The sequence below is a fragment of the Carica papaya genome, chromosome 3, assembly GCF_054855325.1.
Source record: "Carica papaya isolate Zhongbai chromosome 3, ASM5485532v1, whole genome shotgun sequence".
NCBI classification, from domain to species: Eukaryota; Viridiplantae; Streptophyta; class Magnoliopsida; order Brassicales; family Caricaceae; genus Carica; species Carica papaya.
The window spans coordinates 19618872-19763050 of record NC_142311.1 but is presented as its reverse complement, the minus strand read 5'-3'; the positions used below and the strand labels follow the sequence as shown (position 1 = coordinate 19763050).

The following is a 144179-nucleotide window of genomic DNA, read 5'->3' as shown; positions in this document are numbered from 1 at the left end:
CAAAAATTTGGGCCAAAATATAAATAAGATAAGATCTATTTGAAAAAAAATCTAAAAAACTAGGGTAAAAATAAAATTAATAAAACTTTGGCCATGTAGACCGTCACCTCAGCAGTGCGGCCGATCTCCGTGCGCCGCGTGGCAAACACATGGACGTGTGTCCACACGGGTGATCCACGTGCCAACAAATCCGACAGCCCATATTGCAAACTGCGCGCATGGACAACCTAGATCTGTTTCCTCTTCAGGCGCAATCAAATGACTCGATTTGATTAGATTGTGCGACCCATACTAATTTCTAAAATAAGAGCGATCTAATGGTTGAGGATGAGTCACGTCTCTTTGAACGGACAACCCAAATTTAATGAAAAAGATATTTAAACTCTTCTTAATAAGAAACTCTAACCTTAGCTGCCAGAGAGGAGATCGGAGAAGACGAAGAGAGGCGGTCAAAAAGTGAACCAGTCGCCAGAGAAGAAGACCTGCAACCATCGCCATCGCACTGGAGCTATTGTTGACGCCGAAAAAGTAAAATTTTTCTCCTTCGGCTTGAAATTGAATTTCAAACCTCCCCATACCCATATCGAAGCCAAAAGACCAACGGGTGAACTAGAAAATATGAGCAAATATCGGCCGAACTGCCGTAGCTGCAACCCAAAAACTCATCCAATGAGCTCCTTCCCGTTTTCTATTTCCCTTGATTTTTTAACCTTTGTGTTCCTCGTTTCATTCTGTTGCAGGTTAGCCGAAGAGAAGCCCCGCCTGCAAGAGAGGAACAACAGAGCTGCTGCATAGGAAAAATCCTCCACCGGTAGGGTCTCAGTTTTCTCTTTTTTCGACCAACAGAGGCTCTCTAACCCTATTTTTTACAGGTTTCCATGCAAAACTGGCCAAAATTGGTCGAAACTGGCCAGACAAAGTGGAACTATCACTGTGGGCGGTAGAGCCGACACCGGAGCTTGGTGGCAGTGCCGTGTGGGAACCCTAAACTGGCCGAAAAAATTTTAAAATGCTCATTTTAGCCTTTTTAGGGTATTTTGGGATACGTGACGCGTGTTTTTTATTTTCGCATAAAAAAACCCAATAAACCCGAGAATCTCCAGGAGGCGCAGTATAGTTTTTCGAATGCTAATCTGGGGTAAAAATCTCTCACTCTTTTATCCTGTTACGGTAAATTAAAATTTAATAACTAATAACGGTGTGTTTTATAAAAATTAGAAATTCCTAGATTAATTGTAGATCACCAGTTGAGCCAAAATCGGTCAGTGTATAATTACTCTAACTATGTTGTTTATTTTCTCATATACTATCTAAATTGCTATTATTTATTTATCTTAATATTTTCTTATTTATTGATTATTTGACTGATTATTCTCACCTATTGATTGATTCGAAGTAAATGTCCTAATCACATTTTCTTAATTTTCGTATTGTCTATTCGCATGACTTACTGTTGATCTATAAATATGAAATGTTGGTATGTAATTAGTGATTGATTGATGATATGGATATATGTATGAAAGGTTTATTAGGTACCCTAGGGAAGGGTGTACGGACCCAATGCATAGGAAAAACCCTATCGTGAATATTATCTCAGTTGAACGGGGTTAAGAAGTCCCATACCGGAAAGAGTTAAGAGGTATAGTTCACCCTCATACTAGACGGGGTATTGAAGCGGTAGTATATTTGGCACTCATTATTGGACGTGGTATGAGGACGATTGGTTAAACGATAAATTAGAAATTAGGTCCACGCGTAGGGAGGATCCCTATGGACTCCTAGAGGTATTGGTAAACAGGTAAGAAGATAAGTTTACTGTTATTGTTCATTTAAATATGAAATAAAATATTATCCTAGTTATTATCTTCATAGGTCAGTTTTGGAAACTCATAAGGGTAAGTATGAAAATAACAGTTTTTATATTAAATGAATTTATTTAAAAAGTGATAATGGCTTCATTGGTTGTTTACGATTTTTACCAACCTTTGTTTTTTCATATTGGTACTAAGTGTGATATTCTTACTGAGTTTATGTAGTTTATCTCTCTATTTAACTATGTTCATATCAGGAAAATAAAGATTCAGATCCTGAACTGTAAGAAGAAGGTTGCGAATAAAGCTATCTCCCGCATCCCATCAGAGTTGCCCAATGGAGGTTAACTCTATATGATATTTGATTTTGTTTTCTTTATTTTATTTATTTCGTTTTTGAAAACTTCGTTAAATGGACATTCTCATAACTCTATTGAGCATCCCGATTCATTGTGAAAGGAATGTAAATCCTAAACTCTTAATTGCTTCCTCTTTTACAATATATATTCATTTCCTTTAAGTTTTGGGTCTTTACATGCACATATTACAAGCTCATATTTAAGCCTGATCCATTAAGACTCATAACTATTTAACTGTAACTGATCACTTTTAAACGACTTCAATAAATTGACAGCCTGTTACGCTGTAATACTCGGGCCCAGAAATTGGTCCGGGTTTAATTTTAAAGTTTTAAACAAAAATATAATTTTTAAATCTTTAAATTTTGTTTAATGTAAAATTAGGAAAAAAAAATAGGTTGAGGATGAAATTGAAAATAATTTAGAGACAGATGGGTGAAAATTTGGGTTTGGAGGTTACTTTTGAAAGAAAAATCGGAAACTGATGATCAAAACTCAATTTAAAAAAATTACACCATGTAGGACCACTCAATCAATAGCCCCGACGAACCGGAGCGCACCACGTGGCAAGGCATGCTGACTCGGTGCCACGCAGGAGGCCATATTGGCAATCCGCGTGCCCACAATCGGACGGTTCAGATGCGTTTCTGTGCGCGTGGACGATCCGAATCCGTTCCCTCATCAGGAACGATTAGACGGTCGTAATTAAACATGATAAACGATTTAGATTCATTTTCTCTTTAAACGCAATCATACAATCGAGATTAAATCGCAATGAACGGTCCAAATTCATTTTTTCTTTAAATACAATCGGACGATCGATATCAAATACGATGAACGATCTAGATTTAAGAGAGACGGGTATAAATATCTCGCAATACACTGAATTCAAACCTTAGCTATCAGCCTCCCGCCGAAGAAGAAAAACCAGTCACCGGAAAAGGGAGCCGATCGCCGCCCGCCATAGCGCCGTAGCCACCTACGACTGTCAAAAAAATGTAAAAATTATTCTATTCGCTCGGAATTTGATTCCAAACACCCCCATGGCCAAATCGGAGCAAACTCGAAATCGTCTCCGATTAGCCTCTTTCCGTTTCTTGTTTCATGCGATTTTTCCACAATTGTGTTCACCATTCTGTTTTCTACAAGTTGACTGGAAAAAATGCCCTATCGTGAAGGTGAATCAGCGGAGTTGCCGCACCGAAAAATCTCGCCATTGGTAAATTTTTATTTTTCGACTTTTTTGGGCCAATTGAGGCCCTCAACGATTTTCTCGTAGGGATAGGTATAAAATAAGATGAAACTGGCCAAAACTAGACAAAAACTGCCAGTTTGAGGTAAACTGCCATCGCGAGCAGTGGTACCGTCACCGAAGCCGGAGTGCCGTTGTGCCGAAATTTTGAAATTGGCCGAAAAATATTTTTAACACGAATTTTGGATTTCTTGATGTATTTTTAGGTACGTGAAACTTATTTTAATCTTTGCATGAAAATTCAAGAAACTCAGGGACCGCCAATAGGCGCAACTGAAAGTTCAGTATTTCAGACACTGATTCGGATAAGAATTCATCACCTTATTTCCTGTTATGGAATTAAAGTTTAATTATCAATAATACGGTATTTTGCGTAATTTAGAAAACTTCAAGAATTAATTACAGGTTACTAATGGAATCAGAACCGGTTATTTATTATTGTTGTCCTGTTTAACCGATTGTTTGATTTACGGCTTTAAATGCATGATAATATATTAAAATTACTAAAATGATTCTGTTGTGTTTTCTTGATGCATGTATTATTTGTCTTACATTGATTTACGGTTAAATTATAAAATTGAAAATTAAATGTAAACAGAAAATTGATTAATTAAGTGAATGAATGAATGGTAGCCTTATTGGATATCCTGAGAGATGGTGGACGGATCGGGTACATAAGGAACCTTACCATGAACGTCGCCTCATACTGGACGGGATATGAGGATGGCCCGTTTCACCCTCATACCGGACGAGTTATTGAGGAATGGTATTTTTGGCGTTCATACCAGACAGGATATGGGGATGGTCGGTTAGTTGACAAGATTGAATGTTGGTTCACGTATAATGGAACATTCCTATGGACATGGATACCAGTAGGCAAATAAAAAGGAAAAATTGTTATTCTTACTTACTTCAATATGAGATTATGATGTTGTTGAGTTATTGTCTCAATAGGTTAGTTTTGGAAATCTCCCAACGGTAAGTATGTAATAAATGATTTTACTTATTATAAATAAATTTACCTAAATTAAGAGCTCAATTAGTTATTTTAATGATTTCTATCAACCTTTATTTTCTGTATCAGTGAGTAGTGTGATATTCTTACTGAGCTAGTGTAGCTCAACCCTTTATTAACTATTTCAAATCAAGATAACCAAAACCCAGATCCCGATCAACAAAAGGATTGTGAATAGTTCACTACCCATACTCCTTCAAAAGCTAGTGAAAGTCGTCCTAGGATGCTCATGTAACACCCAAGTAAATTAATTTTTTTCTTATTATTTTTATTTTTCTTTTGTATTTGAATTTTTTAGATTTTTATTAAGTTAATTTAATTTAATTTAATGAAAATAAAAATAATAATAATGATAAAATTGGGTAAAAATATTGTTTGAATTTAATTGAAATTGATTTTGGAGAAAAGGGGTAAAAATTTGGATTCTTAGGGTATTTTTAAAAAGAAAATCGAAAACTGGTGGTCAAAATGCAATTTAGAAAAGTTGTGCCACGTCAGCAGCCACGTCAGCAGCCTGGTCAGCAACTCCGGCCAACCAGGATACGCCGCGTGGCAAGAAAATGCTGACATGGGACGGGCTACGTGGGTGATCTGCGTGCACGCGATCGAACGGCCCAGATCCGTTCCTGCGCGCACGGACGGCCCAGATAAATCGCGCTCGGACGTTCTAGATTTAATCTTGATGGACGGTTGAGATTAAAAGGCAAATGGTATAAATAACCCCACCCACACCTGACCACAAAACTCTAGCCGCCAGTTCCTCGCCGGAGAAGAAGAACCAGACGCTGGAGGAGCCGGCCGCTGCCACCCGCCGCCGCACCGGAGAGGTTTCCAACCGCCAATCGAGGTAATTTTTCTCCCTTTGGCTCGTTTTTCGATGATGAGTCCGCCTATGGCTAAACCGGAGCCAAACCACTGGCCAAACGGCCAGAAAACCAAGCCGAAGTCCGGCGCCGCCGCTGCGACCCCCCTCTGTTTTTACCTCCGATGAGGCCCTTCCCGGCCTTCGTTCGATGCAAATTTTATACCACTGTGATCATCGTTCTTTTCTCTACAGGTTGATCGGAGCCAAACATCAAAACGCGACTCACGCCGGAGGAGCTGCCGCACCCGAAAGCACTGCCGTCGGTAAGTCTCGGTTTTTTGTGATTTTTTGGCCCACCGAGGGTCCTAGGGTTGTTTTATCGTAGGGACCAATGCAAGTGTGGCCGAATTCGGCCAAAAACCGCCAACCTGAGGAGGATCGCCGCCGCAAGCGGCGGCACCGTCGCCTGAGCACGGCAGAGCCGCTGTGCCGGAATTCTAATATTGGCCAAAAGGGGCCCTAGGTCTGATTTGGGATTTTTTGGGACACGTGCAGGTACCGGTAGTGCGCTTCAGTTTTCTGGAAAAAAATTCAGGGAAATTAGGGACAGCCTGTAGGCGCATTGTAGAGTCGAATTCAGACCCCGAAACAAGTAAAGACCCCTCACCCTATTTCCTATCACGGTATTAAAGCTAAATAAATAATTAAACTGTACTTTGTGACTTTATAGATGTATAATTGATTAAGGTTCCTAATTTAGCCTGAGTCTGATACATTGTTGGTCAGTTGTTGTTTGATCTAATTTTCAGTATTAAATGTAGTATGATGTTTGATGTAATTATGTTATGTCTCGTATGCATGAATCATGATTTCTTTTATTATGGTTTGTATTATGGTGAACTCGATACTGTGTTGTCTTGTTTGGTGTCAATTACTGGTTTACATGTTGTGTATGATTGGATGATTGAGATTAAGAAAAAGGCAAAAAGGTTATGTGAATTGATAAGTGGAAAATGTGGACAACCTGACTAGATATCCTGAGAGATGGTGGACGGACCGGGTCCGTAGGGAACCCTACCGGGAACGTGGTCTCTCATACCGAACGGGGTATGGAGACCTTATGTGTTTTGGCACCCATACCGGACGGGGTATGGGGTCGGCCCGTTTTACCCTCATACAGGAACGGGTATTGAGGTTCATGGTTTTGGCGCCCATACCGAACGGGGTATGGGGACGACCCTGGAATCAGGTTGTAATGTTAATGGTTCACGGGTAGTGGGGACCCCCTATGGACTCCCATGGATACTAGTAGGCTGGTAAATGAGGAAAATATGTTGGTTAATGATTGAAATGCAAATGTATGATAAGTGTTATGTTATAAATTCTATATGATTTCATGATGATGATAATGTTATTGCTTTCATATGTTATTTTCATAGATCTCACCGAGGTAAGTGAACAGTAAATATTATTATGTTAATAAACGAGTTTATTATAGATTATGCTCCATTGGTCATTTTATTTTCTACCCACCTTTACTTCCGTGGCGGTGAGATAGTGTGATGTCTTTACTGGGCTGGTGTAGCTCATTCCTTATTTAACCATTTCAGATCAGGAAGACATTGTTCCCGAGCCCGTTTCTCAGGAAGACGGCGAAAGGGACGCCTAAAGACTTCATAGTTATATTTATAGTTCTTATTTCGAGTATCTCTTTTAGTTAGTTTGTTCTTTCATGTTTTGAGTACGTTTTGGTTAATTGTGTAAATGATATTAATCAAAATTTTTATTACGCTTCCGCATTTGAGATTTTTAATACATACATTTCATCTAAATTTCCGGGGCCGTTACAGCTCATATTTGTAAGGAAATGGGATGAGACGTTAAGATTATGTATTGACTATAGAAGACTGAACAAGGTCACGATAAAAAATAAGTACCCCCTCCCTAGGATCGATGACTTTTTTTATCAGTTGCAGGGTGCCCAAGTCTTTTTCAAAATAAACTTGCATTCAGCTTACCATCAGGTAAAGATCAACACAAAAGACATTCCCAAAATAGCTTTTCAAACTAGGTACGGATACTATGAGTTGCTGGTCATATCATTTGGAGTAACCAATGCACTAGCCATCTTTATGGATTTGATGAATAGGATTTTTATATAATTCCTAGATCAGTTCGTAATTGTATTTATCGATGCTATCATGATCTATTCAAAAAGTAAAGAGGAACACGCTCATCATCTGACTTAGGTTTTACAGGTTCTTAGAAAAAAGAAGTTGTATATAAAGTTGAGTAAGTATGGGTTCTATCTCGAGCAAACTACCTTCCTAAGGCACATAATATCAAGGGACAGTCAGTAAACCCCAAAAAAGTTGAGGTAGTTCTTGGTTGGGAGAAATTGACCTCGGTCAAAAAGATTTATAACTTTCTAGGGATGGTAGGTTATTACCACAGATTTGTGGAAGGATTTTCTAGCTTAGCTGCTCATTTGACTTGGCTCACAAAGAAGAATGTCAAGTTTGAGTGGAACGATGACTATGAAATAAGCTTTTCAAAACTAAAGAAGGGGTTGACTACTGCATCTGTCCTGACCTTACCGAGCAAGACAGGTGGATATATAGTTTATAGTAATGCCTCCTACATGAGGTTGGGTGGATTGTGTTCTGATACAGCATGAGAAGGTCATAGCCTATGGGTCCAGACAGTTGAAGAGTCATGAGAAAAATTACCCACTCATGACCTAGAATTTGTCGCAATTATCCATGCCTTGAAAACTTGACGCCATTACTTGTATAGAGAGATTTTTCAGATCTATACCGATCATAAAAGCTTGAAACACATATTCACTCAAAATGATCTCAACATGCGTCAGAGACGATGGATAGAACTCCTAAAGAACTACGATTGCAACATTTTGTATCACTCAAGCAAGGGTAACGTGGTAGCCGATGCACTCAGCAAAAAAAAGTACAGGTATATTAGTTCACCTAATAGTTTTAGAATGCAGGGTAATAAAGGCCGCACAACAGGTACGACTTCAGGACTTGAAGAGAGCTACATGTTTGGCCCACCTAGCTGTTCGACCTGAGTTGATCTAGAGAATAAAGGAAGCCCAATCCACCGATTCCATCCTAACAGCCATTAGGAAATATGCAGAATAGGGAATAAATTCAGAATTTCGAGTCTCTGTTGATGGGATGTTCAGATTTCAGGACAGGGTGTGGAACAGGGTGTGTGTTCCATGTGATAGTGAGCTGAAAATGGACATCATGATAGAAGCTCATAACTCAAAGTTTGTCATGCATCTCGGAAGCACTAAGATGTTTTAAAGTATGCGATCCCAGTTTTAGTGGAACAGGATAAAAAGAGAGGTGATCGACTTTATTTCCAAGTGTCTAGTGTGTCAGCAAGTTAAGGTAGAACATCAACACCCAGGCGGACTACTTTAGCCACTACCAATTCTAGAGTGGAAGTGAGAACACATCCCAATGGATTTTGTGATAGGATTGCCTAGGGCACGCTCGGGACATGATGTCATTTGGGTAATTGTTGACCAACTCACCAAGTCTTCCCACTTCTTGGCCATTAAGATAACTGACCCCTTGGAAAAGCTAGCAAGAATGTATATCTGGGAGATAGTCAGGTTACATGGAGTGCCAGTGACAGTAGTATCCGACATGGACCCCAAGTTCACTTCTCAGTTCTAGTCTAGTTTTTAGCAAGCTAGGGGAACAAAATTGTCTCTTAGTACCAGTGACAGTAGTATCCGACAAGGACCCCAGGTTCACCCTCAGACCGATGAACAATCAGAAAGGATGATCTGCACACTAGAGGATATGCTCTGAGTTTGTGTTCTTGACTTTGGGGGCCATTGGGATGATTATTTATCATTAATAGAGTTCGCTTACAATAACAACTACCAAGTAAGTATCGGCATGGCTCCGTACGAGCCATTATATGGCTGCCCATGCAGATCACCAATATGTTGGGAAAAGGTGGGTGATAGAAAATTGTTCAACCTAGATCTTGTGGAGGAGATTACAGCCAAAATAGTTAAAATCAAGAAGAACATCAAGACGATTCAGAGCAAGTAGAAGAGTTATACGGACACTCAGATGAGGAATTTAGAATTTGAGAAAAGTGATTGAGTGTTCCTTAAGGTAGTGCCTTTCAAGGGAATTAGTAAGTTTGGCAAGAGGAAAAAACTAAATTTTCGGTTTATTGGGCCATTTGAAATCTTAAATAGAATTGGTATCGCTGCCTACAGACTGGCACGACCTCCAAAACTATCCAGAGTTTGTAATTTGTTTTATGTGTCCATATTACGTAAGTACAACTCAGACCGCTCACACATCTTGACCCACGAGCCCCTTTCACTTCAGGAGGATCTGTCCTATGAGAAGGTACCGGTAGGTATTGTGGACCGAAAGAGCATGGTACTCCGCAACTGAAAAATTCTCTTTGTTAAGGTCCTATGACAGAATTACACATAGAAAGAGGCCACATGGGAACTAGAATAAGACTTTAGAGTCTAGTATCTCCAACTGTTTGATTGAGTGAGAGGGGGACAAATTTGAGAGAGCAAATTTCTTTTAAGGGGGGAGAGTTGTAATATATGAGCTCGAAAATTAGCCCGAGATTAATTTTAAAGTTTAAAAAAATGTATAAAAATATAATTTTTAAATTTATAAATTTTGTTTAATGTAAGATTAGAAAAAAAAAAGGTTAATGATAAAATTGAAAATAATTCTAGGAAATAGGGGTAAAAATTTGGGTTTGAATGATATTTTTGAAAGAAAAATTAGAAACTAGAGGTCAAAATACAAAAAAAAAAAATACACCACGTAGGACTACCTAGTCAGCAGTCCTGACGAACTGGAATGTGTCGCGTGATAAGACACGCTGATTCGGTGCCACGCGGGAGGCCACGCTACGCGTGCCCGCGATCGGATAGCCCGGATGCTTTCTCGTGCGCGTGGACAATCCGGATCCATTCTCTCTTCAGGAGCGATTAGACGGTCGTTATTAAACACAATGAACGGTTTAAATTCGTTTCTTCTTTAAACACGATCGTACGGTCGAGATCAAATCGCGATGAACTGTCTAGATTTATTTTCTCTTTAAACGCGATCGGAAAGTCGAGATCAAATGCAATGAATAGTTCAGATTTAAGGGAGATGAGTATAAATATTTCGCATCACACCGAATCCAAACCCTAGCTGCCAGCCTCTCGCTGGAGAAAAAGAACCAGTTGTTGGAGAAGGAAGCCGACCGCCGCCCGCTGCCACACCAGAGCCACCTCCGACCGCAAAAAAAGGTAAAAATTATCTTGTCCGCTTGAAATTTGATTCTGAACACCCCCATGTCCAAATCGGAGGAAAAAGAATGGCAAATGAGCCAAAAACTGTGGGTAAAGCCCAGCGGTGCCACTGCGGACAAAATCTAAAATCGTCTCTGATGAGTCCCTTTCTGTTTTCTGTTCCGTGTGATTTTTTTACTATTATGTTCATCATTCTGTTTTCTAGAGACTGACCAAAGAAAACTACCCAGCCACGAAGGTGAATCGGCAGAGCCACCGCACCGAAAAATTATGCCGCTGGTAAGTTTTTGTTTTTTAATTTTTTTCAGCCAACTGAGGCCTCCTAATGTGTTTTCTCGCATTGATGGGTATAAAACTGGCCGAAATCGGCCAAAACTGACAAAAAATGACCAGTCTGAGGTAAACTACCGCCACAGATGGTGATGCTGTCGCCGGAGCACGATAGTGCCGTCGTCGGAGCTGGGCAGTGCCGCTGTGCCGGAATTTCAAAATTGGCCGAAAAAAGTTTTTAACACCGATTTTGAATTTTTTGGAGTATTTTTAGGTACATGAAGCGTGTTTTAATCTCTGCAGGAAAATTCAGAAAATTCGAGAATCGCCAGTAGGCGCAACTAAAAGTTCAGTATTTCGGATACCGATTCGAGTAAAAATCTCTCACCTTATTCCCTGCTATGAAATTGAAGTTTAATTATCAATAATACGGTATTTTGCGTAATTTAAAAATTTTCGAGAATTAATTACAGGTTATTAATGGAGCAAGAATCGATTATTTATTATTGTTGTGCTGTTTAACCGATTGTTTGATTTTAAAACTTTAAATGCATAATAACATACTGGAATTGGTAAAATGATTCAATTGTGTTTCCTTGATGCATGTTTGTTTGTCTTACATTGATTTATGGTTAAATTATAAAACTAAAAATTAAATATAAATAGAAAATTGATTGATTAAGTGAATGAATGAATGGTAGCCTTACTGGATATTCTGGGAGATGGTGGACAGATCGGGTACATAGGGAACCCTACCGTGAACGTTGCCTTATACTTGACGGGCTATCAAAGATTGGTATTTTGGCGGTCATATCGGATGGGGTATGGGGACGACCCGTTTCACCCTCATACCGGACGGGGTATTGAGGGATGATATTTTTGTCGCTCATACCGGACAGGGTATGGGGATGACTGGTTAGTTGACAAGGTTGGATGTTGGTTCACGCATAGTGGGACATCCCTATGGACCCTCGTGGATATTAATAGGTAAATAAAAAGGAAAAAAATATTATTCTTACTTACTTGAATATGAGATTATGATGTTGATTTATTGTCTTTATAGATCGATTTTGGAAATCTCGCAACGGTAAGTATGTAATAAATAATTTTACTTATGATAAATGAATTTACTTAAATTAAGAGCACCATTGGTTATTTTTATGATTTTTACCAACCTTCATTTTCTGTATTGGTGAGTAGTGTGATATTTTTACTCGATTAGTGTAACTCACCCTTTTGTTAAGTATTTTAGATCAAGAGGACCAATACCCAGATCCCGATCAACAAGAGGGTTGTGAATAATTTACCACCAAGACTCCTTCAAAAGCTAGTGAAGGTCGTTTTATGCTACTCAGTTGTCTACTTTTTGTTTATTTCTTTGATTTTCGTTTTTTTTAGAAGGACCATTCCCGTAACCCTATTAGGTATTTAAAACTATTGTGTAAGTAATGTAAACCCTAACTCTATTATTCCGCTTTCGCATTTAATTTATGATTTTATTTTCTTTTAAGTTCGCAGACCGTTACATACGCACACCAAATCTTAGATTAAACCCACTTGTTGATAAAAAATCCAATAAGTCATAGACTAGTCCGCCTTCGCACATGTTGTGCATTGTGTTTTTTGACTGCCAGAGTGCCCTCCTACCTTTGCTATCTTCAATAATGAAATAAATCCTAACATTAAATTAAATTATTAATTAATTAGTGAATTAATGTTATTAAATTAAAGAAAGAAAAAAGTGGCTGTTTACACAAAGTAAATTATTTTTTAATTATTTTAAAATTTAAATTAAACTAATTTTTAAAATTTTAAATATTACTTAATTATCTTAAAAGTTTTTCCCATAAAAAAGTGACAAGAACTGGACTTATTTATTTTGGAAAAGTGACAAGGATGAAAAGTCATCATTTTTGGAAAAGTTTTCTCTGGTTACCAAAGTCAAGAGTTTATTTTTATTTATTTAATTTTTGTTAAAAAAAATCAAAATCTTAATTATTTAATTTCAACATAAACCTTATAATTTTGTGTCAAATTAGTATCTAATAATTAAAACCTAATTTCATGGAGAAAATGACTTTTTTTATAAAGCCATATATAATTTTAGAAATTTTTTTTACCTTAGTAAACATGTTTAATTTTACCCATTTCTGTTTGGGTAATTTTTTTAAATAATAATATCTTAATAAATATATTTTTGGTAATTTTTATTAATCTTAAATTATCCAAAAAACACTTATTTGCTGCTTTGTGTCCATGAATTATTATAAAACTACATGTGACTAAATATAAATTACCAAAAATTATTTCAAGTGAATTATTAATTTATTGATTACAAATGTAAAATTAAAAATAAAAATAAAAATAATTAATTATTTAATTAATTGTATTTTTGAAAGATAAATTCAATATCTTATTTTATTACATAATCACATCACTAAGATTATGAAATTAATTTGTGGGCAATATTTAGATTATTAGGAGAGAAAATTTTCTAAACTATTTGAATTATTGTACCTAAAGTGGTCTATTAATATGTTAAATGAATTATTAGGTGTTTAATTTAAAAATATGTTAATAAAATATTTTAAACAAAAATATGATTCTTTAAATGAATTGACCATTCAAAGAGAATTATTACTTCTTAAAATATATTATTTTTCTCTTCTAAAAAAATTAATAATATTTTTTGAAATTATAAGTTAATTATATTCTAAAACTTATTCAAATGTATTATTTTTCGTAAGTCGTGTTTATATAAAAATATTGAAAGTCTAACAAATATTTTATTTTTAATTAATTGTGATTTTTAAAAATGTTTTTATTTGTAATTAAATTTATGTGTCTAAAATTATCAATTTTGTTTAAAATGCAACAAAATAGTAATATGTGCAAAAATATTTTAGTATTTAAATTATTTTTTATATAATAATAATTTAAAAAAGTTAATTTCTAATACTCAGAGAAATCCCACTATAGAGATATTACAACTGAAAAAGAAAAAATAATAACAATAATATTATTAATAATAAATGAAATACATGTTTTAAATAATTAAACAACAAAAATATTAATTAAGACAGTAATTAAGTGTGACAGAATATCAACTCTCCAAAATCCGTCCAAAGCCGCCGCGTCGCTTTCACCCGCTGCCGTGTGGCGATCATCACCTGGCTTCTTTATTATAAATCGAACCGGGAGCCCTTTTACTTTCTCTTCCGCTAAAACCCTCAAACTCAAACCTCAAAAATCTCCTCCTCTCTCATTTTTCTCCATTTTTCTTCCTTCTCCATGGCCTCAGCTTCCTGTACTCCAGCTTTCTCCACCTCTGCCATCACCCCCTCCTCCTCCTCCTCCTCCTCCATTTACTCGCAAATTGTCAAATCCTCTTTCCGTCCTCTCCATTTCCATTCTAACAATACCTTGTCCATTTCTCTTTTCCCTTCTTACAAGCATTCTTATAGAACTCTCGTTTGCTGCTCCCAGGAAACCAACTCCGTTCCCTCACTTGGCCGTCGTCGACGCCGCCCCGACTATATTCCTAACCGTATTGACGATCCCAACTACGTTCGCATTTTCGACACCACTCTCCGCGACGGTGAACAGTCCCCCGGCGCCGCCCTCACTGCGAAAGAGAAGCTAGACATTGCTCGACAGCTTGCTAAGCTTGGCGTAGACATCATCGAGGCAGGATTCCCCGCCGCTTCTAAGGAAGATTTTGAGGCTGTTAGGACGATTGCGAAGGTCGTCGGTAATTTCGTTGACGAGAGCGGTTATGTTCCGGTTATTTGTGGACTTTCTAGGTGTAATCAGAATGACATTCAAACAGCATGGGATGCTGTTAAATACGCCAAACGCCCCAGAATTCATACCTTTATAGCCACAAGCGAGATTCATATGCAGTATAAGCTTAAGAAGAGCAAGGAGGAAGTGTTGGAGATTGCTCGGAGCATGGTTAGCTTTGCCAGGAGTTTGGGCTGTGATGATGTGGAGTTTAGCCCTGAAGATGCCGGCAGGTTTTGTTTTTGTTTTTATTTTTGGTTTTCTTGAAATCTCTCTTTGTCGTCCCTGCTTCATTAAATAATTTATACTGGTCAGCGTGACATATAAGGGAGATTAATATTTTATCAGTCAGTTGAATATGGACTCGGTGACAAGAACTTAATTCTCCTTTGCAAAATGGGGTCGGTAGTAGGGGATGGAATTTATTTATATTTCACAAAATGGTTTGCTTCATGTTCAGAGGTTGTGTAGCCAGGGACACAAATGGCTGTGATTCGTTTCTGAAAAATCTACATAGTAGTCTGCTATGGTGAAAACTATCCATATGATTGGTTTGTTGTAATTGTCAATAAAGTGACAAGAAATGAAATTTTGGAAGGACGAAAAATTTTTAAAATCAAGGTATGTCATATCTAACCTATTTTATTTCAAAAAAATGGCTGATGGTTGTTTTTGAATGTTTTCTTGGAAGAATTGTATGGGTTATTTCATTTCGGTCAATCCTGTTGGAAATCTTAATCTTTTATATTTAGCTGATGGTTTATTTTTTGTTTACCTCCACAAGCAGATCTGACCCAGAGTTTCTATATCAAATTTTGGGCGAGGTCATTAAGGCTGGGGCAACAACTCTCAACATACCAGATACGGTTGGAATAACGATGCCTACTGAGTTCGGAAAGTTGATAGCTGATATCAAAGCTAATATTCCGGGAATCGAAAATGTTATCATATCAACACATTGCCAAAATGATCTTGGGCTTTCAACTGCCAATACTATAGCGGTATATGTAGCTTTTTTCTTTCCTCACTTAATATGCACGTGCTGAAAACCACATTGCATTTACGTATCAATTCTTCTCGACTCAGGGAGCACAAGCCGGGGCAAGACAAGTAGAAGTGACAATCAATGGCATTGGTGAAAGAGCTGGAAATGCTTCGTTGGAAGAGGTGAGCGTCTACCTTATGCTTGAACTTGAAAAATATTTGTTGCCTGTATAACCGTGCAAAATTTAAGATGAGTGATATCAACCTTTGATTTAGGGGCCTTGTACGGGAGAATGAAGCAAACCGTAAAACACCAGACCTGCTGCACTTTTTCTTGTCTTAGATAATTATTTTATATTGTAGCATAGACATTCTCTTCTTTAAATGATTGGTTACATTTTTTAGCCAGTACCTCCTTCCCAAACTAAGGGAGCTGGAAAGTTAACTTTTGCCGCCAGTGATAAAGAACTGTGGTTTCCTCGAAGGAAAATCAAAGCTATGAAATGCTAAGTTTTCTTGATATCACCTGCTCCACTTTTTCATCAGTATGTGGGAGTAGTTTAGGTTATGATGACAATTAAACGGGTTTATGAGCTTTTGTCCCCTGTTGCTTTGTTCAGAGTTGCCATTACTTTTGAGATTTCTAGAGAAGTATCCTTGCATCTTAGAATTGTCTGAGTTCTTCAAAGGTCTAATTGAACTTTATGAACCACCAATTAACTGGGCCTTTTTTCACTAAGCACTGTAAAATCTATGATCCAATAGCGTCAGCATTGGCTATGTTAGTGAAGGATTAAATCTATTCCAACCCAATTCTTATAGTTGCTCTTATGCTTGATGCATTACCCATTTGTTCTATATCCTAGATGTTCTAGATATAACTTTTACAGTTAAGGAAATGTAATAGAGATTTCCTTTTCCAGATGAGCGAGCAAGTGATTTGTTCCTTCACTTTTGCATCTACTACACTGAAAAGAAGGTAGTTTTATGTTCTCTAAGAAAAAAGAAGGTCATTTTTTGAACTGATCATATTGGCCAATATGATAAGGCTACTATGTTATTTGCTTTGTACTAACTTGAGAGACTCATCTTTGCCTGTGTAAGGTCATTCAGTAAACTTGCAAACACACATTCATGAAAACTATTGAATATGAGAGTTTTCTAAATTGGTATATAGTGAATTGAGTGGTAGCATTTTGATGAAATTAAAGGACTGGACGTCATAGAAAATTTGGCTCCTTCAAAACCATGGGACTAAAGTCTTCTTAGGACACCAAGAAACACTTTGTAATCATTGAATATTGTCCTCACATTTTTTGTTTTACGAATTCACCTTCATCATCAGTATAGAGCCAAACTAAGACTTCTTAAAAACATTTCATTAACAGCTTTAGATTTTGGAAATACTGCATTAGATGCAACCAGATGTATAATTAACATAAATGGTGAAGTCCATTAAAGTAAATGGTCAACAAAAATTATATAATAAGCATAATTACCAAACATCAATAAATCAAAATTTGGACATTTGACTAGAAAAAGATGATGAGCCAAATGACAAATGATAAAGGATGGCAGAGGATGGGTGGCCAATGTGGTTATGCCAAGCCTTGGAGGCTGAAGCAGCAATGACAGATTTGAAGGAGAAATTGTAGAAGTTATAGTTTGCATTCATACATACTTTTTATTCTTGCTCTGCATGGGAGGTGCCTCTTTTTTTTGAGATAACGCATGGGAGGTGCCCCTATGATATGATCTTTTATAATAATATCATATGCAAGAATTTAGTTGAGATGTAATTGGAGGAATAAAGTTGTGAGATAGGTAAAAAATTGTTTTTAAGAGAATGGACCAGCATAAGACATTAGACAAAAAATATATTTGGTCATCTCTACATGAATGACACTTGGTCATCTCTGTTATATTTTTTATTTAAAAAAAAAAACCAACATGATATGAAGGTGACATAGTCAATGACCCATGGTTGATGCTGATGCTGATGGAGGAAATAGAGTTGATAGAGGGACTGTACTTAAAATGTTGTCCTTTCTTGAAATGTTGTTTGGAACTATGTTTGGTCGTGACATAGAACATTTATGTAGATGGGTTAGTTGTTAGACTAGAAGAGAATACATCAAACTTTGACAGGAAAGTTAATTATTTATGAGTGTTATGGTGAACTATGTTCAAATGGTAGGAAGGATAGTAGTCATGCTGGTTTTGTTATAAGTTTATTCTATTATGGTGGCAAGGACAGTACTTACGTTGGTTTTGTTATAAGTTTATTCTATTTCTATTGTTTATATTAAGATTAAGTTTTAATTCTTTAATATATAACGTTTAGTCGTAATTTACATATTTGATGCATAAATCAACTAACACCACTCAAATTCAATTTCAAATTGATGGATTTGTCTCCCACTCGTCAAGGAAGGAATTATAAAAACACGTGTCTTCAATTGCAGATGGAATTGAATTAAAATTGGACTTTTTGTCGACAAATGTTAATCTCATTTGTGCTGTATGCAATTCCTATTACAAAAAATTGCAAGTTAGACCAAACTTGCAGAACTAAAAAGTTGCAGTGCAACTAATAGTGTTGGTGGTAGAATGAAGAGGTTCCTGAAAAAAGTCAAAGCACTAGGGTTTTTGCATACACAGACAAATGTGTATGTGTCTGCAAATAGATAGCTGGTTTTTTTCTTTACCATGTTGATTACTAATGTCTCACTATCGTCCAGTTTAAGGACATAGTATGGTTTTGCTATTGTTTGTCAATTGTTTGTTTGGAGCAATATCAGCCTCTCGAAAATACATTAGTTTGGAGTTTCTGTAGGCATAAAGATTTATTCAAGTTGATTGGATAGTTCAAATGTGAGTTTGCCGTTAACATTATTTTCTAATTTGATCTTTCTAAAAAACATGCAGGTTGTAATGGCCTTAAGATGCCGTGGAGAGCATGTGTTAGGAGGACTTTACACTGGAATTGATTGTCGCCATATTATTATGGCAAGCAAGATGGTATTCTTTTTTTTTATATTTATGTAGAAAATAAGGGAATAAATTTCAAATTAGTTAGGTTTATTTTTCCAGCTATTTTCATTTTGTTTAAAATAAGTATATTAGCTATACATTTTCTGTTTTCTGCTGTAAACGGAGGCAGTCACAAAGTTGGTGGAGAATAACCAATTTTGTTATTTCCTCCTCCCTATAATTCTGTTAGGAGTTTGTTATAATTTAGGTTGTATATATACACACATTTGGTGAATGAAAATGATAAACAGAAGCATTATTTCCTCCATTAAATTCTTTATGGTATTAGAGCTTACCTGATCCAAAAGAAAAGAGATCCCTGATGAGCAAACGTCTCCAATGGCCATGGGTAAGCTTCCGTCTTCTCCACCAGAGGTTTCCTTTGGTTCCTATCACCACACATCAACCACCAGAGCTGTGAGTGAGATGTCATCGTCCTGTATTACCGGACACAAACTCAACGGTAGCAACTACCTTCAATAGTCGTCGTCTGTCCGCTTATTCATCCACAGAAAAGGGCGTTATGGGCACCTAACTAGCGAGCTCGTGCCTCCTCTAGCGTCCGATTCAAATGCGCAAGTCTGGGAGATTGAAGATAGCATGGTCATGTCCTGGCTTATCACCTCGATGACTCCTGAAATCGGAGAGAATTTTCTTCTCTACGAAACTGCCCACGAAATCTGGAAGGCAACTCAAGAATTCTACTCCAGCAAGAAGAACACCTCGGTTATTTTCAAAATCGAATCGACACTCCATGACCTTTGAAAAGGTGAGTTGAGCGTCACTCAGTATTACAATCTCCTAACCCATAATTGGCAACAGATGGATGTCTTTGAGGAGCGTCGTTGGAGCTGTTCCAAGGACGCGAAAAGGTCCAAAGCTTTCGTTGAAGAGAAGCGAGTCTTCAAATTTTTGCTAGGGTTGAACAAGAATCTCGATGAGATTTGGGGACGCGTACTGAGCACCAAGCCATTGCTGAGCATTCGGGAAGCTTTTTCTGAGGTTCGACGCGAGGAAAGCCGTTGGAAGGTCATGATGGGAGAGATTGACCAAACTCACCCGACTGAAAATGCTTCAACATTCACGACCCGAACTGTTGACAGTCGAACAAAGAAGACGAGGCCCTGGTGCAATCACTATTGGAAGCTAGGGCACACTCGGGATTGTTCCCTGGAAACCATCTTCAGGTGAGTGGAAGACGTCGAAGGTAGAGAGCTCCAGCAAGCATCAAGGGAATCACGTTGTTGCTGAGAAAATACCCCTTGATGTAGTGAAAAAAGACCCATTTATCCCTGAGCAATTGGAAGCCATCCAATGTATTCTGTCCAAGAAATGTTACCTGGTCAGTGCCTCTGTGGCACACAAAGGTAATATTCTTGGTTTGTCTGTTTTTTCAGAAAAAGGGCAGGTGTGAGTGGTAGACTCTGGAGCATCTGACCATATGAGTGGAGATGCCTCAATGTTTCAAAATTACAGAAGATATAAAGAAGATTTTTCAATCAGAATTGCATATGGTTCTCTCTCAAAAGTGGCTGGAATGGGTTCTGTAAATTTGTCTCCAAATTTGACTATCTGTTCAGTTCTCCATGTTCCAAATTTGGACTATAATTTATTATCAGTCAGCAAGCTATGTGAAGATTTGAAATATGCTGCAAAATTTGTTTCTAATATATATAATTTTCAGGACTTGGACTCGGGGAGGACGATTGACAGTGTTAGGATGAGTTCAGGATTATATTTTTTTCAAGTCAATGCTTCTAAAAGACAAGCTCACATATGTGCAAACTCTGTTTCTATTTCCGCAAATAATGACCATGATATTATGTTGTGACACTATAGAGTAGGACATCCAAATTTCATGTACTTGAAAAAGATGTTCCCATTACTATTTAAAAAAAATGATCTAGTTTTATTACAGTGTGAAGTATGTCAATTTTCTAAACATACTCGAAGTTCATTTCCTAGCTTTCCATACAAACCCTCAACACCATTTGCGTTAATTCACAGTGATGTATGGGACCCTTTCAGGGTTTCCAACATTTCTGGAAATAGGTGGTTTGTATCTTTTATTGATGACCATACAAGAATCACCTGGGTATTTCTCATGAAAGAAAAATCTGAAGTGGGATTTCTGTTCAAAAAATTCCATACAATGATTCGAACTCAATTTCATCACTCATGTTCACCACCCATGTCCCAAAATTTCTTTGGGAGAGGTTGTTCTTTCAGCTGCTCATTTGATTAATCGGATGCCCTCCCGTCTTTTACAGTTTCAATCACCTTACACTATCATTTCAATTGCCTTTTCCGATTCATACATCTTAAACACTTTGCCACTTAAAGTCTTTGGTTATTCAACATATGTCCATGTTCATAAACATTTTCGTGGAAAATTAGACCCAAGAGCAATAAAGTGTATTTTTATTGGGTACTCTGCTAATAAAAAAGGATACAAATGTGTAGTTCCGGAATCCCGCCATTTTTATAATACAATGGACGTCACATTTTTTGAGAAACAATCATTTTATCTCACTATTGATATTCAGGGGGGAGACATTCACTCAGGAATATCAGTTATGGGATGTGAGTGTATCTCCTCTGTACCCACAAAATCTACCACCGGACAAACCTTCTTTGGAACCTTAACCCAAAACCTCACAAAAGGAACGTGAACCAAAACCAGTTACAGAAAACACATTACCTGCAACGAGTGAGTTACGTGTTTATACGAGAAGAAACAAATGAAAAGCACCTGAATCATCCAAGCACTGTCATGAATCCACTCCTGATTCAGGTAATGTAATCTCTGTACCAACTCTTGATTCTTTTATTCCTATTGCTTTGAGGAAGGGTACCCGAACATGTACCAAACATTCTATACAGGATTATGTTTTATTGGACAAATTGTTCTCAGAACATTATGTTTTTGTGTGCAGGATAAACAGCAGCTCACCAGAGTCTAGAACAATACATGAGGCTTTGGAAATTCCAGAATGGAAGATAGCTGTCCTATATGAGATCAAGGCACTTGAAAAGAATGAGACATGGGAGCTAACTAATCTATCTCCAGGAAAATATCAAGTGGGGTGCAAATGGGTCTTTACAACCAAATATAACTCAGATGGGAGTGTGAATCGGTTTAAGGCCTGCCTGGTAGCCAAAAGTTATACTCAATCATATGGTGTAGACTATCTAGAGACGTTTGCACCAGTTGCCAAGCACAATACTATTCGAGTACTTCTCTCACTAACATCTAATCTTGATTGACCACTTTATCAACTAGATGTAAAGAATGCATTCCTTAATGGCGATTTGGAAGAAGAAGTGTATATGGATATACCACCAGGGTTTGAACTAACAGACAATTCTCAGAAAGTGTATAAACTGAATAAATCATTTTATGACCTAAAACAATCTCCAATGACATGCACAATGTCAATCTAATCATACAATGTTTGTCAAACACTGCATCTTAGGTAAGAAAGCTATTTTGATTGTATACGTTGATGATATCATTCTTACAGGAGATCACCTTGAGGAGATTTAGAAATTTAAGAATTCTTGGTCAGAGAATTTGAAATAAAATATTTTGGGGTACTGAAATACTTCCTTGGTATGGAAGTGGGTAGATCCAAAAAGAGAATTTCAATATCTCAACGAAAGTACGTTTTGGATCTCCTAAAGGAGACTAGGATGCTAGGAAGCAAGTCCGCTGACACCCCGATGGATTCAGTTATCAAATTTGGATTCAGAATCAGTGATAAACTGATTGACAAAGGGAGATACTAGAGACTTGTTGGGAAACTTATCTACTTAGCACATATAAGACCAGACATCAGTTTTGCAGTGAGTACAATAAGTCAGTTCATGAATCAGCCAACTGAAGATCGCATGAAAGCTGTGTATCGAATTCTAAGGTATCTTAAGATGACTTCAGGATAAGGATTGTTCTTTCGAAAGACAGAAAGAAGAGTTGTTGAAATTTACACTGATACTGATTGGGCAGGTTCTACAGATGACAGAAGATCTACATCAGGATATTGTACTTATGTTTGGGGTAACCTGGTTACCTGGAGAAGCAAGAAACAGTTGGTTGTCTCTTGCATCAGTGTAGAATCTGAATTTAGGGCGCTTGTTCATGGTATTTGTGAAGGTGTATGGTTGAAAAGGATACTTGAAGAATTAAAAGCTCTTAACAATATGCCTATGAAAGTATAGTGCGACAACCAATCAACTATCAGTATGGGTAAAAATTCAGTACACCATGACAGAACTAAACATGTGGAGGTCGACCGCTATTTTATTAAAAAAAAATTAGAAGATGGAACTATTACTCTGATGCACATTTCAACGAATTAATAGATTACAGATATTTTAACAAAATCTCTACCTAAAAGAAATTTTGATGACATAATATCCAATTTAGGTTTACTAAACATATATGTAAATTAGATTGAGGGGGAGTGTAAAAAATAAGGGAATAAATTCCAAATTAATTAGGTTTATTTTTTCATCTATTTTCATTTTGTTTAAAATAAGTATATTCGCTATACATTTTCTGTTTTCTGTTTTAAACGGAGGCAGTCACAAAGTTGGTGGAGAATAACCAATTTCGTTATTTCCTCCTCCCCATAATTCTGTTAGGAGTTTGTTAGAATTTAGGCTATATATATACACACCTTTGGTGAATGGAAATGATAAGCAGAAGCATTATTTCCTCTATTAAATTCTTTAATTTCTGCTGATCTTTAAAGTACCACATCAGCCATTTTGATTTCAACATGTAGTGAAGCATGCTTCTTTATTCAGGTTGAAGAGTATACTGGCTTGAATGTGCAGCCCCACAAGGCTATTGTAGGAGCTAATGCCTTTGCTCATGAAAGTGGTATTCATCAGGTTGGTGTTTCTGAAAGTTTAGTGCAAAGAATTTTGCTTATCAGCTTATTATATTATAAGATATCTTTTCTATCATACATACATTGCCAAGTCTGTATTATCTGCTCCTGTCCCCTGAAAAGCAAAAACAGCCATCTTCACCGTTGACTATAGTTTTTGCACAAGTCACTTGGTGTTTTAGACTCTTCTTGAACTGTGATAGGACTCAACTTTACCTCTTCTTGCTGAAGAGCATTTGACTTGGAATTTTCTTTGAGAGAAACTTTTATCGTGGTCAGCTTATGCTTATCTTCATTTGAATAAGAATTCAGAAATCACTCAAACATAAGATAATATTTGGGTCAAAACCTAAGCAGAAAACCCAACCTTTTGTTCTATACTTTGTGAGCTGATAACATCAGCGATGCTGTCTACTGTGTAGGATGGAATGTTAAAGCACAAGGGCACATATGAAATTATATCTCCTGAAGATATTGGGCTTGAAAGATCCAACGAGGCTGGTATTGTCCTGGGCAAGCTCAGGTAGATGGCATTTCATTCTTCAAATTTTCTTTTAGGATGACAAGATTATTTCCTGTCTGTTATTTAAGTTGTTTGAATTATTGCGTTTCTTCTAAATTCTTCAAAAAGTACTTTGGGTCTTCATTAAAAGATAATTTTCTTTCTGCCCAAAATATATTACTGCTAAATATTATAAGTAGATACAACAATGTTAGCAAAAGAGCAGAGCAAGAGAAACTTCTATGTAATGTGTGTGTATGTATAGAAGTGAAAAACTCTCAGCACACACAAACACGCACATCTATATTGAGCTGGATAATTTTCCTTTAGGCTATTTTTGGAATATATCCTGACAAAAATTATGTGGAAGTCTTTTACAAGTCCTCACTTAGCTCAACTAGGAAAAATGTATAGATTATATTAGAGTGACAAAAAACTTGAGCATATGTAGAATTCTACATATGGAATTTGGATAATATATTCCAAATTCCATCAGATTTGGTGAAATTTGGAATGTAATTGTTTCAACTCCTTATGATCTTAATCCTGTAATTTTTTAGTTAGAATTTCCAAATCTTCTAGCTAAGATAAATGTGGAATGAACTTACAAATTCCGTCTGATTTGGTGAAATTTGGAACGTATTGTTTCAATTCCTTATGAACTTAATCCTATAATTTTAGGTAGGGCTTTCAAATCTTCTAGCTTAGTTAGACGTAGATTTACAAATGAATTTCATACAGCAAATGAATTTCATACAGCATTTGAATTTGTTCAAATATAGTCTTGAGTTTCAATGATTATGGGGTAATATAATCATAATTCCGTGCATTATCCTGTAATTGTTTTTGCTGGATGGTACGAATCTATGGATGCAATCTCTTATTCTGATATTCATTTAAAATATGACTTTTTTCAAATCACTTATCCTTTTTTCCATTTTTTTCTTTCCATTTCAAAATTTTCTGGTGAAGTGGGCGCCACGCTTTGAAAGATCGATTGAAAGAGGTATAAAATGTTTTCTAAAAAAGGGTCTCTCACAACTATTTGTAATTACTATCTTTTTATTGTGATTTAACATTCTGTTCATATCTTTTTCCCAGCTTGGTTATGAACTTGATGATGAGCAACTTAAGAACATATTCTGGCGTTTCAAAGCTATAGCAGAACAGAAAAAAGTGAGTAGGACTTTTGATGATAACTTAATATCCCCTTGGAAAACAAAAAATTTTCAATGTATTTTGCATTGACAAATGGTTTATTTTGGGATGCATTTAGTTATACCTTTTAACCTTGATCTAATGGAATGAGATGATTCTACTATTTCCAAATTCTGCATAGGAATGTGCCAAGGAAAGGAATAAAATTTGCGGTGTTCTTCCAACTTAATGAGATGTTTGAGTTGGTAATGCCTAGAACTTGTTGATTTTATAGGCAAAGTTGCTAGGAACTTTTTGGTCATGGACCAGAAAAAAGATAAAAAAGCACAGGGATGTGGTTATTTCCGTTGATCTTTCACTTCGTTTGAGGTGAGTTGGGGGTGCTTCCCAATCTCAATGGAGATTGTTTCATAAGGGTAATGTGACTCCTCTGGGCTATCACTTAATTGTGCATCTCATTACCCTAGAATGTATCTATAAATTAAAATGCACTCCCTATTCCTCCACCCCACTTATAGGCATGGGTGTTTTTAAGGTTATTGTTTTGCATATTATCACATTTATCAAAGGAATTAATTTGATTATGGTTGGGAATTATTGAATTTTAGATTGTGGTATTCCTAAATCCTCTGTCCAAATTAAATACAAAAAATCATAAAATGAACTACTCCTTGTGGGAGGTTAATATGACAAGAATCAAATAATTTGAATAGAATTAAAATGCGAAACTTTTGAATTTGGCTGGTATTATTCTGATTACAGAAGGTGATAATTCCTGTTTTTCATATTACTGGAGTACAATCCTGCTGAAATGGGTGGATGTTGCTAATTTTTTTATAATTGTTATGAAAGAGATGTTAGAATAGATAACATGTTTGTAGCAGCTAAGTTTGTGAAATAACATGATGCTGCATGATTTCCTTCACTGCGTCTTCTGGATGAAGCACAGTGGTAAACTATGGAATATGCGTGTACAGATTTTATGCTCTTTCAACATTGTCGTTTGAATATGATGTTTAGACGTGCCCCATGAAGTGGAATGTATTTTTTTTGAAATAAAATGAAATAGAATGGAGTATGAAGCTGGGCATCTGATTCCTCCTTGGTGCATTTATCCATTTATGCGGCAAAAGCCGAAAAGCAAGGTTTTTTTATTTGATAAACTATTAATAATTATTGCAGAGCAGCAGGAACTGAAATTCTTAAAACATTACTGGGGCATCTGATTCCTCCTAGGGAAACCCCAAGTGAAGGGGATAGATGAGGCTTTTATTTATTTTTTCAGTATTTTAAGCATACAAAATTTGTTTTACTCTCATCTTATTGTTATTATTTTTAATTTATTGTGTCACAGAGAGTAACTGATGCTGACCTAATAGCACTGGTATCAGATGAAGTTTTTCAACCAGAAGCTGTGTGGAAACTCCTTGATCTTCAGGTAAACTTTGATTGCCTTTAGCAATTTGAATTGGATAGGGTAGCCTAGTGAAATAAACATGAACCTTGCTCTATCGGCTGTTCTGGATGCATTGATTTAGTGAATGACTCGTATTTTCTTATCCTACTTGTACGTTCGGAAACACTATAGTACACTTGAATCATTGATCATGTATAATTAAGATAATACTTTAAAAATATAGTAACATAATATTTAAAAATTATTTGCTTATTTTAAAGCAAACTTTATTATATATTTGTATTATATTTAAATTAAATATTTTAAAAATTTATTATAATACAATGCCCTTCTCTTCCCTTTTGTCATTTCCTCCTCCAGTCTAAAGAACAATACTATCATAACAAAAGGAAACCCATTATTTATCAAAATATCTCAAATAATAAATCCAATTCTCATTGTGTTATTTGGTGACAAACTGTTCTAGCTATTTTTGGTGTTTTCTTTCTCTTTTGCAACCTTTAGTGCAGCTCTTAATTTATATGAAACTGACATACAGGTTACTTGTGGAACTCTTGGTCTTTCTACTGCAACAGTAAAACTTATTGATGCTGATGGGAATGAGCATGTTGCTTGTTCTGTTGGAACTGGGCCTGTAGATTCAGCTTATAAGGCTGTTGATCTCATTGTGAAGGTTTGGTGTTACTTATATATATCTTTTGTTCTACTAAACTTTCTCTTTGATCTTGGAAAAAAAATGTGCTCTCACAAGCTCATCTTGAGGTGATTAAGTGGAAATTTGGATACTTTTTGCTCACAGGATAACTTGAGATGCAGGGCAAAAGGCAATGACAGGCTGCATAATTTCTTGCTTAGACAATATATGCTTGAACACTTAATATTTAAGGCAGCCTATGGCATTGTATGATATGTAATATAATATTTACATGCTCAAAAATCTTTAGAATCATTTGCAAATACAGAATTTTTTAAAACAATAATGTGGATTTTCAAATAATTCTACTGTTTTAATGTGGATTTGCAAATAAATTATATATATAGTGGGATTTATTTGTTCCAAGCAGTGTAATAACAGTTTTATCTCTGAGGATTTGGTTTCTTGTTATGGACCATAATCATGTAATAAATCTACTTAATTATCCACAGGAATCAGTAACGTTGCTCGAGTATGCTCTCAATGCAGTGACAGAAGGAATTGATGCCATAGCCAGCACCCGAGTTTTGATTCGAGGGGAAAACAAACACCATTCAACTCACCCTTCAACTGGTGAAACAATTTATAGGACATTTAGGTAAGGAATGTGAAGTGATTTCCTTCTAAGTGTTTATTTTTGCTGCTTCCAAACTCACTGCAAAAACTTTTTTATGGCACTAGTGGAACTGGAGCGGGCATGGATATTGTTGTTTCCAGTGTAAGGGCCTATATAGGGGCATTAAACAAGATGCTGGGCTTCAAGGAACAGTCACCTTCAAAGGCCTCCCTGGGAAAAACTGCATTGTCTGCTTGAAGAGCTTGACAACTCCGTATCTGTATGGTGCACAAGGCAAGCATGATTGTACTTCTATATGAGGTTGCATCTACTGGGCAGGGTTGGGACAAAATCGTGAGAACTCTTGGTCCTCTTTATCTCAAAGTTTTGTTAATTATATGAGACAGAGTATATCGCAATCCAGTGACACATCAAGAGATTTTAGTTTAAGTTTATGTTTATTGTGCATGTGGTTATTCTGCAGAATTGTTTGAAACGATTAAGCTTGATATGAAAAATTTTGAGCCGCTTTAAAAGATGTCTGGTCAGGTAATATTGAACTAATGTATTTCTTTTTAGTTTCATTTTCTTTTTCTTGTATACATCTGTTGTATTCAACAAAATGCTTCTTTTGTCCTCTGTTCTTCGCCTTCTGTCTTTTATTTGCGATTATCCTGATGCCATATTCTTTACACATTACTTCGTAGTGTTTTCTGGTGGTTTGCTTGTATTTTATTTTTTCTTGTCCTTTTTCTCTCTGCTCCTATCCTATGCTGGTTTTCTTTGGCCTTACTCTTGCAGGGCTACTATCCAGTGCTCAGGCAGGAGTCGGCAGCAACATCCGAAAATTCAATTGAATTTTCTCTCACCCAGTTTATGGTATCAAACATGATTTCCTTGGAGTTTGAGAAACAGAGAGGAATAGATTGTCCTTCCAGAAGAGACCGAAAACAGAGGAGATAAAAGTAATGCAGGCTACTTGGCAGGTTTCTGTTTAGATTTAAAGATAGCATTTCAAGTCCCCAACTTCTCTTAATAAAAGTTGATAGTGTCGACAGCCATCTTCAATCAGACTTGTCCAATATCCCCTTTGGATGATGATCTGTATATCAGCAACCCCCCTCCCTCCCCTCCTTGTACTAATGATCTGGTAACAAAAGCCATAGTGTCAAGAATGGGAAGGTTCATCCAAAGAGATGACAGGAGAGACACAAATCGGTTTCATTTTCTTCAGTTCAGAATCAAATTAGATGCCAGGAATCCAGGAGAGCAGGAGATCATATTAAGAGTATAGATTCAGAAATCAAGGTAAAGTTTTTATTTATAAAAAAAAGAAATCGAGGTGAAGTTAAAATATGAAAACATCTATCCGTTCACTACTATTATGGCTGCTTGTACATACCTATAGGTGCTGCAAATTACATTATGACAGGTATTAAATGAAGCAAATTTGAGATTTAGTGATGGGTTACGACATCACCGCTGAAAAAATTCAGTACCATTTATTAGTCGCCACCACTTTTTGTTTTCTGGGGAAAGAAGCTTAATAAGTGGCGGGAGAATATTCCCATATCCAATGAGCAAAAATCAGTGGAGTTCAGAAAGTGAAAAGTGACCCCATAACTTGGTATCTTTTCGTCAACCTCCCCAAGATTGTATAACAGATTATCAGAGTTAAGATAGCCCAGAAGAAGAAAGAAAATAAGAAAATTTTGTTGTATTCATGTATGTGTATAATGGATTACATGCTCCGTTTATTTATATAGCAGAGTTGTTAATTAGTTGTTAACAAATTACAAATTAATTTCAACTAATTGTAACTGATTACAACTACAAACTAATTTTAACTAATTGTAACTGATTACAAACTAATTAATAACTAATTCTATTACCCTCCCCTCAAGATGGAGCATACAAATTGATGACGCCCATCTTGCCGAGGAATGAGTAAAACAATTGTGAAGACAAAGCCTTGATCATTATGTCTCCAAGTTGATTCTGTGATGATAAGTGCATAGTCTTTAAATGTACTGACTGTATTTTTTCTCTGACAAAATGACAGTCAAATTCAATGTGCTTTGAACGTTCATAATAAACTGGATTTGAAGCAATGTACAAAGCTATCTGATTGTCACAGTATAATAATACCGGTCCTTCGTGTGAAATCTTAAGTTCTTGTAATAAGCTGAGAACCCAAACTATCTCACACGTAGTATTGGCCATTGATTTGTATTCTGTTTCAGCTGATGATCTAGATACCACATTTTGTTTCTTTGATTTCCAAGAAACAAGTGAAGAACTTAGAAACATACAAAATCCAGTCAACGACCGTCGAGTATCTGGGCAAGTTCCCCAATCTGCATCAGAAAATCCTTTTACTTGTACTGAAGATGATGATGAAAAATGAAGTCCTTGTCCAGGTATTTTCTTAATATACTGTAGAATACGCATGACGGCTTGTAAATGTGAAGTTCGTGGGGCATACATGAACTGACTCAACCTGTTAACACAGTAACACAAGTCTGGTCTGGTGATAGTGAGATATAACAGTTTTTTAATTAGTCGACGATAACTAGCTGGATCTTCATGAATATCACCATCTTCTTTTGACAAGTTTAAGTTTGGCTCCATTGGAATAAAAACAGGTCTACAACTTGTATATCCTGTTTCAGTCAAAAGATCAAGTGCATACTTTTTTTAACATAAAGATATACTAGTTGAATTCCGTGCTACTTCCATACCCAGAAAATACCGAAGAGGACCCAAATCTTTCATCTTGAATTTCTGACTCAAAACTGTCTTTAAGTTCTGTACTGGTGTATCATTATTGCTGGCTATGACAATGTCATCAACATACACTAGTAAAGCAACAAAAATATTATTATGAATCTTGACAAATAAAGAATGATCACATTCAGATTGCTTGAATCCTTCTTGTATTAATGCAGTAGAAAACTTATGAAACCACTGTCTTGATACTTGTTTAAAGCTGTAAATGGATTTATGAAGCCGACATACTGCTTTTGGTGGAAGAATGTCCCCCTCTCCTGTTAAATATCCAGGAGGTAATTCCATGTAGACTTCTTCACTAAAATCACCATGAAGGAAGGCATTGGTGACATCAGGTTGTGTCAAACTCCATCCATATGTGGCAGCAAAAGACAATAATATTTTGACTGTAACAAGTTTTGCCACAGGAAAAAATGTCTCAAGAAAATCAATACCATACTGTTGTGTAAAACCCCCTTTGCAACAAGGTGAGTTTTGTGTTGTTCAAGAGAACCATTAGAATTGTATTTATTTTTAAATACCCATTTGCAAACAACCTTCTTGCCAGCTGAAAGAGAAACAATAGTCTAGGTATTATTGCCTTTCAAGGCACTCGACTAAGTTCGCATAGCTTGTTGCCATTATGGGGAAGATGAGGCTTGTGATAGGTTTGCAGGCTCAGAAGAAGTAGATATGGCAGATATATAAGAATGATAGACTGGTCGTAATCTGGTATAACAAAGATGTGTAGAAATGGGATGCATGATACTCTGTGTAGAATAACAATGATAGTCAGCCAAGTGTGAGGGAGGTTTCCTTACTCTAGAAGGCTTAGAAGAAGAAATATCAAGAAGATCAGAAGGAACGGAAGGACTAAGACTAGTGTCAAGATCAGTAATGGGTAATAGAAGAACTGAAGAACCAAAGAAATCATCATAAGGAAGAGATTCCCGAGAATGAAAAGGGAAAATATCCTCATGAAACACAACTTGACGAGATATATGGATCTAATTTGTTTGCATATCCAAAAGTTTATAGCCCTTGTAACTGAAGGGATAACCAAGCAGAATACAAGCTCTTGCACGAGAAGAAAATTTATGACGATGTGAAATAAGAGTAGAACTATAACATAGACACCCAAAAACACGAATATGTGTATAAGATGGTTGTTTAAGATTAAGAATCTCAAAAGGAGTTTTATGTGACAAAATAGTAGGAGTTTTATTTATGAGATAAACTGCTGTAAGAATACAGTCTCCCCAATATACAAGAGAGAGGTGTGATTAAAAAAATAAGGCACGTGCAACATTTAAAATATATTGGTGTTTTCGTTCCACAACAGAGTTTTGTTGTGGAGTTTCGACACAAGAATGATAAGACATGATGCCTTTGTCTTGAAAGAAATTTTTAAAATCCAAGTCATGTACATTATCCGACCTAACTGCTTTTATAAGAGTATTATACTAGATAAATATGAAGGTATAAAATGTGGGAAAAATTATAAGCACCTCAAATTTGGTATGAAGCAAATAAACCCAAGTGGCCCGAGAGCAGTCATCAACAATTGTTAAAAAATATTTGTATCCTTCAGGAGTGAGAACAGTGAATGGTCCCCATATATCTATATGAACTAAATCAAATGAATGTGGTGCTAGTTTATTTGAGGAAATAAAGAGCAATTTTTTTTGTTTTGCGAAATGACAGGTTTGACAATGAAATTGCTTTTCAGAATCTGATAAAGCAATATTATGCTCTTTATTGATAATATATATCTTTGTAAGGGAGGGATGTCCCATTCTATCATGCCAAAGAGATTGTTTGGATACAATTGAGCTAGAAAGGAAAATTTTATTACAAAATAAAGGGACAAAATTCAAAAAATAAAGGTTCCCGTGTTTGCTACCCGTCCCAATCGTTGACCCCTTGGTAAAGTCCTGGATAGCACATGAATCAGACAGAAATTTAACCATACAGTGACTATGAATTGTTAGCATACTGATACTCAACAGATTGAAGCTAAAAGTAGGAACATATAGGACATGTTATAGTGTAAGAAATTCGGTAAGAACAACATTCCCAACTTGGCTAACTATCACCATATTACCATTAGGCAGTGTAATTTCAACAGGGGAAATGGTGTGTAGTGTGGAAAAATATTTTGCATTGCAACATGTATGATGAGTGGCACTAGTGTCGATTATCCATGAATCTCGGTTAAGATATTTATTGTTAAATGAAAGCAGTAAATGTGAAAGGTGTATTATACCAATATTGGGATGAGGCTGGCCGAGATTGGCTGTGGTGTTGCTGCCCGCGTGAGAAGCCGCGGATTGAATAGCAGCAATGTGGGGAATATAGGTCAACTGCGGCGGTGTAGATTTCAAGGCGTCTGACGAACGGAGTTGAGTGCTTAGATGAGCGATCATTTCCTGGATTTGAGAGGTGGTGTAAGTGGCAGCGGCGGCGGCTGGCAGAGAATACCCAGAATCAAAACTGGGTTGAGCAATCGGAGAAGACGATGAACTTTGGGCCACATGCCCTACCCCTCTCGCCTGGGCCGTATTATTTTGGGATGAACTTTTATTCTTGATTGGGAGCTGGGCGGGTACCCGTGGAGTTTATAACACCGATCCACGGTGTGACCCGTCAACCCGCAATGGCTGCAAATAGGTCGGTTCCTAGGCCGTCCCTGACCTCTAGAACCTCCCCCAAACTTAGCTCCAACGCCGCCAGCGAAAACCATCGCCTCGCGGCGATTTGTACTGCCATTGATTCCGATGCCTCGCTGTCGCTCTTCCTGAGTGACCAAATTAAATACCTTTAAGACTGGAGGAAAAGGATCCATCATCAGGATCTGTGCGCGCAAGCTAGAATAGCTGTCATTCAACCCATAAGGAACTGCATTCCTTGTTCTTTCTGTTGGCATTCCGTCCACACGCGCATTCCACCACATGAACAAGCCGGGACAGGTAAGTAATTGGTCAATTCGTCCCACAATGCTTTAAGCTTTGTGTAGTAAGTGTTAACATCGAGACTGCCTTGTGAGAAATTCTGGAGAAGATGTTTAATCTGATAGATGCGTGGTTCATTGCTTTGTCTGAAGTGGTCTCGAAGATAATTCCAGATAGCTCTTGCATTATCGTGAAACAAGAGGCTGTCGGCGATATCTTTTGATACAACATTTAGAATCCATGAAGCGACCATACTATTGCAGCGCTTCCAAATTCCAGCCAATGGATCTGTTGCATCCGGTTGAGGAATTGACCCATCAATAAATCTAAGCTTATGTTTTGCCGTGAAAGCCATAACCATGGCTCGGCTCCAAGTTGTATAATTTGGACCCGTTAGCATATGAGAGACAAGTGTAGCACCTGGATGATCGCTGCTGTGAAGAAAATAGGGACTATGAGGATTAGTATCACTCATAGCTGATGTCGTAGCAGCAACTTGTTCAACAACAGGTGATATAAGTGGTGGAAATTGTTGTGAGGATGGTGGTGGACAGTGCTGTGGAGAGGATTGTCCTCCACGAGCCATGCTTGAACTGGTGTGTAATCTATAGAAAAACAAAGATGAACAGAGTGTCGAGATGGAGGAGGAAATACAAAAGAAATTCTGATTTCTAAACCACGAGGATGAACAGCGGAAGCTTTATTATAGATGCTTCTTGAATTTGAAGCAAAGTTTTGGCAAAAGCTTTGATACCGTATCAGAGTCAAGATAGCCCAGAAGAAGAAAGAAAATAAGAAAACTTTGTTGTATTCATGTATGTGTATAATGGATTACATGCTCTTTTTATTTATAACAGAGTTGTTAATCAGTTGCTAACAGATTACAAACTAACTTCAACTAATTGTAACTGATTACAAACTAATTAATAACTTATTCTATTACCGATGAACCACAAGACCAATGCTCTTTCCTTAAGAGAAGGCCAACAGTGGATTAGAATTTTTTTACTGAAACCATCTAGTATTTAGACCTAACTCAAAAGGTATCTAAAGTACCCCATGTTACTGGGCCATAAAAAATCATATTTCCTAGTAAAGGAACCCAATTTTGAGATCCTAAGAGCTGTAAAAAGCCCATCCTAACAACTCAAACCCAACCAAGAATCCTCAAATTTGAAGCCTAAATAGTTGTCCGACCTAATTGACCTGAAATTTGAATATGAAATTGATGCGAAACTCGGGTTCAGCAATGCAATCCAAAATCCTGCATATACATCAATAATCAGAAACTCAAAATCCTAAATAAACATTCCTTATTTGATCTGCACTCAATAAGGGAGAGAGAACTAAGATAATTGGAAAATAGTCAAAGAATTAGAATTGAAAAAACGTCACGAGACTTATCTAGATAAGGGATTTCAATTCCTGACATAACAAGTTAGTTAAAAACTCACTCACTCATTCTTGAAAAGCTTGGAAGCTTAAAACAAGAATAGTTGAATTTTATTAATAAACTAAAAATTTCTAAATGAATTACAACTCTGAATTGAATGTTTATTTATAGTGTAAACTATGCGAATAATAAGAAAAAAAATTTCCCCTAATTAATAGTCAAAATTACATAGGAAATTAAATTTAAAATAGAATAGAAAACTAACAAAAATTAAGAAAATTACAACTAAAATATGATATATATGATTTTTCTATGAAAAAAAACTTTTTGAATAACAAATATCTTATTAATTATGGCTGATTTAGTAGAAGAAATTCTGCAAAGATATTTTTTTCTTTTTTAAATTTTTTCTTTTTCTATGGGATTTAGCATTTAAAGAGTTTTTCTCCTTCTCAAGATACCTTACAATTTAAGAAAAAATTTCTCTCTTGGCTGATATTTAATTATGAAAATTTCCCATAGAATTAAGAAATAAAATATCATAGAAATTTTTTATTTTTCATGTCTTGGAGAAATTTTTCTTTTTCTTATTTATCTCATTCTTGCACTTGGGCTAAATTGTATATATCATTATACCATTTGGTTAATGGTCTTGTTGTCTTCTTTCCTTAGGCTTCTTTAGTGGGTCCAACCCCATCTTCCTAATTGATCCATGTTTGGACAAAGAGTTAAAAGACTTGTTATAATCTTTTAGCTCTCTCCCTTGTAATGAGTTCACTTGTCATTGAGATATCATTTCCGTCGACTTGATTCATGTCCAAGCTCACATCATCATCTCTCTCTTCAAAAAGATTCATTCTCAAATTTAAACATGCATAAAAAAGAGAAATGTCATAAACATGAAATGTAGCAAACACATTGTCCTCACCTGGGAGATCAATTTTGTAGGTGTTGTTATTGATACGCTCTAAGACTTAAATATCCGTCTCCTCGAGGGTCCAACTTAAATTTTCATTGATTGAAAAATCTTTATTTTTGCATGTTAAGTTGTACCCAATTGTTGGGTTGAAAAACTACTTGTTTTCTTCCTTTATTGACGTGTCGTGCATAAGATTCATTATTCTTTTGGATATGTTGTATGACCTTTTCATGTATAGTTTTAACAAGTTCTGATCTCCTCTGACATCGTTGTCCTGAATTTCCTGCAAAGGTCAAGGCGTGAGGTCTAACGAAATTAAATGATTAAAATTATAAACAATATTAAAAAGTGAAAACTATGTACAGGTATGAATGTTCCTATTATATGCAAGTTCTACCATAGGCAAACAATCCTCCAATATTTTTAAAATTTGGCCAACTACAAGTCTCAACAAGGATCCTAAGGTCCTATTAATGACTTCAGTCTGACCATCAATTTGTTGGTGACATACAATAGAGAATACCAAATTTGTTCCTAATTTACTCTATAAAATTCTCCAATAGTGACCAAGTAATTTCACATTCCTATCACTCACAATTATCTTAGGAATGCTATAAAGTCTCACAACATCCTTGAGAAACAAGTTTGCGATATTTATCTCGTAATCAGTCTTATGACATGTAATGAAGTGTGTCATCTTACCAAATCTATTCATGAAGATAAATATGCTATAACTACCTTTCCTGGTTATAGAAAATCCTAAGACAAAATTCATAGATTTGTCTATCTAGGGTGTTGTAGGCCTGTGTAAAGGTGTGTATAATCCATGAGGTAGAACCCTAGATTTGGTCTGTTTACATGCAATGCACCTACTACAAATGCATTTAATATTTTTCTTCATGTTAGGCGAATAAAAATGTTCATGCAATATTTCTAGTGTTTTAATTACCATAAAGTGGCCCATCAATCCCCCACTATGAACTTTACGTACCAGTGATTCTCTAAGAGAACAGTTAGGTACACATAATTTACCATCCCTAAGGAGAAAATCATCATGCCTATAAAATTTTTAGAATGCAAAATGCTCAAATGCAGTATAAACAGTAGAAAAATCATTATCATTAGCATACATCTTCTCAATATGTTCAAATCCTAATAATTTAGAGCTAAATATAGAAACCAAAACATACCTACAAGATAATGCATCAGCGACAATATTATCCTTACCTTGTTTATACCTAATTTCATAGGAAAATGATTCAATGAACTCAACCAACTTATCGTGATGACAGTTGAGTCTAACTTAGCTCTTCAGATGTTTTAGGGACTCATGGCCTGTGTGGATAACCAACTCTTTTGGCAATAAATAGTGCTGTCATACCTTTAATACTCTCACCAAGCCGTACAACTCCTTATCATAGGTTGAGTAGTTTAATGGTGCACCATTAAGTTTATCACTGAAATAAGTCATGGAGCGCTTTTCCTACATCAGAACTGATCATATACCGATATTTAAAGCATCACGTTTAATCTCAAAAGTTTTGTTAAAGTCATGTAAAAGTAAAATAGGTGCAGAACATAATTTGCCTTTCAATAAAGTAAAAATTAGTCATGGGGCGCCTTTCCAACATAAGAACTGCTCATACCAATATTTAAAGCATCACATTCAATCTCAAAAGTTTTGTTAAAGTCATGTAAAAGTAAAATAGGTGCAAAACATAATTTGTCTTTTAATAAAGTAAAAATATGCTCTTGTTTTTCGCCCCATATAAATTTTATATTTTTTTTACTAGTTCATTCAATAGTGCTGCAATAGAACTAAAATCCCTAGCAAACCTACTATAGAAGCTTGCCAAACTATGAAAACTCCTTATCTCAATGACTAATGAATTATATATTTTTTTTTACCAGTTCATTCAATAGTGCTGCAATAGAACTGAAATCCCTAACAAACCTGCGATAGAAGCTTGCCAAACTATGGAAACTCCTTATCTCACTTGCTGATGTCGGAGTAGGCTGTTCTCTGATTATTTCACCTTATCCTCATCTACTTCAATGCCCGATGCACTAACTGAAAATCTTTAAAATATTATATTTTCATTGCAGAAGGTACACTTTTTGGCATTGACATCCAACTGTCATTTTCTAAAGACCTCAAGATAGACCTGATATGCTGAAGATGATCCTCTAAAAACTTACTATAAATCATGATGTCATCAATATAAACTACTACAAATTTATCTAGAAAATGTCATAGAACATGGTTCATGAAGGTGCTATGGGTATTTGATACCCAAAACATTACTAACCACTCATACAACTCATACTTGGTTTTAAAGGTAGTTTTTCACTCATTTTCAAGTTTCATCTTAATCTAGTGGTATCCACTTTGAAAATCTATCTTAGTAAAAATAGTAGATCCATTTAATTCATCCAACATATCATCTAACCTAGGGATAACGTGTCTATACTTTATTGTAATCTTGTTGACGACTCGACAATATACACACATCCTCCAAGAGCCGTCATTCTTAGGCACAAGTAACACTAGAACAACACAAGGGCTCAAACTCTCTCTCATGTCCCTTACCTAACAACTCCTCCACTTGCCGTTAAAGTTCCTTTGTCTCATTGGGATTACTTCAATAGGCTAGGTGGTTGAGAATTGACGCACCAAGGGTAAAGTTAATAGACGTTCGACCCATCGTAGTGGTGGTAGGCCATCCGAAATCTCCTCCGGGAATATATCCTCATATTTCTACAAAAGAAAGGAAATAAAACTAGGCAACTAAGTGTCAATGTCAGAAAAATTTAGATAAGCCTCCTTGTACTGAAGTACAATTAAGTTTCTCTTCTCACATATCGCTCTTTTCACTTCTCTCTCCCTCATATATAAATTCTTTTTCTCTCTTCCTCACTCTCTCTCATTAGGCCTCCTTTGTTTTTCTTTTGGCATCTTTTTCATTCTATGGACTTTCTTTATTTTTTTCAGCCTCTTTTTCTCTTAGTGGACCATTCTTTTTCTTTTTGACATCATTTCTTTCTTTTTCTTTTTTTGAATATTCTTCAAAAGATCTCTCGATTTTGATTTAATCAACATAGACCTCTTTTGGGGATAGAGGTGTCAAAATATGTAGCAGACCATCTAGATATAAAAAATATTGATTATTGAACCCATCATGATGTATTTATCTATCATACTATCATGGTTGTCCAAGCAGGATGTGACTGGCGTGCATGAAAACAACATCGCAACATACCTCATTTTTATATTTACTTATGGAGAAGGGAATCTTAACTTACTTGTTTACACTGACTTCTCCACACTCATTGAGCCAATGCAGTCTATAGGGATTATGATGTTTTGTGCATGATAACCCTAACTTATCAACTAAAAGAGTACTAGCAACATTAACACATCTTCCTATTCACGTGACATCTGGTATGGAAGATATTATCTCTTTGATTCTTGGATTGCATATTCAATATTCTCCTGGCAACTAGGATCTCACCCTTGCACAAGGGCTGCTAAACTGTCTTCAAAATCATTCAATGATGTTTTGCTATCATCATCACTAGTGTATTCATTGACACTTTCTATCTCGCCATTGTCTCGTAATAACATGATCCTTTTATTGGGGCATTGCGAGGCGATGTGTCCAACTCCAAGACACCTAAAACACCTAGTAGAACTTTATTTTTGAGGAGTAGTAGGTGGTTTAGAGTTACCATTAGATTCAATAGAGCAAGAGTTGTCTCTCCTTTCTTCAAACCTCTTCCTCTCTTCCCTTTTGGGCCATCTAGAACTAAACTGAGGAGCAAACTGATAATTTTTTCTAGAGTTTGTTCTTCAGTTATCTCTCAATCTTCATAGCTATGTGCACCATCTCTTCTAGATCTATATAATGATGTAGCTCCACAATATTGGCAATTTCTTTATTCAGGCCACTCAAAAATCTAGCCATGGTGGCTTTTGAACTCTCATAAACTCTAGCCCTAATCATCATCTTCTCTATCTTCTTGTGGTAGTCTTCTATAGACATAAATTCCTGGGTCAATCTTTAGAGCTTCCGGTGTAATTCCCTATCACAATAAAATGGAACAAATCTTTTTCTCATGATGGACTTTATCTCTCTCCAGTTGAATACATATTGGTTCCATCTCTCCTCTTGAGGGCAATCATTTGATCCTACCAAACAAGTGCACAATTTGTAAACTCGACTGTTGCTAGCTTTACTTTCTTAGCTTCACTGTAGTTGTGGCAGTTTAAGATCAACTCTATCTTCCGTTCCCACTCAAAGTAGGTCTTTACATCATTCCTGCCTCTGAATGGGGGTATCTGTATTTTGATGGATCTGATGTCATCATATTCCCTCTAGACTTCTCTTTTATTGACTTTACTATTGTTTCCATAAGACATATCATTTTTCGGGCAATGTCACGTCTAGGATGGCCATGATTCCTTCCTCGATCCTTGTTGCTATACCTTCAAGGAGTAAACTCATTCTGTTGTACATGTCATTCATCCTAGTCTTCATGCTTTCCAATATCACAGGTTAGTTGGCTTCACTAGACTGTAACATATTTACAAAAAGATATTAATGATAAAGAAAAGAAATCACCCCCTCACAAATCACTCGTGTTTACCTCTCCTATCTTCTTCTGTCAAGTTGAGGGTCGAAAGATCTCTTAAATCAAGACAAGAAAGGTTGTCTTTACGACTCTATAAATAATCTTAAAAGGGATCTTGTCTTCTAGAAGTCCAGAAGTAAGAACACAAAATAAGAATATGTGATGTTTTTATGCTTAGAACTAAGCAGTTAGGATGCAATTAACCACTTAGATGCGTAATGAAACTAGAGCATTCAAAAAAAAAATGAAACTGGGAGTATAAAAAAAAATCATGGACTTAAAATGTCAAGGATCTGATTAATCCATACGGATATAACCGAAATGTTCTACCTAATTATTTTACCCAGATGACAGCTGTGCTCTATTGCTCACTTGAGTTTTTGTAATGCAGGTGCTAATGCAGAATAATGAATGCAATGTTGTAAAAAGAAAACAAGAAAATCAAACATCCTTTTTAAATTTTTGATATGGTGGTTGATTTTTCCTTACTTGGACTAAGACTTAATCTTGGAATTTGTTATTTCATGATTTTTTTTTTCACAGAATCTCTTTTTTTTCACATTTGTTTTCATGGATCACTCTTTTTTTTTCCACAGATTTTTTGCATAATCTCTTTTTTTTTTCCATAAATTTTGTTTTGCTATACTAGCAATGGTAAAGAAATTTCTTGAAAAGAAACTAAATGAATAACCACTTTATGCAATGAGTGCTAATTCAATGCAAGAATTGAATGCAAACAGTAAATTAAAAAGATAGTAGATTTACTAGAGTCTAAACTCTGATACCAACTGATGCAGAACTTGAGATCAATAATGCAATTCAAAATCCCACATATACATCAGCAATCAAAAACTTAAAATCTTAAGTAAACCCTGCCTACTTGACTCGCACTCAACAAGAGAGTAAAAACTAAGGTAACTTGAAACCCTAAGTAAACCCTCCCTATTTGACCCGCACTCAACAGAAAAGTAAAAACTAAGGTAATTGGGAAAGAGTCAAAGAATTAGAATTGAAAAGATGCCATGATACTTACCTCAATAAGTGATTTCAATTTCTTGTACAACAAGTTAGTTGAAGACCCACTCACCTACTCTTCAAAAACTTGTAAGCTTAAAATAAGAATACTTCAATTTTATTAATAAGTCAATTTTTTGAATGAATTACAACTCTAAATTAAAGACCTATTTATTGTGTAGGCCACATGAATAATAAGAAAAAAAAACAATCTCCTAATTAATAGTAAAAATTACATAGGAAATTAAATTTAGAATATAATAGAAAATTACTAAAAATTAAGAAAATTACAACTAAAATAAGATATATATGATTTTTCTATGATAAAAATTTTTTAAATGGAGAATATCTTAATTAATTGTGACTGATTTACGGGAAAATTTTTTGCCAAAATAGTTTCCTCTTTATCAAGTGTTTTCCTTTTTTGTAGAATTTGACATTTAAGGAGTTTTTATCTTTCTCAAGATATTTTGCAATTTAGGAGCAATTTTCTCTTTTAGTTAATCTTTAATTATGAAGATTTTCCACAGGATTGGGAAATAAAATCCTATAGAAATTTTTCTTTTTCATGTCTTGGAGAATTTTCCTTTTTCTTGTTTATTTCCTTCTTACATTTGGGGTGAATAGTATATACCATTATAACATTGGGTTAATGACCTTGTTGTCTTCTTTTCTTAGGCTTTTTTAGTGGGTCCAAACCTATCTTCCTCATTAATCCATGCTTGGATAAAGAGTTGAAAAAATTATTGTAATCTTTTAGCTCTCCCCCTTATAATAAGCCCACTTGGTATTAAGATATCATTTCCTCCAACTTGATTAACGTCCATGCTCACATCAGAATAATTTAAATAAAAACCTCCTTTGATGATTAGGGAATTGAGAGAAAGGGCCGAAAAGAAAAGAAATTGTGTAGAAATTCTATTGGGAAAGATATGAGAATCCAAAGGTAAGAATGATATGCTTATGGAAAATATAGTTATTGGTTAGAAGACATAGGGGTATTGAATTTTGGTGTGCATAGAAATACCAAAATGTATGAAATGGTTCGGATACTAAGGGACCAAAAATCGGTTCATTTCACTCTAGACTGAAAACGGAAAGGTTTGAATAAAACTACAAAAAAAAAATTGATTTTAAGAAGTTCGGTACAGTTTTAGACCGATTCCCACCCTTAAGGGGACATGCAAAATTGAATATCAAATTTTTTATGATCAAATTTAGCCAATACTTGATGTTGCAATGCAATTTGATGTGATTAATGAGTTAGTGAGCTTGAAATTGTTGAGGTTTAGAGGATGCCTTCACAATTTGGTCTTCATTGGAACCTTAAAAACTCAGTTTCTTGATTGTGTTTTATTAGTATAAACATAACTCACATGTGAAGAAATTTAAGTGGTTAGGAAAAAGATGGGTATGAAAATTTGTACATAAATTGGTCAGGTTTTCATTTGTTAATATAAGTTAGGTATGAAATTTATATCAAGACTATATTGAAATAAAGGATTCACTTATTAGTTCTCTAGAGATTGTATATCACTTTAGTTCTAAGAACTCATTAGCATCCCTGTCTCCCTCATTTTTTTCAATATTTCATTCATCACTTCCCACATCTTCACTTAGTTAACAAAAAGATCACAATTTCTTTTTTAAAAAATTTCCATAACTTGTTTTCATCTCTCATCAAGTCCACTAGAGTGACATGAAATGACGAAGTTATATACTTAAAGAATGAGAAGTCTCTATAGCTGTGGTGGAGCTGGATCTGCCACCTCATAGAGTGGTCTTGGAAAGAATCATGACTAAGAACCCAAAAAAAAGTGTAGTTGGTAAAAAATAAAAGTAATGAATTATTTTTGTTCTTTTTAGTGTAAGAGAATTAAGTTTTTTTAAATTATATAAGAAGGTTGGGTTTAAAAAGAAATTACATAAATAGAATTCTTAGCTAACACTATTTTATATTTTAATTTTTGATTTTTTTATTCAAATCAATTCAAAAAAAAAATATCAATCTTCTAATCTTTGGACTACAGACTGGATTGAACAGTTTGATTTTTCAGTCAAAACCGAAGTTGACACCCCTAAGTGGTAGAATGAATTATGTAAAACTAAGTTTTATTAGAATTAATTCACCCAATAAAAATAATAAAACCTAACTTTCTGAAAAAAGAAGCCCCAAATCCGTTTTGATTTTATTCATTTATTTTAATGTTAATTTTTATTTTTCTTTTTTTATGTAATAAAGATTTTTGTGTTTTACGTGAACGTCATAAATTCGAATTTTCTTGAAGAATTTTTTTTGAGTATTATGGATGGGCTAGTATTGTTAACCTATAATACTTGACTGAATGGATCAATAACATAACTCACTATTATGTTAGTAGTATTGTAATGACTAAGTTGAATTATGTCTCAGTGAATATATTATGTTATTAATGGAACTTAACTACACCAAAATGTTCACTTAGGTCATGAGTTCAAATTTTTCTAAAGATTCTTTTTACTATTATAGGTGGGCTAACATTGTTATCCTATAATGCTTGATTAAGTGGATTGATAACTTAATTCACTAATATATTAGTGGTGCTTGATTAAGTGGATTGAGTTACATCTCAGCAAGTTTATTACATTTTAGATAAAATAAATATTATGTTATATTTAGGTTCCCTTAATTGGGGTAGCCATAATATATTAAAAAAATTGATATAATATTTTTATTCCTAAAAAAAGTAAAAGCAAGATCAAGGGAACAGTTAGCATGATGATTATGGGACAGATATATTTTGATATCACCAACTGAATAAAAAGAAGAAAGATCAGCAAGTGAAATTGTGATGACGATGACGACGATGATAATGATGATGAAAGCTACTCGAAAGGTGAAACGGCTGAAAGGAGCAGTTATAGCATAATGATAGGAGATGATGATGATTGATGGATGACTTAAGGCAGAGAGAAACAACGCAACTAAAGAGTAGGAATATGAAATCCATCCATGAAGGATTTGCAGGTGATAACACTTGAGATAAAGAAAGGTATCACAAAATAAGGAAAAACATCGATTTAGAATGGGGTTGGGGTGGAGGTTTTGATTATAAAATGAGAGGATTCAGGTGAGAAGAAGCAAGGTGGAAAAAAGAGTAAAGAGACAAAGAGCAAGAGAGAGAAAGTGTGAGACCTAGATGAAGAATAAGAGATTGAAAGGAAAAACCGAGAGCAATAAAGAGGAATAACTGGTGAAAACCTTGTTACTCACCTTCTTGATATACTCTAATTTTTTTTAGGTTTTAAATTTGGAAATTATTTAATGAATTGATACCTTAGAAATGAATGAAGTTAATTATGATTTTTTGTTAAACTTTAATGAATTTCTTATGTTCATGGTTACCAAGAATTAAAAATCAAGAGTCTTATTTCACTTCTTTATTTTGCTGGATGTTTGAACAAAATGTGATATAAGCTAGGACATCCACCAAAATTTCCTGGACATTTGAGAAAAGCAAGCCTGTGAGCAAGCAAATTCCTGCAAGATTGCTCGCAGGACATGCACGGAAGAGCAAACTACGTGCGCACAACAACCTAACCACACGCACATGCCCACCCACAAGTGGAGAGCTTTGTGGACGCATGCACCTGCATCCTAGGAAGAGCCCACACCTATGGGAGGAGGATTTTTCCTATGAGAATTGAGAGTTTCACTCCCACTTGGATTCCCGTTATCCCGATACTAAAGAGAAAGATAGTTTTGGTCTAAATCTATTTCTTAATCCATCTTAAATCAAATAACATCCCAAGATCATTCAAGAAAATGAGTTTAGAGAATTAAGAAAGAGGATTCAAATGCCCCTAGGCCCAATCATAAGAAATTAGGCGAAGAAACACTAACAAGCTTTCAACATATTGGTCCAAGATTGGATGAGTGAGGAACTAAAGATGGAGGCCCAAGAACTAGCAAAAAAAGACCCAAATTCTATAGACAACCCACCACCAAAGCATCTTGTGCATGTGAGTGTCCTATCTCACATGTACAGGCAAGACAAGGATCCCACTCATGCTAGACTTTTTAAGGTGTGAGGACTTCCCCTTGCTCGCAACTTCTCCTCCTTCAAACTGATTTCAAGAGTCCTTTTAGGAATTATATTGGCATCAAGATAAGGATAAGAGCTAGCAGAAAATCGAAAGAGATTCCTTGGAGAAGAAAAACTAGCAGGAAGAGCAATCTGAGAGGGAGAAGGATTCCCGCTTGTGCGGGATAACCAATCCTAGAAGGACTCATCTTCCCTCTTTTTTCTCACATGTTTTTTGTGTGTTTTCTTTCATGTGGAATTATGACTAAAGGACTACACCAAGTAGGAGATCCATTTCAAGAAGGACACAAATCCGCCCAAGAGATAAAACATTAGAGTCCATGTGAGAATTGCCCAAAGAAGTTCACTCCTAACCAATTTTTAGCTCCATCTTCCTACTCCAATACCATCACTCTTCAAGCATCTTCAACAAGGAATCTCCACCAAAAAATAATTAATTAATGAGAGACTCAATCTAAGAATAATCAAGAGACTCAAACCTGAATTGGGCTCAAATAATTAGCAAAGAGAGAGGAGATGTAATCCAACTTTAATTTTGCTTTATTTATTAATATAGTTTTAGATAAAGATGTGTTAAGTGTTTAATTATGTTTTTAATTTCTAAATTTTATATAGATTTGTACAGTGAAAGTCTATAAATAGGTTGCACCCCTTCAGTTGTAATCATTCGATTTCAAATTAATAAAATATTCAATTTATTACTTTAGTTTATGCTAAATATGAGTGGGTATTCAATCAAGTGAGATTTCTTCAACCATCTTATTAAACCAGGAATCGAATTGACTTATCAAGTAAACTCATGACCTCTTTTCTATTATAATTTTATTCCCAATTATTTTAATTTGCATTCACATGTTGAATGTTGGTCAAATAGTAAGGGTTTATCTAGAAAATTAAGTTTTCTGTATACTAATATTATATACGAAGTTTTTAATTGCACTGTTTATCTTGGATTCTGCATCATTTAGTATTAGAGCTTAGATTCCAAATAAATCTACTAACCTTTTATTTTTCTGCCTTACATCATTATTTTGCATAATTAGCACATGTTATATATGGTGATAATTCGTTGTTTGCATATAACTTGAAATTTTATTCATCATTATTATTTAAGTGATTTTTTGTTTATCATAGTAAAAAAAAAAATCAAAATCTGAATGCTCAAAGAAAGCAAGCAAATCGAAAAAATTGTTTATTTCATTATCGTTGTATTCATCATTCATCATAAAATCAAGCAGTTTCTATTAGATCAAGCAAGGCCGACAATCCACCACAAAAATACAAAATGGTGCATGATTCCCCTTGTTTTTTCTTTCAGTATTGCATTCATTACTTTGCATGTGCATTTGAATGAAAAATATTAAATCATTCGTAGAGCATAGTCATCATTGTATAAAATATTTAGGCATAACACTCGGGATATATTCCTGAGGAATAACTGGATCCATTATGTTTTAAGTCAAGAATTATTGAACTCCAAGTTTTATTCCTTCAATTCGACTTTTGTTCTATGGTGTATTCTAAGTAGCTAATTACATTCTGATTACTTACAAAAATAATAATAATAAAAACATCACCTCAACTTCATCTGTGTGTTCTATTTCTAATCTTTTATAAACAAGATCCTGTTTAGGATTCCTTGCAGAGTCCTAAGACAACCCTACTTGTCTCAGTTTAAGAGGATCTAGTTCTAAATGCTCAACCCGAGGGAAAAAGATTGTGTTGAGGGATTGTGAGGTAAACACAAATGAAAGGTGAGGGAAAGAATTTTTTCACTAACCATCTATCTTTTGGTATTTCACTATGTCTCAACCAATTAAAGAAACTCTTATTCGAGGTGATGTTTTTGTTGCTCGAAGAGCTATAAACATGCAAGCCAAAGGGGAAAACAATGAATAAAGAGAGAACATATTCCACACTCACTATCTTATCAATGACAAGGTATATTGTATGATCATTGATGAAGGAAGTTGTGACAATGTGGCAAACATTTTACTTGTGGAAAAGTTTGTGTTAACATGTACTAGATACCCTAATCCTTACCAATTATACTGGTTGAATAAATGCAACGAAGTTAAAGTTATAAAACAAGTCATGATACCATTCTCCATCAGCAATACAAAAACGAGATATGTTGTTATATGGTACCACTACATGCAAGTCGTCTACTGCTAGGGTGACCATGGTAGTATAATAGACAAGTCAGTATAGTGGTTTCATAAGTCATTACTCTACATATGGATGGTCTAAATCACATTCTTACATCTTTATCACCAATCAATTGAAAGTTAGAAAAGCTTTGACAAATATTTAAAAAAAGAAAAAAATAGAGAAAAGATGAAAAAGAAAAAGAACGACCCACTAAAATAAAAAAGAGAGTGAAAAATAATGAAAATAGCATACTGAGAGAAAAAGAGGCTACAAAAAATGGCCCATTGAGTGAAAAAGAGGCCCAAAAGAAAAATAGAGATGACCCACTGAGAAAAAAAGAGAGAAAGAGAGAGAAAAGAAAAAAGAGTCTTTATGTTAGGGAAAGAGAGTTTAGACAACAATTTATGAGAGAAAAATTTTGGTTATACTTCGGTACAATGAGTTTTATTTAAATGTATTTGACCTAACCCTTGTTTGTCATGTTCTGTTATCTCTCTTTTGCAAAAATTTGAAGATGTCCTTCATGAAGAGATACCAGATGGTCTTACACCACTACGAAGAATCAAGCATCATATTGATTTTGTCCCTAGCACATCAAATCCCCAACCGCCCCACCTACCGGATTAATTCCAAAAAAACGAAGGAACTTCGACAACAAGTGGAGAAATTATTAGAGAAGGGTCACATTAGGGAGTGCTTGAGTCCTTGTGTTGTTCCAGTTCTTCTAGTACCGAAGAAGGATGGTTCCTAGAGGATGTGTGTCGATTGTAGAATTGTCAATAAAATAACGGTAAAGTATAGATATCTCATCCCTAGGTTAGATGATGTGTTAGATGAACTTAGTGGGTCATGCATTTTTACCAAATAGTTTTATATGAATGCTTGGATATGCCTTTTGGATTATCTAATGTACCTAATACTTTTATGAGGCTAATGAATCATGCTTAAGTCCATTCCTTGGTAAATTTGTTGTAATCTACTTTTATGATATACTAATTTATAGTAAATCATTGGAAGAGCAAATTCACCATATTAGGTATGTTTTAAAGGTCCTTAGAAGGTGAAATGCCAAAAAATGTATTTTTTGTAGTGAAACACTCATATTTTTAGGATTTATAGTAAATGCACAAAAAATTAAGGTGGATGAAGATAAGGTAAAAATAATAAGATACTGGCCTATCCATACATCAGGCAATGAGGTAAGAATTTTTCATGGGTTGACTAGTTTCTATTGCAAGTTTGTTAAAGATTTTAGTTCTATAGTAGCTTCTTTAAATGAATTGGTTAAAAAGAATGTTAAGTTTGAACGGATTGAAAAATAAGAACATGCTTTTACTTTAGTGAAGGAAAAACTATGTTCTGCACCAATTCTTACATTACCTAACTTTAACAAAAATTTTGAGCTTGAATGTGATGTCTTCAATACAAGTATATGAGGAGTTTTGATACAGAAAGGGCACTCCATTGCTTATTTCAGAGAAAAACTTAGCGAAGTGCCACTAAATTACTCAACCTACAACAAGAAGTTGTATGGCTTGGTACGAGCCTTAGAGGTATGGTAACGCTACCTCCTACTGAAGTAATTTATGATCCACACCGATCATGAATCACTAAAGTATCTGAAGGGTTAAGGTAAACTCAACTGTCGACACAGTAAGTGAGTTAAGTTCATTGAGTCATTTTCCTATATCATAAGGTATAAACAAGGTAATGATAACATTATGGTGGATGCATTATCTAATAAGTATACTTTGATTTCTACTCTTAGTTCTAAGTTATTAGGATTTGAACATATTAAATACATGTATGCTGATAATTATGATTTTGCCCATGTTTATAGTGCATGTGAGCATTATGCATTCCAGAAGTTCTATAGGCATGATAGTTTTCACCTTACGGATGGTAAATTATGTGTGCCTAATTGTTCACTTAAGTAATTGCTAATGCATGACGCACATAGTGGGGGATTTATGGGTCACTTTGGGATAACAAAAAATTTAGGCATATTGCATGAACACTTCTATTGGCCTAACATGAGAAATGATGTAGAATAGATATGTAGTAAATGCATTGCATGTAGATATGCCAAGTCTAGGGTTTTAACTCATGGTTTATACACACCTTTACCTGTCCTTATAGCTCCCTAGATAGATATTCTCATGGATTTTATATTGGGATTGCTTAGGAGTTGGAGAGGTAGTTATAGCATATTTATCTTTATGGATAGATTTAATAAGATGACAATTTTATTTTATATCATAAAAATAATGATGCAACTAATATTACGAATTTTTTCTTTAAGGATGATGTGAGATTGCATGGCATTTTTAAAACCATAGTGAGTGATAGAGATGTAAAGTTCTTAACCCACTTTTGATGAGTTTTATGGGTAAATTGGGGATTAAACTAATATTTTATGCTCTTTGTCACCCCTAAACTAATGGTTAAACTGAGGTGGTCAATAGGATCTTAAGATCTTTATTACGATCAATAGTTGGTCAAAATTTGAAAACTTGGGAAAATTGTTTACCTATAATTGAGTTTGCATATAATCATAGTATTCATACTTCTAATAGGATTTCCATATTTCGATATTGTTTATAGTTTTAATCTTTTAACTCCACTTGGTCTGACACTTTTACCTTTGTAGAATATCACCAACACAAATGGAAAACAGAGGGCGTAGATGATTAAGGCCATACATGAGAAGGTCTTACAATATATCCATAAAAAGAATGATTCTTATGCACACAACGCCAGCAAAGGAAGAAAACGAGTTATGTTCCAACCAGGCGCTAGGTTTGGGTTCATATGCAGAAAGAAATGTTTTCTAAACAAAGCAAATCTAAGCTAGATCCTAAAGGCGATGGATCGTTTCAAGTCTTGGAGCGTTTCAAGTCTTGGAGTGCGTCAACAACAACACTTACAAGATTGATCTTTTAGGTAAGTATGGATTGTCCACTACTTTTAATGTTTCTAATTTTTTTTTCCTTTTTATATAGGTGAAAGTTCAAGAATGAATCATTTTAAAGAAGGGAGGGATGATGTGAACTAGGGTATCCACCAATAGGATATCTGAGAGAAGCACGCCCATTCCTACCAGGTTACCCACGGATATGCACAGAAGAGCAAATTGTGCACATGCAAGATGTTGCGCAAATGCGTACAACAACACAATCATGTGCGCACACGCCTCCAAGCAAAGAGCCTCACGCACACATGTAGCTACATCCTGGGAAGAGCTCACACTTTCAGGAGGGGGATTTTTCCCATAGGAATGGACAATTTCACTCCCACTTGGATTTTCGCGATCTCGACACCAAAAGCAAGGCAGTTTTGATCAGAATTTGTTTTCTAATCCATCTAATGTCTTATAAACCATTCAATAAAATGGGCTTGGAGAATTAGAAAAGATTATCCAAATGCCCTTAGGCCCAATAATAAAAAGTCGGGCCAAGAAACTCCAATAAGCTTTCAACATGTTGGTCCAAGATTGGGTGAGTGAGGAACTAAATATGGATGCCTAAGAACTAACAAGAAGAGACCCAAATTCCATGGGCAAATTATGGCCAAAGCATGTCGTGCATGTGAGTATCCTAACTCATATGTGCCAGCAAGACAAAAATCATGTTCCTATGAGACTCCTTGAGGCGTGAGGACTTCTCCTCACCTGCAACTTCTCCTCCTTCAAAACCGATTTGAAGCGTCCTTTTAAGACTTGTATTAGCAGCAAGATAAGGATAAGAGCTAGAAAAAAATCGAAGGAGACTCCTTAGAGGAGAAAAACTCGCGAGAAGAGTAATCTAAGAGGGAGAAGGATTCTTACCTGTATGGGATGACCAACCCGAGAGGGAATCGACTTCCCTCCTTTTTTTCACATGTTTTTTTGTGTTCTCTTTCATGTGAAATTACAACTAAAGAAAAGGACTACACCGAGTAAGAGATTCACTTTAAGAAGGACACAAGTTTACCCAAGAGATAAAACATTAGAGTCCATGTGACAATCGGCCAAATAAGTTCACTCCTAACCGATTTTCACCTCCATCTTCCTACTCTAACACCTTCACTCTTCAAGCATCTTTAACAAGGAATCTCCACCAAAAATCAATTAATTAATGAGAGACTCAATTCAAGAATATCAGGACACTTAAACTCGAATTGGGCTCAAATAATCGGCTAAGAGAGAGATGTAATCCAACTTTAATTTACTTTATTTATTAATACAGTTTTAGATACAGATATGTTAAGTGTTTAATTCGAATTTTAATTTCCAAATTTTATACAAATTTGTACGGTGAAAGTCGATAAATAAGTTGCACCCCTTCAGTTGTAATCAATTTGATTTCAAATTAATAAAATATTCAGTTCATTGCTTTTAGCTTATACTAACTGCGAGTGAGTGTTCAATCAAGTGAGGTTTCTTCAACCGTCTTATTGAGCCAAAGAATCAAATCGACTTATCAAGCAAATTCGTGGTATCTTTTCTCTTCTAATTTTATTTCTAGTTATCTTAATTTGCATTCACAGGTTGAATGTGGCTTAAGTAGGGTGGGTATATTTAGGGATTTAAGTTTTCTGTATGCTAATATTATATTTAAAAAATTTTATTGCACTATTGATCCTGGGTTTCGCATCAAAATGCTTCATGAATAGAGTCGATTACCTTCCAATAAAACCATTGAATTTTTTTCGAGTTACACATAATGTGTGAAAAAGTGATTGTAGTGTGTTTACAGAATCTTATATGTGTATATGTTCATTATATTTGCACCAGTTAGAATAAGTCTGTTAATTTTGTATATTATAAGATTATTATGCCAGTGAAACTTCTCTTAGCCATTAACAAAAATTATCACCATTCAAAAATTTCCATTACGGTAAATATGCCATGTAAAAAATTTTGTTGACATTTTAATTTAATTAAGTATCTTGGCCATGTGCAAAGTCTTAAATTAAGATTTCTAGTTAATATATCTTTTCTACCATCATTGTTATTTGTATCAATATGTTAAGATCACTAAAAATTAAAAGTAGAAAAAACTACGGGTTAAAGGAGATCATGAAATTGAATGGACTAATGATTTTGATTATATTACAATAGTGAGAACTATTGGGCTTTCAAAGGAATAGAGTTGATATTCTTTAGATAACCAGTTACTCACATGTTTCCACGTGTTAGCACATAGAATATTTTAGAGAAAAAAATCAAGGGCTTTATTTTACTTAGGTCAAAGGAGATGTTTGGGAGAATTTTTGAAAATGACTCGTGAAGGGTCAATTGACATTTTATAATTTATTTATTGTACCTTTTTAATATATTTGCAATTCTCCTCATTCAATAGAGTTTGGAAATATTTTTCGTTTTAATTTTATGGATAGAGATTGCATGACACAAGCACAAAAGTCTAGGTTGCTAAAATATGTATACAACATTAAAAGCTTAATTAATTAGTCTACACTATAAGACGAATGTCTTTATACTTTCTCATTCTGTATTATTTGACCTAGATTTCTATTATAAGATTAGTATACATTTTAGCATCTAATTCTGTTTCTAATAACATCAAAAATGATTCTTTCTTATCTTTGCTTTCAAAATTAAAAAGAAAATAAATTTCAAAGAATATTTATTTTGAAAAATAATTTGTCTCGCGTCATATCAGTATATGATAATGAAAGTTAGTGGGTCGATATTCTAAGTGCTTAAATATGTTCATTATGGGAGTTAGACCCCTTTCTCTTTTCTAACTTATATTTTTGTGTACTTTTTGTACTTAACCATTTGATATTTTTACTTTGACTCTAATCTTTGTCAAATTCATTTTACCAATTCTACTTCATCACACATTTTTAGGAATTCATAGAATTAACAATAATCTACAAATTCATTCTATAACTAATTTTTTAATATCAATATGCATAACAACATATATAAACACATTAACACATAACGAACTATATGTAAATATTCACGGTATAAATACCTCTTGTAGAAAATCAAACTTTTAAAAAAAATCAATTAAAAAATTTCTTCATCTTCTTCTTCATAGAAGCATAAATTTTTGTGTGAGAGAGTATGTGAGTTTTATCTCTATATGTTTTTTTCTTCTTTTTTTTTTACAGATTGCTAAGTGGGTAACTTTTGCTAGATGTGGTAACTAACTACAATTGCAATTTTAAATTTTAACTAAGTGGGTAATCCTAATCGGTTCGGCTCCCATCATGGATGACCCTCCCAATTAAATTCAATATCTCTCACTCACACGTGATGGGACCACCTCTCCCTTTAATTCTACAAGACTCATATGTAAATAAGTCGTGTGACCATGCATACTTCGAGAGCACTTTAGTTATATATCTATTAGGAGTATATAGTTTCTCAAATAGTGAAACTTAGAGTATATAATTGTATGTTATATCCTAGATCACATATCACATTTATGTCTCTAATGATCTTATTTAACTAATAAATCGAGTATATTCATAATTATATTTTTCTTTAGATAAACATAATTGGTCGACCAATGAATGTACATCAATAATATAATGTATTCTTTAAATTGTGATCTTCCTCTTATCTTGATTCTCTCACATTTTATTTAATTTATTTTTCCAGAGATATTCCATTAGACTGAATCATTCATGATCCTTTGGTTATGTCTTAAGATAGTGAGCCTTAACTAAAAAGCTCAAGAAACATATTAGATTAATGAGAGTATTAAATGAGATTCTCTTAAAATCTCAAGGTCTCACACAATATTAAAGTTAAGATCCCACTTTTATTACCCTTTGGTCAAATTAGTTGCACATATGGTATGAATCACATGTTACAGTATTTTCTCCTTTCTATGTAGTGCATGTCTTTTATTTCTTATAAATATCATACATATTATAATCAGATATACTCAATATCTAACTCGAGTTCACTTACATACCTTTTTAACTCTTTAGAACTCTAATATGGAAATAAGATAGATAAAGTGATAATCATTAAATTATTCACATACTATCATAAACTTAGCAATTTTGTTATGACTTAATTCCTCACCGTGATGAGTGGCGGCTATTATTAATATTTATGTTGGCTCTCAATTATCTCCTACGTAATTAACTTCAATTTGTGAGAAGGCCAATCTTATACCTGTCCGACATGTTTTTGCTGAATTTATAGATGTATACAACATATACACATATGTTTGTATATGTATGATCCCCAACAAATGTAAATAAGGCAATAAGAAAGAAAAAAATAAAGTATTTCATTAATAACATAACTACTAAACATGGTTGAAAAATATATAAAATGTAAGTACATTTAACACCTATGAAAACCTAATTGTTTAACATGCCTATAATATGCATCTCTTGGTGTAGGTTTTGTATATGGATCTGCTACCATATCATGCGTAGAAATGTACTTCCTATTCACTTCTTTTCATGCAAACTACATCCTTAATGAAATTGTATTTAATATTTATATATTTATTTTTCCATGAAATTTGGGATCTTTGATATATGTTATTGTTGTTTGACTGTCATAGTTCACAATTACTGGTTCACTAACAGTACTATTGACTCTCAAATAGTCCATAAACCTTTTTAACCAAACAGCTTCTTGCACTACAGCTAAAAAAGCTACAAACTCAACTTTTATTATGGAAAGGACTATACATGATTGTTTCTTACTACTCCATGATATGGCACCGCCATTTAGTGAGAAAGCATATCTAGAGATAGATTTTCTCTCATCTAAATCTCCTCCCCAATCAGTATCTGTATAACCCTTCAAGTGTAAATCAACCCCTTGATAACACGATGAGTAATCAGTTGTGCCTTTAAGATAATGTAGGATTCTTTTCACTGTTTTCCAATGCTTTTAACAAGGGTTGGATTGATATCTACTTACCATTCTAACTTGCATGACATATGTCAGGCCTTGTGCACATCATAACATACATAAGGCTTCCAACTGCACTTGAATAAGGAACTTTGCACATTTGTTCCTTTTTTTGTGGTGTTTTAGGACATAACATTTGGCTTAAAGCTTCACCTTTTGTGATTAGGGTATCAATGGATTTACAATCTTGTATATCAAATCGTTCAATAATCTTTTTAATATACGACTCTTGTGAAAGAGATGACAAATTTTTTGTACGATCTCTTGAAATCTTAACTCTAAGGATATATGCAGCCTCTCCCATATCTTTCATCTTAAAATGAGATGATAACCAATCTTTAATTTCTTTTACATACCCCTTATCATTTCCAATTATAAGTATGTCATCAACATACAATGATAAGATAACAAATTTATTTCACATCGTTTTATTTATACACAATGGTCTTCTTCAATTATATTAAAGTTATGCGAATATTGTACTATGAAATTGAATATACCACTGTCTTGAAAACTGCTTAAGACCATATATTGACTTTAAAAGATGACACACTTTTTATTTTTTATTGTTTTCAATTAAACCTACTGGTTGTTCCATGTAGATCTCTTCTTTTAATTCTCCATTGAGAAAACTAGTCTTTACATCTACTTAATGTAATTTGAGATCCATGCATATTACTATAACTAGAATTATTCAGATTGAGATAAATCTAACAATAGGTGAACAAGTTTCATCATAATTTATTCATTCTTGTTGTGTATATCCCTTCGCGACTGGGCAAACTTTATATTTTTCAATATTGTCATCAGTTTTTTGCTTAATTTTGAGAACTCATTTGTTTCCAATGGCTTTGTGTCCTTCAGGAAAATCGACCAACTCCTAGACTTTGTTAGATTTCATGGACTCCATTTCCTTTTCCATTGCTTTCATCCATTTTTCCTTTGCAGGACATTTAAGAGCCTCATTTATATTCCTTGGCTCTTCCTCGTCTTTTAGAGTAACTAAGAATATTATCCCTTCAATCTTAAAACGGCGACAACAAACACTTTTCCTATTTGTTTGACGTATTTGAGATTCTTCTAAATTACTCCCACTGGGACCAGCTTCCGTACTTGAGCCCACCATTGCTTGTGATTGGGTTTCAATTGAAACAAGTTCATTGAATCTCATATCACCTCCACTTGAATATAATGGGTCCATTTGTATCTATAGGGTGGAAACAATTTGGTCTTGAGTTTTATATAGAGATAAGTCTTTACCTATCTCACCTTTTTTAAAAAATCATTCTCTAAGAATGTGACATCTCATGTTTTAAATTCAGTTACATAATCATTTTCTTGTGTGCCTATGAATACATATCATTTTGATTGTTCAGAATATCTTATAAAGATATTATTCTTCTCTCTTGGACCTAATTTTCTAAATTTGTGGGAAAATTCATTAACTTAGGCAGCACAACCCCAAGGTCTTAGAAAGCTTAGGTTTAGTTTTCTGCTAGTCCATAACTCATATGGTGCGGTGGTAACTGATTTTGAGGCTACACGATTAAGGATATATGTGGCAGATAAAATGCATCACCCCGAAAGGTAATTGACAAATTAGCTTTTACCATCATAGATCTAACCATTTCAAGCAAAGTTTTATTTCTTCTTTATACAACACCATTCTGTTGTGGTGCTGTTGGAATAGTTAATTGATGTTCTATTCCCATTTCATCATAGAATTCTCTGAACTGATCAAATAAGTATTCTCGTTCTCTGTTGGTTATCAAACCTTTTATTTTATTGTTTAATTGATTCTCAATTAAATTTTTATATTTTTGAAAGGAACTAAAAGCTTTAAATTTGTGAGATATCAAATAGACATAATCGAATCAAGTATAATCATTTATAAATGTGATAAAATAAATAGCAGTATGCCTTGTCCTCACATTTATTGGATCACATATATTAGAATGAATTAATTATAATGGAGTATTTGCATTTACGGCTTTTCTAAATGGTTTTCTTATTGTTTTCCAGTTAGGCAACGCTCACAAGTAGACAATTTTACTTTTCTATATTCCCTAATAAGCCTTCTTTGGCTAATCTATTCATTCATTGTTGACTAATGTGGTCAAGTCTAGCATACCAAACATTAACATTAATGTCAATACTATTAGAATACATAAATAAAGAAAAACTAACATTATAAGAACTATAGTCAACATCTAAAACAATAAAACCATCTAAGAAATAACTACGTCCATAATAGTTTGTTCCTAAACACAAGCTTACACCACTAAGTTTAAAGTTTAAACTGAAACCAAGTTTCAGTAAAACCAACACACAAACTAAATCCCAACAAATTTCTGGAACAAACAACACATCATGTAGGAACAGGGTTCGATCTTCACGTATCACCAACTTGCATATATCAATACCATTTACCTCCACTCTTGAATTGTTTCCTACATATATCCCTCATGCTCCATGCAGAATGCTTCAAAAATTCCATGAAAGCATTCTTGTCCTTAGTTACATGGTCTGTGGCTGCTGAGTCTACATTCCACAAAGGATGAGATTCAGTTAGAAAGATAGAACTAGAACACAAGTTGCACTCACACATGCAAACAACTTTTTTACCTTTTTGGGCCCCTTGCAATTGCAAGAAAAATGTCCTTTATTGCCACAGTTATAGCATTTCTCCTTTATTATATTTTTCTTCTTGAAAAGACGTTTTCTTTTCCCTTATTGGTGAAACTTTCTTTTCTTGTTGGCTTTGAAACCCCTTTTTCCTTTTGTTAGGATCCACCATGGAACTTGCGCTTATGTCCCCCAGCACTTTGTGAGCTAGAACCAATCATGTACACATTAGTACTTAACTTATTGGCCTCAATTCAATCCTCTTCTAGCTCCAAGTGTCTCATGGAATCTTCAAGAGATCTAATGCCTTCATTATGGGTTAGGTGGATCTTCATATGTTCCCAACTTTGGGGTAAGGAACGAATCATAGTTTGGATCTGTTGTTCATAAGTAAGAACGTGGCTAGCATTTTTCATCTTACTTATCATGTTTGACATTTTCCTTATATGTTTTTTCATTGTACGATCAGGGCATTTCTTATAAATGTCAAACTTGATAATAAGTTACCGAAGTTTGGTCAATGACTTACCACCAAACCTTTGAGCTAATGTGGACCACATATCCTTAGTTAGGTGAACTCTCTCATGATATCATTTTTCGTACTTCAGCAAGTAATACGAGCAAAAGAGTCTTTTTTCTTACAAGTCTCAAAAGTTATATGGTCCCTCTGATGCTGGGTCATGTTTCCTTCTTCAGGTTCATTCATGGATTCATTCAAAGCTTTCAGAGCCTCTTGCTCTTCAAGCACATATTGGATTTTCATACTCCATATCTCATAATTGTCGTTATTCAATTTTTTTCCTTTGTTGAGTTTAGCGACAATATTTTTTGATGTAGATGTCATTTCTTTATATATATATATAGATATTATGCATGTTACTCAATGCCTAACAACATACATATACATCCTTAACATATATTAATTATGTTAATAATAATCTCATATTAGATATAGAATAAAAAAGATATTATGTTTTCGATCGTCATCTAAAATTCTAATATTTGATTTTTATTAATGTAATTAATCATGTAAGGTGCTACTTTTAGTTACTAAAACCTCTTAGTTTTATAGAAATTCATACATGCCAAATAAAAGAAAAAATATGTTATCATATATATACATAAATAAATATGAAAAATATGAATAACATTTCATTAACAAGAATAAAGTGCACAATTTATAAGCAGTTCACTAAAAAATAAAAAATAAAAAATAGTTATTTTATTCTAATTCTATATTTAGGAAAAGATTCCCTAAGCTTATTTTTAAGGTTATCTGTAAGAAAATTTGTGTTTATTTTAGGTAAAGGGACATCAACAATTTTATGATGTCCTCTTCATATGGGACACCCCTATTGAAGCATCAACTGATTTTCTAGCACTCCAATTAACATATTTCTTAATAAATTTGTTAATTGTGGGTTTATATGCTTGTTATTTGTCCCAACAAAGCTCAAGCAAGCCTCGATGACTAGGGATACATAAACTTTCCTTGAGAGCATCATACTTTAAAATTCAACTTTAGTTTGTCTGTCAATCTCCTCCATATGAGTTTTTTTAAAATCTTGCATCATACGATTAACTTTCTTTCTATGTTGAGGAGTCTTAATTGCTATAAGAGTTTTAATCATTATCACCATTAATTTTATATAACACATACAGAAAATAAAGGACATATTAATAAGGTATCTTTATAAGTTAATTAACTAAAATTCATATAAAATAGTTATTATAATAAATTAATCAACTAATAATTAATTTATTCAAATATGACACAATTAATTAACTAATAATTAATGCATTCAAAGTGGCTATTATAATAAATTAATTAACTAATAATTCATTTATTCATGTATGATAAATTAATTAACTAAAAAATTAATTAATATTACAAGACATGTTTTATTATACTATTTGGAGAATAAAATATTGCGTTTTCATATATTATCCTATACAAAATGGGTGTGTTATAGCGGTTATCTAGCATGTTTAGGAATCATATTGGCTCTGTCCGTGCAAATTCTAATCTTGCTACGCACGGTAATTTTGCTTTTCATTACATTTTTTTTTATTTTACTTCTATTTATTGCCTAAAATTCTCGTTAGTTGGTGAAGTACAAAATTCTTCACCTTGTGGTTGTGGGTTGAAACCCGACAATGGTCTTAAAGCACTTTTTTTTTGTTTAAAAAAATAAAGTAAAAAGACTAAAATGTCATATCTTCAACCTCTGCACTGAGTAAAAGCAAAAATATGCAGGATGTCCATTGACAAAATATTTTTTCCCTAAACATGATTGACTTTAAAAATGTAGAACTCTTATTTTTTTTGTCTAAAAATTATGAATAATATATTGAATTAAAGTTTTTGGTCTTTGCTTTTAATTAAGACTGATACTGCACATATTTAAATAGTACAATACAAAACTATTTTACCACAAAAGTGAAAAAAATGAATTTTATACAAAAAATTCAATAAAGTGCAAATTGGAACAAAATTAAATATGCAGCTAACTAAAATGTCTTATACCAATGTTAGGAATTCATAAAATTAACATATAATCTACAAATCTATTCTGTAACTAATTTTTTAATATCAATGTACATAATAATACATACAATCACATAAATACATAATGAATTACATGTAAATATTCACGGTATAAATACCTCTTATAGAAATCCAAACTTTTGAAACAAAATCAATCAAAAAATTCATTCTTCTTCATCGAAGCATAACTTTTTGAGAGAGAAAGAGAGAGAGAGATAATGAGTTTTTTCTTTTCTTTCTTTTTTCTTTCTTTTTTTTACAGATTATTAATTAGATAAATTCTCTAAATGTAGTAACTAATCACAATTTTGATTTTGAATTTTACCTAAATGGGTAATTCTAATCAAGTCGGGTCCCATCATGAGTGACCCACCCGATTAAATTCAACACATTATAGATGAATGCTTGCAGTCCATGCACTACTCTTTTACTTTTTACACTTTCATTTTGAGGGTTACTTCCTACACTTTATTTATGCTTTATTTTTCACTTTTTAATTCCTATATTTTACTTTTATGCAAATGTATATCGATTTAATTATATAAATAAATAACTTGCTCAAAATTTGCATGACTGTAAAATTAAGGGTAATTGGATCCCAAAGTCAAATGATAAAACGGGTAGAATGTGGCCTTAGGTACATAATATATTTTTCACAATATACCTTACTTTTGTTCTTATAATTGAGATAAAAATAACTAGATCTAATCTTGACTCTACACTTATTTCTCTAGGTTTATATATGAGTTTTTTCATACTCTATAACTTCGAGCCCAATACTATTAAAAGTTGTGAAGCACAAAAGTACATGTTGAAAGTCACATTAAATAGTAACTCCATTAGAGATAGCGAATCTTATTTCAAAAAATAAATTATCTTAATTAAATTCTTCTTTTACAAAAAGTGTTTTTGCATTATTCATATGGCAGCAATTCATGATACCTCAAGCTCTAGTAAAGCTAAGAGATTCCTGACTGTAAACCATCACTCAAATCCTATACCATGGGATATATCAAAAAAGAGCTTAGTTGGGAGACGCAAGTAAGCTATAATGAGACTCTTGCAACAACAAAGTGCTCAGGTGGATGAAATAACATGGATAATCATCTCAAACTCCATGACTATAAAAAAAATGTCATTGCTTCCTAAGCTTGCTCTTAACAGTTAAAAACCTAAAATTGTAAGAGGCCTATTTGCCTACATTCTTGGCTTCCTACAATAACAACCACCTCATATTCAATATCTCTTTGCTCAAACATGTTGCCTCAATTAACTTAATGGTTAACCGCTTGCTCTTATATACCTCAAGCCATACTTGACCAGAAAGCTTTCGAGGTTTTGGTACATAGGCAACATCTTCCTTTAGCTGAAACCTTTGTTAGGTTATGCTGCCTTCAAGCTTCATCTTCCCTCCTTGAACCTTGAGGATAAGAGTGTTTCAAAAGGGAATTATTGTAGGGTGCAACTTTAGTTTATAAAATTTCTTTTTTTTTTCTTGATTTACATTTTCTCCCAAAATTATATCCAATCATTAGTTTTAATATTTTTGTAGATACTTTAATCCATTAGAAAATCTAATAATAATTGGTATGCAACTAATAACTTTCCATATAATAAGGTGAGCAACAATTGAGAGAAGTAATAGTAAAAGTGGGAAGATCACATAGATATTTACATTGATTCATTTATAGGGAGATTGGCTTTCTAGTGGGATCAAATAATTAAAATGAAAAGTGCATGAATTTCCATTAGATTCTTGGATTTTTCTACTTCTTTCTAATGTCCTACTTGTTTGTCTTCTCTACTACAATCAAATGATAAGACTACATCCATGACTGAATTTCCAAGATTACTTAGCTAGTAACGTTAAATATTATAACAATATTAAGATGTAAATCTAAATCAATTATTAGAATTTCCCCAATATTAAATTGTTATGCCTCGATATTTGATATGAGGCGCAATTCCTGCTCATACCATTTTCATGCAGTGGGTCCATAAAATATGTATATGCATAGATCAAAGATATAATATAACCTACCATCTCATGTGATATGTACAGTAACTATATATACAAAACATTATGTCAGAATCTAGAGTCTAATAGAACAAAATAAAAATTTTCAAATATGCATAAAATATTCAAAAACAAGAACCTTTTTATAGGTTCTACTCGTCTGGCAGCAGTGCTAGCTCTTTATTCTCCCCTAAAAAATATCAGGGTGAAATTTAATGAGCTTCACCAACTCAATAAGTATTCTCGTTCTCTCAACCCAGATAAAATTTAATGAAAAACACACGGTAAGAAATAAAAACAATAAAAATATTTCAGTACAAATTCATGATCTTATTTTTACTATTTCACGTGTTCCTGATCGATCTGATAAACTCTCTCGAATATCATATACAAACCTCAAATGTATATTTTCATACTCTCGAAAGTCAAAAATGCACTCAAATATCAATCATCATTTTAAAACATAATCACAAACACAAAAGATTACAGATACACTCGAATATCGTTCATAATCTCGAAACATAATCACACATACAAAAGATCACAGATACACTCCAACGATCATTTATATGGTTTCATCACGCGATACTGTTTATATCATTATTGAGGAAAGGCGAAATAGATCCCCCATTGCATGGATAACACACACACAAATCACACAATGGCCACAGCAAGTATGTTTGCTAGGTGGCCCAATCTCACACGAATATCTACGTCTAGATTAGGTTTCAGACTTTATCCATGTACAGGTTCACCATACCCGCTGAACTTCAGTCACACACACATACCCTCCTCCTCGATTCAGGCTAAACAAGAAGGTATTCAGGGTCCCTATCCTATTCATTCCTACCCTTTCATTCCAAAATTCTCAGTTTGTTTAAATGATCATTTTTTAACCTCAATTATTTTTTTTCTTTTCTATTTTTACATTTTTATTTTTTTTCTTTTTTTTTCAATTTTCTCTTAATTGAAAATTTTCCTTTTCAATTTCAAATTTCATTAGTCCAAATAACTCTTAGTCCATTGGGTCTGTTTTCTAATTTCGTCTCCTCATAGGGTTCCAATTGCTTAGGTTTACTAATCATAATTTGGATTCTGTTTTTCATCGAAAATTAGGTCAATGTTCGTTCAAATTTCAAAATTCATAATTTAATGAAATTAATTTACTCTCCTATGCATCTATATGAATCTGCTTGAATGTCTAAATTTTTCTGTACACACGACATAATTAATTAAAAAATTTTGAAATACTAAAAATTAATTTAATCAAATTATGGGTTTCAACGGTCACCCAACGGAATTCCCAAAATTATCAGAATTTGTATCCGAAAAATCTTTCGTCTTTCCATTCAGCGAATCAGATTCACGTTTTTCAAGAAAGAATTTTCAACTTCATGGATGACAAATCAGATTTTTATTTTTCGAGAAAGACTTTTCAGCTTCCTGAACGGCGAATCAAAACCCAAAATGGTGGATCGGGTTCCCATGCTCGGGGAAGACCCTCCGGCTTCCCGAATGGGTCGGCTTTTCCCATTCTCGAGGAAGCCTCCTCGGTTCCTGAGCAGGTGGGTGGCTCGACCGAGCCCGCACAGCCAGCTTGACACCAGCCCCGCCCCACCGCCGCTCAACCACCACCAAGACACAAAAACAAAACGGTTTTACCTTTCGGCGTGGGTGATTTGGCCACAGCTTGGCTCTTGGTCGTATTCTCTCGGTCACCCCATGAATCCCTAGCTTGGTTGAGACGCAGATGTAATTTTTCAAAGTTACAAACTGATTAGTAAAGGAAATAAAATAATCTAATGAAATAAGAAAAGGAATAATCGAAAAATAGACATGAAAGATATGAAACTTACTGATTTTTTGGACACCAACATCGTGTGCAGCTCAGCTTTGATTCTGCCATCACGCAGTGCTCTTTGGCCGCGATTCCCTCTCTTCTTCTTCTTCCTCTGCAATTCTCTCTCTCTCTCCTCACCCCTTGCGTGGCTGTTCTCGGCTTCTCTTCTTCCTGTTCGACCATCCACTTTCTCTTCCCTTTTCTCTCCTTTCTTTTTCTTTTCCGGCCTCTCTCTTCTTTTTTCTCTCTTTTCTCTCTCTCGGCTTCCCATTGCGACTGTCTTCTTCTCACTCTCCCTGATCGCCGCTCTCTCTCTTTCTGCCTTTCTCTTTTTCAGCTTCTCTCCCAAATGAAGGAAACCCTGATCTCTTCCCCTTTTATACCTGTTCCCTCAATCGTTCGATTTTCATGACTCGATCTAGATCGTCTGTTCCCTTTTTAAATCTCAGTCATCTGATCTCCTCAAGTGGTCCTATTTGGGTCGTCTATTTTTTTGATTTCCTCTGCCCCTTCTACTTCTACTTATTTATGTTTTTACCCTCTTTTTTCTTACCTACTTTTATTAAAGTCCTTGAATTAATTAAAAGCCCCTAATTTTAAAAAATTTCTTTTATTTACACCCAACTCTAAATTTTATTTACATTTCTTTTCTTTTAGGTAGATATTACAATTCTTCCCTCCTTATAAAAATTTGGTCCTCCAAATTTGATATGTCTCTACAATAGGTGTGAAAATCGAGCTCGTTCGAATCTTTAATCTCCTAAGTAGATTCAGCTGGCGAATGATGTCGTCAGGGTACCTTGACCATCAGAATAGTCTTATTCCTCAATACCCGTTCATGTTTGTCCAATATTTCTATGGACATTTTCTTATATGACATCTTCTTCAATATGAATCTCCTCATATTGAATTTATATGATGGATTAGACTGGTATTTACGTAACATGAACACATGAAATACATCATGAACGTTAGCCAACTCTGTGGCAATGCTAATTGGTAAGCAGCAGATCCAATTCTCTCCAATATTTCAAATGGTCTAATGAAGCAAGTGCTCAATTTGTCTTTCTTTCCAAATCTCATAAGACCCTTCATTGGTGACACTTTTAAGAATACATGATCCCCTATTTCAAATTTCAAACTCCTTCTATGATTATCTGCATAACTTTTCTGTCTACTTTGGGTGTTTTTAAGGTTATTTTTAATTAGAACAATCTTGGAGGTAGTTTCTTCAATTAATATGGGTTTAATTAATTTTCTATCCCCAATTTCTTTCCAACACATAGGAGATCTACAGAGTTTGCCATAAATTACTTCATATGGAGCTGTACTAATATTGGACTGATAGTTATTGTTATAGGCGAATTCAATCAATGGTAGATGGTCGTCCCAATTTTCTCTCATCTCTAGTGCACAAGCCCTAAGCATATCTTCTAATGTCTAGATGGTTCTCTCCATTTGGTCATCCATTTGTGGGTGAAATGTTATGCTGAATGATAAGGTGGTGCTTAAGACCTGTTGTAGGCTTGTATAAAACCTAGAAGTAAAACGAGTATCTCGATCTGTAACTACTGATACTGGGATTCCATGAATTCTAATAACTTCTTTAATATATAATCTAGCAAGTTTATCTAGAGAATCTGTAGTTTTTATTGGTAGGAAATGGGCTGACTTCGTTAATCGGTCCACTATCACCCAAATAGTATTATGCTTCAATCTAGTCTGAGGCAAATCCATCACAAAGTTCATAGTGATGTGTTCTAACTTCCACTCTGAAATTGGTAAAGATTAGAGTAATCCCCTTGGTTTTTGGTGTTCGGCTTTAATCCTTTAACATGTGAGACATTCACTAATAAATTCGAAGATATCTTTCTTCATCCCAATCTACCAATATCGAGGTCGTAAACTCTGATACATTTTGGTGATGCCTGGGTGTATAGTAAACCTAGAATTATGTGCTTCTTCTAACATGAGTCTCTTCAAGTTAGGGTCATCAGGAACGCACAATCTTCCTTTGAATCAAAACAAACCATCATCATGAATTCTGAAGTCAAACCTTAAACTTTGTTCAGTTTCTTTCTTCAAGGTCTTTATATCAATGTCAGTTTCTTGAGCATCTTTAATTTTTTGAATTAATACTGGCTCGATTCTCAAGCTGGCTATATACATTCCTTGTTTGTCAATACCTTATTATAATTTTTGAAAGGTCTCTAGAGTCTTACACTCATAAGTTACTAATCTTGCAATCATGCCGTAGGTACTGCGACTCTGTGTATCAGCCACCACATTTCCTTTCCTTGGATGGTAGGATATCTTGTAATCATAGTCTTTAAGAAGATCCATCTATCTACACTGATGCATGTTCAGTTCTCTCTACATGAAGAGATATTTAAAACTCTTGTGATTAGTATAGATCTCAAATATCTCTTCATACAGATAATGACGCCAGATCTTAAGAGTATAAACAATTGCAGTAATTCCAAGTCATAAGTCGAGTAATTTCATTCGTGACTCTTCAATTGTATCGACCTGTAGGCGATGACTCTGCTATTTTGCATTAACACATACTCTAAACCCTGGCCTGATGCATCAGTATATATTGTATAATCCCCTGATCCACTAGGTAGTGTTAGTATTGGAGTCGTCATGAGTCAGTTTTTGAGTTCTCTGAAGCTATTTTCACATTTTGGGGCCCATTCAAACTTAACATCCTTCCTATTAAGTCGGGTAAGAGGGGATTGCAATCTTAGAGAATCCTTTCACAAATTGGCGGTAGTACCCAGCCATACCCAAAAATTTTCGGACATCCTTCACCATAGTGGGATGTTCCAATCCCATGATAGGCTCAACTTTTGCTAGATCTACAGACTCCGTCTTTAGAAACTACATGACCCAAAAAGTGATCTGTTCGAGCCAGAATGCACACTTATTCCATTTTGCATACAACTTTTCTTTTTTAATAGCTTCTAGAACTTGTCTTAAGTGTTCAACATGTTCTTCTCGACTCTAAGTAAATCAATATATCTTCAATGAATATAATAACAAATTGATCTAACCAAGACTCAAACATCCAATTCATCATGTCCATAAATACCACCAAAGTATTTATCAATCCAAAAGGTAAGATCAAGAATTTGTAATGGTCATACCTGGTTCTAAAGGCGGTCTTTGAAATATTCTCGGGTTTAATCTTCACTTAATGGTAACTGGATCATAAATCAATCTTGCAAAAGATCTGCACCCGTTGCAATTGGTCAAATAGGTCATTAATTATGGGCAAATAATAATTATTCTTGATGGTAACCCAGTTTAATTGTCTATAACCAATAAATATTCGCTTGGTTCTATCTTTCTTATTGGTAAATGTTATAAGAGCACCCCAATGATAATGAATCATTTCTCTCAGAATTCTGTTAATCGCTTCTTTAATTCTTTCTTTTCAACTTTCACCAGTCTATAAGGAGCAATGGAAATTAGGTGGGTGTCTGGTTGTAGATCAATAAAAAATTCTATTTCACGGTCCGAAGGTAACCCTGGAAGTTGTCAAAGAATACATCTGGATACTCACGGACCACCAACACATTATAAAAATTAATCTTCTTATCTTTATCACCTACCATGTCAACCTTTATATGTTAGCCTCAATAAATTATATAACTTAAATGACCATACAATGTGGTAAATAACACCATTCAATTACAAAGTAAAAATTTCTTCATTAGGAATATTAAATACAACATTCTTGTTACAACAATCTAAAGCTGCGTAATGAGCCGCTAGTCAGTCAATTTCTAATATTACATCAAAATCTCCCACATCTAAAAGTATCAAATCTATTTTTAATTCCCTACCAACTATCTCTATTATACCATTTTTATAGATAACATCAGAAAATAATACATTCGTGCTTGGTGTGGATATCATCAAGATATGCTCCAAATAAATATGTGTAACACCCAATCATTGTGTAAAAGTGTGTGACACGAATGAATGTGTGGAACCAGGATCTACTAATACTTTAGCTAGGTTCTTTGAGACAGAATACATACCTTGAACCACATCTGGGTTTACTTCAGCATCTGCTGCAGTAAGTGTGTACACTCATCCCCGTCTTTGAGCTTCTACTTGTTCCTTCATAAGTGGGCAGTTACGGATCAAATGTTGTTGGCTACCACACTTAAAACATGATCGAGTGACACAAGGGCACGACTGATTACCATGATTCTTTCCACAAGTACGGCAGGTCAATGCCCTACCAGAAGTTGATGGTGGTCTAGGAGATACATCTGTTACCATTCCGGGCCTCTTATCTTGTGAACTATACCTTGAAATCTGTCTTCTCAGAGGTACCGGGGATCTAGAACTGCATACTCCGAAGAATAAATCCTTCAATCTACTTTCTACTATTTCTACTTTCGTAAAAACCTCATCATAGGTCTTCAACTCTAGAACTGCAGGAGCATCCTGGATCGCTGGGCGTAGCCCCCACTGAAATTTTCTCGTCCTCTGTCCTTCATCAATCAAAATGGCTGGAGCAAAATGGGTCAATTCAATGAATCTTCGAGTATATTCAACCACTGATAGGTTCCCTGAGTGAACTGCATGAATTCTAACTCTTTCTGGTGTTGGAGCCGTGCTGGAAAGTACTCGACGTTGAACGCCCCCAAAAATCTCTCCCAGATGATGGGAACAAGTAAGGTAGCCTCTCTGAATTCCCACCAACGATCAACTTCACCCACAGGCAAGTACGTAGCTAGGATCACTTTCTGTTCGGAAGTAATTCCCAAAACTCGGAATACCTTTTCAATTTCTTTCAACCATCCTTCAACTTTAATAAAATTCTTGGTACCAACAAATGTAGAAGGATGGAGTCTCATGAACTTTCTGTGACAGTCTGGATCTCTAACGACTGGTTCTGGATTGTATGAAGCCGGTACTGGAGGAGGGCCAGGTATCCCTTTTCTAGGCTGGTTAACAAGCTCCTCTACCATGTGGTATAACCAGTCAATATGCTTCTATAAAGACATGTAATCTGGAGGTTGCTCTGGTGGAGTTCGTCCACGTCTCATCTTACATCCTTTCATTCAGAAAAGAATGAATTAAAATATTTTAAAATAACATTCCTACTTCTCAACACCCAAATAGTTACAAAATATCATATTTAAATTCTAAAATCTCATGCACAAAAGATGTTTCTAGGAATGTGGGCTTTGATACCACTTGTCACGCCCCGATACTCGATATTAGGCGCAATTCTTGCTCATGTCATTTTCATGTAGTGAGTCCATAAAATATATATATGCGTAGATCAAAAATATAATACAACATACCATCCCATGTGATATGTACAGTAACTATATATACAAAACATGATCTCAAAATTTAAAGTCTAATAGAACAAAATAAAACTTTTTGAATATACAAAAACAAGAACCCTTTTACAGGTTCTACTCGTCTAGCAGCAGTGCTGACTCTTCATTCTCCTCTGAAAAATATCAGGATGAAATTTAATGAGCTTTTCCAACTCAATAAGTATTCTCGTTCTCTCAACTCAGACAAAATTTCATGCAAAATACACGATAACAAACAAAAGAAATAAAAATATTTTAGTGCAAATTCATATTCTTATTTTCATTATTTCATATGTTTCTGATCGATCTGATGAATTCTCTCGAATATTATATACAAACCTCAAATATACATTCTTATACTCTCGAAAGTCAAAAATGCACTCGAATATCAATCGTCATTTCGAAATATAATCACATATACAATAGATTAAGATATACTCGAATATTGTTCATAATCTTGAAACATAATCATACACACACAAAAGATCACAGATACACTCGAACGGTCATTTTTATGGTTTCATCGCGCAATATCGTTTATGTCATCATCGAGAAAAGGCGAAATAGATCTCCCCATCGCATGGATAGCACACACACAAATCACAAAATGACTATAACATGTACGTTTGCTAAGTGGCTTATACTCACACGAATGCTTATCCACATTTGGATTAGGTTTCAAACTCTATCTATATACAGGTTTACCATGTCCGCTGAACTTCAACCACACACACACACTCTCCTCCTCGATTCAGACTAAAGAAAGTATTCAGGTTCCCTACCCTATTCACTCCTACCATCTCATTCCAAAATTCTTAGTTTGTTTAAATGATCGTTTCTTAACCTCAATTATTTATTTTTCTTTCTACTTTTACATTTTTATTTTATTTTTTTTCTTTTTCAATTTTTTCTTAATTGAAAATTTTCCTTTTCAATTTCAGATTTTATCAGTCCAAATAATTCAATTCAAATATTTCACAGTCTATTGGGTCTGTTTTCTGGTTTCATCTTCTCATAAGGTTCCAATTACTTAAGTTTACTGATCATAATTTGAATTCTATTTTTCATCGAAAATTAGATCAATATCCGTTCAAATTTTAAAATTTATAATTTAATGAAATGAATGTACTTTTCAAAATTCGAACCCGGTTGAGATTTAGAAATACTTACTCTCCTACGATTCTTTCTGGGTCCACTTGAATGTCCAAATTTTTTTGTACACATGACATAATTAATTAAAATATTTCGAAATACTAAAAATTAATTCAATCAAATTATAGGTTCCAACTGCCACCCAACGGAATACCCAAAATTATCAGAATCCGTATTCAAAAAATCTTTCAGCGAATCGAACTCACTTTTTTCGGAAAAAAAATTTTCAGCTTTCCAGATGACAAATTAGATTTTTATTTTTTGAAAAAGACTTTTCAGTTGTCCAAACAACAAATCGAAACCCAAAATGGTGGATCGAGTTCCCATGCTCAGGGAAGACCCTTCGGCTTTCCGAATAGTCGGCTTTCCCATTTTCGAGGAAGCCTCATCGGTTCACGCACGGGTGGGTGGCCCGGCCGAGCCCGCGCGGCCAGCCCGACACCAGACCTGCCCCACCGCCGCTCAACCACCACCAAAATATGAAAACAAAACGATTTTACCTTTCGGCTTGGCTCCCGGTCGCCTCCTCTCCATCACACTGCGGCTCCCTAGCTTGGTTGAGACTCGGATGTGATTTTTCAAACCTACAAACCGATTAGTAAAGGAAATAAAAAATCTAACGAAATAAGAAAAGAAATTATCGAAAAATAGAGAATAAAAGGACAAAACTTGCCGGTTTTTCAGACACCAACGTCATGTGTAGCTCGACTTTGGATTCCACCATCACGCAGTGTGCCTTGGTCGCGATTCCCTTTCTTCTTCTTCCTCCTCCGCGATTCTCTCTCTCTCTCTCCTCTCCCCTTGCGCTGCGTTCTCGGCTTCCCTTTTTCCCGCTCGGCCACCCACTTTCTCTTCCCTTTTCTCTCCTTTCTTTTTCCCTTCCCCTCTTCCTTTCCAGCCTCTCTCTTCTTTTCTCTCTTTTCTCTCTTTCGGCTCCCCCGCATGACCGTCTTCTTCCTCCTCTCCCCGATCACCGCTCTCTCTCTTTCTCCCTTTCTCTTTTTCGGCTTCTCTCCTAGATGAAGGAAACCCTAATCTTTTTTCTTTTTATACTCGTCTCCTCAATCGTTAGATCCTTATGACTTGATCTGGATCGTCCATTCTCTTTTTAAATCTCAATCATCTGATCTCCTCATGATCTGAACTGTCCATTTTCTTGATTTCCTTTGCCCCCTTCCGTTTCCACTTATTTATGTTTTTATCCCTTTTTTTCTTATTTACTTTCATTTAAGTCTTTGAACTAATTAAAATTTTCTAATTTTTAAAAATTTCTTTCATTTACATCCAACTCTAAATTTTATTTACATTTCTTTTCTTTTTGATGAATATTACGTAAATTGATTGTTAAAGCTAAATATAAGAACATATATTATGATATCTGAGCATGCATTTGTCTAACATTCTAAATATTTATATCAAAGTTGAAAAATGGAATCACAAAAGATAATCTTTAACTAAGTTGATAAGTATTCAATATAAATATTTCTTATGTATTCTACTTGAGAATTTGTTTTTCAAAAGACACAAGAATGACAGTAAGGAGCAACAAAGCATGAGTCCAAATGCTAGAAAGACAAAGGTATATATTTAAAAATAAGTTAAGATGTCAAGTAGTCCCTCAAATCTTTTGCCAAAATTAATGAATGGCCTTTGAGAAAAAAGTGAAAGATGCAAAACCAAGCATTCCAAACTCAAAAAAAAAAAAAAAAAAAAAGAGAAAAAAGTATTCTTGAAAGCTCTTCCAATTCTTTCCTTCCAAATAATCCACAAAATCATTAAACGGATAAGAGAATAGGACCTCATTAGCTTCCTCTAGTTTCATTCTTCCCACCATACTTTCCAGGCATTAGTAGCCATCTACGACAAAGAAAAAGAAAAAAAAAACATATTAATCAAATTCCCTTCATATAAAAATTTCCAATACAAAGCTTTGATTATTACTAATTTCTCCCCAAAAATAAATAAATTCTTGGTTTTGTTTTCAATTGATTCATTCTTCTCTAATCCTCAAATCTTCTTTTGTTTCTTCTTATTTTCTAATGAAAAATAAAACAAAATATGGTGTCATTTGAAAAAATGCATTTATCCCATAACTCTATATGAGAAAATAAAATTATATCTATAGGGGTTATGTTTCAGTGTATTCACCCCTAGGTCTAGTATTGCTAGCATTAGGTGACCTATCTACTAGAGGTCTAAGCACAGAAAGATATTTAACGCACCTCCAGTTAATGGGAGGTGATCATACACCTTCATAACAGTGGCCATCTAACCCTACATAATACCGAAAGCCAGAGATGCCTAAACTTAGTTTACCGTTGTCATCTCATTTTATCAATAGTTTCAATACAAAATTTGATGGACTTGCTCTTGATCTATGCTTTTAAAATTTTTCCGTCAAGAGAGATTAAATTATTGATAATAGATTGGATAATATATTTAAATTTTCATATGGTCTAAAAAAACCTGTGAGCTACCAAAGCTTATTGCTCAAGGAAAGACATTTTACCTTATTTAAAAACAAGTTGAAGTGGTAGCAAGTTGTTGCCAAGGTTTACAATTGTTGCTTATGGTATGTGGCACCCACCTATTAGTGACAAGTATCACATTTACTTGATTGAGAACATCATTATTTGATCAAGTCACTGTTTATGTCTTTGTTCGTCAAGTCTTTGCAAGTTGTTGGAGGGATAGTCCTTAGAAACCACCAGAACTTGACCCAAATTCTTTTCCACCGATCTGAATATGTCCCAATTCGAATCCGCACTTCAATAAAAAAAAAAAATCACATCAAATCAAGTTCAGATGAGGCAGATTGGGTGAGTTTAGGTAAAAAAATATCATCCTTACTCTACTCATAACAAACTTCAATTTATCCAATTATCAGGCTATGAGTTTTTAATTTTAGTCCATTTAAAAAAAAAATTACTTCATTTTATTTGTAAGAAACTCCAGCAGAACGTAAGCTTGAATTTGAAGGGAGTTTAAGAGAATAAGATAACTCCTATATAGCCTATTCGATTGTTATTTGGAGAATAAGAAGACTAATAGAGAGAGTAATTTATTTAGAATAATTGGTTTCGATAGGGAGAGAAACAGAGAGGACTACAAAGAGAAAGATAAAAGACATGATTTCCACTTTACCTAAGACATTAAATATTTAGGAATATTACATGCAACTGGGTACCAGGTATTTATACCCATCTTATACTTAAATGGACTTCAGTTCCCTAATTGCGCGTAGTTTATTTGTTACATCAATTTCCTTTTTTTATCATTCCTTTTTTCTTTTATGTCCCAATTAGGTTTTTCTAACTTCCCACGACACAGAGATAAAACATTTTAAATGCAGTCTCTTCCGAAATAGTTAACCTTTTATGTAAGTACATTTTTTTATTTTTTCTCAAAAAAAATAACTATTAATTAAAAATGGAAGATAAATGAATTGAAGATAAGACATCTTCACAAACATCTCCAAAAAAGAAAAACAAAGAGGCAGAATTACACCAAGAAAAGGATCAATTGAGAATAGAACCCAGTTCCCTTATAATAAGGATGAAAAATGCCTCTAAAACAACCATGAGCCTTGGGCCGTGGAGAAGCGAAGAAGATCAATCTAACCAAAAGTAATTGAGGTGGAAAGTGGCAACCCCTGAAGATCATAAAATTTCATTCCAGCCACAGAAGCCAAAGCTCAGCTCCGAATGTTTTCACTCTCTCCCCTTTCAACAAGGAACACAAAAACTCCCTAGTGTTCCAGGAGATACATACACCGAGAATATATGTAAGATAGTTTGTCCAAAGCCTCCAAGCCGCATCACGATGACTGATATTCGGAGGTTCTATAATGGTTAATGTTCTATTTAGTTAGATTCTATTATAATTTTCAATTTATAGGCATCTCTATAAATACATGAACTATTTCTTCAACTTAATAACAGAACATTTTAGAGAAAAATTATTATTAGAAGAGAAGAAAATAAAAAATTACAAACAAAGAAGATGAGACATCCTTCAAAAAATCTCCAGAAAGAACAAGAGAAAAACAAACGAACAAAAAATATAGAATAGGACCCTAATTCCTTTGAAACAAGAACAGATATCTATAAAACAACCCTAAGCTTAATAATAAAAATAATATTTCAGTTAATTCTTCTAACAACAAAATAATCTACAGAAAATTATTATTGGATATAAATTAGTCAGAATCATGAGTTAATAAGAAGTAAAGATTACTGACACACAAAAAAAAAACAAAGATAACTATCATTGTTAATGTAACATGGAAGTTAATGAAAATAAGCTAACCTTTGCATCGCTAACCAGCTAACTGTTGTATGGCTAATGAATAGTATCCCACAATCGAGACAATTTTGGAAGAATCTCCTGCAGCATCCAATTAACAACATAAAATATACACAATGCCGAAGTTCCTAATGAGAATTTTTTTATTTGTCTTACCAGCTTTGACATAATAATTACCAGAAAGAAGGCTAGCTGAGCTTGACAAATCTACAATGTTTGACGTTCTTTAAAGCTTGCTTCATTGCCTAAGCAAACATTGTTTCTCAGGCTTTAGAAGCAAAGTCAATTCTTTTACTTGTAGAGTCAATCTCTGAGCATATTCATTGTTATGCACGGTTAAGGCATCAGATCAAAATCAATATTGAAAACGTCAAGTTTTCAGGTAAGCCTAAAGCATGTGAGATGTCTTTTCCTCTTGGAACAAATGGATATCCTACAAAAGGAACTTGAAACTATAAAAATCTTGAAAAAGGTGATATAATTATATAGAAGAAATCAGATATCTTTGACCTTTCTGACAAGCATCCAAGCAACAGAAGCAACATTTAACTATTAAAGACACAATGCATTAAAAAGAAGGAACTACTGATTCCTATGCAAAGCAGCTTTACTTTCATTTATCATGCCTACATAACTTTTTTACTAGATGCTTCACCATCACAAGCTCAAGGTTCTGTAAATATCATGTATTATCTATTAACTTATGACCTTTCCATAGATACTGACAAATCATCCAATCTAGTGCTTAAATGTCTTATTAATTTTATGCTAGTAAAGACTTATTTAAAAGGCCAAACCTGTTTTTGTATAAGAAAGAAAATGAAAAGATGTATGAGCTCACTGTTGATTTATGATAGATTTAAGATAGTATACATTTAACCAATAGGAGCTAGGAAAATACTTTTTTCTGCTGGTTTATATCAAAAGATAGATTAGCAGGTATATCATAATAAGTTGGCATGAGAATGCATTTATTAACATAAAGAGAAAAAGAGAAAGCAGACCCATAAGAACAAAATAATTGGAAGTTAGCTTTCCAATAGTTACATTTGTATTCTAAGGTATCAATTATTTCATAGTGTGAGGAGAAGAAGAGAAACTAACCATCTGACATACACTGTCTAACAGTAGGAGTGCTTCATCCCACTTGCTTATTTTCACAAGCCCTTTAATAAGATGAAAGAATATGTGCAAATCTGGATTGCCACCTCTGTTTATCATATCCGAAAACAACTGAAAGGCCTTATCGACCTTACCAGCCAAGAAGAGGGCCTCAATCAAAGAATTATAAATGTTAGTATAGGCAGCTAAAAAGGGTGAAAATGATGCAACCTCTTCATATAGTTCCAAAGCCACCTCCAGTCTTCCAGCTCTAATAAAATTATCTATTAGAATTCTGTAAACTGGAATAATTGGTGCAGAATCATTTGTACTTATCTCATCTAAGAGTCCAAGGGATGCAATGAACTCTTTGTTAAAACCTTCAATTACTTTACAATAGCCTGCCATGTACTTAGGCCAATATGTTTGTTTCATTTCTTCTAAAAGTTCATAAGCCTCATCCAAGAGTCCATTGACACAACAATGGTTTATTAAAACCCTGTAGGTAATAAAATTTGGCGAGCAACCTTTTAAACCCATTTGTTGTAACAGTTCAAGACATTTGTCCATTTTACCTACTTTTCCAAAACCATCTATCATTGCAGTATACGTCACAACATTTGGACAACATCCTTTTTCTTCCATCATCAGCATCAGCTTATAGGCTTCATCTGTTTTACCTACCTTACATAAGCCATCAATCATTTCTGTATAAATAACAACATTAGGTGCACAAGAATTTTCAAGCATTTTGGATAAGACTTTTAAGGCAAGATCAAGACGCTTATCTTTGAACAATCTGTCAATTAAAGAGCTGTAAGTATAAATGTCTGGACTGTAACCATGCTGGGACATTTTGGCAAACACCTCTTGTGCTTCATCTAGTTTCCCAACTTTACAAAATCCATCTATAAGAGCATCATATACAATATGATTTGGTTCACAACCTTCCACAAACATAGCATCCAATAACTCATGAGCCTCTTTGACCTTGTGAACCTTACATAAACCATCTACCAAAGCTCCGTATGTAAATACATTTGGCTCTTCTGCATCACTATTACAAAACCTAAAGAACATACCTACGTCTGGAATTTCCGGGCTAGCACGCATTCTAGCATAAATCTTGCAAGCTTTTTCAATTTGTCCTGCTTTACAATAACCATCAATTAATGCTGTATATGTGACAACATTAGGAATACAGCCTTCAGATAGCATCATTTCAAAAAGTTCATTTGCACTACAGAAATTTCTGGCTTTCAGGTAAGCATGTATAAGAGCAGTGTAAGTAACCACATTAGGGGCACAACCAACATTTATCATTTCATCAAACCACTTACGAGCTTGATCAATAAGGCCAACTTTACAAAAACTATCGATCAAAATTGTATAAGTGTAAACATCAGGGACAACACCACTTGTTTTCATTTCTTCAAACAATGAAAAAGCCTTTTCTACCTTGGAGGCATTACACAGATAGCCAATCACTTTTGTATATGTACTGTTGTCAGGTATAAAACCCTTATTCATCATTTCACGGATGACTCTATGTGCTTCCTCAAATTTTCCAGCACCACAAAGACACCGTGCATAATTGATGACATTAACCTTATTTAGCACCATCCCTGCCCTAAGCATTTCGTGGTAAGCTTTCTCAGCTAAGTCTAATATATCCAAACCTGGTAACTCCTCATTGCCGCAAATACCACCAATTAATATATTATAAACCACATAACCTGGCTGGCACCCACAATTGACCATTTTCTTCAACAATTTATATGCAAAATGGTAATCCCCAGATCTGCAATAAGCATGTACGAGAGAATTAAAAATCTTAGGACTAGGATAACAACCTTCCATAATCATTGTACTAAGAATTCTCTTACAGCTACCGAGCTGTCTTTTCCTTAGATGCCCAATAAGCAAAATCCTATAAGTAACAACATTAGGGAGGCAAGAACTAGCTCGCATTCTGTCCAAAAAATCCATAGCTTCTTTAAAAAGTGAAGCTTCACACAACCCAAATATCATCTTTGTATAAATTACAGTATCAGGTACAAATTCTTCCTTTTCAATCAACGTTAGGGCTTCCCTCCACCTCCCTGCCTTACAAAGGCAATGCACAAAACATCCTAGGGTGAACCCGTCCATACTAAATCCTGCATCTGACATCTCCCTATGAACTAAATATGCTGTGTCCAACCGATCAGCTTTTACAAATACTTGTATCAATGCATTGTATGTTGATCGTGAAGGTTTGTACCCAAAGTCCTTGAGCCTCCCTAGCTCCTCCAAAGCGACATTCCATAGCCCATTTCGGCAACATTTCCGAATCAGACCATTAAGCAATTTCCCAAGCACCTCCTTGTCATCAGTTCTAATTTCCTGCAAAAAATGTTCCGGTAATCTATCCTTATCATCGCGTTCAAGTATTTCTAACAGTGCATTATAAACAGGTCCGGTGTGACAATATCCAATCTGCCTACCTGCCCATATGAAAAACTTGACCGCCAAATCGGGCCTTCTTAAGAAGCTCAAGACTTCGACAACCAACTTTTCAGTCAAATTCTCTCTAAATTGCCGGAGAAACTTCTGGGTTTTATTCCCAAACACATCATCTTCTGTCAAAATTACATTAGCAATCGAAACAGCATCGTTCGAAGACTTACTGCTCTCAGCTTCGGGCACTGTAGAACTACTACCGGCACCGGAATCCAACAAAGAATCGTGTAAAATCACAAATTCTTCAGCCGAAAATGACCCTATACGCGTGTTATCCTGCAAATATGGATCATTTGGTCCGACTAATCCTTGACGCTCGCTCCCAAGCGAGGTGGACAAGAATCTGGAGATTACAGTGATGATGTATTGGCGGGAAACTTTGCGATTGTGTTGCGAGATGTTGATTGTACAAGGGAATGCCGATGATGAGTCGCAAGTTAAATTAGGTTTTGATGATAGAGGAGAAATTGACTGAGAAAGAAGACACCGAAGGAGTCGTTTGTTCATGCTTTATGCTAACGAAATTTTTAAAGAATTTTCAATCGACTATGAAGTTTTAGGGTTTAAAGCGGGTTTAGCTAATCCATGGAACAGAGTCCACAATGCACGCCCGCCCCGCTGGCCAATTTCTGAACTTGTCCTTCGTTGATCACTTTGAACTTGATTAGTGATTAATCTATTTGTTAAATCTTGTAAACCAGTTGTTCACTATTTAAACTATTGGTAATTTAAAAATTAAAAAGTTATTAATACAAATTAAAAAAATAATAGATGACCCAAAGAACATAAAAAATATTGGATGATATATTAGATGTTTAAATTAGATAACATAAACCTCAATATATATATATATATATATATATATACATACATATAAAGATGGGGAACGATGTTACTACATTAAGCCACATCATCAAGTAAAATTCATTATTTCTACAATGAATTATAATTAACATAATTAATAAACGTGTCAAGTCAAATACAAATTTTATATTTCATGCAAGTATGTTTTTAATATTAATTTAGTAGATAAATGTATATTATTTTTTTATTTATGTATAATTTAATAGATAAATCATATATATGTATATATATATATTTAAAAAAAGAAGGGGAAAAAAGAGTTTAAGAAGCAATATATTTAGCTATGATTTGAAAACATCTTTTATTCTTTTAACTTAATATGTGTTATGTAGTTTCCTATGAAAAATTACATATTTCTAAAAAGAAAATAGCTTAGTAGAAATACTAAAAATAATATTTTAAAATCTTTTAACTTAATTATTTTCATTGTTATTCTCTTGATTGTTAATTAATTTATAAAGTTTGAATAAAATGTACATAAATAAAAACTAAAAATATATTCACATACTAAAAAGAGGCATCCTGATTGTAAATACAAGTTGTAACGGCTCTGAAATTTTAAAATGAAATATGTGTATTAAAAAGGTCAAATGCGGAAGCGTAATAAAAATTTTAATTAACATCCCTTACACTAAAACCAAAAACGTGCTCAAAGTATAAAAGAACAAACTAATTAAAAGAGAAACTCGAAAATAAAAGCTATAAATATAACTACGAAGTCTTCAGGCGTCCCCTTCGCCGTCTTCCTGCGGAACGGGCTCGGAAACAATGTCTTCCTGATCTGAAATGATTAAATAAGGAATGATCTACACCAGCCCAGTAAAGACATCACACTATCTCACCGTCACAAAGGTAAAGGTGGGTAGAAAACACAAAAAGACCAATGGAGCATAATTTACAACAAATTCTTTTATCAATAATAAAATCATTTACTATCCAATTAACTCGGTGAAGTTCATAAAACAACATACGAAAGCAATAACATTATCATCATCATGAAATCATATGAACTGTATAACATAATACTTATCACACCTTTTGCATTTCAATCATTACACAACATATTTTCCTCATTTACCAGCCTACTAGTATCCATGGGGATCCATAGGGGTCCCGCTACCCGTGAACCCTTAACACTTGTAATCAGATTCCAGGGCCGTCCCCATACCCCGTCCGGTATGGGCGCCAAAACTATAAACCTCAATATCTCGTCCGGTATGAGGGTGAAATGGGTCGTCCCCATACCCCGTCCAGTATGGGCGCCAAAACACATAAGGTCTCAATACCCCGTCCGGTATAAGAGACCACAATCCCGGTAGGGTTCCCTACGGACCCGGTCTATCCACTATCTCCTAGGATATCTAGTCAGGCTGACCACATTATACAATTATCAATTTACATAACCTTTTATTCCCCTTTTTCCTCAGTCAGCATCATCAAATCACACACAAACAAGCAAACCAGTAATTTATGCCAAACAAGACAACATACAACATCGGGTTCTCAGTCATTCAACCCATAATCAATAAAACAGTGATATATGCACACGAAACTATGAAATGAAAACATCAGACCTCATACTGTATTTAAAACTGTAAAATAGGCCAAACAACAGCTGACTGACAAACACACCAGACTCGGGCTCCATTAGCGACCTCAAATAATTTCACACATCTATTGATTTATGAAATACCGTTTTATCGTTTATTGAACTTTAATACCGTGATAGGAAATAGGGTGAGGGGTCCTTACTTGTTTCGGGGTCTGAATACGGCTCTACAGTGCGCCTACAGGCTGTCCCTAATTTTTCCTGAATTTTTTCCGAGGAACTGAAACGCACTACTGGTACCTGCACGTGTCCCAAAAAATCTCAAATTAGACCCAGGGCCCCTTTCGGCCAATATCGCAATTCCGGCACAGCGGCTCCGCCGCTTGCGGCTGCGATTCGCCTCGGGTTGGCCGTTTTCGGCCGTTTCTGGCCGAATTCGGCCACACTTGCATCGGTCCCTGCGATAAAACAACCCTAGGGCCCTCGGGGGGCCAAAAATTTACGAAAAACCGAAGCTTACCGGCGGCGGTGCTCTCGGGTGCAGCGACTCTCCAGCGAGGTTCGTGTTTTGGTGATTTGGCTCCGATAAACTTGTAGAGAAAAGAATGGTGATCATGGTGATATAAAAATTGTATCAAACGGAGGCCGGGAAGGGCCTCATCGGAGGCAAAAATCGAGGAGGGGCGCGGCGGCACCGTTGGGTTTCAGCCGTGTTTTCCGGCCGTTTGGCCGGGATTTTGGCTCCGATTTGGCCACAAGGGAACTCAGCATTGAAAAACGAGCCGTGGGTATGAAATTTACCTCGATCGACGGTCGAAAAACTCTCCAGTGCGGCGGAGGGTGGCGGCGGCCGGCTCCTCCGGCGTCTAGTTCGTCTTCTCCGGCAAGGGCTGGCGGCTAGGGTTTTTGTGGTCAGGTGTGGGGGGTTTATTTATACCCTTTGCCTTTTAATCACAGCCGTCCATCTTGATTGAATCTGGGCCGTCCGTGCGCGTGCATCTGGGCCGTCCGTGCGCACGCTTGATCTGGACCGTCCGTGCGCACGCTTGATCTGGACCGTCCGTGCGCGCGGGGACGCATCTGGGCCGTCCGATCGTGCGCACGCGGATCGCCCAAGTGGCCCGTTCCCGGGTAGGCGTGGCCTTGCCACGCGGCATGTCCTGGTTGGCCAGGGCTGCTGACTGGGCCGCTGACGTGGCTACTGACGTGGCGCTAACGGGGCACAATTTTTCTAAATTGTGTTTTGACCCCTGGTTTCCGATTTTCTTTTCAAAAATACCCCCAGAATCCTAATTTTCACCCCTTTTTCCCAAAATCAATTTCAATTAAATCCAAATAATATTTTTACCCAATTTTATTATTATTATTATTTTTTTATTAAATTAAATTAAATAAATCAATTAAAATTCAAAAATTATAAAATAAACTAAATAAAAAAAATTAATAATAATAATAATAAAAATTATAAAATTAGTGGGTGTTACACAAGTTATTAAGTTCATAAGTTTTTTTCAACTTAAAATAAATTATATCTATGAAGTTTAATTTTTCATTTTTTTAGTAGAAAATTTTCTATATAAAAATAAAGAATTAATTGATTATAAATAGTTAAGTTATTTAATTATTTTCAATATATACCTTATAGTCACTGTGATTTTTTTAAGGGAAGGAAAACTAATTCATTGAATACAATTTGTGTAAGTTTATTCAACAACTATAATTAGTGTAATAAATACTTTATTCATAATATAACATGTATTATCACCCATTGTAGTCTAGAAATACTTAGGTGAATTATTTTTACATATACTTATAATCGTTTCTTCAAGTATTCTATTTTTCTCTCTACAATTTCATTTTATTGAGGAGTTATAACAAGCCAAAAAACTTGTGCTTTATATCATGAGTATCACAACATGAAGCAAATAAATGATTTTCAAATTCTTTACTATGATCACTTTTCTTATGCTAGTTAATACACAACCTTTTTCATTTTGAATTCTTTTAGAAAACTTGATAGAGATCTCATAAGCTTCATCTTTCTAATGCATATAAATGACTTCCCATACTTATTGTCCTAAATAATCCTTATAAATCCATACAAAATACTTGTGTAAAGGTCTTGTTATAGAGTAAATTTTTAGATTTAAAATATATTTTAGTTTGTTTCCTAAGTTAACATGCATTATAAATATTATCTTTTTCGAACTTTATTTTAAGTAGTCTAATTACTAGATCAATCTTTTGCTAATTTACGGGTCACATATGTACTAGTATGAATTAGACTCTTATATTACAACTAATTATAATTGCAAAATATTTCGAGACATGTCTCATGTGATGAGAGGATGTCATTATACATTAATTAGATATACGCTCTTATATCTATATCCAACAAATTTAATCATATTATGTAACAACCCAGAACTTAAAAGGAAATAAAATCATAAATTGAATGCGCAAGCGAAATAATAGAGTTAGAGTTCACATTTCTTACACAATAGTTTAAAATGCCAAATAGAGTTATAAGAATGTCCCTTCTAAAAGAACAAAAGAAAATCAACGAAATAAATGAAAAGTAAACAATTGAGCATTTTAGGATAATATTCACTAGTTTTTGAAGGAGTTCAGGTGGTGAACAATTTACAACCCCCTTGTTGATCGGAATCTGGATCTTAGTCTTTTTTATCTAAAATAGTTAATGAATGGATGAGCTATACTATCCTAGTAAGAATATCACACTACTCACCGATACAGAAAATAAAAGTTAGTAAAAATTACAAAAACAACCAATTGAGCTCTTAATTTAAGTAAATTCATTTATTATAAGTAAAACTATTTATTACATACTTACCGTTGCAAGATTTTTAAAACCGACCTATAGAGAAAATAGCTCAACAACATCATAATCTCATATTTAAGTAAGCAAAAATAATAACTTTTCCTTTTTTATTTGCCTATTGGCATTCATGAGGCCCCATAGGAATGTCCCACTACGCGTGAACTAACATCCAATCTTGCCAACTAACTAGTCATCTCAACACCCTGTTCGGTATGAGCGCCAAAAATACTAATTATCAATACCTCGTCCGATATGAGCGTCAAAAAAATTAATCTTCGATACCCCGTCCGGTATGAGGAAATGTTCACAGTAAGTTCCCTATGTACCCAGTCCGTCCACCATCTTCTAAGATATCCAATAAGGCTACCATTCATTCATTCACTTAACCAATCAATTTTCTGTTTACATTTAATTTTCAGTTTCATAATTTAACCATAAATAAATGCAAGACAAACAATACATGCATCAAAGAAATACAGCTAAATTATTTTACTAATTTCAATATATTATCATGCATTTAAAGTTGTAAAATCAAACAATCGGTTAAACATGACAAACAATAATAAATAACTAGTTCTGCCTCCATTAGTAACCTGTAATTAATTCTCGAAGTTTTCTAAATTACGCATAATACTGTATTATTGATAATTAAACTTCAATTTCATAACAAAAAATAAGGTAAGAGATTCTTACCTGAATTGATATCTGAAATACCGAACTTTTTACTGCACCTACTAGCGGTCCCTAGATTTTCTAAATTTTCCTGCAGAGATTAAAATATGTTTCACGTATCTAAAAAAATCACAAAAATATACAAAACCGGTGTTAAAAATTTTTTTTGGCCAATTTCAGAATTCTGGCATGGTGGCACTGTCGTGCTTCGGCGACAACACCACTACTCGCGACGGCGGTTTGCCTCGACCTAGCTGTTTTTAGCCAGTTTCGGCCGGTTTTATATCCATCTATGCAAGAAAATATGTTAAGGGGCCTCAGTTGGCCGAAAAAAGTCAAAAAATAAAAACTTACCGGCGGCTGAATTTTTCGGTGTGGCGGCTTCGCTGACTCACCTTCGCAGCTAGGCATTTTTCTTCGGTCAATCTATAGGAAATATAATTGTAAACACAATGATAGAAAAATTGCACGAAACAGGAAACAGGAAGGGGCTCATCGGAGGTAATTTTGGGTTTTGCCCACGGCGGCACCGCCGGATTTTGCACGTAATTTTTGGCTCATCCACCATTTTTTTGCTCCGATTTGACCATGGGGGTGTTCAAGATCAAATTTCGAGCAGATAAGAGAATTTTTTATCTTTTTTGGCGGTCGGATGTGGCTCCTGCACGGCAACAGGTGACGATCGACTCCTTTCTCCGACGACCGATTTTTCTTCTCTGGCAGGAGGTTGGCGGCTACGGTTTGGGTTTGGTATAATATGAGATATTTATACCCGCCCCCTTAAATTTGGACCGTTCATCGCCTTTGATCTCGATCGTCCGATCGCGTTTAAAAAAAATGAATCTGGACCATTCATCGCAATTTAATCTTGACCGTACGATCACATTGAAAGAGAGAACGAATCTGAACCATTCATCGTATTTAATCGCGACCATCTGATCGGGGGCACGCAAATTGCCAATGTAGCCTTCACTGGCACCGAGTCAACGTGTCTTGCCATGCAGCGCACTCCGACTCATCGGGGCTGCTGACTGGGCGGTCCTACGTTGCGCAATTTTTTTAATTGCGTTTTGACTCCTAATTTTTTATTTTCCTTTTAAAAATACCCCTCAAACCTAAATTTAAACTCTTTTTTTCTAAAATTATTTTTATTTTTATTCTCTATCTATTTTTTCCTAATTTTATTTTAAATAAAAATTTATAAATTTATAAATTATATTTTTATATATATTTTTTAATTTTAAAATTAATTCCGAGCTAAATTTTGAGCCTGGGTATTACATATTATATTTTAGGTCAATTTACTAAACAATGATGAGATTTAAAAATTATTCTATGACTTTAGTCATGTAACTAATTAATATTAAACAAGTTATGCTTAAGATCTTTTACAAATGAAACATGTCTTATGGTGGAAACATCATTTCCTATTTTGGTAATACTAACAATATTACCTTTGCTATTATCAATGAAGATTATCTCTTTTTTTTTTACCTCTTCGAATGCTAAATTTATCTCCTATCATGTGCCTTGAACAGTTGTCTTCAAAGTACCTTTTTTTTTTTCTTTGCTACTTTTAAACATATCTCATTTTTTTCATTTTCGAACATAGAAGAAAAAAGTTGATTATCTTTTTCTCATTTTCACTTTTGGTGTTATTGTTCTTATAATTACTTCATATGGCCATCATGACCTTCTTCTTTAGGTTTTTAGAGAACATAATAACTTGTCAGCATTCTACTTTTATGCGTCCTAATATATAACATCTAGAGCATATAATTGAATCTTTTTTATTCGGTTTTTATTTAATTGTGAACTCTCTTCCTCCTAATTTCTTTACTTTTTTCTTCACTTTTATAAAAGGTTTGAATGCTATAATTTTCCTTTTCTTAACCTCGTCTTCTTTTTTTCTCTTTAAAGTTAACTCCAGAATCGATAAGTGATTAGAACAACTCATCTAAGCTAACTCTGGCGTGATCCTTAGTTTATCGAATTACCATAATGTTTGTATTCATTACTTGGGAAAACACTTAAAAATCTTTCTTATTGGCTCATCATTAGTATAAGATTTACTAAATAATTTTCAAGCTCTAGTGATGTCGGTAAATCTGGATAACATATTATGTAGCGCTCGGGAAAATTGAAGAAATTGAAGGAAAAAAAAAAACGTGCGTGCCACGTCAGCAGACCCAGTCAGCAGGCCTGGCCAACCAGGACCTGCCACGTGGCAAAACCACGTCGACCGGGGACTGGCCACGTTGGCGATCCGAGTGCGCGCGATCGGACGGTCCAGATCAATCGCGCGCACGGACGGCCCAGAATTAATCGCACGGACGACCCAGATTTAATCAAAAACGGACGGCCCAGATTAAATCAAAATGGACGGCTGAGATCAAAAGGCAAAAGGGTATAAATAAGACCCCCACACCAGACCCCAAACCCTAGCCGCCTGCCCTCGCCGGAGAAGACGAACCAGAAGCCGGCCGCAGCCACCCGCCGCCGCACTGGAGGAATTTCCGACCGCCGATCGAGGTAAATTTCATATCCCAGATTCGTTTTTCCACGCTGATTTCCCCAGTGGCCAAATCAGAGCCAAAATCCTGGCCAAACAGCCGAAAAACACGGCCGAAAGCCAGCGGCGCCGCCGCGTCCCTTCTCGATTTTTGTCTCCGATGAGGCCCTTCCCGGCCTCTGTTTAATGCAATTTTTATATCACCATGATCATCATTCTTTTCTCTACAGGTTGATCAGAGCTGAATCACCAAAACACGAACTTCACCGGAGAGCCGCTGCACCCGAGAGCACCGCCGCCGGTAAGCTTCGATTTTCCGTAAATTTTCGACCCCCGAGGGCCGTAGGGTTGTTTTATCGCAGGAACCAATGCGAGTGTGGCCGAATTCGGCCAGAAACGGCCAAAAACGGCCAACCCGAGGCAAACCGCCGCCGCAAGCGGCGGCGCCATCGCCGGAGCACGGCGGAGCGGCCGTGCCGGAGTTGCGATATTAGTCGAAAGGGGCCCTGAGCCTAATTTGGAATTTTTTGGAACACGTGCAGGTACCAGTTGTGCGTTTCAGTTCCCCGAGAAAAATTCAGGGAAAATTAGGGACAGCCTGCAAGCGCACTGTGAAGCCGTGTTCGGACCCCGAAACAAGTAAGGACCCCTCACCCTATTTCCTATCACCGTTTTAAAGTTCAATAAATGATAAAACGGTATTTCATGAATCAACAAATGTGTGAAATTGCTTAAGGTTGCTAATGGAGCCTGAGTCTAGTGTGTTTGTCGGTTAACTGTTATTTGGCCTGTTTTACAGTTTTAAATGCAGCATGAGGTTCGATGTTTTCATTTTATAGTTTCGTGTGCATATTTTACTGTTTTATTGATTATGGATTGAATGACCGGGATATTGATGTTGTATGTTGTCTGTCTGGCATAAATTATCGTTTTGCTTGTTTGTATGTGATTGATAATGCTGACTGAGGGAAAAGGAGAATGAAAGATTATGTAAATGGAAATTGTATAATGTGTTCAGCCTGACTAGATATCCTGGGAGATGGTGGACGGACCGGGTCCGTAGGGAACCCTACCGGGATTGTGGTCTCCCATACCGGACGGGGTATGGAGATCTTATGTGTTTTGGTGCCCATACCGGACGGGGTATGGGGACGGCCCGTTTCACCCTCATACCAGACGGGGTAATGAGGTCTATGGTTTGGCGCCCATACCAGACGGGGTATGGGGACGGCCCTGGAATGGATTTCAAGTGTTAAGGATTAACGGGTAGCGGGACCCCTATGGATCCCCATGGATACTAGTGGGCTGGTGAATTAGGAAAATATGTTGTGTAACGATTGAATTACGAAAAGTTTGATAGGTATTATGTTATACAGTTCATATATATGTTTTCATGATGATGATGATGTTATTGCTTTCGTGTATTGTTTTATGAATTTCACCGAGGTAAGTGAATGGTAAAGGTTTTATTATTAATAAAAGGATTTGTTGTAAATTATGCTCCATTGGTCTTTTTGTGTTTTCTACCCACCTTTACCTCCGTGACGGTGAGATATCGTGATGTCCTTACTGGGCTAGTGTAGCTCATTCCTTATTTAATCATTTCAGATCAAGAGGACATCGTTCCCGAGCCGGTTCCGCAAGAGGACGACGAAGGGGACGCCTAAAGACTCCATAGTCACATTCGTAGTTTTTACTTTCAAGTTTCTCCTTTAGGTAGTTTAATCTTTTATATTTTGTGAGCACGTTTTTGGTTTTAGTGTAAGGGATGTTATTCAAATTTTGACTTTGCTTCCGCATTTGATATTTTTAATATAAATTCCATTATGAATTTCCGGGGCTGCTTCATATTAGATATTGTTGTAAGAAATTTCAAAATAAACTAGAACTGAATCTAAAATATGCTTATATTGAATAATTAAGATTAGATATGAAAACGGAAGCGTACATGAATATATAGCAAAAGATCTGCACGTTTTATGGTAGACTTTCCAAATCAATATATGACCCTTTGGAGTTCTCACACTATCTATTTGTGGTAATAGGATAACAGAATAGAAATAATTCTTCATGTGATTCAGGGCCTGTTTGGATGATGTTTCAGTAAAGATGATATATTTTTTCATGATTTTGTTTGTTTGTTGCATTTCCAAACACATAGTGTAATACTCAGTCCCGAAATTTAGCTCGAGATTAATTTTAAAAATTAAAATTAGTATATAAAATATAATTTTTAAATTTATAAATTTTTATTTAATGTAAAAATTAGAAAAAAAGTGGAGAATGAAATTGAAAATAATTTTGAAAAAAAGGGGTGAAAATTTAGGTTCATTGAGTATTTTTGAAAGAAAAATCGAAAAATGAGGGTCAAAATATATTTAAGAAAAATGTGCCACATAGAACCGCCCAATTAGTAGTCCCAACGAACCGGAACGTGCTGCATGGCAAGGCACGCTGACTCGGTACTATACGGGAGGTCACGCTGGCAATCTGCGTGCCCGCAGTTTGACGGTCCGGATTTGTTTCCGTGTGCGTGGATGGTCCAGATCCGTTCCCTCCTCAGGCGCAATCAAACAGTCGTGATTAAATGCAATGAACGGTTCAGATTTGTTCTCTCTTTAAACGCGATCATACGATCCAGATCAAATCGTGATGAACGGTCCAAATTTATTTCTTTTTTAAATGCGACCGAAGGGTCGAGATCAAATGCGATAGATAACCTAGGTTAAAGGAAGACGGGCATAAATATATCACTTCACACCGAACTCTAACCCTAGCCGCCAACCTCCCGTCGGAGAAGAAGAACAAGTCGCCGGAGAAGGGAGCTGATTATTGCCCGTCGCCGCGCCGAAGCCACCTCTGACCGCCAAAAAAGGTAAAAATTTTCTCATTCGCTCGAAATTTGATTTTAAATACCCCCATGGAAAAATCGAAACAAAAGGGCCAGGGGATGAGGCGAAAAATCGAGGGTAAAACCTAGCGGCATTGCCGCGGGAAAAACTAAAACCGCCTCCGATGAGGCCTTTTTCGATTCCCATTTCGTCCGATTTTTCCATCATTGTATTCACCATTCTATTTTCTACAGGTTGACCGAAGAAAAATACCCAACTACGAACGTGAGCTGGTAGAGCCGCCGTATCGAAAAATCACGCCGCTAGTAAGTTTCTGTTTTTCAATTTTTTTTTGGCCAACCGAGATCCCTTAACGTGTTTTTTCGCAGGGATGAGTATAAAATCGGCCGGAATCAGTCAAAACTGGCAAAAAAGGCCAGTCTGAGGCAAATCGCTGCCGCGGGCGTCGATGCCATCACTGGAGCACGGCGTTCCCACCGTGCCAAAATTTCAAAATTTACCGAAAAAGATTTTTAACACTGATTTTGAATTTTTTAGGGTATTTTTAGGTACTTGAAGCATGTTTTAATCTTCAAATGAAAATTCAGGGAACTTGGGAACTGTCAATAGATATAGCTGAGAGTTTAGTGTTTCGAATACTGATTCGGGTAAGAATCCTTCACCTTATTTTTTGTTATGAAATTAAAGTTTAATTATAAATAATACGGCATTTTGCGTAATTTAAAAATTTTCGATAATTAATTACAGGTTACTAATAGAGGTAGAACCGGTTATGAATCATAGTTTATCCTATTTTAATTGGTTGATTGATTTTATAGTTTTAAATGCATAATAATACACTAGAGTTGGTAAGATGATTCAGTTGTGCTTCCTTAATGCATATATTATTTGTTTTGTGTGATTTACAATTAAATTGTGAAACTGAAAATTAAATGTAAACGGAGAATTGCTTGATTAAGTGAATGAATGAATGGTAGCCTTACTGGATATCATGGGAGATGGTGGACAGACCGGGTACATGAAGAACTCTACCGTAAACGTTGCCTCATACCGAAAGGGGTATCGAGTATTGGTATGTTGGCGCTCATACCGGACGGGATATGAGGTTGACTCGTTTCACCCTCATACTGGGCAAAGTATTGAGGGATGATATTTTTTGTGCTCATATCGGACGGAGTACGGAGACGGCCGATTAGTTGCTAATGTTGAATAAGGGTTCACGCGTAGTGGAGACATCCCTATGGACCTCATGGATACTAGTAGGCAGATAAAAATGAAAAGTTATTGTTCTAATTAATTGAATATGAGATTATGATGTTATTTGTGTTATTGCCTCTATAGGTCGAATTTGGAAAATCTTGCTACGGTAAGTAGGTAATAAATAATTTTATTTATGATAAATGAATTTATTTAAATTAAGAGTTTTATTAGTTGTTTTATGATTTTTACCAACTTTTATTTATGTATCTTTGAGTAGTTGACATTCTTATTAGGGTAGATTAGCTCACTCTTTTATTAACCATTTCAAATTAAAAGGACTAAAATTCAGATCCTGATCCACAAGAGAGTTACGAATAGGATGTCCAGTTGTTTACTTTCCATTTGTTTCTTTGATTTTTCGTTCGTTCTTTTAGAATGGTCATTAACGTAACCCTATTGGGTATTCTAAATTATTGTATAAAGAATGTAAACTCTAACTTTATTATTTCACTTTATTATTTAATTTATAATTCATTTCCTTTCAAGTTTTGGGCCGTTACACATGATACGGCTTTTTATTAGTTGAGTCATGGTCCTCAATACCATAATTTTTCATATTTTTTCAAACAACCGATTCGTTAGTTTTATGATGGTTCAATTATTTATTCTCATTATACCCTTAAGATTTTTTCTTATTTACTAAATTACCCTTCATATATATTTTTAATTATATATAAACATATATTTATATATTCAATTAAATTCATGTATTTATATTTTTAATTATATATATGTATATAATTTATTTAATTATATCAATTTTATTGTATCTATATATATTTATATATTTTTTTATTATATATATAAATTTATATATTTATATATGTGTTTATATATTTAATTATATATAAATACATGTTTATAATATTTTAATTATAAATATACATGTATGTAATATTTTAATTATATATATGTATATAATATATTTAATTATATACATATATATTTAATTATATATATATATTACATATATATCTATTTAACTAGATATATTTATATATCTCTATATTTAACACTACATATCTTTTTAATCTTTTCTCTTTTTACATACAATAAAGTAGGGACAAAATAGATAATTTACTCAAATATACAACTATATCATACTATCAATTCAAACAAAAACAACTACTATTACTAGACGTTAATAGACCATCATACAAACATAATTAAATTTGAATACTAATGTAGCGCCCGGACCGAGGAGAGAAAAAAAAAAAAAAAAAGCCACGTCGGCAGCCACGTCAGCAGGCCCGGTCAGCAGTCCCGGCCAACCGGGGCCTACCACGTGGCAAGACCACGTCGCTCCTGAACGGGCCACGTTGGCGATCCGCGTGGGCGCGATCGGACGGCCCAGATCAATCGCGCGATCGGACGGCCCAGATTTAATCGCACGGACGACCCAGATTTAATCAAAAACGGACGGCCCAGATTAAAACAAAATGGACGGCTGAGATCAAAGGGCAAGGGGTTATAAATAGAATCCCCACACCAGACCACAAACCCTAGCCGCCTGCCGCTCGCCGGAGAAGACGAACCAGAGGCCGACCGCCGCCACCCGCCGCCGCACCGGGGAAATTTTCGACCGCCGATCGAGGTAAATTTCATACCCCCGACTCGTTTTTCCACGCTGATTCCTCCTATGGCCAAATCGAAGCCAAAATCCTGGCCAAACGGCCGGAATACGCGGCCGAAGACCAGCGGCGCCGCCGCGCCCCCTCTCAGTTTTTGCCTCCGACGAGGCCCTTCCCGGCCTCCGTTTGATGCAATTTTTATATCACCGTGATCACCATTCTTTTCTCTACAGGTTGACCGGAGCCGAATCACCAAAACACGAACCTCGCCGGAGAGCCGCCGCACCCGAGAGCGCCGCCGCCGGTAAGCTCCGTTTTTCCGTGATTTTTTGGCCCCCCGAGGGCCTTAGGGTTGTTTTCTCACAGGGACCGATGCGAGTGTGGCCGAATTCGGCCGAAAATAGCCAACCCGAGGCGACTCGCCGCCGTGCCGAAGTTGCGATTTGGGCCGAAAGAGGCCCTGGGCCTAATTTGGGTTTTTTTTTGAACACGTGCAGGTACCGTTAGTGTGTTTCAGTTCCCCGGAAAAAATTCAGGGAAAATTAGGGACGGCCTGTAGGCGCACTGTGAATCGTATTCGGATCCCGAAAACAAGTAAGGACTCCTCACCCTATTTCCTATCACGGTATTAAAGTTCAAAATGATAAAACGGTATTTCTTGAATTAACGCATGTGTGAAATTGCTTAAGGTTGCTAATGGAGCCCGAGTCTAGTGTGATTTATGATTTACTGTTATTTGGCCTGTTTTACAGCTTTAAATGCATTATGAGGTTTGATGTGTTCATTTTATAGTTTCGAGTGCATATATTACTGTTTTATTTATTTATGGGTTGAAAGACTGAAGAACTGATACTGTATGTTGTCTGTTTGGCATGAATTACGATTTGCTTTCTTAAATGTGAATTGATGATGCTTATTGAGGAAAAAGGAAAATGAAAGATTGTGTATACTGATAATTGTATGATGGGGTTAGCCTGACTAGATATTCTGGGAGATGGTGGACGGACCGGGTCCGTAGGGAACCCTACCGGGATTGTGGTCTCACATGCCGGACGGGGTATGGAGATTTTATGGTTTTGGCGCCCATACCGGACGAGGTATGGGGACGGCCCGTTTCACCCTTATACCGGACGGGGTATTGAGGTTTATGGTTTTGGTGCCCATACCGGACGGGGTATGGGGACGGCCCTGGAAACTGATTATGAATGTTAAAGGTTAACGGGTAGCGGGACCCCTATGGACCCCCATGGATACTAGTAGGCTGGTAAATGAAAAAAGGATATGTTGTATAATGATTGAATTACAAAATGCGTGATAAGTGCTATGTTTTACAGCTTATATTATTCTATGATTGTGATAATGTTATTGTTTTCTTATATTGTTTCATGAATTCCACCGAGGTAAGTGGATGGTAAAGGTTTTATCATAAATAAAAAGGATTTGTTATAAATCATGCTCCATTGGTCTTTTGTGTTTTTCTACCCACCTTTACCTCCGTGACGGTGAGATATCGTGATGTTCTTACTGGGCTAGTGTAGCTCACTCCTTATTTAACCATTTCAGATCAGGAAGACAGGTTTCCCGAACCCGTTCCGCAGGAGGATGACGAAGGGGATGCCTAGAGACTCTGTAGTCATACTCATAGTTTTATTTTCGAGTTTCTCTCTTAGTTAGTTTAATCTTTTATACTTTAAGTACGTTTTTGGTTTTCGTGTAAGGGATGTTAACTGAAATTTTGTCTTCGCTTCCGCATTTAATAATTATAATATAATTTCCATTTTAAATTTCCGGGGCTGCTACAACTAATGAATCTTGCACATACTGAACCATACCCAACATTAATAAACCATTATACAAATCATCCAATCAAACCTTCAGGGATCATAACCGTATATTTATATTCTTAAGTTTTTATTATTTTTAATTTTACCTATCACAAAATCAGAAGTAATATTTTTAATATTTATACATAAAAATAAAATTTACACTTTAATTTAATGCATTAAGTCCTAATATATCTTTAACGTATCAGATTATTTTTAATCGGATCCAATTAATTTGATAATGTTTTATGCACAGTAATTTATACATATAAGCCAATATGATAAATTTAAAATTCAATAATTACTTTATTATCATTAATCTTAAATGACTCATAATTATGAACTGATATATTAATTTTATACTATTTACTTGGTTGGTTCTTAATTTCAGTTACTTCTAATTTTTTAGTGAACTTATATATAAATATTATAGTAAAATTTGATTCATAATATTAAACAATCATAGTTTTAGAGTTTAACTGAATTAGTTTTGTAACACTCTCACCCTATTCACTTTCTTTTATTGAGTACAACTCGATTTCTTATCGTTTTAGAAGGAATATATAGACCTTCTATAATACTCTCTAAACCTCACAATCCATGACTTAAATAAAAATTCTCATTCTAATAGTTGGAGTTACTTAATAAATGTGGTCTATTTGTTGATTTTTTTACCTAGATAAATTATTATGAAAACATTTATTCTAAATATTTAAGTCAATAATACTAAAACTTTAGGATTTGATACTTATTGTTAATCCAACATGCTTATAGCAATTTAAGAGAGTTTTCAAATTTTTTATTTTTTAAAATAATTTAAGAGTTCAAAAATAAATTAGTTGTATAATAAAATATATCAAACTTCAAAATAAAATACAAACAATAATATATTAACACTATAAACACAATTTATAGGAGTTTCGCCCACCAACATGTGCTTACATATTCTCTTCAAGTTTCTTATTTGAGATTTTTTACTATCTTTAGCTACATTTACGTAAATTATTTTTAGATTTATTTACAATAATTTTGTTCATTATCTTCAACAAATATTTAATTTATTTGTAATATATTTTTTTATTCTATATAAATAAGTTTTTAAAATATTATATTTATAATTATTTTTTTTATCATAAATTTATCTCTTATATAATAAATATACATATCATATTCATAGTAAATATTTATTGGAATTTATTTTTTTAACGTAAGTATGGAGCAACCAGTCTAACTTTATGATTATAGCATAAGAAAGTAATACTACTTTATAGGTGCCTTAAAAAAAAAAAACTATTACGTAGGTGTATATAAAAAAATACTGTTTTATAGGTGCACATAAGAAAATATATCACTGTATGTAATATAACATATATATCTCCCAATCATATGTCTCTAATACTTTATTTTATTTATTTATTTATCTATTTTGAGTATACACCTAACTTTATTATAATCTTAATGCCGGCGACATATGGATAAATAATTATTTTTATTAAACTTAATTTTTTATTTTCGATTTTATGGTCAAATCAGAAAATATAAATAATTTCCATTCATTTCTCTTGAACGGCTGTAAATGTTTTCGATTTGCAGACTCCACCACTCAGCCGTAGCTTTATTGTCGGAGTTGCAGTTTAAATACTCTCTCTCTCTTACTTTTCTTTTTACAATTCCTATATACACTCACTAGCTTCTCATGGAAGTCAAATTCTGTGAAGTTGACTGATAAGCACTAAGTGCGCCAATTGTTATTCCGCGAATTTATGCGCGGAAAGTGTTTTCTGTTTTCTTCAATTGGGAATTTTTGAAACAAACAGTTTCGTTGTTTAGTTTCTTGTTTCTGAGATTGTGAGGGAAAGAAAGCATCGGAAAATGCTGAGATTTTCACAGTTCTGGACTAAGAAGACATTGATTGGCCTTGGTCTCGGCCAATTTCTCTCCCTTTTGATAACTTCTACCGGCTTTTCATCATCGGAACTCGCGAGAAAAGGTTTGTTTGTTTATGTATGTTTTATTTATTTGTATGCAGTTTATTTCTAACTCTGTTCAATTTGTAGCTTTTGTTAATTAGTGTGAAGACCTGCTTGTCCCTTAATCGGAATTTATTATTTATTTTTAACGGGTTGCTGGGTGGGGGTGTAGAGTAAGGCTAACAGAATATTAGGGACGCTTGTCTGCTTATGCTTTTATCATGTCATGGTTGTTTGGAGTTTCTCTATATAAACAAATATACATAATTTATCAGATGTTTTTACTTGTTAAAATGTAGTGGAGTAAAGTTCTCCTTGCTGCTTTTTTTCTGCTTACCTTTGCAATTGATTGAAAAAGAGGTGGAAAAGACAGACTAAAAAGAAGTTATATTCTTTTCCTGAGAATTGATAATGTTTTTCGAGAGGGGATGGTTCCAATTGATTGAAAAAGAGGTAGAAACGACAGAGACTGAAAAGAAGTGATATTCTTTACCTGAGAATTTATAATGTTTTCTGAGAGGGGATGGGATAGGGTAGGGACTTCATACATTAGCAGTCTGCGTGCTTAGCCAATAAATTTTTCCTTACTAGTTCTGTTCTGATTGTCGTCAGTTTGCTGCTAACAAACTTAATGGTTCATCTATTTTATTGTTTTCTTTAGGATTTAATGCACCAACATCACAGTCATTTCTAAATTATGTATTGTTGGCAACTGTATATGGATCCACGATGCTCTATCAAAGGAAAGCACTTAAGGTGAATTTGTGTGTTTTAGAATTTCAGTTATTTTACCGATTTGCCGAATGTTTTATCTCATGAGTCTGCAATTGGTTTTTTTTTTTTTTTTTTTTCTGTTTTTAATTTAATTTGTACGTTAGTGAATCATAATTTACCTCCTCTTGGAATTTCCGCAGGCAAAATGGTATTACTACGTCCTTTTGGCTTTGGTAGACGTGGAGGCGAATTTTCTTGGTGGGTCTTTTAGGTTAGGCATATATTTATCTGCAACTTATGTCTGTTTGCCTAAATTGTGATAGGTTTTCCATATGTTATTATTTATTTATTTTTCTTATCTTTATATTGATATGCACACTGAAGTTTGGGATCTGAGAAACTGCCTAATTTAAATGGTATCAAACTCTTGCTTGAAGCTTAATATCTTCGTGATTAGTCTTATGTTTTTGTGTCATAAAAATTTATCTGTTTTTTGACTGGTTTTTTGGCTTGTGGCAATATCTTTTTACTACAATTTACTTGTTCCATAACTTTTGTCTTTTATATTCGTTTTATTCTCTTAAAAAATATTTGACAATATCTGCGGATATTAATAATTTATTTTCTTTTCTTTTTTAGTGAGAGAATAAGGACATGTTATAGACAAGAAGGGGTGACTTTTAAAGGTTAGAAGTCAAAAGATTAATGAGGTTCACATTAAGGAAAGAGTGAACTTTAAGCCAAATACTGTAGGTTTTGAATCGATAAGTTTCTAATTCTATCACAAGGAAATGGTCGAACAAACTCTTCTATCCTTTTCTTTTCATATAAACCAGATAATGGCCAAAAGTAAGTTCAGGAGATTGAGGACTGATTCCTGCAATCTTCTAGCCTTTGGCCCCGAAAGAAGGAGATTGATGCTGGATTCCTTTTCACAAGGACATGTAGGCAACCATTGACTAGGATTCTTTCCCTTTTCTTCATGTTGTCTAGATAGAATTCTCTAATAATAAGAACAATAAGATTTTAAGAAAAAGATTGTAGTAAAAAGACCCTATTTAATACATTCTATTCTTTGAGAAGGACAAGATCAACCACTCAATCTCATCAAATGGCAGCTTGCTGAGAGTTAATAGAGCCTACAAACGAAGTACATAAATCTCCCAATAATTCAAATGCTTGGAGAGATGGATGATGTAATATCCGGATCTGAAGTTTGGTCCGAAATTAATTTTAAAATTTAAAAAATGTATAAAAATATAAATTTCAAATTAATAAATTTTTATTTAATATGAAATTAGAGAAAAAATAGGTTAAGAATGAAATTAAAAATAATTTTGGGTAAAAGGAGTGAAAATTTGGGTTCAGATGGTGTTTTTGAAAGAAAAATTGAAAATTAGAGGTTAAAACGCAATTAAAAAAAATTGCGTTACATAAGACCGCTCAGTCAGTAGCTTCGACAAACCGGAGCACGCCGCGTGGCAAGATACACTGACTCGGTGCCACGCGGGAGGTCATGCTGGCGATTCGCGTGCCCCACGATTGGATGACCCGGAAGCATTCCCGTGCACGTGGACAGTCTGGATCCGTTCCCTCCTCAGGCGCGATCAGACAGTCGTGATTAAACGCGATGAACAGTTCAGATTCGTTCCCTCTTTAAATGCGATCGTACGGTCGAGATCAAATCGCGATGAACAATTCAGATTCATTTTCTCTTTAAACGCGATCGGACGGTCGAGATCAAACGCAATGAACAATCTAAATTAATGCGATATAGTATAAATATCTCGTATCACACCGAACCCAAACCCTAACCGCCAGCTTTTCGCCGAAGAAGAAGAACCAATTGTTGGAGAAGGGAGCCGACCATCCGCCGCCGCGCCGGAACACCTCTGACCGCCAAAAAAGGTAAAAATTCTCCTCTCCGCTCGGAATTTGATCCTGAGCATCTCCATGGCTAAATCAGAGCAAAAAAAACAGCGGATGAGCCGGAAACTGCGGGTAAAGCTCGATGGCGCCGCCGCAGGCAAAATTCGAAACCACCATCGATGAGCCCCTTCTCATTTTTCGTTTCCTGTTTCATGCGATTTTTTCACATTTGTGTTCACCGTTTTGTTTTTTACAAGTTGATCGAAAAAAATGTCCAGCTGTGAAGGTGAGCCGGCAAAGCCGCTGCACCAGAAAATTTTACTGCCGATAAGTTTTCGTTTTTGATTTTTTTTTTGCCAACCAATGCCTCCTAACGTGTTTTCTCGTAAGAGATGGGTATAAAACTGGCCAAAACTGGCTGAAAACGGCTAGGTCGAGGTAAATTTTAGGTATGTGAAACGTGTTTTAATCTTTATAAGAAAATTTAAGAAATTCAGGGACCACCAGTAGACGTAGAGTAGAAAGTTTGGTATTTCGGATATTGATTCGGGTAAGAATCTCTTACCTTATTCTCTGTTATGGAATTGAAGTTTAATAATCGATAATATGATATTTTATGTAAATTAGAAAACTTTAAGAATAATTACAGATCACTAATAGAGGCGAAACCAGTTAGTCATTAATTTGTTGTCTTGTGTAACTGATTGTTAAATTTACAGTTTTAAATACATGATGATATACTGAAATGGTTGAATGATTCAGTTGTGTTTTCTTAATATATATGTTGTCTGTCTTGCGTAATTTACTGTTGATTTGTAAAATTGAAAATTAATTTACAAACGGAAAATTATTTGATCATGTGTATTAATGAATGACAGCTTTATTGGATATCCTGAGATATGGTAGACGGACCAGGTAAATAAGAAACTCTACCGTTAACATTGTCTTATATCGGATGGGGTATTGAAGAATGATATTTTTGGCGCTCATACCGGACGAGGTATGGGGACGACCCAATTCACTCTCATACCGGACGAGATATTGAGAAATGATATTTTTGGTGCTCATACCGGATGAGGTATGGGGACGGCCGGTTGGTTGACAATGTTAGATATTGGTTCACACTTAGTGGGACATCCCTATTAGTTCACAGGGATATCAGTAGGCAAATAAAAAAGGAAGGTTATTGTTTTTACTCACTTGAATATGAGATTGGAATTTTATTTAAATTATTGTTTCTATAGGTCGATTTTGAAAATCTCGCAACGGTAAATATATGCAATAAATAGTTTTCCTTATGATAAATTAATTTACTTAAATCAAGAGGTCCATTGGTTGTTTTTATGATTTTTACCAATTTTCAATTTCTATATCGATGAGTAGCGTGATATTCTTACTGGGTTAGTGTAGCTCACATTTTCATTAATTATTTCAGATCAAGAGGATTAAAACTTAGATCCCGATCAACAAGAGACTTGTGAATAAGTTCATCATTCGGATTCCCTTCAAAAGTTAGTGAAAGTCTTCCTATAATGCTCAGTTATTTGTCTTTTGTTTATTTTTTTGATTTTCGTTTGTTCTTTTAAAAGGGATATTCCCCTATCCCTATTGGGCATTTTAAATTATTATATAGATAATGTAAATCCTAAACTCTATTATTTCGCTTGCGCATTTAATTTATAACTTTATTCTCTTTTAAATTCCAGACTTGTACAGTTAGTATTAGAGCCGCGTTACTCGAACCCATTTCTTATACAAAGACTTAAAAAAACCAAATACGAATTATCGTCCAACCCTTCATTTCAAAAATAAGTACAAAGACACGAGAAAATGAGGTCCCTTGCTGAACAGGACAGTCTGAGACAGGTCGGTTAGAGAGAATGTCGATCGGTTTTTCGAGATTTTAAAGAGACTCATCTCTGTCCAGTAGGTCAGGGAAGAGAGGAGGGAACTGTCTGACCCTCCACCACTTCCACACTATGAGCCACCCCTACAACGAGAGGATCTAACACCACCTCAATGCAACTCTACTCCTCCGTCGTATCATCCGACACCGTGACAATACAATTCGGAGCCCCCACCGTATCATCCGGTACCGTTACAGGGTCACCTGGTCCCTCCCCAGCAACATCTGGCCCCTCTTCTACAGGACTTGATTTCACCCATGATGGACTTGATAGAGATTGACGCGGGGGATCCTGATGTATTTCTAAGAATGAACTGGTTAGCGGCGTATCACGCCACCGTGGATTGTTTCCACGAGAAAAATTATATTTAAGCTTTTTAACGAAGAGTCATTTACAAACTAATAAAAATTTTGAATATTATTCTCTCATAGCAATTTCCTTATTATATAGCGGTTTAGCTCGGTTGTTTTTTCTACATTGGAAAAACTTAAGGAAAAAAAAATTGTTTTCTCTACACAAGGGCGAGTGGGATGATCATTTACCCTTAATAGAGTTCGCCTACAATAACAGCTACCAAGCAAGTATCAGCATGGCTCTGTACGAGATGTTATATAGCCGCTCATGCAGATCACCGATCTCTTGGGAAGATGTGGGTGATATAAAATTGCTCGGCTCAGAAGTTGTGGAGGAAACTATAGCCAAAATAGTTAAAATCAGAAAGAACATCCAGACGGTTCAGAGCAGGCAGAAGAGCTATGCGGACACCTAGAGGAGGGATTTGGAGTTTGAGAAAGGTGATCGAGTGTTTCTTAAGGTCACTCATTTCAAGAAAATCAGTCGGTTTGGTAAGAGGGGAAAACTAAATCCCCGATTTATTAGGTCATTTGAAATCTTAGATAGAATTAGTACCGCCGCCTATAGACTGGTACTACCTCTAGAACTATGTAGGGTCCATAATGTGTTTCATGTGTTTATGCTACACAAGTACATGGGGAGGTACCGGTGGGCATTGTGGACCGAAAGAGCAGAGTACTCCGTAATTGGAAAATTCTCTTTATTAGGGTTTTATGGCAGAATCACACAGAGAGAGGCCACATGGGAGGTAGAATTAGATTTCAGAATTCAGTATCCCCAACTGTTTGATTGAGTGAGAGGGAGACAAATTTAAGGGACCAAATTTCTTTTAAGAGATGAGAGTTCTAATACTCGGGTCCCGAGTCTGACCTGGAATTAATTTTAAAATTTAAAAAATATATAAAAATATAATTTTGAAATTAATAAATTTTTGTTTAACGTAAAATTAGGAAAAAAATAGGTTGAGCATGAAATTGAAAACAATTTTAGAAAAAAAAGATAAAAATTTGGGTTCGAATGGTGTTTTTGATAGAAAAATCAGAAACTAGGGGTTAAAATGCAATTAAGAAAAATTGCGCCACATAGGACCACCCAGTCAACAGTTCCGATGAATCGGAGCGCGCCGCGTGGCAAGGCACGCTGACTCGGTGCCACCTGGGAGGTCACGCTGGCGATCCGCGTGCCTCACGATCGGACGGCCCGGAAGTGTTCCTGCGCGCGTGGACGATCTGGATCCGTTCCCTCCTTAGGCGCGATCGGACGGTCGCGATTAAATACGATGAATGACCCAGATTCGTTCTCTCTTTAAACACGATCATACGATCGAGATCAAATCGCGATTAACGGTTCAGATTTATTTTCTCTTTAAATGCGATTGGACAGTTGAGATCAAACGCGATGAACGGTCAAGATTAACGCGAGACGGGTATAAATATCTCGCATCACACCGAACCCAAACCTTAATCGCCAGCCTCTTGCTAGAGAAGAAGAACCAGTCGCTGAAGAAGGGAGCCGACCGCCGCATGCCGCCGCTCCGGAGGCACCCCCGACAGCCAAAAAGGTAAACATTCTCCAAATTCCGAGCACCACCATGGCCAAATCGGAGTAAAAGGAACGGTGGATGATTCGAAAACCGTGGGCAAAGTCCGGTGGTGCCGCGGCAGACAAAACTCGAAACCGCCTCCGATGAGCCCCTTTCCGTTTCCCATTTCGTGCGATTTTTTCACCATTGTGTTCACCATTTTGTTTTTTATAGGTTGACCGAAAAAAAACACTCAGCCGCGAATGTGAGTTGGCGGAACCGCCGCACCAGAAAATCCCGCTGCCGGTAGATTTTCGTTTTGTGACTTTTTTCGGCTAACTGAGGTCCTCTAACGTGTTTTCTCGTAGGAATGGGTATAAAACCGGCTGAAATCGGCCAAAATTAGCTGAAAACTGCCAAGCCGAGGCAAAACACTGCTTTGGCCAGCGATGCCGCCGTGCCAGAATTCCGAAATTGGCTGGAAAAGGTTTTTAACACTGATTATAGGTTTTTTGAGGTATTTTTAGGTATGTGAAGCGTGTTTTAATTTTCGCAAGATTCGGAAAAACCGGGGACCGCCAGTAGTCGCAGTAGAAAGTTTGGTGTTTCGAACATCGATTTGGGTAATAATTCTCCACCTTATTCTTTGTTATGGAATTGAACCTTAATAATCGATAATATGGTATTTTGTGTAAATTAGAAAACTTTAAGAATAATTACAGATCACTAATGGAGTCGAAACCATTTAGTCATTTACTTGTTGTCCTGTGTAATTAATTATTAAATTTACAGTTTTAAATACATGATGATATATTGGAATGGTTGAATGATTCAGTTGTGCTTTCTTGATATATATGTTGCTTGTCTTGCGTAATTTACGGTTGATTTGTGAAATTGAAAATTAATATGCAAACGAGAAATTTTTTGGTCATGTAAATTAATGAATGACAGCCTTACTGGATATCCTGAGAGATGGTGGACAAATCGGATACATAGGGAACCCTACCATGAACGTTGCCTCATACTGGACGGGGTATCGAGAAATGATATTTTTGGTCCTCATACCGGACGTGGTATGGGGACGGCTCAATTCACCCTCATACGGGATAGGGTATTGAGGGATGATATTTTTGGCGCTCATACTGGATGGGGTATGGAGACGACTGGTTGATTGACAATGTTAGATATTGGTTCACGCATAGTGGGACATTCTTATTGGCTCTCAGGGATACGAGTAGGCAAATAAAAAGTGAAAGTTATCGTTCTTACTCACTTGAATATAATATTGAAATGTTATTTGGGTTATTGTCTCTATAGGTCGATTTTAGAAATCTCGCAACGGTAAATATACGCAATAAATGGTTTTCCTTATGAGAAATGAATTTACTTAAATCAAAAACTCAATTGGTTGTTTTTGTGATTTTTACTAACTTTCAATTTCTGTATTGGTGAGTAGCGTGATATTCTTACTGTGATAGTGTAACTTATCATTTCATTAATTATTTCAAATTAAGAGAATCAAAACCTAAATCCCGATCAACAAGAGGGTTGTGAATAAGTTCACCACTCAGATTTCCTTCATAAGTTAGTGAAGGTCGTCATAAAATATTTAGTTATTTGCCTTTTGTTTATTTCTTTAATTTTTGTTTGTTTTTTTAAAAATAATATTCTCGTAATTCTATTGGACATTTTAAATTATTGTTAAGAAATGTAAACTTTAAAATTTATTATTTCTCTTTTACATTTAATTTATGAGTTTATTCCCTTTTAAGTTTTAGGTCTTTACGGATGATCTAACATTGGTTTACTAAAGGACATGCTTCCCAATAATCAGTTACCAGCTCTGCTTTATCTCTTGCAAGATCAAAGATACCCATAAATTGGACTCTCACCACATCAACAATCTCCCATAAGTCCTTGGAAGCACTATATTCACCAAAAAGTTTCTTATCTATCTAGTCCATCTCCATAGGCTAGTACCATAAGCTTCTATCTTTTCTCAATATCCAACCTTTATAAGCTAGGCAGTCTTTAGCATGAGTGACCTCCCTTAAGAGATATCTCTGCAAATCATGAGCTTCAGTAGCCATTTGGCTAACAAAGAATTGTTTAGATTTTTCAAAGATATAGAGGCCTTGAGTCAGAAAGGTTACTTCACGGACAACTTATCAAATGATACCTTCTTTACCCATTGGAATTTCTCTCTTAAGAACTGACATTGGATTCTAACTGCTCTATTACTTTGCTTGGGATGGGAAAGAGGGATAGAAAACCAATTGAAAGAGTGCTTTTGATGAGGGTGAGTTTACCACCATTTGATAAATCATTCCTCTTCTAGATAACCAACATTTCTTCTATCGTTTAAAGTAGGAGTTTTCTTTGATACAGAACCAAATAGGACCAGACTGGAATACTTTTTTCAGACACTATCCAGACCGCTCATATTAACTTTGGTCCATAACAGACCAAATGGGTTTAGATCACTCTGATCCAGTTCGAACCAAATTGGATCGGATCTCTGTTCAAATTTAAATACAAACACATGAACAATTTATTTATTCGTAAACTTAATAAAATCAGTCATTCCTATAAAATAAACATGATATTGAAATTATCTCAATCAAGTAATAAAATTATGTATAGTTTCTTTTATATTACACTTAAAATTAAGATGATCTCAAATTATATATAAACCCAATCTGTTTTAATCAATCATTTAATTCTGATTTATGTTAGTTCAAAATAAATCAACTACATAAACACAATTATATTTGTTCAATGATGGTTTCGTGTATCCATAATTATCATAATCTGAAATATTTATAATAAAGTAATCCATAACATTTATCTATTATTATTATTTTTTAAATTAAGATCTTTCTATTTGATGAGGACCAGACAGCACAGAAAATTTTCAGTCTTCCCGAACTCAGACCAAAGAACAGACTGAACACTGTTTGGTTAGTCCATTTTGGTCTCTCTAGTCCAGTCTAGTCCAATTTTTGGGTCGGATCGAATTATGGACACTCTATTCAATTGATAGCATCCTACATAATTATAGTCTTTGAATTTTATGCTTAGCGGCAAGCCAAAATATCTCAAATTAAGAGAGCTAGATTTCTTAAGATACTTCGGTAGATAACTTCCAGGTCCTGAAACTATCGGGTGCCCATTTTGTATGATTGCAAGTTGCTGCTGGACAAAACAAAACAATTTATATTAAAGGAATGAATTTTAGATGTATGAAAGAAAACAAATTATTCTTAAATGTTGGACATTCAGTCGGTAATCATCCAGTGGATGAATGTTCCACATTATTTGATTGCAAAGAATACCTATCAGGAAACTTATGATGAATTTTTTTTTTTGTGAGAGAAGTTTTACTTTTTCCTGTCTCCTATTGTTGTTATTCCTTTTCCTTTATGATGAACTTTGAATTCGAAAGAGAAATATGTTTTCTGGAAGAATACAAATGATTTCTTATTTCCATGAATTGATCTGGTCTCCTTTACTTGAACCAGTGGTGAAAGCTTATCAATACACATCTATAACAAGCGTCATGCTGTTGGACTGCTGGTCAATCCCAGCTGTGATGCTTCTTACATGGCTTTTCCTACACACGAGATACAGATTCAAAAAGATAGCTGGTGTACTTGTTTGTATCACCGGCCTTGTCGTGGTTGTTTTCTCAGATGTTCATGCAGGGGACCGAGCAGGTAATTGATGTAATGTGGCCAGAGTTTGGACTAAGTCCAAGTAAAGATTATTCTTTCTGAAGTTTTTTTGTAAAGGACATTGCACTTAAGGTATTTCACGTAAGATGGTGATCTCCTCATTAGTGAGAATATTTTCTTAATTAAGGGGTTATATTTGTTTACAAAAAATCTTCTATCCCAAATTGGTTAGTTAAGAGAATTTTCTTACTTGTAAGGAGAGACCACTCTCCTTCTCAAGTAAGACTTATTTTACATAATAAAACTCTGATAAGATAATAATTCACTTAGACTTGGCTGAAACTCTCGTTGCATCAGTGTGAGTTTTAATTCTAGTTTGCAAAAACTTTATCCTGATTTCACGAATACTTTGCTGGTGTAACAGCGAAGCAGCTAATACGTGTATGCATCATTGTGTTAGATTATGGTGACAATTTCTAACATTATATATGCTTTGATTGCTTGCAGGAGGGAGCAATCCTCGTAAAGGGGATTTGCTTGTTATAGCTGGTGCAACATTATATGCCATTAGTAATGTCAGTGAGGTAAGCAGATTAAGATTCTTTTGAATTGCTGGAAGTGGTAAATTTGCTTTGTTGTGCCAAAGCATGTTTCTACTTGATGTTCATTCTATGTTGATCCTGAATTGATATTCATTTGTTTAACATGATATTTCTCATTCTCATCTATTTCACTGCATGTAATGGGATATAAGGGAAGATCAATTTCAGTGGCTGGGAGCTGGTGTCTTTTAGCTGGGTTCTGCTTACTTAGAAAACTTTCAGTCATAACCTTACAGGAAATCACTCTCTATTGCATTTTGACTGCTGATATATCTAAACTGATATTATCTAATCTTGTCTTAACTTTCCAATGAAACAATTTAAACAGATATTACTGGCTTCTAGACTAGTTATATGCAACTATTCCTAAAGAGTTTGATAATTTATTTCTGTACTATTTAAATGAAATAAGCTGCTTGCATTTTTAGTTTTTGTTTGAGAATAGTGGGAGAATGCATAAATTAGAATATGTGGCATGTGTCTTAGTAAGAATTAAGTAATTTGATGTAGCTGGTTTTATGTAGGCTTTCTCACAGAATTTAATAGAAACTTCTCAAAAACTTGCACTAGCTTGTAGAGGAGACAGGAACAACACCAATAGAAACAGAATTGCTTATCGCAGAAACCGTAAGCAAGAATATATGGAAAACTTTGGAAAAGAGAAAAATGAGTTGGAGAAGAATTTGTTTGTTGAGCTGACAACGTAGGTTTTCAGAATTAGGCAAGATGGTGCATAAAAGGATTTGAAGCTGGTAATAACACTAGTTAAATGCAAACACTCCACCATTGTTCAATGCCAATGGCTAGCAAGGCTGATATCAATAGGTTACATGCTATTACACGTCTTTTTCTTTTTTTTTTTTTTTTTTTTTTTTTTTCTAATTTGGCTTTGGAAATATGTTTTACATAATAACAGTTTTCTGTGTCAAATTTTGAAGTGTTCCCCTTATTTTCTGGCTATCATATTTGCACCCACCATTTTTTTTCTTTCCATTTGTTTGCAGGAGTATCTTGTGAAGAATGCTGACAGAGTGGAACTGATGTCATTCTTGGGTCTTTTTGGTGCCATTATTAGCGCAATTCAAATGTATCCTTGATCTAAGAGATATCATTAAGGTTATTTCTTGTGTTGATGAAGAATATGCTTTTAAAATTACTGGTTGAATATTCCTTCACATGTATAACTATTAACAGAGTCATCTCTCTCTCTCTCTCTCTCTCTCTCTCTCTGTCTCATTCACACAGACCAAACATGTTTGTGTGCATGTCTCTGTATATGTGTGCATGTTGTTTTATGTGTTATACTACATCTCGATATCCCTATCTGGGGCCTTTATGTAATTGCATTCCAACTGGTTTAAGATATGAATACCTTGATGTTTCCATAGAAGCATACTTGAACGCAATGAGCTCAAGTCTATTCACTGGTCAGCTGGGGCTGTAAGTTTCTGGCCTAAACTCCCTTTTTCTCTATCTCCACATGTGTGTATGCGTTAATGTGGGACACCCATTACTTTGAACTACTTTAAAATTGCTAGAGGCATTAAAATATAAGGACTGATTAGGGAAGAAGGTTGTCCATGTTCTGCCTTTAAACCAATTTCTGCTTCTAATTTTAATATTTCTTAATGAAGTTCTTATTAAAAAAGTTCATGTTGGTAGTCAGCAAATTTAGGACGAGTGAATATTACAGCTTTTTCCCTTAGCTACCATGGAAAAGTTGGTAGGGATATGCATGTTGGCTTATATTTTTACATAACTTTTGATAACTTCAGTAGTTTGGAAAATAGTTTGAACATTTTTACAAGAATTACAACATTAACGCAGATTCCTTTAAGAAGCTTAACTATGTTGCTAGATCAACTCTAACTGCCAGGTTGGACTTGATTCCGTCAATTTCATGATTTCAAGTGTTTTTTCTTTAAAAAAAGCAGGAATGTAATGGTAGTTTCTTTTATAAATTCATGAAGGCTTTTACAAATCACATTATTTATTGTGGATAAATATGTTACTTCTAGCACAGATAAATGTTTTAGTTTAACTACAGTTCTGTTTTTTTGGGAAAAAAATGATTTTGCTTTTATATTTGGTTTAAAATAATTTCATAACTAAATTGCACTGGAGCAATGGAATTTTGACTACTCTCCTCTGAAGTAGAAAATATATTCTTTCCCATGTCACCAACATGCATAAGTCACAAATGTTTTCATTTGGATCTAGCATCTCAAATGTTATGGGCAACTTGTGGCCTGTGAACGAGTAAGGTGATCAATAAAACATAGTGAAAGCCTTAATCAAATTTGTTTAAAATGTTACATTTGATTGTCACCAACGTGTGCCTTCCCCATGGCCATTTGAGCTGAGAAGATGGGCATGATTATATGTTCACAAATTGTTTGTTTTCGAATGCCTCTTTGGTCCTAACATTGCTGTTTGAGAAACTGAGATTGACCTTTTTCTCAAATAGTTTTTTTTTACTTGAGATGGTTTTTTGTTTCAGGCGGTCCCCTTCTTTGGATTTGCAGTGGCTATGTTTCTGTTTTATTCATTTGTCCCAGTCTTGCTTCAGGTAAAGCTATAAACTTTTAGGAGCTCAGGTTTCTGAGTAGTTTAGCTTCTCTTATTTAATCTACAGACTTTTTCATTCTCCATTATGAGAAGGAAAGACTGGCGGATATCGTTTGTTCTTATAATGAATTTAACGCCCATTTTGCTATATATGATGTAGAAACCTTGAGGCTTGGTAGGAATTTGTGTGAGATCCTTGTATTAGAGAAACTTATCATTTTTCTGTTTGCTCAAAGTATTCTGTTAGTCAGCCTTTTGAGAACATTTGATGCAGATCAAGACAGTTCTCTAAACATGTTTAGCCATAGGATACCATGTAAGAACTCATCTGACTGAATAGCTGGAAACTCTCCATCTGAAGTATAAACCATCGATGCTGGTCATCCACCACGATACAACCAAAAGCAAGCCTCTACTTCAATTAGATTAGCTTTGCTGCTGGTTGCATGTGTCCCCATATCTGGTGCTAATGGTGGTGACAAATCCTTCCATTTATAACACCCATGAAAAAGCTAGAGAGATCTTACTGTTGTGGTTTGGCTCCCATTATAAGTGAAGAAAAAATGAAAAGAGGATGATTGTTTTCTGTGGGAAAAGAAAATGGGTGTAAATGATAATGTTGGTTACTAGAAGGTGAGAGAATGGAATTAGTTAGGTGAAAATTGACAGCGGCAGTTGAAAGAGTGAGAAATATGAAAGTGTGTCTTTGCTGCCTCTATAAATAGAGGATAAGAGATCGAGGAGTGTGTGCTCATGCTAGAAAAGCACTAAAATTTTATGTACCCAAAATAAAGGACATCAAGAAAGATGAATATTCGGTATAGAGGCTTTAAAAACGAAAGGAATGCCTAAAGAAATGAGTGCCAGGGATCTTAGAAGAGTGGCATCAAAGGGAGGTACTGAAACATGTGTAAAAAAAATTCAGTATGAGAGAAACTAATGGGAGAACTATGAGGTGAAAAATGATAATTTCTTATAATGTCAGAGATTGAGGGGTGTGCCAAGATTAAAGGGGTTTTGATAGTGAATTTCTACATGCTTCTTTTAATAAAAAAACAAGATATATTAATTGGAAGAAGTGAGATACATACAGAGAGGATTAGGTAATCTCCAAAACACATAACTAATGACGGAGAGAGGCTACTGACCACAAGAAAGAATAAAACAAATTAAAAAAAACCCTTAAAATGTCCATTAGCTTTGGGCCAAACAGAGGCCAAAAAACAAACTTTATTCGGAAGAATCAGAGAAGATGATTTATAATTCTTAAAGATTCTAGCATTGCATTCCAACCAGATGATCCACATATTAGAGAATACAGCCGCACGCTAAAGAGATAACACCCCCTCTTTATCCTTGGGCCAAACAATAACAAAGGGAGAACCTTTTTGCATTTTGAGGTAAAACTAGGGAACGCTGGAAGTCTTGAAACCAGGGCTCCAGAGATTTTCTAACTTTCTACATGTTATCTCATTGCAATTGTTGTCTATAAAATAAGTGGATATATTTTCTCCTTCGCTGGATATCTTATCCACTGTACTTTCTGTAATGTTCACTCATTTCTTTCATAATACTTCTTTTTCTATTTTTTTAAAAAATAATGGATATTCATGTGGAGATAGGTCAAATGGACTCTACATTAATTTTGTGATTCTTGCTTCCACCTTTTATTTTATTATTTACGGTGTGAAAATATTCCCAGAACTTGCACCTGCTCCCAAATGAAGCTTTATTACTTGATTAAGACCCTCAGAAGCTGATTAGTACACTAGAAAATATCTCTTTCCTACTCTTCCAGTCCTTGCGTTCCATTCAGCAACACACTCCTGTCAACCTTTGACCAAAGGTTTTGACCAAAGGTTGAAATGCAAATCTGATGAGCCATTTCTCTCTAACAATCCTAATTTGACTAAACAATTAAGTGAAAGATAACTGGATTTGTTTGAGGTTAAATATGGAAGAGACGAGAGGCTGGGTTGGTGAGTTTATGGCCTTAGATATTTAATGAATATAAGTATTTCTAAAATAGATTTAATTTCATCAGCATGTATATATCTGCTACTTCCATAACTTTATGATTTCTAAAGTCATGATTGTCATTATAATTGCAAACTACAAATATTTTTACTTTCTGGTTTCTGAATTTAAACCTTTCTTTCGTAAGTATTTGATCATTTTGGTTAAGATTGTAAACATTGTTATGACTCTCGTTGCTTATTTTCATGTTTACACGCATCCAATCAAGCTGCTCTCATGTTAATAGCCTATATGTAGTTGATTTGTCTGTATTTGTTTTAAATATTAGAATCTTGCAGAATTTTGTTTTTTTTTTTCAACTTAGGGACAATATGTTGAATACTTGAGATAGTAGTGAAAGTAGGGTGCATAGTGTAGAAATGGTAAAAACTTGTTAGACAATTCATGGATCTTGCTTTGTATATTTATCATATAATCTGAATATTTTGCCCTCTAGGCTGCTTGTTTCTGAATTTGTTTTTATCTTTTCAGATTAATGGAGCGACAATGCTGAACCTCTCTTTGCTGACATCAGATATGTGGGCTGTTCTGATTCGCATATTTGCGTATCACGAGAAGGTTGGTAGTAATTTTTGTCCGCATGTTTCACTAAAATATTAAGATGTAATTGAAATTGGAATCTGAGAGAGTGAGGAGTTATCTTATTGATACCAATTCTCTCTTTAGGTTGATTGGATGTACTTTGTGGCCTTTGCTGCTGTTGCTGTTGGATTAGTCATTTACTCAGGGTATCCATTCTTTGTTCAAAATTATCTTTTGTGCACATTCTCTAGTTACGTTCAAATCAATAACATAGATGTGAATTAATTGATTTGTTATAGTGAATGTGAGGTTAAGAAACTTGTGTTTGTTAACATTAACACTGCAGGGGTGAGAGAGGCGAGGATGAACAGCGCAGTTATGTCGTTGGGGATGAGGAAGATGCAGAAGCAAGCAAGCATTTTGAGGAGGCAGCTTCTGGTTCTGCGAATCATAATCAAGGAGCTGGGACTAGCAGCAAAGTATAACAATTGTTATATCATGATCATCAACAAAGGAATTGTAAATGGGTGGTTTTGATTCTCTTTAACTTATGCTCTTTAGCATTTGCAACAATTACATATACTTGGGATGCGGCTCTGCTGAATTTTGGTGCAAAAACAAGCCTCTTTCTTTATTGAGTTACCAGTGCTAGATAGCTACATTAAAATTTTTAATTTCCTACATATTTGTCAATTGAGACACAATTAAACATTGAGTTACTGTGCTGGAAAGCTAATTTTGAGCTTCCTATGCTTATTGAACTGATTGGTGTTGGTAAAATAAAAAAAAAAACATCAACTCTCAAAATAAGAACTAAGAAGGATGCAGATTCCTATTTCTTTTTCTCTGACTTGTGATTTTCTTTCTATGTGAGCGAGGGAACAACAGCTGCTCAATTTGTTTTCCAGCTGCAACTTCTGATGTAGCCTGCAAATGGAAGTACACTACAACGGTCAGATTCTAAAGGACATCCCAATTATCACAATGTTTCACTTCAGATTCTCAATAACATTGTAACACTAAAAACATAGTAATCATTTAATGCCACTTGCATGTCTTGCAATATGAGTACATCCATATTTGCATAAGAAGATAATACTTCAAAGAAAACAGTAAAAGTTCCATTTAATCAGTTGACCGTCAGTTTTTTTTGTAAAATAATATGAGGACAATAACAATAGTAATAAATATAACATCAATAAGGTGGGAAATATCTCCATGTCAAATGCATTACTAACTGTTGTAGCATGGGATCCTACTTTTCACTTTTTAACTGCCTCCTCTATCATCTCTTACCCGGACTTTGAAGGGAAATCGATGCGTTTGTAATTCAGACCCGTAGCGAACTCTAACATCCATTCCAAGACTATCAACTCCAACTAAATTAGCTTCCTACGTACATGAAAAAACAAGTGTCAAAGGGTTCACGATGTTGCCAAAATGAATTATGGGGCATAACTGTAGCTATCAACTCAAGTCTCTGTGTCCTAAATTGCACATTATGATACATAAACTTTGCAAGTTTCCGTAGCTTTGCCTCTAAGTAAAAAGATTTCATGAAAAGACTTATATGAAGCAATCAAGAACTTAGATGAAGATATTGATGAATATCTGTCACATCACAACCCATAAATTTTGCAAGTTTCTATAGCTTTGCCATTAGGTAAAAAGACATCATCCCAAGACTTAATGAAGCAATCAAGGATTACATCTTTTTGTTGTCAGTGATGGGTTGCACTTCTCTTCCATGTTTTCCGGATGTGCAATTCTTTCACAAGCATTGGATCAGAAAATCTATGCTAGTTTTCAATATTAACCGCTTGAACATCTAACAAGGATAGAACTTTTCTATGTTGACTTATGCCCACTGTGGAGGATGTACTATTACCTTTTTTATAAAAAATATACAGAAAATGACTAAATTATTAAGAAAAAAGAGAACAGAAAGCTTGAGACAATGTATCCTCTTACAATAAGGAACAAAACAAAGCAAGGAAAAAAAGAGGAAAATGTGGCTGATTTTATAATAAGACAGCCCCCCCAATTTCTTTGCACAACAGATAAAACCCAAAAAGAACCACCGAAATGATGTAATGTTCTTGACAGAAAAAAATTCAAATGCTTTTATAATCCCTCAAAATCTTAGTAGAAAACTTATACAAGGACATGCTGCCAAGTTTGATTCTACCAGTTAACAATGATATAAGCAAATGGGACAATGAAAATGCATGTAGAGCAGTTCTAAGCATAAACAGGAAGACAGGTCTTATTCCCATATAAAAGGAAAAGAAGAATACACGACTTGCCAAGTACAAACAGATGTATATCTCATGAAGCATACACTAATAGTTGCCATTATAAACAATGATATCTTATTCCATACAGCTACTCCTAATTAACGTCTTCTCAACAGGGAAAAAAAATTTCTCTAAGTAGAGACAGGAAATTTATAGGAAGATTTACAACAATATTCCATTTAAAAATAATTATAAAATGGACCTCTTGTTTTATTTTATTAGAAAAATACCTTTTCAATCAGTAATCTATTAACTAACATTAAAAAAAACTGATAATCTTGTAATTATGTTGAAATAACTTTCACAGTGTCATGATTGTTACATTGTCAAGTTCTTGACATACAATTAACGGAATACTGATATAGAGAGTACTACTGTAATAAAATAAAAGGAAGAGATTATTTCTGTAGTTATGCTTAAGTCAAAAAGAAATCTTGCTGGTTATGCAAAATTTATAAAAGTAAATCTGTATCTACTATGTAAACTTCTTTTGTATTTCAAATAATCAAGGATATGATTTTTTTGAAATAAATAATCAAGGATATGATGAATAAAGAAAAAAACTGAATCGCCAATTTGTCTCAAGGGCCATAAAAAGACTAACAGTTACAAGCAAGATAGAAAGTAGAACTTATGGAAGCATCTGAAATAATACTATTAACTTCAGGTTATCAAGGGAAAAAAGCATGTGGGGAACTGTTATGATATTTCTCTTTTATTTTCCTTTTTTTACCTCCACAAGAAGACCTTTCTTTTTGCAAAGAGCTTTAAGAGAGATGTTGCACAAAATCCCCCTCTGACTTAAGTTCTCTACAATGGCTGATATAGAGTGTACTAGAGCATCAGGCTCAGCATCTTGAAAATCTTGCAAGCTAATTGATGACTGCAAACATTCAAAGAAATGTAGAGTAACCATCTAGGTTGATGACTCTTAGGAAGAAAAATGACAGCAAAAGAAACTGGATACAGATTCAAACCCAATTCTCCTAACAATCATAGACGGACGAGGTCATATCCTAGGTTAAATCCCAATTTACGACCTAGCCAGGATATACAGGGTAACTAAAAAATGCATCTGCAAGGAAACTAGAATGAAAATTACATCCAAACTAGCTAAGAGGCACGACAACATTTCATGGAGACAGTTAAGGCCTCCTATTATGTCAAATTTAGCAACTCTATCCTGGGATTGTGCTTGCTTCCATTGGATCCCATTTCCTTAGAATATAGGAACTAAGTACCTTCTTAGCCTCAACCTTAGATTCCCAAACTACGTGCATATAAATATAACAATTAGTGATATATGTACGTGACACCTAAATAATACATGCACCTAAAATTGATGATACATTTATGTAACCTTCCACTGATACATGAATGTAAATAACCTTTTCAATGGTACATGCAACTAGATGATATTAGCATGCATCAATGCAAGTATGCATGTACTTAAATGCTGATTCATAGATTTAGAAAACACCAAAAGCAATAATCCATTATTATTACTTAAATCAAATTCGATAATCTGCCGCTTGATTTAAATTATCTTAGCATATAAGTTTGTTGGGCATCTAAGAATAAATGTAAATCAGTAAAGCTACCTCCAGGTTTTGAACCTTTACACAAAAAACACATCAAAATATTATAGAGTAAGTCAGAATCCTTGAACTTAAGAGTCATGAAGGAATGAGCAAAATGGCTTAAGTCTAAATTGTCAAAACAGATCAAAATTAGAGTCTATTTACGCAATCTAGACTCAAGTCATTTAACATCAAGGAATTAAGTAAACAGACCTTTAGATAAGTCAATTCATCTTAAGTGGACAGCCCTTGAACTCAGAAACTCATTTGACTATGTTAAAGAATCTACTTTATGTATAATTAGAACTAAACTAGGTTAAAGAGTATCATAGTAAAATACACCATTTGTAAGTAATCGTAACTTTCCTTTCTTATTTCCTAGAACTTTTATATATAGGAATATATTATTCAGTAAAATACACAACATATTGTTTTGACATCCTATTGGGACCATAAGTCAAGAAACCTTAAACTCATGTAAAAAGCCTCTTCAACTTTCATTGCTAAAATAAATTTTAAAAAAAAATTCTAAACAAACGCTAGTCTTCATAGCCTGCCACCACAGCTGCCATCATGACCACCAGCCTTGATATTATAAAGACAGAAAATCAGCAAGCCAAAGGACTATCGTCAGTCGAAAGATCTTCCCAAAACAAGATACGTGATCCATCAATTTAAGACAGCTAAGAGATCAAGAGATCATAAAGACAAGAATGGCATGCCATGGATTTTTGTGACATTGGAATGTCTGGTGATAAATCCCACCCATTCTTATATATACCATGAATGCCCTTAATCACACTGTCCAACGAAGAAAAAGGTTCCAATGGAAAATGACAAAGTCATTTCACCAACACAAACACACTTTTAGAAACTGGATTCACAATCCTCAAGCCACCATCTTTTTTAGAGAAAGAATGACCCAGTTCAGCTCCCTCTCCTCTTCCCTTGGCCCCAAGTATGTACCAAGCAAGTCAGACTAAGATTTAAAAAAAAAAAATCGAGGGATAGTTTAATTTTACATGCCTGATCTCCATACACAGAGAATAGCTCGATTCTCATGATTGCCAATCTGTAAAGACTTGAACTCACGTTGCTTCCATCAGTGCTGGAACTAAAGCTCAAAATTTCACCATCTAAACAAAGAAAATTGAACAAACAAGTTAACTGAAAAGTTCCACAATAAGTAATATAGCAAACAACTGATACTTGAAATATTCAGAATAAAATAAAAAACAATCTTTCTCCAAAATACAATTGACATGCACCAATCATGATCAGAATGGTATTCACCAGTGTGATACACTAAATAATTAATAATCCAGGAAAACCTACACCAAGTATATAAAAGCTGTTCAGATGTGCAAGTGCATGGCTTGACCTCCCCTCCTTGTCGCTTAGAAGTGAAAATTAGTGAAGTTCAATTATTCAATAGTGAGGTGCTCATTAACAGGCAAGGAAGTAACACTCTTGGATCCTGTGCCAACGGAAATTCTATTCCCAGAATCTATTATAGATATGATGGGTTTCTGTAAACAGGAAAAAATCTAGAAACAGCATAGATATGCAATTCAAAATGTCAGAAATCAAGTGGAAGGTTTGAACAGTTGTACAGATCCTGGATCACGACAACCACTTTAAGCCAAGTCCTAAGCAAAAATCCCATCCTCCTCCAGTGACTGGAAACACGCATGTGGACCCCACATGCCATAACCCTTGGGTGCACATCACATAAACATGCTCTTTTTAACTTTTTGGATCAGTTTACCAGATCAATTCCCTTTGGCTGTTCCCGCTTCAATCAAACCAGTTCAGCACTAATCCAAATGATCTCGATTTTTTTTTCTTTTCCTCTTTAGATTGCAAATTCCAGCTCTTAAATGCTCAACTAATGCTAACATGCATATGAAGCAGCCAGTAGTACCAAATTAAAAACAATGCAAATCAGATCTAATGTGATTTTGAAAGAACTGAAACACTTCTCACTACGCAAGTAGGCACACCATTTCAAAACCTACAATTTGTACAAGCTACTACTACTAATGTGAGAAAATTAAAGATAATGCAGAGGAAATCACCAAGAAGGTAAAAGTCAAAGCTCTTGATTTTGATGGAAGAAGAAATCTCGATTTCCTCAGTTCGCTTGACTCAATGGAAGAATACTTTAATTCAACATGTCAAGTGCATACAAAAGTGAAGTTGGTTAGACACGCAAATATATTGGGGTATAGTGTTGATAAGAAACTAACAAGAAGAATTAAATGCTAGAGAAGATGCATATGCGACAAACACTAATACTATGCTTGAAATAATGCAAACTGTAATTAATTCAACTTTTGGAAGAAATGCGATACTTGCTCTTTACGTAAGTAGACCCATCATTTCAAAATCTGCAAGTTGCAAAAGTTATTGTAGCTGATGGTAGACATATTAAAGATAACGCTAGAGATATACCAAGAAAGTTTAAACTTTTGATGGAAGAAGATATCTATATTTCTTCCTCAGTTGGCTCAACTCAATAAAATAATATTTAACCAGTATGACATGTTAAATGCACAAAGGATTAGATTTGCCAAAAAATAAACTTGGTTGAGCTTGCAAAAATATGATGGGTTAATGTTGATGAGACGAGAATCGAAATTGAAACATAGGATGAGATGAAAGTCACTCTTGTAAAAAGTATTTGTCTTTCAACTACTTTGGCAAGTTCTGTAACCAACTTATACTTTAATTCAAAAAATATTAGTAACTGAAATTATACAAATTTGAAGAGTACAAAAATTTAATTGAGTTAGTAAAATATGATAGCCAAGTAGCATCTCTACTCAAGGCAGGACTAAGGGCTGAAATTGAAAGAAAATTACTTTGATAATTTTAATGTCTCAAACTCAAGATTTACACACGTCAAAACGCTGCATATTCATGATAAATCTCACAAATATACAAGGCTTATTAATCAGATAAACTTTAACAATCTCATACCAAAATTCCCACGACACAAATCTCACATTCAAGATCTCAAAAAAAAAAACAATGGTTTATGAACTTGAGTCCATAAATAACCAATACTTCATAATTAGCTGTTGCCATGTAAAGAAAAATAATATATATACTTTTGCAAATACAAATACTCAAAATAGATTTTCCTAACTCATAATCCACACTTTTTTTCATAAAATCTCCTTGAAAATCTAACTCAAAGCATATACATTTGTACATCCAAAATTTAACAAAACACACATCTATATATAAGGAAATTTGATCTCTGATATAAACTAAGGGTACACTTAATCCAGTGGCATGAGTCACAAAATCACAAAGAGCATGCTACTCTGTTACTGGCAGCATGGTGTCAAAATTAGTTCTTGTCATACTAACATGTTAACATGACCAATGTTAACTCCATTGGGAGAGTCATAATGCATAATATTTAACTCTCACCAGCAAAATCACGAATTTCACATTGTAATATCGGGGAGCTATAGTTTTTTTTACTATTCATAAACTGATTTCTTGTTGCTTATTCAAAATAATTTGAAATCTTAACACACTAGTTTCCATAATATATAAAAGTACAAGAACGTTCTGGTCATATAGTTCCCAAATTGAAGAAAAATATAATAATCCACAAAATCATAGTAGGTCAAATTCTCGAAATAATTAAATTCTAGCAAGTAGATAAAGTAATAATTCTATTTCTTGAGACGAAATTTAATGAAGTATAAAATATTTATATATTGCATGGCAAACTTTTCAAGTCATCAAGTAAATATTCATATAGTAGTTGAATTTGAAATCCATAATTGACAATATAAACACGTAAATAAATACACATACTTATGTATTACTCAAAACTAAAAAATACCACTAAAAAGTAGAAATTACTTACCTCACTAACAATTCCAACCCAATTAAAAAAAGTAATTTCATGAAACCAAATTATAACCTCAAATCACATAATTTTCTTATTCATCAAAACAAATCCAAATCTATACTCACTAACGTTATGGACCCAACCTTACTAATTCGAACCTTTGATTGGTCGTTAACCTAATTTTTATGGGTATGTCAAAATTTTCTCAAATATACTATTTTTAAATTTAATTTAAACAAACTAGAAAATTAAATTGAAGTACAAAACATATACCATAGTATACATCTTCTTTCAAAATATTAAGAGCATGTCAAAATATATTTTCTGTAATTTTTTGAAGTTTTGAAACCTTAATAACTGAGCACAGTCTCCATGAAAATAACATTATAAAATTCATAAATTTTTTTTCAAAAATATATTAATTTGAGAAAATTATGAAAAATAAATAAAAATATATAACATAATATTTTGAATACATCTAAAAGTTTTAGCTTTAAATTCATTTAGGAAGATCAGAGGTGAATCACACTTTCTGATACCTGAGAGTAGGATTCGTCTCTGGATATAGAAAATTTTTTCAGGTTAGGATGTTCGAACCCTCAACTTTATGTAATGATATCTCTCAATCTCGAATGAACCAAAACGTGATCATAGCACCATTAGAAAGCATGTTTTAGTGGTTATCAGATCCATCCAAGAATCAACCCAAACGGTGGCCAAAAAATGTACTTTTCCAGCGCTACCAATTTGATCAAAAATCATGTGAGAACCCAGGACCTACTGTCTTTAAATTCAAATTTCTCTCATGAAAAAACTCGGTTTAACACGGATGGGAAGTTTTCATCGAAAGCTTCCCAGTAATATATAATTTGCTATATAAATTTACTAAAATGGAGTTATTTTAAAAAACTAAAGAAACTGTTTGACGATTATGAAAAAAATCACCCAACTCCCACATATTATCTACTAATATAAGAAAATTAGTTAATACTAACCTCAATTTTAAATTCCTATTAATAAATCTCTTCCTCCTTTGTGTCTGTCATGAGCCTCTTTAGGAAAATAAATTTAGGGTTTAGGAGTTTAATATTTATAGTAGTTTATTAAAGGGTAGTTTAGGTAAACTCTAATACCTTAAATAATTAATTATTATCAATTTTGTATTTATTTGTTCATTATTATTTTATTTATAATATTTTTTTTTTTGTTGCCAGTCATTAAAATAACATCCTGCAAAAATATAGCTCAAATTTACCATGTCTTTTTTTTTTTTTAAATAAAAGAGAAACACTATTTACAAAAATACTAAAGGGATACCGCCCGTATACAAAATAGTTACATATCTATCAAGTGGTCAATGACTAAACCAATGTTATCCCAATCATGAACATCATGACCTAACAAGATAAACCTAAAAGTATGAAACCATCTATTTCTAATGTTTATGAAATTAAATTCGATATCCTCAAAAACTCTAGCGTTTCTTTCCTTCTACACAACCCAAAAAATGGCGAGTGAAATAAGGAATAGATATTTTTTCTTTTTACAATACCCTGCCCACGCCCACAATTCCCCACTTACATTCTCAGCCATGACCCAACTCAAACCCAGCAGCCCAAAAACCATAGACCAAATGTTGTTAATTTCTGGACATTTCAGCAATAAATGGTAACACGATTCCTCATCAGCTTTACAAAAGTAACATCTATTCACAATGGTGTTTCCTTTTCTCTTTAACATGTCAATAGTCAAAATATTGTCTTGCGCTGCCTCCCAAGCAAAAAAACCACTCTAGGTGGCGCGTTTGTCTTCCAAATTAAATTGAAAGGTGCAGTCATGTTCGGTATCCCTTCCTTCTTGCATAATCTGTAATAGAATGACTTAACTAAGAAGCCTCTGTTAATATCCAGCTTCCAGAGCCTCACATCATGATTTTTAGTCAGTCTAATATTGTCCAAACAGAGCAGTAGATTACTGTACTCATCAATCTCCCAATCTTGCAGATTTCTCTTAACCTGAACACTTTAGGTTCTATCACCTCCCACAGATCCGAAAGCCTCCTCCACCTTAGCCTCATTATCACTCACAATCACAACAATTCTAGGAAACCGATCTTTTAATTTTAAACCCACTCATCATGCCAGAAGCTTATCTCTTCCCCATTCCTAGCCTTCCAACCCACGCAGTTCATAAACTCTTTGCTGCCATCCCTCATTCTTCTCCAAAGACTCTAATCATGCAGTTTGAATCTCCCCCTCCTACCCCTCTCCTTCTCCCAATCACCACCTTCCTCCACAACCACTTTCCATGAAGAGCACTGTTTATTTCTTTAATGGATTTTAAGTCCAATACTCTCTCTCACACACTTTTCTTAACCTACTCCCATCTAACAATATGATATTTTCTATCCTCCTCTTCATCTCTCCAAAGAAACCTACATTGGACCTTTTCAAGTTTTGTAGCAATGCTTGCCAGGATGGTTAAAGTGGAGAGATAATATATTGATAGATGAGCAAGAGTACTCTTAATCAAAGTGAGTCTTCCTCCTTTTAATAGGTAGTTTCTCTTCCACCCCGCCAGCCTCCTATGAACAATTCTACAATAGGATCCTACGTCTTGACATCTTTATATTTGGCTCCAAGTGGTAACCCTAAGTATTTGATTAGTAGTGTTGATACTTTGCACCCCAAAACACTAGCCAATCTCCACTCATCCCCCCTATTACCAATTCTAATCAATTCAGTCCTCCCCATATTAATCTTAAGACCAAACACCATCTACAAACAAAGTCGAATACACTTCAAGTATAACAAGGCACGAATACTCGGCTCACAGAAAATAAGTGCATCATCTGCAAAAAATAAATAAGACACCCTCACCCTTGACTCCTCACTCCCCACCACAACACCATTCAACAATCTAAACTCCCCAGCCCTAACCATCAATCTGCTGAAAGCTTCCATAACCGTAATAAAAAGTAGAGGCGATAAAGGGTCACCTTGACAGAGACTTCTTGAAGCCTTAAAGAATTTAGACAGGTCCCCATTAACCAAAACAACAAAAGACGTAGTAGAAATGCAATTCATAACCCATTTTCTCCATTTGTTCCGAAACCCCATCCTTTCCAACATATAGTTCACAAAACCCCAATTAACATGATTGTAAGCCTTCTCCATATCAATTTTACATATAATACCATCTCTTTTCCGACCAACTAAATCATTCACAATCTTATTTGCAATCATCACAACATCTAAGATTACCCTCCACAAATGCATTCTGATTTTTCCCAATCACGTCACCAAACATTTTGGACATCCGTTTCGCCAACACCTTAGAAATAAGTTTGTACACACTGCCCACAAGACTTATAGGTATGAAGTCTTTAATGTTTTTAGCCCCCCATAATCTTAGGGATGATTACCAAAAAAGAAGTGTTAATTAAGTGAATAAAAGAACCCGTTCTGTAGAAATCATTGAAAACAGCAACCACATCCTTCTTGATCACCTCCCAAAAGTCTTGATAAAACTTCAAATTAAAGCCATCAGGTCCCGGTGCCTTCTCTCCATTACAATCCTCAAGACAGCCTCTGATTTCCTTTTCCGTGAAGGGCATCTCCAGCCCCATTATGCCTTATTCACTTAGCTGCTTAAATTCCAAACCCTCCAGCCTTGGTCTAACTCCCTCCTCGTTGAACAGATTATGTAAAAAAGATTAGACTCCCTCCCTCATTGCCTCATTACCCTTCACCGACTCTCCATTAATATTAAGTTCTTCCACATAATGATTTTTTCTTCTAAAGTTAGCTAAACTGTGAAAATCTTTTGTATTCCTATTACCTTACTTCAACCACTTCTCTCTACCTTTTTGTCTTCATGAGGTCGCCTCCATATTTATAATGGTTGCAATTTCTCCTTTTAGAGATTCCCTCCCCCGACCCTCTTCATCTAATCCCCCCTCCGAATCTTTACTATCCAGATCAGCTAACTCCTTGAAATTTTCACTAATTTTCCTTTCAATCTTCCCTTCCTCCTCGCTGGCCCATTTTTTTATCTCCTTCAAGGCTCTTAATTTTGCAGCAAAGATGAAACTGCCCGATTCTTTCACACTATTCTGTCCCCAAACCCTCCCAACCAAATTTCTGAACCACTCCACCTTCAACCATTTATTGTCAAGCCTAAACGGACATGGTCTCCAAATGATGCCATCCAGAATAAGGTATATTGGGAAATGGTCCGAGGTAAGCCTGTTCAGAACTTTCTGACTTAAACCTGCAAGCTGCAACAACAATCTGTCAGATATTAAAAAATGGTCAATTCTTGACCGAGATGAGGTCTCCCTGGAGTTTGACCACTTCCACTTCCCACCTCCAAGTGGCAGATCAACCAAATCAAGTTTATCAATCATATCTTTGAACTCTTCAATCTCTCCGAGACTCGTACTCACCCCCGTTTCTCTCCCTCAAATGCAAAATCCCCCCTACAGTACATTCCCGAAAAAGCTCAATCTTCCCTACTTCCACAATTTTCAAATAACGCAAACAGAGATACCAGACCCCTCTCCACCCCTTTATAGCAAAATATTTTTTTATCCCACATAATCAGAATTCCCCCCACTACCCCATCCGTTGGCACAAAAACCCAATCCACCTTCTTGTCACTCCACAACTTGCCAATAACTAGTTTGTTGATATCATTCATTTTAATTTCGGGAAGAAAGACCACCTCTGGCTTCCATCTTCTCAAACATCCGCTAATGATCCCTCTTTTCTTGCTATAATTCACTTACCTCACATTCCATGATATTGTTTTCCCTATCATAAATTAATCATAATAGACTGACTCTCCTCCCCTCTTCTGCATTTTTTTACTTCATCCTTGAGCAACCATTTCAATTGTTTTAGCTCTATGCTTCCCCCATCCCCCGTTTTCTTCCCCTTCTTATTATTTTTTCTCTCACTCTCTGCCAATATATATCTGTTTTCTAATTCCTCCGGCAAACTAAGCACCCCATGTTCAAGCCCTTCAAACGACATACCAAACAATTTACTAACATTTGTGAAATTTCTTTAGACCCACACAGAATACTGCTCCTCTATTTTCTCCCCAAATGCCACTGACAATGCGTTGCATAATGGGCTTTCAAACTGTATGGGAGTTATATCCAAGACTCCTTCAACGTTAACTGTGCCAGTCTCCACAGCAGCAGGCGAACCATTCATCAGCGAAATCGAACGAGCTCTGTTCGTACCAAACACGAACCCCTCCACTTCACCCACCTCTCCTGCCTCATAACTCTCCTCAGAGACAACAGAATCAACATTCGTACCTTCGTCTAACTCTTCTTCGTCAGCATCTTCTTCCTTCAACCCTTCCAACGAAGCTTCCCTCTCTACATTTTCTGGAACCCTTACCATGATTTCCGTTTTCAACCCTACCTCAATATTTTCTAAAACCCAAGCTGCCCTTTCTTCCCCTTCTATCAATTTTATTTTGGGCGAACCGTGTTCACTTCTTTTGGGTCACCAAAATTTCCTAATCCGCCTTCTGTTGCTGGGCCCAGGTTGATCCACCCATTTTCCTTTTTAATCCCACAGGAATTTCTTTCTTTCATCAACTTTGGACCCAGTTTGTTTCCTTTCTTTCTCATTTTCTTTCCAGCTCCCTCTCACTCGTGGGTCGAATCGTTGGGTCGACCTGAACCAGTGCGGCCCAGCTCGAAATCACTTCCTGCCCTACCCGATTCCCAGTCTCCTCGTGCTTCCTCAGTGCCTCGCGAAGGTTGCCTTCCTTTTTACCAGTCGTATTCCCCACTCCGCCGTACAGTCCAGACATTTTATTACCCATTCTGCAGGAACCCCATTACACACATCTGACATTTCCTTCCTGCCTCCTTTCCCTTTCAACCAATCCGGCGGAACCAACTTTATACCTACAACCTCGTGAACAGCTTCCATGACCTGCCACCAGTCATCCGCCTTATCGCCTTCCGGAAGATAGAGTCTATTGATTTTCCTTCCCGATCTCTGCTTGCCTTCCGGAAACATCAGAAAGTTACCGCGCTTATTTCCGCTTAAAGCCATCCACAACGTCCTCCAACTGCTTCGTCCTTTCCCATGCTCCTCCACTTTTCTCCCACCTGAACGCTCTCAAACTCTGTAGCAGCCAATCCAAATCTTCTTTCTGAAAAAAAAATAGATTTACGAAACTCCATCCCAGTCTCGTACACTCTCAGCCCTTTACCTTCTCCTACCACGTCGAAAGATTTATTCACCACCACGAGGAATCACCTTAGGCCTATTGGCATTGTCGGCCAGAGGGGCCATCGCTGAAAGACAACAATCCCTCGTGCTATCACTCAGAATCGCTCTCTCTCTCTCTCCCTCCTAATCTCTCCCATCAAACAGTAAAGTTAGCATTTACCACGCTGTCTTCAATGTAAAAGAAGATTGAAATATGCAATCCCAAGAAACATCAAGTTTGTAATTATGAAATATCAAATCCTAAAAGTACCTTTGAATTAAAAGATGAGCTGAGGAATGGATCAATATTAATTTCCAATAGTTCTTCTCAGTGAAAGAGAATTGTTGTTTTAGGTGAGGACAGAGTGGGCAGCCTAATTTTTCTGCATAATCTATCAATAAATTCAGATAAGTCTTATTCAAACAAAGTTGATGTTTAGAATCTTCATTAACCCATCAATTTTCTCTTCCAGTATCCACCTGATTTTACAATGCTCATCAGTTAAATAGACTTTTTTCTTTCTAATTATTTCCCAATTTGTCCTACATCATCTATCAACAAATTCAGATAAATCTTCTTCAAACCAAGTTGATGTTTACAATCTTCATTAACCCATTAATTTTCTCTTTCAGTGTCCACCTGATTTTACAGCGCTCATTAATTAAATAGACTCTTTTTTGCTAATTATTTCATGCTAATAACGTATTATTTTTAAAGTGCCAAGTATATTTAGAATAAATGAGCTTCTCTTGTGTAACTCACTTAAAAATTTGCACTTTATTTAATTATTAGATAATGAAAATTTCTTTTAGAATAGTCAGAATAGACCTCTTAGATAATTCTAAATGAGAACAAAAGGATTATATTTCAAATTCTATTAAAACTTATGAAATTTAAAATGTACTTTTTTAGTTCAATTTGATTTCTCTAAGATATCAATTTTTATCATTTTACAAGATACTTTTCCCATATCATTGCCAAAACAACTTTAGCTTTCTGAAGTAATTCCGCAAATACATTTCAATTATTCCAAACATAACCTTAATCCAGATTAATAGTGAAAGCTTGAAAACATGGATTACCTTTACAATCTGAGCTGTAGCCATCACTATCTCGGAAGTAAAATAGCCTTCTTAAATATGATTCCTCATCAAGGAAAGCAGGTCTGAGACACCCAAGAATAGAGACACCATTTGATGGATGGTCCATTTTCCTTTCAGATTCCATCTTAATACTCTGTATAATAATTACAAGTTTCAGTTGTGACATAATATAACAACAGCAGTAGAACAAATAAAAGAAAAAAAAAAAGGAAGCAGGGAAGATAATTGTGGAATTTTGTATGTCAGAAATACTTCTCAAAACAATGCAGACTTTTACCCATCAAACTAACAGACTAATGTGTTAACCATTGATTCAAAATAATTGTCATAGACTCTAGAAGCTGCAAACCACAGAAAAACATTTCAAAACTAAAAGCAATAGAATTTGATGCAGGGGTAAAAGGCTGAAGAAAAATAGCTCTAACATTAAATTAGTGGTTATGGTTAATTTACCAATTAGTATATTAGCACTGAATTTTCAAATTAATTAAGGAGTCCTTAGTTCTACTTATATTACAACTAATATTTTTTAAAAAAAATATTTTTTTAATCCATATTTTAATTAGGTTTTGTTTTAATTTTCTAATTAGGAGAATTCTAGAGTTATCTATTAGTTTACTAGTCATATTAGGAATGCTATTTTATGTAGTACAGCAGAATAGAGTTTAGAAAGATCTAAGAAAAGGATAAAAGATAACTCTAATACATGATCACACAGAGATTAACAATAACCACAATCACAGAGTTTTTAGAACTACAATCTTAAGAGCTGTTAGAAATTCAATTCAATGAGAGCATTAACAATTTTAATTCATAAGCAATCTGTTAAATAATAATGACTAACATACATTCATAGGGTATCTACCTTCTTTTTTTTTAAAATAAAAAGTATAAAGTGCTAGGATATCTACTTTCTTACACCAATAACAAACATATCTTAGTAAGTCCTAAGTAAGCTAAATATCTCTAATGATATATAAAGAATATAATCATTAAAAAATATCTCATAATGGTAAAATATATCCATTAGAAGATATTCTTATTATACATCATTCTCCTCTAGTTAGTAAAAATTCAACCTTGAGTATTGAAATGTCAAAAAACAAGAAGTTTAAAGCTTGGACATTTCTTCCAAAGAAATACAGTATGTCAAACCTGAGATCATCTTGAGAAAATAAAAACGTGTCCAAAAGATTGTTCTCTAAGGATTAGTAAACAAATTAAGCATGAAAAAATCTGGTGACAACAAACTTTTCTTATCACCTTTAGGAGCTCAAGGAATTTACAATAATTCCTGAGCAAGCTAAATACCCCTAATAATCAATGAAGATTATAATAAAAAAAAGTATCTCGTAATGGTAAATGTCCATAGAAGACATTCCTATTTTGCATCATCCTTTTCCATTTGGCAGAAAATCAACCCAAGTTTTGAAATGTCATAACAACAATAAAATGAAAGCTTGGACATGTCTTCCAAAGAAGTGAAATCTATCAAACCTGGGACCATCTTGGGAAATAAAAATGTTTCCAAAAGAGTGTATTCCAAGGATTAGTGAACAAATTAGGCATTATAAAATCTAGTGCCAGCAAAATTTTCTTATCACTATTAGAAGCCAAAAAAATCTGTGTAACCTCTTGATGACACCTTGTTCTTCTTGATGCAATTTAAATCAACTAGAAATCTTTGTCCACGACTTGAATAGTGCTATTGTTTCTTACTAAGTTGAGAGACCTATTGGTAGGAGATTCAATTTCTTCAGTACAATCACATCTTTCATAATTTTCTCAGTTACCCCATTTACTGACTTGCTCAATCAATGGTAATGATATCATGTTGCTCCACAAAAAATGATAGCTCATAATATATCGTGGTCATTACATCACCATAACCACGCAGGAAATGTCTAAAAGTTTGTTGCTTGTATTCAAGATGGTTTAAGCTTAGTGGTATAACTTTTAAGAACTCTCCTTAATAATCCATGAGCAATTGGTGAATCTTTTTCATATTCTTTCCAAGCATTATGCCGTAGTGGAGAGAGCAACTCTACCAAAATATAATTAATTTCTTCTTAAAAAATGATAACAACAGCCTCCATTAATAATAGGACATTCTTCATTTGAAGTCTCATAGACTTCAAGAACAGTTAAACATTTCTACAATCAATGATTCACAATCTAGATCCAACATTACTAGACATTGTCTAAGCCTTCAACAATTTCAAGAATTAAGATCTTATTGACATGTGAGTGCCTCGTTCTATTACTAACAGTTTAATGTAAAAATAATCTTTTTTCTTTTGAAATAAAAGAGAAATAATATTATTATGCCCAAAATTACTAAGGGGATACCATCCGAAAACACAAAATTATAAGTCGATTAGGTGATTCATGACAGCCTCAATATCTTCCCAATCTATTATATCATGACCAATAAAAATAGAATTAAAAGTATGAAACCATCTATTTCTAATATCTACAATGTCAGTTTTAATACCCTCAAAAACCCTAGCATTCATCTCCCTCCAAACAACCTACATAATAAAAAACGGAATAAGAAATAAATCTTTTTTCTTTTTACATAAACCAGCCCACACCCACAACTCCTTGCTAACACTACCCGCCATGACCCACTTCATCCCCATAATCTCATACACGTACTCTCAAATTCTGTAGACCATAGGACAATAAAGTAACAAGTGATTGCATGATTCTTCTTTGGCTTTGCACATGTAACACCTATTAGTTATCATTATACCTCTTTTTCTCAACATGTCAATAGTCAAGATTTTTTCTTTAACAGCTTCCCAAATGAAAAAAGCCATTCGAGGCGGTGCTTTTGACCTCCAAATTTGCTTAAATGGTGCTGTATTGGCATTCTCCTCGCCATTTTGACAATAAAGTTATAGTAGGACTTCACCGAAAAACATCTTTTCTTGTCCGGTTTCCAGATTCTTTTCTCTTTCTCATTACCCACCTTAAAAACAGCAATCCAGCGAAGCAGATTACAGAATTCTGCCTCTTCTTCCTCCTTTAAATTTCTTCTAACCTGTATACACCACCCAACCCCTTCTCCCTTCTCAAACGCCTTCTCCACAAGAATATCCCTCTCACTAGCAATCTCAAATATCCTCGGGAATTTATCTTTCAATTTGAAGTCACCAGCCCACTCATCCTTCCAGAATTTAATAGCAGCCCCATTACCTAACTGCCAGCATAAACAGTCATAAAAATTCTTGCTGTGGGTGCTGATTTTCTTCCACAAACTAGAACCATGACGTTTATATTTCCTTCTTCTACCCCCATCCCTCTCTCAATCACCCCATCTAGTCTCCACCACCCTCCTCCACAATTGCCCCTTCTCATTTACAAATCTCCATAACCACTTGCTATGCAGAGATGAATTTAATTTCGAAATAGATCTCAACCCCAAACCACCTTTATTGACCGATCTCTTTACCTCCTCCCACTTAACTAGGTGAAATTTCCTATCCCCCTCCTCATCACTCCAAAGAAATCTGCATTGTATCCTCTCTAGTTTAATGGCGATGCTGGCCAGAATAGCTAAAATGGAGAGGTAGTAGATTGGCAAATTTGTTAAGGTACTTTTGATCAATGCGAGTCTCCCCCTTTTAGAAAGAAAATTCTGCTTCCCCCCAGTAAGTCTCTTTTTAAACATATCCACAATAGGGTCCCAAGTTTTGGTATATTTAAATTTCGCCTCTAGGGGAAGACCAAGATATTTAATGAGCAGCTCGGTAATCTTACAACCCATCACACTAGCCAATTCTCTTTCATCCCTCTTATCTCCAATTCTAATCATTTCAGTTTTGCTCAAGTTAATTCTCAAACCCGACACCATTTGGAAACAAGCAAGGAAGCACCTCACGTGAAGTAAAGAATAAAGGTCCGGTTCACGAAAAATTAATGCGCCGTCAGCAAAGAATAAATGGGACACTTTTACCGCGGACTCCCCCACCCCAACCGACAAGCACTTAATCACATTCAACTCGCTAGCCCTCTTCATGAGTCTACTAAATACTTCTATCACCGAAAGAAAAAGCAAGGGAGATAAGGGATCCCCTTGACGAAGACCTCTAGAGGCTTTAAAGAAAGAAGAGGGTCCTCCATTGACCATCACAGCAAAAGAGGTGGTAGAAATACATGTTTTCATCCAATTCCTCCATCTATTCCCGAACCCCATCTTCTTCAACATGTAGAAAACAAAATCCCAACACACTCTATCATAAGCTTTTTCCATATCAATTTTGCAAATAATACCCTCTTTTTCTACCCCACCAAATCATCAACCACTTCATTGGCAACCATGACCGCATCAAGAGTTTGCCTCCCCTCAACAAAAGCATTTTGATTCTCCCCAGTAACATCCCCCATAACCTTGGATATTCTTTTAGCCAAAACCTTAGAGATCAATTTGTACATGCTTCCCACAAGGCTTATAGGCCTAAAATCTTCTGATATCAACTCAAAAAACCTTCTAATTTAAACATTACCATGAGGAATATCTTGTGCTATTATTTTAGTTACCTCGCAAATGCAGTAAGCAACCTCAAGTTTACATTCCCATTGGAGTGCTTGTGAGTTGATTAACAACTAATGCCTTTGATAATGAAAATAAGTGGCTTGCACATTGAGTTTGATGGTTCTTGATGTACTTTTGATATATAATATTGGTTGGATAAGAAGACGAACAAATTCATGAGATAAAGAAGATTTTTAAGCTTATGATCAATGTCCATAAGTTATTGTTCAAACCCTTTACCATATGTGGCTATGACATTGCCAACATTATAACTATTCTCTGTTCCACCAAACCAGTGGTAAAGTATACTATATATTTTTAATCAAATAACTTCAGTTAAACACAGAGAAAAATACGAACTTACTTTTCAAGTAAATCTAATTTTAAAAAGGTTGAAAGGCGTGAATTTGTCCAAATCAACCTCAAAAAGTGAAAGGACTCCTTTTGGGAAGTAAGAAGCCCCTTTGACATCTCTTCATCTACAAAAAAATATCGATATGACATGCAGTGACAAAGGGCTGATCTTTGAATAGGAAAAGACTGGATCCTTAAGGTCCCAAATGGATTAGCGTACTTGAAAAAAGTCTTGGTCTTTTGGATCATCTCATCTCTAGTACTGCATATTCCACTTTGCAAGCATTCCAAGTCATTCACTTGAAGCTCATCCTTTTCATCATAAATGGTCTATTCACCCTAAAATGACCTCGCCCAATAGAGAATATCAATTCATTGGGCCTCTCAATATAATCAAATAGAAAGCCCAAGGAAACCATATTCTAGAAGCTCAAACTATGTGATTGAATAAATCCTCTGATATCTGTTGGCTGAAAAACCTAAAAAACTAGTATGAACTAGTCAGGAAGCGGTCTAGAGCCGAGCTAACCACTTTAGAGGAACCTATCTTGGTCAAACCAATTTAAACCACTCAAAAGAGAAGGTCTAGAATAACTCATCTCCCAGGTGACATGCGCATGAAACCCAAGCGTTGGCTTCCAGTTATCTTCAAATGTCAAGCTTCCGTATATCTCTTTATCCAGCAACTCTAACCTTTTATCTGTGTCTATCAACATGACCAAAAAAGGTGACAGCTATTTCAACTTCAAGCAAGGAGTGCAGCAGGTTTCAATAATGATGATGAGAATTGTGGAGAGATCGACCAGCAACCACTGGTGATGATACTGGAGGTGATGTCACTCACATCTCAACAGTGGTTGGAGATCTGGTTCAGGCCAACAATTTGATGGTGCTTTGATGTTTCTTTGTGTGACTTGTGTTTCTGTTTTTCTTTTCAGGGGTTTTTAGGGTTTTCTCTGATTTGGCAAATTTAAGTTTCTTTTGTCTGGGAATTCTATAGCAAAGAACAAATTTTAGTTTCAAGACCAAATTGATGTAACACAGCGGAATACGATTTAGAAAGATTTTTAAAGAAAAAAAAAAGAAAAGCAAAATGATAAATCCAATCCACAATCACAGAGATCAGCAATCTGTTAATAGTAATGAATGACCCATGCATTTTCTGATGCCTATATAGCCAGATATGACTACTTAATAAGGAATGTAACAACAAAAACAACTTCTAACTAAATAAGAAATAAACTTTAATAGTTCTTGAATAAACTGAACATAACTAATTATACATAAAGATTATAATCACGTGGGCTTCTCATAATAGTCAAATATGCTCATTCTAAATATTCCTATTCTGCATTAGCATTAGTTGATGCTAGAAATACCCTCTACTCTCTTGAATAAAGACATCAGATAAATACATACATCAGATTCATGATTTAACTTCTGAGTAAACCAGAATCTTAATCCAACTACTAGGATTTTTTCAATGATAAAATCTATTAGCCAAAGAACCTTTTCTTTTTTCTCTTTACAGCACTTCATAATAGTCACGGTGCAATTGATCTAGATTTGATAATATCTTGTACATGGCGGTACCCCCTTGGTACCTTTGTTAATATTAATACCACATTACACTTTTTATTTGAAAAAAAATTGATCTTGATTTGATACCTTTTTTTTTGGAAATAAGATCTTGATTTGATACTTAAAAATAGCAAGGGAGAACAATTCTTTTCTAAGAAGCAGGGCATTTCAAATTGCTCATGCTTGTAATTAGAGACATATTTGATTCACCTCGTTGCCTAGAGTCCTTATTATAATAGCAAACCATGATTACCTTCATCATGCACTTAGCAAAATAAACAGGATGAACCCAACTGGAAGTATCTGGCATGCCCCAATCAACTGGAACATCAGATGATTCGAAATCTGCAACCTATTCAAAGTGCATCTGACAGATTAGATTACTAGAAAAGAAATTAACAAAATTCTTTCCTGAAATTTATAAAAAAAATATACAGGTAGCTAACCTCAAAGTAGTCATCATCAAAAGACATATCATCAACACCATTGATATCTGAAATTTTATATTCCCCAGGTATCCTTTTATTCTCATATAATGGGATGTCCATGCCAATCAAGGCATTCTGACAGCAATGCAACCAAGACGAACATCAACAAAGTTCTGTGGAACTCATACTACAGAAATACAAGAAAACATAAATTCCGAATTTTAAACGTCCTCAGACTATCCAACGATTATCAATTACTGTTGCATTCTCTGTTAGCAAAAGACTGATACTGGTAACAAAATCTCAAGACTAAAAATCATTTGATACTCTCATATAAGCATCTGGATAAAGTTTCCAATGTCTGTGAAACTCATTCTGTAAAAATACAAGAAGAGTGGAACGTATGGAATATATCTACAGTGTATCCATTACCATTACATTTTTCCCTTACAAATCACCATCACTGCGAACATATTTCAAGCAAGATCAAATATTATCTTAGACTCTAGTATAAACATCTTGACAAACTTCCCAGTTCATCACCAAGAGTTTAAATTTGGAATTCATAATTATTTGATCTCTCACCTTATATGCTGTCCATAAGCCACTTATCACAATATAAGACGAAACACTTATTGTTAAACACTGACTATATAACAATTTATTATCAATATGTACTACTATTTCTTGAATATTGCCTGCCCCTATAAACTTAACTTATTTACTGATTCCTCATAATTTTTAATCATGTATTATTCGGATATAGAACGATGATACTTCTCCAGCATTTTGTTAATATGATTTATGTCTAAACTTTCCAAAAAAAAAAATGAAGCAATAATCACATCAGTAGCTTAATATTAGCCATGAATTGACAGTGACCATTTAGGCCACGCTTCAACTTGTACAATCAGGTTAATATCTTAGGATGAAAAGTTAGGAAGAAAAGGACAAGCCTTTTAATGTTCTTTTAAGAGAAATTAAGTTAGGAGCATTTGGTGCTTTAAAGATTGGATATTTTCATGGTATATGGGTCATTTCATTGGAAAGAAATGTGAGAATCCTTAAGAAACAAGCTCATTCAGCCAATAACCTCTGGAGAGGATGGCATTTTTGGCTTTTTTGAGCTAAAAGCCCATGGTTTCTTTAGAGGATTCCTATATCTACGAGAAAAGGGAACTGGAATGGTGTTTTGTACTAACATAGATTTTTTTCCTCCTTTTTTTGTTTTTCTTAACTTTTTTAGATCAGAGGATACCTTACCCTCCTTTAGATGGTATTTGCTCTTTCCTCTCCTAATAACATTCTTCTTTTATTTAAAAAAAAAAATTGAAATAAAAAAATGTGAAGTATATATATTAACATAGTACCAAAGAGGTATCACTCATGTACAAGATTTACAATTGAGTTAGGGTATTAATGACAAACTCAAAATCCTCATCCCTAATTATATCATGCCCTAATAAGATAGACACAAAAATGTGAAACCACCAATCTCTCAATTTATGAATCAAATTCTCGTTCTCCTCAAAAGCTCTATTGTTCATCTCTTTCCAAATGACCCAAAAAATGATCAAATGAATTAAATTAATACAATCTTTTCCTTTGCATAATCCACGCCAAGCCCAAATTTTCTCCCTAACAGTGTCTGCCATCACCCAGCTGATCCCTAGGAGTCCATAAACCATGCTCCACAACTCATAAGTCATTAGACACCCTAAGAGAAGATGGTTACACGACTCCCCAGCATTCAAACATAGATAACATCGGTTAACGAGATAATGACCTCCAATCATCAGCTTGCCAGTGGTCAATATACATTCCCTACTAGTCTCCCAAGCAAAAAAAGGCAATTCTTGGTTACACTCTTGACTTCCAAATCTTCTGGATTACAAGTGCCAGTTGTAACATGATCTTGGAAGAAAGCAAGAATCGATTAATCCGAAACCGAGAAGGTTCCTTCTCTGGTTTGACTAGGTCCACTGCCCACCAACCAGAGGCAAGTCCACCAACTCCAGCCTATCCAACACCTCATTAAATTCCATTGCCCCAGCAGTAGAAAAACTAGCTCCACTCCTCTCCTCCCTCCTTAAAACCATGTTAAAATCACCCCCACCATCCAATTGTCACCCCATTTCTGTTTACATTCTTCTAACTCCCTCCATAGCATCCCCTCTCCTCACTGTTACCTTGACGATACACTCCAGCAAATAGCTATTCCTCACCTCCCCAGTTATTTTTGAATAGAAGTGACAGAGAGGTCTCATCCCTCACCATATCCATGCATTGAAATTTCTCCTCTTTCCATATAATCACAACCCCCCAGCTACTCCTTTCGCAAGAATAAAATGCCACCCCACATCTCTAACACTCCACAAGCTTTTAGCAATAGCATTGCCGCAGCATTCAAACTTGGATTCCTGAATGCCGACCACATCAAGCTTCCATTTGCTAAGACACCTTCTAATCACCATTCTTTTCTTACTATCATTACAGTCTCTCACATTCCAGGACAATATTTTTCCAATCATTTGACCACACAGAATTCTGCCCCCTTCTTCTTATCCTCCTTCCTCTGCCCATCATAATTAATCGAAAACTCTAATCTTTTTAACTCTCTAGGAGTTCCCTCACTTTGTTTTTTCTTGTCTTTTGCCTCAGAAACCCCCTCATTCTTTTTAAACATACGCCTTCTATAAATCTCATAGAAGAAGGAACATACCAAGTCTTCTATGCCATCAAAGGACACTCTCCTCATTCTACTAAGTTTCTGCACATTTTGGGGAACCCATAGTGAGCTTGTCTCATCCTTCCCGTCATCCATTCCGACACCATTTCGGCTTAATGACACCATCCTCTCACAATGAGCATCATCCATCGAGGCTAGAGGCTGAATCTCTTCATTCACTAACATCATCGCCAAGTCACTGCTCGTTAAGTCTATTGACTCCCCTTCTTCACCTTCAGTATCGACTTCCTCCTCCAGGGGTTCGTGTGAAATAAATGGGTCCTCATCGTCAATCCTCCTTTCCAACTCCCGGTTCAAAGCCTTCTCCTCTCATTCCTCTTCAATTCACCGTCACATTCCTCTCTTCCTCCTTTTTCTTGCACTCCTCTTTTTCTTCCCTGAATTCTTCATTCGGGCTTGTGTTATGCCCTAAATGAAGACCCAACAATTCACCTCAGGTCAGCACACTATTAACTGGTCTCCACCACCCCTTTTCTGTTGGGCTTCGCCCTCTGGGTCTCACTACACTCGAGCCTGGGTCTTGTTCAGCAATCTATTTTGCTTTTTCCTCTCTAGTGTATCATTTTCGCCCAATGGGCCTTGCTCAGAAATACTCATTGTTCCAGCCCGTCTAAACACCTTCTTGTTATGGTACCCAAAACGACTTCGAATCCATGTGTTTCGAAAATTCCTTTTATGCCCTTCAAAAGTCACGTGCATGGCATTAGGATTCCGACCCGTTCCCTTATGGGTTGAGTTTGTCCTACCCGACTCACAAGCTTGCCCCTAGACTGGAGTGCCGCCACGTATGTTTTGCCTCCACCCGCTTCCACAACAAAGTGAATCCGTACCGCACAGTGACGGCATTGAATTGAGGCTTTGCACAGATGTGTTGGCCTCGGGGTTAATGGCATGAGCAGCCATTTGACCTCCCCCTTATCCAAAGAAATCGAGATCTCGTAACCTTTCCTGTTCTCATAGATTCTCAATCCATCCACCCTCCTACCTTCGCAGATTAGGTCAAAAGTCTTGCTTTCAATCGCTAGAAACTTCCTTCTATTTAGAAGTAACATAAGATTCCAAGCTACCTAGCTACCAAATACCACCCATATACAAAAAATTCATAAGACAAAATATATCTATAAGGTTCCTTAAATCTTATCTATTAATTGGTGGATGAACTTCACAAAATATTCAAAGGTCCATCTCCAATTATCTCTAATTCTATCAAAAAGAGTCTAAATATTCTCAACACCGAACTTGAAAGGTCATGAAATGCACAATATCAAATTTTCTCTTCAAATCAAATTATTTTTTATTTCAAAAGAGATAACAAACTACTGTTCTAGTCCCTACTTTATGGGCAATGTTAGAATTAGCTCTTATTATTTTCATTATTTGGTCCAAACTTATAAAATTATTTCAAAACTAAATTTTTTGTAAAATTGTGAAATTTTTTATAAAAATAACATAAATTCTTTCTATCTTGCCCATAGTTTATTTCATATAAACTTTCAAAGTTATAATAGTTTACTTTGTTTAAACAATGAAAATTATAATAACAAAACTTATGGAACAAGACAAAAATGTCTGCACAAACCATTTGTTCAAATTTTTTTTAATGAAATTTCATGCTTTGAAGAAGTTTTATATTTTTCATTGACTTACCATGTCACCTAAAGAAGACAATCAGAAAAAGTTTCTGTTATTCCTCTCAAAATGTTCATGAAAAGTTCATGTTTAGAAATAATTTTATAAGTTGAGGAACCAAATAGTAACGAGAAAAAAAAGTTCCAGAGTTCAATTTTAATATAGTCTATAGTTCAAAGACTAAATTAGTAATTTTTCTTAAAATATAAGTATTAATAGAAGAGGAAGCTAGAGTAAATTAAGAATAAGAGATCTTCCGACAAACATTCAAAAAAAAAAAAAAAAGAAACAAGATTCACTAAAAGGCAATAGTCAATCCCTTTGTGAAATGTTAAAGAAACAATCTGGAAGAGACCTTGCGGTTTAACCCAAAAAATACTGGGAAAACCAAAATACAAATAAATAATGGGGATTGGAGACAACCTTTAGAAATCTAGCATTCCTGTCCAACAACGTTTCAATAAATATCACCTCTCAATGTTTTGTTTTCCAATACGCACTCCGAAGTGCTTGCTTACCAAGCTTCTGATCAATCAACTTTTTATTCTCTATTATGTCCTATATCTCACAGTTTATGCAACAATCTCAACATATGTTAAAAAGAAAGCATTAAAAAACAATCATATTCTCACCACAGGGTTACTTGCACCATGATCTTTTATGATGTTCTCATCATCAAAAATTTCAAAAAAGATATCTATAAGAAAAAACGAAATAAAAATCAGTTTGAATCAACAACCAATAGTGTTATTATATCATGTTATTTATGAAAATAGTTGTAGAAGATGAGTAACTGCCATAATCATCAATAAATCAATCAATAGTGTTATTATATCATGCTGTTTCTGAAAATAGTTGTAGAAGAGGATTAACTGTCATAATCATCAATAAATAAATCAATAGTGTTATTATATCATGATGTTTCTGAAAATAGTTGTAGAAGAGGAGTAACTGCCATAATCATCAATAAATCAATCAATAGTGTTATTATATCATGCTATTTCTGAAAATAGTTGTAGAAGAGGAGTAACTATCATAATCATCAATAAATCAATCAATAGTGTGATTATATCATGCTATTTCTGAAAATAGTTGTAAAAGAGGAGTAACTGCCATAATCATCAATAAATCAATCAATAGTGTTATTATCTCATGATATTTCTGAAAATAGTTGTAGAAGAGGAATAGCTGCCATAATCATCAATAAATCAATCAATAGTGTTATTATGTCATGCTATTTCTGAAAATAGTTGTAGAAGAGGAGTAGCTGCCATAATCATCAATAAATCAATCAATAGTGTTATTATGTCATGCTATTTCTGAAAATAGTTGTAGAAGATGAGTAACTGCCATAATCATCAATAATCAATCAGTAGTGTTATTATATCATGTTATTTCTGAAAATAGTTGTAGAAGAGGAGTAACTGCCATAATCATCAATAAATCAATCAATAGTGTTATCATATTATGCTATTTCTGAAAATAGTTGTAGAAGAGAAGTAACTGGCATAATCATCAATAAATCAATCAGTAGTGTTATTATATCATGCTATTTCCGCAAATAGTTGTAGAAGAGGAGTAAATGCCATAATCATCAATAAATCAATCATATCATGCTATTTTTGCAAATAGTTATAGGAGAAGACTAACCACCATAATCATCAATAACATATCGAAATTCAGCCCATGAAATTTGTTCATGTGGTTCACTGTGTACTGATTCAGGGAATACTAGCAAAGCATTGCTGTATGCCTGTAACGAGAAAAGTAATCATGAAGTACTTCTAAGAAAGAACTAGATTTTGCCAATGGCAATTATAAAGACCCGGTGCAATAACAAAAAAATTTATATCATTGACATATTGAATCCCATCTATTTTCATAGAATTAATATTAGAAAGAGAGAAAACAGGTACTATTGGATCTTCCATTCTTATCTCCTAACTACTGATTCTTCTTTCTTTTTTCTACAAAGTTTTGAAAACACACACCTCCACTGTTGTCCTTGCCATTTCAGCTTCAGAAAGTTTGGCATCTTGGCGCCTCCTGCAAGGTTTCAGTTCTTCAAGAGGATGGTAACCTCCTTTAGTAACATAATCAGATGAATCAGGAACTGAGTCCGAGTAATCTGCAGCAACTGAAACTTTTGGAAAGCAAAGGTCATGGGCTAAAGATGACCCATGAAATGATGATCCAAAAAGTGGATTCTTGCATCTGAAACAGAATATGCAAAAAGTCTTTTAATTAACATCCAAAGAGAAAGAAGGATAAAATCCGCATAAAAATGAGATAGATTTGATCAGTCCCACAACAGAGAGAAATCCTTCATCATTCGGGATTTGTAAGAAGCTCATCCTCCATCCAATTTTTCATTGAAAATTAAAGTGCTATACTTTCATCAAATGATTGATCAATTACTCACCAATTCCAATATACTTAATTACTAGAGCTGCATTGGAACATAGAACTAGAGCACCAGACATGCAAATATTGAGATAAATCACCTAAAAAAATCAGTGAAACCTCAATGACATGCTAAATCAAACTAACAAATATATCTCCCAGTATATTAACATTTCACTATGTAAGTTTTTAATTTTAAATCAAGTTATATCTCCTAGTATATTAATATTTCACAATGTAAGTTTTTAATTCTAGATTTCCCACAAACGGAAAGTCAACAACACCAGATTGTTTTCATGCAAGTTGAGCATCATTTCAATGATGTTTAATCTTAAAACTACCACAGACCTTCTGCCAGAAAGAGCAAGGAGTCCACAACCATCAAGTGCATGTTTGACCCAACTGCTGGAAACCGTACATGAAATTGGGCAACAAACACCCTCCATATGACACGGATGACAATATGAAGGACCTGATGCCACTTCAATAAGAAAAAGGTCAGTAACAAAATTATACATGAATAAAGAAAATGCAAAGTTAGCAGCACTATCTACATTAAATCATCTAACCCATAACCCAAAAAAGAAAATGCAAAGTAAACATTGATCCATTTTCCTGCAAACTCCAAGAAACCAAAAAATGGAAGACAAATCCAGTATTTGAAAGCAAAGCAATGAATGTTTCTAGCAATGACACTTTATTTCATTGAAACATATTACCATGTTTAACTGATGTAAAATGAAGAAGAAGAAGAAGAAGAAGAAGAAGAGAGACAGAAGTTTCCTTTTCAGATATGCAACATAAGATGGGCATTTGGCAGATTTTCCGGCAAAATTTTCATGCTTCATGACGAACAAAAGTGAGATGCAAAGGCAATCGAAGAAATAAAGCCGAAAACTAGAGTCAGACACAAAAACTATTCTTGTATCTTCTCCACAACCAGGAGAGGGAAACAACATGTCAACACAAGTAATCTGCATGAGGATTTTTCCCTCAATAACCCACGCCTATCAACAATAAGCCAATAAATGTCCAAATTAAGGCCTCGGTGTCAATCAGTACAGGAATATTTCGAAAAACCAAATAGGAGACAACCTCCCAAAAAAAGAATCCAAGTTGCTACTACGCCAATTAAGCAAACGAAATACTATCTCGTTTCATTATCTGCTACCAGAATCTCCATTGTTTAAAGAGAATCAACCACTTCATACACCAGAATAAGTAGAAAACTAAGTGCATGTCATATTATTATACGAGCAAAACAAAAGCGAAGCAAAGCTCGAGGCCGTTATACCGAAGGAAAGTGAAGCAGCAGCAGCGATCGTCATCAGAGAGAATGGAGATCAGAGTGGGGGTTGGGAGATGGAAAACATGATGATGGCTGTCGTTGTCTCGGACTCAAGAGTGCGTGTCGTTTGCAGTGTGAATGGCCCGTCAAACCTGTGTCAGCGACTGAGTTTTGTTCTGGCGCATCATTCTTCAGCTTGTATCTATTGGCGCAGCGGCAAGCTCAAATGTGCTCTTTGATTCTTATTTACAAATTAACTGAATTGCTTTTTGGTTTATTTATAACTCAATTATTAGTTAACTCTTTCTTTCCAATTCACATTATAATTTATTGAGATTAATTTTTTATTTTTATTTTGAAACTTTGATGTGGAAATATAATTTTTATTTTTAAGGAATGTTCAAAATTTTAATATTAAAAAAAATTACAAATTTATATTATAAATATTAATTATTAAAAATTAAATATACAACGAAGTAAATGTTATAATTTACAAATATTATTAATTTTGAACCAGATCAAATTGAATAAAAATTTTTAGTTTTAAAATTTGGCTCCAAGACTATAGCGAAATTTATTGGATCTTGACATAACCAATATTTATTTTATTTGAACAAGATAGAATTATCCGCCATTTTTGTAACGGCCCCAGAATTTTAAAATTGAATATGTGTATTAAAAAGGTCAAATGCGGAAGCGTAATAAAAACTTTGATTAACATCCCTTACACCAAAACCAAAAACGTGCTAAAAATATAAAAGAACAAACTAACTAAAAGAGAAACTCGAAAATAAAAGCTATAAATATAACTACGGAGTCTTCAGGCGTCCCCTTCGCCGTCTTCCTGCGGAACGGGCTCGGGAACAATGTCTTCCTAATCTGAAATGATTAAATAAGGAATGAGCTACACCAGCCCAGTAAAGACATCACACTATCTCACCGTCACGGAGGTAAAGGTGGGTAGAAAATACAAAAAGACCAATGAAGCATAATTTACAACAAATTCTTTTATCAATGATAAAATCCTTTACTATCCACTTACCTCGGTGAAGTTCATAAAATAACATACGAAAGCAATAACATAATACTTATCACACCTTTTGCATTTCAATCGTTACACAACATATTTTTCCTCATTTACCAGCCTACTAGTATCCATGGGGATCCATAGGGGTCCGCTACCTGTGAACCCTTAACACTTGTAATCAGATTCCAAGGCCGTCCCCATACCCCGTCCGGTAAGAGCGCCAAAACTGTAAACCTCAATACCCCGTCCGGTATGAGGGTGAAACGGGCCATCCCCACACCTCGTCCGGTATG

General features: G+C 35.0%; 5 protein-coding genes and 1 pseudogene across 16 annotated transcripts; 2 read left to right on the top strand and 4 right to left on the bottom strand.

Moving 5' to 3' along the window:
* The first annotated feature begins 13999 nt into the window (after nucleotides 1-13999).
* On the top strand, nucleotides 14000-29632 carry LOC110812943 (2-isopropylmalate synthase 2, chloroplastic-like). 3 transcript variants are annotated; one of them, XR_015817912.1, is made up of 13 exons: nucleotides 14000-14848; nucleotides 15403-15616; nucleotides 15702-15782; nucleotides 18528-18620; nucleotides 23442-23528; nucleotides 23950-24050; nucleotides 25002-25035; nucleotides 25131-25205; nucleotides 26542-26625; nucleotides 27143-27277; nucleotides 27751-27896; nucleotides 27980-28208; nucleotides 28656-29632. XR_015817912.1 is itself a non-coding variant. In XM_022039894.2 (12 exons), exons 1-12 carry the CDS (start codon nucleotides 14124-14126, stop codon nucleotides 28110-28112), a joined length of 1908 nt encoding a protein of 635 aa, XP_021895586.2. In that variant the 5' UTR covers nucleotides 14000-14123; the 3' UTR covers nucleotides 28113-28493. The 3 variants fall into 3 exon arrangements, 1 of the variants encoding a protein (XP_021895586.2); XR_015817913.1 differs by lacking the exon at nucleotides 28656-29632 and adding an exon at nucleotides 28339-28493; XM_022039894.2 differs by lacking the exon at nucleotides 28656-29632 and having other exon boundaries at nucleotides 27980-28493.
* Nucleotides 29633-32328: 2696 nt separating this feature from the next.
* On the bottom strand, nucleotides 32329-34394 carry LOC148266775 (uncharacterized; annotated as a pseudogene).
* A 33019-nt stretch (nucleotides 34395-67413) lies between these two features.
* On the bottom strand, nucleotides 67414-69686 carry LOC110812944 (uncharacterized). The gene is made up of 4 exons (XM_022039895.2): nucleotides 69495-69686; nucleotides 68913-69402; nucleotides 68713-68777; nucleotides 67414-67578 (listed from the first exon to the last, which is right to left on the bottom strand). Exons 1-4 carry the CDS (start codon nucleotides 69684-69686, stop codon nucleotides 67414-67416), a joined length of 912 nt encoding a protein of 303 aa, XP_021895587.2.
* On the bottom strand, nucleotides 68389-79764 carry LOC110812945 (Tetratricopeptide repeat (TPR)-like superfamily protein). Of its 6 annotated transcripts, none has more exons than XM_088216216.1 (6): nucleotides 76608-79763; nucleotides 75681-75936; nucleotides 75507-75584; nucleotides 73708-73964; nucleotides 72997-73055; nucleotides 68389-69772 (listed from the first exon to the last, which is right to left on the bottom strand). In XM_088216216.1, exons 1-2 carry the CDS (start codon nucleotides 79611-79613, stop codon nucleotides 75892-75894), a joined length of 3051 nt encoding a protein of 1016 aa, XP_088072342.1. In that variant the 5' UTR covers nucleotides 79614-79763; the 3' UTR covers nucleotides 68389-69772; nucleotides 72997-73055; nucleotides 73708-73964; nucleotides 75507-75584; nucleotides 75681-75891. The 6 variants fall into 6 exon arrangements, with proteins under 6 accessions (XP_088072342.1, XP_088072343.1, XP_088072346.1 ...); XM_088216217.1 differs by lacking the exon at nucleotides 68389-69772 and adding an exon at nucleotides 69883-70180; XM_088216220.1 differs by lacking the exon at nucleotides 68389-69772 and having other exon boundaries at nucleotides 72765-73055; nucleotides 76620-79764.
* A 16852-nt stretch (nucleotides 79765-96616) lies between these two features.
* On the top strand, nucleotides 96617-113551 carry LOC110812934 (solute carrier family 35 protein (DUF914)). Its single transcript, XM_022039863.2, has 11 exons — nucleotides 96617-97041; nucleotides 97683-97777; nucleotides 97936-97993; nucleotides 106909-107103; nucleotides 107569-107645; nucleotides 108668-108750; nucleotides 109052-109103; nucleotides 110164-110232; nucleotides 112740-112826; nucleotides 112935-112996; nucleotides 113137-113551. The coding sequence occupies exons 1-11, from the start codon at nucleotides 96924-96926 to the stop codon at nucleotides 113273-113275; spliced, it is 1035 nt and encodes a 344-aa protein (XP_021895555.1). The 5' UTR covers nucleotides 96617-96923; the 3' UTR covers nucleotides 113276-113551.
* On the bottom strand, nucleotides 113395-143106 carry LOC110812935 (Pentatricopeptide repeat (PPR) superfamily protein). 5 transcript variants are annotated; one of them, XM_022039866.2, is made up of 12 exons: nucleotides 142866-143106; nucleotides 141920-142052; nucleotides 141160-141382; nucleotides 140819-140921; nucleotides 139801-139865; nucleotides 134809-134925; nucleotides 134616-134714; nucleotides 127867-128020; nucleotides 117694-117803; nucleotides 115821-115970; nucleotides 114087-114182; nucleotides 113395-113717 (listed from the first exon to the last, which is right to left on the bottom strand). In XM_022039866.2, the coding sequence occupies exons 1-12, from the start codon at nucleotides 142897-142899 to the stop codon at nucleotides 113604-113606; spliced, it is 1398 nt and encodes a 465-aa protein (XP_021895558.2). In that variant the 5' UTR covers nucleotides 142900-143106; the 3' UTR covers nucleotides 113395-113603. The 5 variants fall into 5 exon arrangements, with proteins under 5 accessions (XP_021895558.2, XP_021895557.2, XP_088072339.1 ...); XM_022039865.2 differs by having other exon boundaries at nucleotides 141920-142043; XM_088216213.1 differs by lacking the exon at nucleotides 115821-115970 and having other exon boundaries at nucleotides 114087-114178; nucleotides 117690-117803.
* Between the last annotated feature and the right edge of the window lie 1073 nt (nucleotides 143107-144179).

Excerpts from the sequence above, each read along its gene's own strand:
- LOC110812943 (XM_022039894.2), top strand. The coding sequence starts at position 14,124 with ATGGCCTCAGCTTCCTGTACTCCAGCTTTCTCCACCTCTGCCATCACC. Across the intron at positions 15,617-15,701 it reads CAACTGCCAATACTATAGCG|GGAGCACAAGCCGGGGCAAG; the intron begins GTATATGTAGCT and ends TTCTCGACTCAG. Across the intron at positions 25,206-26,541 it reads CTATAGCAGAACAGAAAAAA|AGAGTAACTGATGCTGACCT; the intron begins GTGAGTAGGACT and ends ATTGTGTCACAG.
- LOC110812944 (XM_022039895.2), bottom strand. The coding sequence starts at position 69,686 with ATGGTAGAGGAGCTTGTTAACCAGCCTAGAAAAGGGATACCTGGCCCT. Across the intron at positions 69,403-69,494 it reads GGTTGAAAGAAATTGAAAAG|AGAGGCTACCTTACTTGTTC; the intron begins GTATTCCGAGTT and ends GTGGGAATTCAG. Across the intron at positions 68,778-68,912 it reads TACTTGTGGAAAGAATCATG|CAGATGCTGAAGTAAACCCA; the intron begins GTAATCAGTCGT and ends CACTTACTGCAG.
- LOC110812945 (XM_088216216.1), bottom strand. The coding sequence starts at position 79,613 with ATGAACAAACGACTCCTTCGGTGTCTTCTTTCTCAGTCAATTTCTCCT. Across the intron at positions 75,937-76,607 it reads TAGACAGTGTATGTCAGATG|GATATCCATTTGTTCCAAGA; the intron begins GTTAGTTTCTCT and ends TTCCTTTTGTAG.
- LOC110812934 (XM_022039863.2), top strand. The coding sequence starts at position 96,924 with ATGCTGAGATTTTCACAGTTCTGGACTAAGAAGACATTGATTGGCCTT. Across the intron at positions 110,233-112,739 it reads TTGTCCCAGTCTTGCTTCAG|ATTAATGGAGCGACAATGCT; the intron begins GTAAAGCTATAA and ends TTATCTTTTCAG. Across the intron at positions 112,997-113,136 it reads GGATTAGTCATTTACTCAGG|GGGTGAGAGAGGCGAGGATG; the intron begins GTATCCATTCTT and ends TTAACACTGCAG.
- LOC110812935 (XM_022039866.2), bottom strand. The coding sequence starts at position 142,899 with ATGACGATCGCTGCTGCTGCTTCACTTTCCTTCG. Across the intron at positions 139,866-140,818 it reads TGTTATTGATGATTATGGTG|ATATCTTTTTTGAAATTTTT; the intron begins GTTAGTCTTCTC and ends TTTTTCTTATAG. Across the intron at positions 114,183-115,820 it reads AGAAAGGTCTTCTTGTGGAG|GAAGCTAATTTAGTTGGAGT; the intron begins GTAAAAAAAGGA and ends TCATGTACGTAG.